The sequence below is a fragment of the Gouania willdenowi genome, chromosome 6 (genome assembly GCF_900634775.1).
Source record: "Gouania willdenowi chromosome 6, fGouWil2.1, whole genome shotgun sequence".
Classification (NCBI taxonomy): Eukaryota; Metazoa; Chordata; class Actinopteri; order Blenniiformes; family Gobiesocidae; genus Gouania; species Gouania willdenowi.
The window spans coordinates 62254051-62373792 of record NC_041049.1 but is presented as its reverse complement, the minus strand read 5'-3'; the positions used below and the strand labels follow the sequence as shown (position 1 = coordinate 62373792).

General features: G+C 36.8%; 4 protein-coding genes across 6 annotated transcripts; 2 read left to right on the top strand and 2 right to left on the bottom strand.

Moving 5' to 3' along the window:
• Positions 1–3027: 3027 nt before the first annotated feature.
• On the bottom strand, positions 3028–8836 carry LOC114465675 (hematopoietic SH2 domain-containing protein-like). Its single transcript, XM_028450832.1, has 8 exons — positions 8695–8836; positions 8456–8599; positions 7266–7426; positions 7010–7099; positions 5583–5748; positions 5359–5508; positions 3673–4341; positions 3028–3580 (listed from the first exon to the last, which is right to left on the bottom strand). The coding sequence occupies exons 3-8, from the start codon at positions 7412–7414 to the stop codon at positions 3533–3535; spliced, it is 1272 nt and encodes a 423-aa protein (XP_028306633.1). The 5' UTR covers positions 7415–7426; positions 8456–8599; positions 8695–8836; the 3' UTR covers positions 3028–3532.
• A 3819-nt stretch (positions 8837–12655) lies between these two features.
• tbc1d2b (TBC1 domain family, member 2B) lies at positions 12656–37462 on the top strand. Of its 2 annotated transcripts, XM_028451417.1 has the most exons (13): positions 12656–13078; positions 16052–16196; positions 17683–17857; positions 20861–21000; positions 22737–22981; positions 26104–26529; positions 28201–28311; positions 28477–28676; positions 30967–31461; positions 31557–31674; positions 33119–33304; positions 35723–35844; positions 36729–37462. In XM_028451417.1, exons 1-13 carry the CDS (start codon positions 12713–12715, stop codon positions 36922–36924), a joined length of 2925 nt encoding a protein of 974 aa, XP_028307218.1. In that variant the 5' UTR covers positions 12656–12712; the 3' UTR covers positions 36925–37462. The 2 variants fall into 2 exon arrangements, with proteins under 2 accessions (XP_028307218.1, XP_028307217.1); XM_028451416.1 differs by having other exon boundaries at positions 28201–28676.
• A 3555-nt stretch (positions 37463–41017) lies between these two features.
• dapk2b (death-associated protein kinase 2b) lies at positions 41018–72154 on the top strand. Of its 2 annotated transcripts, XM_028450032.1 has the most exons (12): positions 41020–41149; positions 42654–42828; positions 55528–55749; positions 57149–57287; positions 61610–61739; positions 62811–62859; positions 62948–62974; positions 63044–63196; positions 66425–66470; positions 69781–69870; positions 69959–70039; positions 71432–72154. In XM_028450032.1, exons 2-12 carry the CDS (start codon positions 42752–42754, stop codon positions 71510–71512), a joined length of 1095 nt encoding a protein of 364 aa, XP_028305833.1. In that variant the 5' UTR covers positions 41020–41149; positions 42654–42751; the 3' UTR covers positions 71513–72154. The 2 variants fall into 2 exon arrangements, with proteins under 2 accessions (XP_028305834.1, XP_028305833.1); XM_028450033.1 differs by lacking the exon at positions 42654–42828 and having other exon boundaries at positions 41018–41149.
• A 19355-nt stretch (positions 72155–91509) lies between these two features.
• On the bottom strand, positions 91510–106304 carry ciartb (circadian associated repressor of transcription b). Its single transcript, XM_028451446.1, has 6 exons — positions 106149–106304; positions 102440–102878; positions 101706–101781; positions 100252–100330; positions 95058–95184; positions 91510–93007 (listed from the first exon to the last, which is right to left on the bottom strand). The coding sequence occupies exons 2-6, from the start codon at positions 102836–102838 to the stop codon at positions 92639–92641; spliced, it is 1050 nt and encodes a 349-aa protein (XP_028307247.1). The 5' UTR covers positions 102839–102878; positions 106149–106304; the 3' UTR covers positions 91510–92638.
• Between the last annotated feature and the right edge of the window lie 13438 nt (positions 106305–119742).

Sequence of the window (119742 nt, the reverse complement as noted above, 5' to 3'; positions counted from 1 at the left end):
GCGCGAATCAAACTGAGCCGACCAACGGAAGAATTTGCGTCTTCCCATTGACTTTGTATACTGTATAATCTGGCTGCACAAACATTTTGTGCACGTCCGGTGTAAGCGCAGCATAAGGGAGAGCCTAGCCATCCTACGGAGGAAGCTCATGACGATAGATGAGGGTAGGAATGTAGATCGACTGGTAAATCGAGAGCTTTGCCTTTAGGTTCAGCTCCCTCTTCACCACGACAGATCATTGCAGACTACGCCGCACCGATCTGCCTGTACATCTCCCTCTCCATCCTTCCTTCACTCAAGACCCCGAGGTACTTGAACTCCTCCACTTGGGGCAAGATCTCATCCCCAAACCGGATGGTTTCATCTCATAATGGATTGTGTTTTTTGGCTATCATCTTAACGTGCACAGTGTTTTGATTACTTGAAATCTGATATTTTTCAAACCCTGTTTTTGTTTCTGAAAGTTTTTCTGCTGCATGGCCAGGTTGGTCTTACACATAACGTCCAATTGGAGTCCATTAGGTTGCCTTGAGTGCAATGATAATGTATATTCAAATGAGCGGTCATGAAATCCGTGCAACAATCAGGGAAGTCAAACTTTTTTTGAATTCACGGTCCACATATTTATAGTATATATGCCAAACTGGAAAAACATCATTAAATTAAAGGTAACTATTGTTCTACCCCAGTTCATCACTTATGCATGAGATACTACTGATGAATCAGATATAACCAAGCAATTGTTTTAAACTCTATTTTTCTAATTTATTTTAAAATTCTCCTCATGGGTTCACTCATACACCCCCCAGTTGGGTCTTTGGAGTCATCAGGCAGCCTGTTTAAACCGTCTTCTGTGATTTCCAGTTCCTTTATGAGGGCTGCATCAAAGATTAAGCCCAACGTAGTGCTGATGGTGAGGCTTCATTAATTACTGGTCTCAATGATTCCGACAGAGAAAGCTCCTGGCTTCACTTGATACTGGCGCTGTAAAGTCATCACTATGGTCGGGGATGGTTTCTGAGGTTGAGAGGAGGTCAATGTGTGTGTGAAAGTCAAACTGATCTCACTCCATGATTAAGAACTCTTAGATGTTCAATCTTAAGAAATATGTAAGTTAAGAACAGTATAATGGCCATTCAGCATGGTAAATTCCTCTGCAAAAACATTAATACATTATTCAATGAGATTAGATTGTTCTTCATTATTCCCACAAGTACATTCCTTTGTTGCAGTAGTAAAGAGATAAAAGGAATGCACAATTTATCCTATGCTGGAAGGAATACACAAAATCATTTAGACAATATACTGAAAAATATGAAAAACTAAATATTTTAACAATATACAACAAACTTATGAGTGAAGCTCAGTAAATACATGTAGTTGATAATAAATTATGATATAGAAGGATTTTACATCAGCAGGTATGGCCTTGACATTTTTAACAGTCCAAGTAATATTGAAAAACAAGTATATACAGTGCCTTGCGAAAGTATTCGGCCCCCTTGAACTTTTCGACCTTTTGCCACATTTCAGCCTTCAAACATAAAGATATAAAACTGTAATTTTTTATATTTATATATATATAAATAATAATGTTCATGATTACAGTAGGGTGTGAAAAACGGTACCAGTAAATATACATACGCTAAGTGGAGGTTTTGTATTAAATACATGCTATTGCACATGATAAGAAAAGTTTTTGTATGTGAAGAAAAAAAAAGTGTGAACAGTGCCCGTGGATATTGTAAGTGGTGTGAAAGACAGAAAATCGCAACAAGTTCAGGTGGTGCTGGTACTATATACACATAGATTAACTATGAACAAAAACAAAGACTTTAAATCAAAACACATATCATTACATTATTATCTAATCAAGAAAACAGATGAACCAGATTTAGCTAATAGCTATTTTCAATCTGCCAACCAGAAAAAATATTATAGAATTCATAGGCTACATCTTAAAATTATACAAACTGTATACTGGTCTGATAATCATAAAAATTGGGACTTCTAAATACAAAAGTGATTGATCGTAGGCAAGGTACCGATTAACCACCAATGATCCCAATGTTATTGGAAAGCACATTTATGATTTCAATGTTGCGCTTATAAGAAATAATGTTTGAATTTTCCATTTCCTGTGTTTGTCATGCAAGCCCTGTGCATCCTGTTAGGCCAGTGTTTCTCAAGAAGAGCACTAAAAGCATAGATTTCACAATCAATTGAAACAAGACACCGAATGTGTGTATTTTGAGTGTTTTGACACCCTCTACTTTGAATGACCTCCACTGCTTTACAGAAGCTTTGTAACATGCAGCTTTGTAAAATGCTATTTCCTTCAAAATTGTTTTTCTAACACAGACTTTATAAAGCTCCATCTTTATTTCTTTCTTTCTAATCTGGAGACACACACTTAAATGTGTGTGAGGGTTTACCATGATGTCTGTTTTATCTCAAAGAAAGCGTAGGTTTATGCTAAAAAGCTAAATATCACCTCAGTGAGATGCACAAAATAAAGAAAGAAATAACTGATGTGAAAGGAATTCACTTTGATCCGTTTTTCTGTCTTAAAAGTTGTCACAGTAGAATTGCATTGTTCTTTTGTGTAGCTTTACGTCTTCGACAATGTGCCAGTGGAATTTATCTATTATAAAGTATTTATAATATAGAGCATTTTTGTCAGTATTTTGTCAGCTATTTAAAAAAAAAGTAATACATAATCATAGATACTGTACCACAGAGAACATGTCAAACTAAAGACAAATCTGGCCCTTTCGAGCATCCATTTTGGCAACAGGACACATGAATAATTGTGTAAATGATCAATTTATTCAGTTGTAGATATCTAAGCCCTTCCAAATACACAAATTCATTGAAACTCTATAATATTTGCAGGGCTCACACTTTTCCTATGCTAATATGACATGGCAGCAGTTGTTTTTAACCCCAATTTTTTATTGTGAAGAAATCTAAATTTGTCTTTTATCCTGCAATCTTCCTCAAATTTTTCAACAAACTGTCCCCAAATTAAACAAACATTGGTCAAAAAAATCAAGGAAATTGAAGTGAATTTAAGTTTAAGGTCACTTATTGCCTGCATATTGTCAGTGCCTTGTGTACTTCTAATGTCATTCATATCTGGACGTGCAAACTACGGCACAGTAAAGCTGACATTTCTATGTTTTCCTGCCTAAAATCTGTGGCACTTGAGACCAAACTGGTCACCCCTGCCATAGACCCCAGAAGATACATATTCTAGAAGACCCAACTACTGTATAGTCCAAATGACACCACCAATAATGACAGGAGAACAACATCATAACACAAATATAAACACAATTATATTTCTATAACTGGGACTTTTCTTAGTCTCGTTGCCTTCAGTGATTGAAAATCTTCACAGACATAACACTGAAGTTCTAACTTTATTGAACTATGTAACATGGTTTTCACAAGCACATCAGACTGACATACAGTAGTGTTATACTTGTTAAATTGGTCAATACGCTCAATTGGAGACTAGTTTCAAACTTCACTGTTTCTTCTTCACTGCAGGAAAGAGCCTTTTCCATTTGCTCATCTGAGAAAGCCAAATGAAATGGAATAATGTCAAAACACAAAACTGAGCATAAAGAAGATACATGAGATAGTAATTTGGTATAAATTGCTAACCTTGAGCCCCCAGGATGACTGGTCATTTTTGCTTCTGATGTTCTTTGATGTTCCAGAGACATTGTCCATAGGTTTGTGTTTTCCTGAGTCATTGTGGCTTGGAATGAGCTCGTATGTATCGTCAGAAACGTTGCAACAGCTCGGAACTTCAAAGGCAACCTCAGCGTACAGTGAATCCTCGTCCAGAACTGGTGCCAACGACCGGCTGTCAAAGGATGCTCTGCCTGCCAGGCAATACATATCACTGTTGTTCTTCAAGTCCATGTTGGTGCCAGGTTTTTTACTCACATCTATTCTTCCTGACTGGGAGACACATCTTGGAACTGGTTTGACTGGTTTAGGTGAATTTCTTGGAGCGTTGGGAGGCACGCTAAGTCTATATGACTGTTTCTCATCACATCTGCTGTCCAGAAAAGGCAGAGACCTGCTCTTACTGGTTAGCAGGTTAGGTTCAGAGTACACAGAGTCGGGTTCTGATATCAGACTATATCTGACAATGTTGTGGTGGCTGGTTCTCGACCTGTCAGCTCCTCCTAGGTTACCTCCACTTATACTGTCAGAGGAGGTGTGCAGGCCTGGAGGTCTTCTTCTGGGTAAGTGCTTCCTGAGCTGGGCATACAGGACATGACTGTTGAGCTGAGGGCTTCTCTGAGGCAGCGGTGGAACCACCTGTTGAGAACAACAAAGAAGCATCTGGTCAGCACAAGCTTATATTCATCGAGACTGATTCAAATTTAGAATTTACTTATTGTGAGTGAACAATATTGACTTTTGACAGTTCATTGTGAGATTTAATGGTAACACTTGAAGTTTTAAACATAAAGGCTGACATTACGTTGTGACTATTATGACATGAACACCTGTCATTAGCATGAATAAGGTGTCGTGAAGGCTGTCATTAAGTTTTTGTTACCCTAGCCCCAACTCTACATAATCCTAACCCTACAAAACCCTACCAAACCCTAACCCCTAACCTTAACCCTAACCCTGTCCCAAAAAAATACTAAATGAAATAAGAGTTTTTTTTTTGCTATTGATGATGTCCTTTTGCCCGTGCCTTACCTCTAGTTCCTTAATCTGCCTAACCCCTAACCCAGGGGTCTGCAACCTTTACTTTCAAAGGAGCCATTGATCCTAATCTCACTTGGATTAAAGTCCTTCCGAAGCCGAAAAAATACTTTCTCAATAAAGACAATACAACGTATAAAATTCTATACAGTTAAAATTATCTCAAATGATTTTATGTAAACATTTTTTTGAGTTAATGTATTCGAAGGGCTACAAAAAAATTACTTGAATTTGATAACACATGATCATGTCGGTCAACACATGCTAATTGTTAAGTTCTTGCAACATGTCAAGCATGGATAATAAACTGGCATGTTGGCAATTAAATAAATCTTTCCCCACACAAATTAAATCAGATTTTTCTTCCAGAAAAGACCCTAACCACAACCCATCTCTACCTAACCCCTAATCCCTTACCCTACCTAACCCTTCGTTAACCCTAACCCTAACCCCTAAACCTACCTAACTTTACCTTACCCTAACCCTAACCGTACCTAAACATAACCCCACTGGATCCCTCTGCCTAACCCAAAAAATGCCAACATAGCTCCAAAGGTGTCACAATTTAGCAAACAACACTTTTTGACAGTTCATTGCGAGATTTAAAACTTTACACACCTCTATGGCCTTTTCTCTATGGGGTTGTGTACGTTTCTGCTTCGATGCCAAGCTTATGGCGTGCATGCGCCTCACTGTTTTAACAGCAGTGTCAGGTTTTCCTTTTATTGGGTTAAACTGAACAACATCATACGACTTTTCATCACCTTCCTGCAGAAACAAAACACCAATCAAACCTTCATTCATTACTCATTGCATAAATGACAACAATTTGTTTTTCAAACCTCGACGCAAGACGATGTCAAATACTCTCCAAATGGCTCAATGGGATTGGTCTTGTAGAATTCAAGGAGATCCACTATTTTGTTGTGTGCTTTGGTGTCTCCACAGACTATGAACTGCCCCCTCTCACTTTGGTTTATGACAAAGTGTCGACAGCGATCTCTGCCTCTGTAAAAGGTAAATGATAGACCATTAAAATGTAATACTAAGGCATTGTTGCACATAAATGTCATAGACATATCCTAAAAGCTAATTGACCAAATATGACAGATGCTCCGGTGCTGATTACAGTTACATTTGTTTTCTTACACTTCTCCCTTTTGCAGTGTCTAAGAGAGATCTCTTACCATTGTAGGTTATTAATATAGGGACCTTTGTAAGGCAAAGTCAAGACAAATGTATTTTAATAGTGCGTTCATTCATGAATAAAGTGCAACACAAGACATTAAAAGGTTTAAAAATCAATAAGAACATTCAAATCAGCACTAAAAACATTAAATCAAGAATAAAATGATCAAAAATCTCCCTCTCAGTCATAGGCAGTTTGTTCCACTTCTTTGCAGCATGACAACTGAAAGCAGCGTCATTCTGGACCAAAACCCATTCACACATTTATACACTAGCAGCAGAACTTTAAAGTCTATTCTGAGGCTGACTGGGAGCCAGTGGAAAGACTTTAAAATTGGCTAAAACTCTTTGTTCTGGTTGTAGCAGTACATGTTCTTTTGTGTTTAATTGAATGTTGAATATGTGTCATGCAATGTAAATGACAAAAATGCAATAAGCAAGATGGCACTACAGGGGGTACTTGAGAGAGATAGAGAATGAAAAATTAACAAATAAAGTGTCAATCTTGGTCCCACACTCGGCGTGGGATAAAAAAAAAATATTCTGGAACCATAAAATCAGTGTTTTTCAACCTTGAGGTCGCCTGAAATTTCAGAAAAATTAAAAGAGATTATGGAATTTTTTTATTATTATTTTTTTATTTATTAAAACACAATCTTAAACAATAGTATTTCTATATTTTCACTTATGAATCTAGTTCAACTAAAATTAGTAAGGAAAAAAATACCTGAGCTCAAAACGAATTCTAGTAAAAAAAATATGTTTGGGGTCGGCAGAAATTCTTGATATGAAAATGGGGCCATGACTCATGATCCAAAAAAGGATGGGAACCACTGCACTAAATACTGATTATTTCCACTTATTCACAAAACGAGATTGTTTAAAATGTGTGTTATCACTCGATAGTTGTTTTTAAATAGTAAATAGTTTTCTAAGCAAAATGTTGTAGTCAAAGGGGGTATTTGGATTCAAAAATAAAAGAAAGGAGTACATGAGCCAAAAAAGTTTGACAACCACTGAGCTAGAACATATATTAAAAACGTAAGTTGGGAACAATAAAAAATAAACATTCAGCACTCACTTGAATGAGAGTACGTAACCGACAGTTTTATCACTGAGACGAATCATGAAGCAGCCTTGCTCCTTTTCTTCAAGCATTTCTTCAGCATCTCTACAGGACAGACACACAGTTATATGATTATTGTTTATTATCCATTATTAGGCAACAAGAGTTTTCTGCTGCAGGAAACCGTGACCATTTGACTGGTCATTTCTTTGTTGACCAATGACGTTGTAATTAACCTGGTGTTGATTTTCCTCATGAATAAGACACTTACTTTCTGGGGATGAAGCCGAGGAACCAATTGGGAATGAGGCCCCTGTGGGTAATGAAAGGCATCTGAGTCTCAATAAACCACTTTGTTGCCAGTTCTCTGCGTCTAAGTTGAGCCTCATCAGTACCCGTGTCGGCTGTTGTTGGCTCCATCCTCTGCTGATCCTGACCAAACCCACAAAGATCAAAAATGAGAAAACCCAGGATTCAGGTTCCTGTGCTTCAACTGAAGTCACTTTAACAATCATATTGGGCATCATTTAGAGATGGGGAAAATTAGTAATTAGGGGCTCGAGGCCTCGCATCGAGCCACCATTGTTCTCCCGTGCGCGTCTTATAATAATAATTTCAATGTTATTGTGCCCTAGTATGCACTTATACATATACATAAAATACTAAATGTGTAAGAAACTGACAATATCAAAGCAATAAGTGACAGATATCAGTCCCAACAGGATCTTCACTTTAAATTTCCTAGATTTTGTGACCAATTTTTGTTTAATTAAGGAAAATGTTATGTATTAATTGAAGGAAAATTTAAGGATTCTGTAAGAATTTTGAGTTTTTTTTCAACAGTTTAACATTAAAAATAACTGCAAAGACACATGTGATGTAAATGATCTTAATTAAAACATGAACTAAAAATACAAGGGTCAGTCTTGGTCATACTAGGCTTTAGATGACTGGAAATTATTATTAAAAGAAAAAAAAAAACTATAAAGATATTTCTATTCAAGTCGGGAGGCACAAAATATTGTTTAATTCCACTTATTTACAAAATAAGATTATTTAAAATGTGTGTTATCACTCATTCATTCCATCATTATGCTCTGTAGTTGTTTTTTCATAGTATTCTGAGAAAAATGTTGCATTTGGACAAATGTGGTGCTTGTATTCAGAAATATAAGAAAGGGGGTACTTGAGGAAAAAAAAGTTTGAGAGCCACTGATTTAGAACTACAAGCACCATGATGATCAGTGGAAATCATATCTTTTTTTTTTTTTTTTTTTTTTTTACATTTATAATTTTTATTACATACATCCAGAGTCTTAAATCTTACTCATCAAATCTCTTTGGAATAGTGTATTTTTATACTAATGTTCAAATACTGTACGGACTGTGAACTTGGTCATTGACGTGAATTAAAACACATGCACACATGCCTACAGACAGTGTTATTAAAGCCTTTCTTACCTTGAACCAAAGCTTGAGACTGGAGCAGAGACAAGGTGACCTTTATCATTTAGGATTTTTTAGGTCTTGACTGAGAAATGTCACAAATGTTTTTAGAAACGACTTTCTGTTGTCCGCTCCAAACACAACAATTGCTTTCAATGACTAAAAGAAGAAAAAATAGGGTCAAATCTTAGTATAAAATAAGATTTAGACACTATACTCAGTCTAAAAGTAAAGTTTTAGCAGGTTCTACTTACTGGTAGTTTTGCTGGTGCTTACCACGCGTGTCACACATTGAAAGGCTTCAGTTCCTCTGTCTGACACTCAGAGACTGTTAGAGGTATGGACCTTACAGGGGAGATATAGATATCGGTGACATTTGCAATTACTCAAATTTTTCCACTGTGGTGGAAAGCAGATTTGCTGAACGGCTCAACAAGAGTTCATGAGGCTTATTTGCATTTTTTTTTTTTAAAAAAAAAGGGGGAGTGGGGGGGGAAGACAATGAGACTGAGTGAGAGACTGTTGAACAAAGAAAGGACTTCCTGAAGTGAAACGGAAAACAAGCTATGCACACGCTGCGGTTTGTGAGCACATGAGCACATCGGATCATTTACCTCACTGTGTCTTATTGCCCACGCAATAGGAGATATCATGCGTCAGCTGCTCATCACCTTGTTTTTCTTTCTTTTGTTTTAAAAAAAAAATGTTTAACAAGTTCCATCATTTGGTGAGGCTGGGTAAAATGACAACGTTTATCCACAATTCAGCAATAATTAGTCATATTCCTGCAGTGATAGGTAAAATAATTCTATACCAAATCAGATCTAAGAGTTTGAAAATCAAAATGATACAAAGTGAACATGTGGTCGTGGTGTCATGCTGAATAACATGTATGTTTGAGAGAGGGAAGAGAAGGTCACGGAAATAAAGAATGTTCAGGTACTGTAAACTTAGGAAACACTTTCCACAACTGAAATCAGTGGCTTTGAATCACGGCAATAGTTTGGTCTATTTCAGTGTTTCCAAACTTTATTGCCCCATGTACCCTTTAGCTTTTATTTCTTATCACCCATAGCTCGTGTTATACATTATTTATTTGTGTCTGCAGGCTTGTCTAAGCTCTTTCCTGTGTCTCGTCCAACATCAACCTTGAATTTAGGCCTTTTTATTCATTTATTTCTGATGTTTTGCTCATTTTAGCATTTTAATTTCACACTTTTGATGTATTTTAAAGAGTTGTGCCACAAATTATTATTAATGGATGAGATAAAAGTCTGTGTGCATGTAAAAAAAATAAAAAAAAAATAAAAATGATAATGTTAAAGAATAAACTGACAAATGTTTCTGTGTACCTCGTGAGAGGTGTTCAAGTACCCCTAAAGGTACATGTACCCCAGTTTGGGAACCACTGCTCAATATCAAACTTAGGAAACACTTTCCACAACTGAAATCAGTGGCTTTGAATCATTGCAACAGTTTGGTTTATTTCATAGCAGAGATTGTGTAAATGAAAGTAAAGGTCATTGTGCACAAAGTTACTGTTTACATTTAACCTTTGATAAAGTGTTGCGTACCACGTTTACCTACCAATATAAGCTGTTGTTAAAAACGTTTTTATGGTGAAAGTAATGGATTACAAGTACTCAGGTTACTGTATTTGAGTTGCTTTTATGGGTACTTGTACTTTTTTGAGTATATTTCTAAATCAGTCATTTTTCTTGGATTAAAGTATGTTTTAAAAGAAGTAAAGTATTTTTTTTACATTTCTACACCCAGCCGTGAATAAATAATTATGTTTTTGTTTTAAAATGATCAACGGACATTGTGAAACTACAAAAAAAAATTAAATAACCAGACAACAATCAAATGCATCACATCATAGCCGACCAATCAGATAAAATGTAATGCAAGGCACCAAAACAGCATTTAAATTTAGGTTTTATTCTTAGTTTTAGAGTTCATAAATGTAGCTGTACTTAGAGCCTGGTAACTTTTTTTTTGTTATTATTTTTTTTATTTAATTTATTGGGGGTTTTTTTAATTTTAAAAAGAATTGTATATTTTGACCAATCTTTTATTTTATACAGATGCCTTTGCAAAAAATAGGTTAAGTTCCAATTGTTCCTTTTTAAGTTTATACATGAGATTTTTACTGTATGCATGGGAACCGTAATAAGATGTATTACCAAAAATAAACATGGGGGTGAAAGTACATAGTAACTATTACTTTAAGTACTATTTAATTAAGCTACTTTTGACTTGTACTTGAGTATTTTATGTATGACTTACTTGTACTTGTACTTGAGTACAATTTTAATCATGTAACTGTACTTCTACTTGAGTAGGATATATCAGAACACATTACACTTTACCACTATCAGTCAATGTCTGGCAGGAAACTGACATAACGTCTGTAGAAAACGGAAAGTGTGAATATTAAAATATTAGAGCAGTGATCATATCCAAGTAAGGAATTAAAAACAAAAGCTCATGACAGAGATACATCCAGCAAATAATTGTACCTTGCTTTAAAGCAAAATATGATTGATGAATGAATCAGGATCACATAAGTCTGGTTATCTGTGGAAAGTGCAAAACAAGTGCCTAAAATTAGGTCGTCCATTTCTTCTCACCTCAGGGTTGAGAACGAGAGCCCCAAATAACTCAGTATTGCAGAAATGTATTTCCTACATATGTAAGGCAGGAAACCATAAGAAAATCTAATCCTTTGATGTAACCAGACGGAAACTTTAGCACTATATATAAGATTTGGCCTCTTGTGACATATTTGTGAAGGGGGTGTGAGGCTGTTGAGAGGTCACAGTACAGTTAATGCATGTAGAATTTCATTACTATTGTTCCCCTGAAAAACAACGGAATTCATGATGATTGTGAAACAAGTGAGTTATACCCAATGACTCATTATGATAGGCTTAGTTTGAAAACATGACAGGCATACTATAGATCTACTGTACATCTGTAAGCCACTGTGTCGCTCCAAAAGTATACCCTGACTTTTAAACAGTAACACACACTTAAAGTTGTGTGTCCTCACATGAAAAAATGTCCCAACTTGGAATGAATCCAGAATGTTCCTGATGTGAGAGCCAATGGTTTCTGTTTAAAACAAATAAAATAATGTGATACCTTACATGGGTGATGTATCTTTATTTGAGAACTAAAGCAGTGTTTCTCTGACTGGGGTCCGGCTTTTAGAATACCAGGGGCCTAGAAATGTACATCTAAGTTTTGGTGTACAGTATGATTCGTAATTAAAGACGGGTGACCACACATCAATAAAAGCCAATTCAATTACATCCAGGGAGCCAAAAAAAAAAAAAAAAAAAAAAAAAGTATTAGGGAAAAAAATGGAAACCTTTCATTGAATATGTAAAAAAAAAAACAACAGCCCAAGAGTCCCACAATCCATGTAAAAATACAGACTATGTTTTGTTTTGATATACACCAACTAACTTTAATGGATAAATTAATTCTATGCATTCGTTTACTTTGTTTGTTTGCACATGCTAATTAACCATTTATTGAATGAGAAATAAAAGTTGTAATAAACTTGTATTATTGTGGTTGTAAATTAATACAACCACGTTAAAAGACGTTTGAATTTTAAATTCTTAATTTAATATCAATATGTGGAAGTCTTCCTTTGGCTTTAAAAACGCAATAATGCCACACAGTGTTTAATGATTACCGGTCCCCAACCATTGTCACCACATTTTGATATCAAGAATTCTGGTGACCCTAAATCATTTTTTTTTTTTTTCTAGAATCAGTTTTTGATCAGGTTTATTATACTGTATTTAGTGCTCGAGAAATATTACAACGTACACATATAAGTAAAGGGCGCGTAATTAAATAAGGATTAAATACAAGTGCAATACAGTTGTTTAGGATTGTGTGTTGTTTTAATTTAAAAAAAATAATATCTAAAATTTTCAAAAAAGTATTAGTTTTTATCAATTACGGTACTAGACATCTCAGGCGACCATATTTCAACTCCAGGGGTCCCGACCTTAAGGTTGAGAAACACTGGATTACTACATGTGCAAATGAACGACCAGTGGTTAACTTTACACACTGTTAAACAGCACCACCTACCGGTGCTCCTGTTATTTACATATACGTGTTTAAAAAAAAAAAAAAAAAAAAAAACATGATTAAAACTACATTTCCCATGGTTCTTAGCGAAGGAGGCAGTCAGTCATGCGGATGGTGGTCATCGTGAGTTGCACAGAGAAGAAACTTTGAGGAAAGATGAAGGAAGAGGAGGATGGCGGTGAACCCGGGGAGGGTGGTGAGGTCAGTCCGCCCGCTGCGTCCCGTCTGGTGGCCTCGGCTTCCAAGTCGGTGGACGTGGCTGAGCTGGAGGCCTCCAGAGACCACCAGCCCCCCAAACTGTGCGGATACCTCAACAAACTGTCCGGAAAGGGGCCGCTGAGGGGCTACAAGCCCCGCTGGTTCGTCTACGACCCCAGGAAATGTTACTTGTACTACTTTAAAACCCCTCAGGATGCTCTACCGCTCGGACACATCGAGGTCAGTGACGCCTCCTTCGTGTATGAAGTGGACGTAGAGGGTCAGTTTGAGATCCGAACCAGCGATAAAGAGTTTCTACTAAAGGTATACATCTATAAACTCTACTGTTTGACCCACTCAGGTTTCCATCTGTCACTTCCTCTACTTTAGTGACAGGGCATACACACTAGGGGTGTGCCATCTAAGGCAGGGTTCCTCAAATGGTGGTACGTGTACCCCTTGGGGTACGCGATGGCACTATTTGAGAGAGACAGAGAGGGCAAAATTAACAAATGACAGCATTACAAATATGAGGTTTTTATGTTTGTTTTTAGTTGAAAAGTATAATAATACTAAATATGACTAGCAACACACAAAATGGCAACAAAGACACACTAAATGAGAGTAAAACACACAAAATAACAGAGAAACCACAAAAACGACCGCTAAAAACACACACGAAGAGAGAATGACTTAAATAATACAAACGACACACAAAAACAACAAAAACACACAAAATTATGATTGAAATTATTTAATTAGAACATGAGCTAAAAATACAAGGGTCAGTCTTGGTCCCAGATCAAGAGGGAGATGACCATAAATGAGAAAAACTATAGAAATAAATAGGGGGGGGTGACGATATACTCAGCTCATGAGACCAGACACGATATTGGGTTCACGAGAACGAAATGAGGCAAGATATTAAGAAAACTAAAATGACAAAATATATGACTGGACCAACAGACTTTTATTTAACCAAGTTGCACATGCATTTTGAATTTTTTATTATAACTCTTTATATGCATGATATAAGCATGAGCTTTTAATAAACTTCTTCTTCCACAAATTGAAACTAAAACCAAAATGTATAAAAGTTAAAATAAAATAAATAAAATGATATATAATATTTTTTTTTTTTTCAAGTGCAAACAATATTATGTGCAAAAAACCAAATCAAAGTTCTACTCTGTCAATACAGAGTGCAAATAGTGCAAACAGAGCCAAGTATGTCATTAACAACATACTGCAACTACACAGCCATGTTTTTTTAACTGGTAATAAACTTTGACCGTTTCTCAATCTGTGCATTTGTGCGGACTTGTGTGCTCGTGGACTCGTGAAACATCGTCACGCGCGGCCCAAGTCCTGTTCCAATTCAAAAGTCCGCCTCTCAGCAAGTCCGCTGCAAATCCCCGGATGAGAACTTGCTCCGCCCGTTTTACCGAGCATGCATCAGAGGAAACTTGTGTGTACTCCGCTAGCTATATTTCCCAGCATGCACTTTGAGCACGCGCAAGATTCCTTTATTATTATTACCATTTTGTAAATTTGTTTTTCCTTTCCTTCTTCACTTATTAATATTTTTCAATTATGATCATCAATCATTGAATTAATCAATGTATTTAAAGTATCTACTTCATCCTTCTACCATTCTGAGTCGGCGCCAGGCGGTATTAAATCTGGGGGGGGGGCATTAAGAAAACTGCGGGGGGCACAAAAACCCTCCGAAACCCCCACCCCCGTGCATCAAAATCTGCGCACCAACATTTAAAATAGATACTTGCAAAACATCTTAACGACGACGTTAGCCTGACAGTCAAGGATACATGAGGTTTGTTTGTCACATACATACAGTATATACTACTACTGAATAGTACTTTATGACATGTAGTGAAATAGCAGTAAGTAAGTAAGTAAATTTTATTTCTGTAGCGCTTTTCACAGATGAAATCACAAAGTGCTTTACAGGCAAAAATGAAAGTAAAATGATAGCAGCAACATCACAAAAGTATAATAAAACACAAAATAATTTAAAATAACAGCAGGAACATCATAAAAGGTTAATACAATTTTAAAAGCAATTTAACCAAAAGCCTTTCTGAAAAGCGTGGTCTTCAGTTGCTTTTTAAGAGTCCACACAGACAAGATCATGGAAGGACTGGTGTAGGCTATTCCAGAGTCTTGGTGCTATTGCTTGGCTGTGTGCTTAGAGTCATTGTCAATAATAATTTATTTTAAGTTTGTTGGGAGTTTGATTTACCTAAAAAACATCCAATTGGTTAAAGCAGACATTAGTTCTCCTTACTTTTCCTGCACTTTAGTATGTGTGATGTGATGTTACTGACTGGATATTAGTAAGCTTTATTATATATTTTTATATCTGTTTATTTTATTTATTTATAGACTGTACTTTTAAGTTCAGAGTGTGTTTAAGAAGTGCAGTACATGTTTACATGTTTCATGAAAGGTGAAGTTAGATATGTTAAAGAGGTAAAACCACAGATTTGTTTGCTTTATTGTTGTAATCTGTGCTTTAAAATTTATATTTTATATTTATTTAAAGTTTAAATAAATCTGAAATTGTTTATTATGAAACAGATTGATTTATTGCTTGTGTTCATTGAAAAATACATGACAAGAGGCCCTTGAAAAAATAATTGCATATTAAATTGCAATATTGAGGAAAAAAAAATCGCAATGAGATTATTTTTCAAAATTGTTTAGCCCTACTAACAAGGCAACTAATAGATAGGAAAGAAATTAAATTATATATGTTTGTTTTTAGTGTATTTTACAGCTGATTTAGGACCTGTTATCATAAGAGATGCTAACAGGAAGCTAACACGAGGATGGTAAACTTTTATTGGGTTATTTATTTCAGGCTCAGGAATTGTGATTATTTTAATTGAACTTTAGTCATTTTTTTAGCCTGAAATCAAAGCAGGTCAAAGGCTTTCATGTGATGGTCGTCGTTTCTGTCACATGACCAGGATTGGTTCTAAATTGACAGCCGTTTCCTGATTTTTCCACTTGGTTCATGCTAATATCTGAGTGTTCATCAGCAGATGGTGGGAATGGGTCATTTTAATTTAAACAGCTTGTGTAGCCAGAGGCTGAAACTGAGCCTGAAACCAGCATCTGTGCTGATTCTTGTGGTAAAACTGTTGAACCAACCCATACTATTTTAAAAAGCACCCAAAACAGACCTGGTCACGCGACTTAAAACCTTTGGTTTATTTTTGATTTGCTTTCATATCCTCTGGATCACATGACTTGTGATGTGTGCATTAACAGGCTCCCAGTAAGCAGGTGATGCATCACTGGCTCCAGCAGTTACAGCAGAAACGCTGGGAATACAGCAACACGAGGGGTCAGAGAGACAGCTGGAGCTCCCCCACCATGGCCCACCCCCCCTCCGGCCTGGTGGGAAAAGAAATCGGTATGCAGGTGTACGCACACAAAATCTGAGACTCTAATGTTTAAAATAAACATTTTTACTTTCATTTTTAACATTCAAAACCTTTATTTTGTTTCTTTGCAAACTAAATTAGGAAAAATAAATGTTTTGATGTGCTAAAAAGGCTGCAACTTTCTTTTTTGAAAAGCCATTCAATTCAATTCCACTTTATTTTATAGTGCAAATTACAATAATAGTCATCTCAAAGTGTTATCTAAATATAAAATTCTTAAGAAAAAAGAAATAACCCAACAAATCCACATGAACATGCATCAGCTACAGTGGGGAGAAAAAACCTTCGCTTTTAAAGGTCCATATCACGCTATTTTTCACCCATTTCCAATTGTTTTAAGAATCCCAAAAAACATAGTATTTCAGGTTTATTTTCCCAAACTCACCTGTTTTCCAGAGTTTTAGCCTCTGAAAAGTCACTTTCTGAGCAACTCTACACAAACAGGCTGATTTTGTCCAGCATATTCATGAGTGGGCGTGTCTATAGACGGGACAATGACTTCCTCCTCCCTGCACGGTGACGTAGGGCCAGAGGATGGCCCGCCCTCCTCCCACCCACTCCGTAGCTGAGCTCATGCTGCTTTATGAACACAAGACAGAGCGTGGGGGCGGGGCCTTCACCGGTTCATACATTGACGGTAGAAAATACATACATAGCACTGCACAGGACGCTGAAATGCTCACCTTTGTGGGCGTGTCTGTTTATATGTCAATCACGGCAGAGAGCTTCCTGGAGGCGCGGCTTCTCTGGCTCAGTGCTGCGTCAAATTCGTCATCAAATTGGAGCGAGGTGTTTGGGCTCGCCCTGCAGTAAGAAAGGAGCAAATCACTCTCTAACTAAACAATTGAGGGAATCAATGAAAAAACACTTTGGGCATGTGTATGAAGCCCTAATAGCACTTTTATCATGTTTAAAGCACAGAAAAGTTTGTTTTTAGCGTAACATGGGCCCTTTAACAGGAAGAAATCAAGGAAGTCCTGGATTATCTCACTGATTATTAAATAAAATACCACATAGTTCTGTACCACATATCCACACCTTAGAGTCTCTGTGATTGAAGAATTGTTCCACGTATGAATGGGATCAAACAGGGAACATTTGTTCCTGATAAATAAGTCAAATTATTGTCCCAGTTGTCTGTGAAGGTCATGTTATTTTTCCTGTTAGTTTTCATGTCTTATCCAAGAGGCTTCTGCAGTTCTGTTGTCATAGAAAAAGTGAAAGTAGTCACTCTTTATCTTGGGGATTGGATGGTTTTACTTTTTTTTTCTATCTTAGTAAGAAAACAAAGAATATTGAGCATACAAGTTTCAGAAATGCTACACAGTGAAGAATAGCTGTCTGAACAAAGCACACAATCGATAGCATTCATTCAGCTTTATTATGACTCGATTTCCACTTTTGATTGGAGCGATGCAGCACTGTTATTGTGTTTTTTTTCCTGCTGTTCTTCAGATTCTTGTGTCTTTGGGAATTTAAGTGAAAGCATGGAGAAGGTCCGCAGTGACTTTGCCATGGAGACGTTGGCTGATGGCAGGGGAATGGTGGGGATCCAGTCAGCCAGGGGACCCTCTGCTGCGTCCACTAACACCCTCAACTTCTCCCTTAAAAACTTTGGCTCAGAACTCAGGTGAGGCTGTGTGCTTGGATGAAGTTTGTTTTCCTTTTGCAGATTTCAGCGTGTGTTCTTAGCGCATTGTTTTCATTCTCTGCAAAACAAGCATGGCTTGTTTCTCCAGAGTCTTGCAAACTAATTAAAAAAAATCATTTCATATGCAAATTGTGTTAGAGGAAATGTTTTTATTGTGGGGTTTTTTATGTAGCTGTAGGCAGTTCCTTTTGTTTTGGTGGATGAAATTACACTTGAAGAATGTATTCATAGAGTCTTCCGAAGCAGCCACAACGTCAACCACCTTTCTGAGACTGTGAGCTACATCATAGTTACTGAAAAAGTGTGAAAAGAGCTTCTTAAATACTACATTTTCACGTTTTTCACTTCAATTATTTATTGGGTAAGACATTAAGGAAGGCTAGCAGTAACTTAAAAAGGTAGGAAATGATTAAGTTTCCAAATGCAACATTTTATTTCTTCTAATTTATGCATTTCTTTCATTTTCATATTTCATAGAAAATGATCATTTTCCTGTTTTACTAACTACTAACAAATAGGGCAAATGTAGTCAACCAAGGAAATGGTTGGTCGTCCAAGACTATGGCACACGTAGCGATTAGTCGACCAAAAAAAACAAAGGAGAATGAATGAGCAGGTGCAGAGGAGCACGAGTAGAAAGAAAAAGAGAGACTAATATTTTGTTTTGGCGTTTTGTGGTGCCGATTAGCTTTTAAACACATACCATTTATGATATGAACCTTATTCAAGCTTTGACCAGAACCCGACAAAGCAACAGTGAAACCTACAGGTCTGTCAGACATTAGGTATTTATATCAGAACCAACAATTCTGAAACCAACAATTAAAACACATTTTTTCCTCATACAAATGACATATTTATGTTTGTTTTAGTGGTAAGCCTGCCTTTATTAATAAACTGTTGATGTCAACATCAGATCAGCGCACGGGGAAACAAATGCACGTCAAACACAGGTGTGCAGTCTGTCCTGTCTTGTGCAGAAAAAGGATTGATTTAACAGTGGATGCTTGTGAATCTGTGTATCATTCGTTCATTTGTTTTTCATGTTTTTGTTACATAATGAAAAAAACACTCATTATTTGATGTTTGTTTCCAAAACCAAAATGAAAAATTGGAAAACGCCTTGTTTTTTCAAATTCAAGCTCTTTTGCTTCGGTACCTTACCCGAAAGTGTACTCTCATCCGACGCTAACGGCTATGCTAACGGCAGCTTGGCATGACAAGATCGCTGCTTCCAACTGTGCATCTGAAATGTGTCCTTTTCGCTTTAGCTGATGATGGACACAGAACCTCCTTACGGACATTTCAGAGGATTTAGAACTCCTAAGTGTTGCAGAGCTAAAGATATCTCAGAATGTGTCACGCTTCACTTCCGGGTCACGTACTTAGGCAAATCGGTAATGGAGAAAACGAATAAAGGTGTTCGTTTTCCGTTTTTCATTTTGTTTTTCGTTTTCTGTACCGAAGCAAAAGAGCTTGAATTTGGTAGCCCTACTAACATACAACTTTTAACTAATCATATTACATATAACATTTGTAAAAATGTAACAAATATGTCAAATTTTTTTTGAAAATCCACCTTGCATTTAAAAAAAAAAAAAAATATATATATATATATATATATATATATATATATATAAAACATACCACAACCCATACACCAAATCTGCAACACTTAAAAACATTTGTTACAATGTTTCAGTGAAAATAAACATTTAAAGATGGTTAATTTAATATTAAAACTTTATCATGTGCAGCAGTATTTAACTTTACTAAATACTAACTTCATCTGTCATCTGTATTTATTTTTGTGAGTTTGAATCCTGGAAAGTAAATCAGATTTTAGATTATAATTACTTTTATTTGAAAGGGACAGTGCACATTGATGAAGAAATGTAAAAAAAAAAAAACACATGTAAATGCGCCATGCATCTGTTGTCCCTTGGCAGGTCACAAAACAAACTAATTATTCACAAGGCTTAAAGTACATCAATACAATACAGTCAGTCAATCAACAGTACAAAGTAAGGCTGCACAATTAATCGAATTTTAATTGTGATTCCGATTTTGGCCTCTAGGATTAAATGAACCTGATCGTGGGCGATTTTTACATCTAAAAGTGGTTTCTGATGGATATATAACTGAAGTTTTAGGTTTATTTTTAGGTGAGTCTCTCGTGTTGAACTTGTCAACACGCCCTCATGAGTTCATTGACATACGTACCTAATGAATTAGTATTAATGAAATATTTAATGAATCCAGCTGACACTCAAGCCAGAAAATGTTGACAGGCTGGTGTTTCTTGCTCAAAATCTGTAGGCTTAAGTCTATTGTTCTTAACTTTTCTTCATACGCTGTAATTGTTTTCAAGGAGTTGCACTCTGTGACAGCGTATTTATAGTTAGCCTATAGTACATTTCTGCAAATTCTTGGGTACTTTTTTTGTGTTTCTCAATATTCTTGTTTAAAGCTTTTCTATTTCTCTCTAAACTGTTCACATATTGTTTGTTAAAAAGTAGTTAAATAAAAATACAGACGTTTTCCCTAAAATGATTCATAGTTGTGATTAAAATATTGATCCAAATAATTGTGATAGTAATTTTGCCCATAATCGTGCAGCCCTAATACAAAGTGCATGCATAAGAGTTACAGTTAAAGTGCTTAAGTTAAGGTGTGTATTGCCAGTGTATGAGTTATTTGGAAAGTGCACAAAGTCAAAAATCACTCACCATTCACATATACAGAATCAACAAATGCAATTAATGTATACATACGTCTATGCAAATATGTAGAAAAGCAGATGGAGATAATTGGTGTCTAGAGCCTTGAGGGCCCCTCAGCTGGTTCATGAGGGCTACCTGGTGCCCGCGGGCACCGTGTTGGTGACCCCTGGTCTAAAAAAGAAAGTTTTTCTTAAACATCTGTGTGATGGTCTTTTTTGCTGTATCTCTGGATTTTATTAGCGTTTTATTGTTCCCTCAGAAACTCGATGTCCTACCTGCGACCAGGACGAGGAGGAGAAAGCAGACGCAGCGTGTTTTACACCGACAACAGCAACACAGAGGAGTGGGAGCTGGTGGACGCGCCCCCTAAAGACTTCCCAGACCAGGCTGCACACAGACGTACATGCACTCTCTGCTCTTTGAAAACACACTCAGCTAATCACAGCTTCATCTCAATCTGTGTACCCTTTGTTCTTTGGTTATTCCATTTTAAAACAAAACAAACATGAAAAATAAACAGTTTGGTTCCTTTGTTTTACTGACCAAACTGTTTGAAACCTAAACAGAAATACAGAAAAATCCAAAACCAGACAAGCAGCGTTTTTCTGTTTTAAAATTGAATCTTCTGTTTGTGTGATATTTGGATATTTGAAGGGGACATGTTGTGAAAAATGTTCACCTTTTTAAACAGTTCCCTGTGGTTTAATTGACATATCTGTGCTGGTGTTTAGTCAAAATATAACATGAATTAAGCGACAGAAGAGGTTTAATACCCTGTAAAAACAAGTTCTGTGAGAACGCTCTGTTTTGGGGGGCGTGTCCCTGGATTTACATAGACCTCCTCCTTCACTGTATGTAGAGTGTAGAGCCGAGGCAGCAGCCTCTCCCGCCCGCTCCGCTACAGTGACACGGCTGCAGCTGCAACTTACCGGGATAAAATTTCAGCGGTTAACTTCTTGAATAAGCCTACATTCTGAGTGAACTCATCCTTTAGTAACTCCGTAAGTTGATCATTTACACCGTAAAAGCGACGCTGGTAAAGGTAAGTATATTTTCTTCGCTTGTGACGTCACAAACTCGGAAAATTTGAAACGGAGCAATTTTATCTGTGTTGTAAGACTTACACAGACCACAAACAAACAACAGTTGTTTTATGTTTTATTTCACATTTTGTGTGCCCGTGGACACTCAAGTTTTCTCATATGTGATCAAAAAACACTGCAAAAGTAGATTTTTCATAATATGTCCCCTTCAAGGGGAGCTTTATGTTTTAAGCTCACCACACAGAGGGGACCCACAAACGGGGGCGGACTTCTACTCCACGACAAAAAAAACGCACAAGTCACATGACTGATGAACAGGTGAATTGAAACATTAATAATACATCAATAATAAAAATTTAAAAGGATGTTACATAAAACATGCACATGATATGTGATTAAAGAAACCAGAAGTGGTGTATTGAGTCTACTGGTGATTCTCGTTTCTTGTGATCAACTTCCGTGTGTGTTGAAGGCTGCTGTTAGTGGCTAGCGGTATCAAAATGTGCAAAACAAATATTTTTACTGCCCTTTTTGGCAAAAGTGTCAAATGGTAGAAGTTCTAACATCTATTGTTCTTCACACTAGCCTCACAGTTGATAGTCAGTCACCAGTTTATCTGGATGCTATTTGGACCGTAACACTGTTTGATAAAGTTGGCAGATATTCACAGATTCGGACTTCCAGCTTCAATAACTCTTTAACGAAACGTCACCGACACAAATTAGGCTAATTTGCCATCGGTGTGAGGTGGACAACATGCTACAAGAAGATAATTTTTATCAAACGCAATAGACTAAAAGTCTGCCCCCGTCTGTGGGTCCCCTCTGTGTGGTAAGCTTAAAACATGAAGCTCTCGTCCACAGTTTTCCTTAAATATCCAAAACCTCTTAAAATATGTATCTTTAAAACCGAAAAACGCTGCTTGTCTGGTTTTTGATTTTCCTGTATTTCTGTTTTGGTTTTAAGTCAGTAAAACAAAACAACCACATTGTTTATTTGTTATTTTGGTTTGGTTTTAAAACGGAATGACCAATGAACAAAGGGTACACGGATTCATCTCACACACAGGTGTCCTTTCTCTCTTATTCTTAGATTCCATTGGATCCAGTTTCACTTTCACTGATTTTGTGCGTAACCCTTCGCGGCCTAAAAAGCCATTGCTCAGAGACTTAATAGGCTCGGGTAGGTTTGGACGCGGCCCTGAGACAAACCCAGCAGTGGAGTGTAACGGCAGCAAAGCGTCAGAGATGCAGCTACGACTGCAGAGTCAACAGGAAGCTCTGAGTCAGATGCAGCAGGAGCAGGTGAAACTCAGAGAGGAGCTCGCCAGCCAGAAGGTCAGCCTCACTCTAGTCCTGTGTTTATGGTATGTTGCGATTAATTGATGCTTGCTGTCATACAGGAATCCCAGACATTATCAGTCTCTCTTAAGAAACGGTCCAGGAAACAATGAACACTTAATCTGTGTTCAAAATGTCACACTCCATACTATGCCCTACAACCTCAATGAATACAGGATATGCATTTGGAACCGACGATGACAAAAACCTGAAGCACACTGAGGCTAAATATTTCCGTTGATTCTCCACCTTTGAAAGTTCTGAAAACAGTTTAAGTGAGAAAGTGACCATGGAGAATATCAACATTTGCTCATTTGAGCCATAAAACCCACATAGACACATTTCATTCCGACATTTCAGAGATTCAGCACAATAAAACACATTCAGCACAATAAAACACATTCAGCACAATAAAACACATTCAGCACAATAAAACACATTCAGCACAGTAAAACACATTCAGCACAGTAAAACAAATACACTTGGCTTAAAAACACACAATCTAATGTGAACGCATTATATACTCAATTTAATATCAGACTTAGTGGTATGTAGAGCTGCAACTAACGATTATTTTTGTCGTCGACTAATCTATCAATAATTTTGTGGATTAGTCGACTAATCATGATTATTGATTTTGTTTTGAAGCACATACTTTTGAATTGCTTTTTTAACCCACCGGCTTAAATCCTCACACCTGTGAAAGTGACCCTGTTGTACTCTGACAGCATGTTTTGCAGAAAGGAAATAAAACAATGACAGGAGGTCAAAATAATGCATTTATAATAGTTGTATTTTCAACATGAGAAATTGTGATCACAATAAGAAATAAATAAAAAAAATAATACAAAGTGCATGTGGTCTTGAACAACTACTCATAAGGGAAATACTTGTAACAAAAGGTGTTGCTAACCTGCTTTACAGGTTCTGGTGGTAAGGACTTTAAAGGGGACATATCATGCTAAATCCACTTTTTTAGCCCTTAAATGCATTTTGTTATATATTTAGAGTGCTTAGAAGTACAGAAAAAATCAAATTAATCTCTTCAGGTGCTCCGTAGATATCTTTATATTCTGTTTTGCTCATATTTTTCAATCTGTTTCGATTTTTCTATTCTCTATTACGTTTTTTGAACTATTACATCACCGTATTTGCAGCGGAACTGCCAAATTAGTACATCAACTCTAGGTCCAACACTTTGAGCAATCCGCCATTTTTATTTCTCGCTTTTATTTTGTAGTCCAAGCTCAAGGATGCAGAAGTTACGAGAGGATAAGTCAAAATGTTTGGTTGTTGGATGTAGTAACCCACACGCTTCATTACACCGTCTCACAGCATCAGAACCTTTCCTAAGTGCCTGGTTGAGTTTTATTTTTCACGGAAATGTACCCACATCTGTGGGTAAGGTCATTTTTGTGTGCATGAAGCACTTCAAGGATGACTGCTTCTGCAACCTCTGCCAGTATAAAGAAGGATTTGCCAAAGACTTTGTCTGATTGAGGGTTCAATTCCTTCTATCTTTGGAGACGATGAACAGAGCACTTCGGTAAGCTGTAAATAACGCTAAAAAGTGTGATGATAAGACGCCCCTGTCATTGTTTTGTTAGCATTAGCAGTTGCTTAGCAGTTGCACCGTCTTCAGACTTCATATGTTAGCGCTGTGTGCTCGTTTTAGATTCTTGATGATATGGCCTACGTGATTTAATTTAAGTCTAAAGTTTTCATTAGTCATTTCATTTTGCCATTTTTGTCTTTGAAAAGACTGTATTAAAATGCATTTCGTGACGTTAGCTTGGCGTTAGCGTTAGCTCGGTGCTTGTGTTAGCTCACTTGTTAGGGTTCTGCAGGTTCATCATCTTCATTTTCATCTCGCTCCGCTGGGTCCGACTCTGGCTCGAACATGTAAGGCTGGATGGACAAGTCTTCTGTTGTTGACATTTTGTAAATAACCTCTGAATAAAAAGTTTATGCGCCGCTACATAGCCGTATCTCTTCTATCAAACTACAAAAATGGCCGAGCAGGGTGGAGTTGAACCGAGTGTCACCTGAAGAGGGGGCGGGGTATGGAGTGTCTCATTTGCATTTAAAGAGGCCGCACCAAAACGAGTTGCTCTCAGAAGCGCATCAGAAAAGGGGCCTGTGGAGCTATAATAATGAGGAATTCAGACCCAAGCATTGCAGTTCCGCTTTATATAGACCACAACTGTATGATTTATATGTAAAAAGGAAGGATTTAAAACCATGATATGTCCCCTTTAAACTAACTAAAGAGTTGTGCATGGTAAGGTTTAGTCTGGATGGAAGTTCTGTATCATCCTTAACTATGGATATTGGTCTCATATCAATGACATTCATATTCAGGATGCTCTCTATTAGTACTTTAGCCATTTTAGGAGTTCATGAACCTCTCCTCGTGACAAACTCACCCACACCCCATTGCTTAGGGGCACTATTGAAAAAAAAAAAATGTACTGTATATTAGTTCACAATTTAAAGATTATATGTTTATGACAATAAAATACCTATTACAAATTATCAGATTACCTACAAGTTTAGAAAAATCTAATAATTTACCAATAATATGTAAAATAACACAATTGATAATAGATGAAAACATTTTACTATTCATAGTTAATACTAGTATAAGCAAAATAAAAGGTATTTGAATTCAAAGCAGGTAACATTTGACACTTTTTCATACATTGTTGGTAGTGTTGGAGGAACGAGGGAAGAACACAAGGCAGTGCAGAGGCCTGGATTCAAACTGATGACCTTTAAACTGAGAGGCTGTTTCACTAATCCCTGATCCAACAACCTCATTTAAGCCTTTTCATTTGGCAAACCAAAGTTTCTTTATTGAAGAGACCATGAAATACTTTTTATTCATTATTTCTACATTGTATTCCTGACTTCAGTGGTCCTGAGCTTTATTGTGTATTCAGATACCTTCTGTGATGTTTTCTTGAGCTGTTTTTGTTAGGCTGGGAAGTCTTTTATCTATAGATGTGAGATTGTGTCCATGTGTGTATGCGCTGATGATGTAATTTAAAGAAGTTGTGTGTAGAGAAGGACAGAAGGAGGAAAAATCTCCAACACAATGATTTCTTTCTCTCATTCAGGAGTTGGTGAGACTTCTGCAGCAGACTCTGAAAACCTTGCAGTGTGAACGGCAGCCTGTGCGTCGTCCTTTCCTCGCTCCAGATTCCCCCGCGGCCCCCGACCAGACCCAGTCCCCCCCGGTAGACTCTGAGAACATCACCCAGTTAGAGGCCCTGCTCGTTGAAAGAGACGGTCAGATCCAGTCCCTGTGTGGCCACATGGAGCGTCTCACCTTAGAGAAGGACAGCCTGCAGCAGGAGCTGAAGGGCCTGAAGATCAAGGTGGGGGAGATGAACGAGCAGCTGGGGATGCTGATGGAGACCATCCAGGCCAAGGATGAGGTCATCATGAAGCTGTCGCAGCAAATCTTCGAGCAGAGCGGCAATGGAAACGAAGCTGGTTCACCTCCACCTCAGAGGGAGCAGCAGGAGCTGGACATACTGAAGGTAGAAACACATCATAAACACAACCAGGGTTCCTACTAGGGCTGGCTGATATCAACCAAAACTCATATCTGGATATGTTTTCTCAAAATGTTGATATATGATATAAATCTTCATATTTTTTAACTCAATAAAGTCTTACCAGAAAGACAATTATTGGTTAAATTTGCAGATGAAAAATACCACACAAACACCTTTATTAACAAACAGCTGCACAATATGTAACACTTTTGGCTTTTTTCTCCTACTGGGGACAGCACGTGTGAGTGAGTTCTGTAGTGTGGCTTTCTTAGGTGAAGGTCTGGGTTAGGAAGCACTCAGAAATGAATCAAACTGCTTTTCATGCTGTTCTGAGAAGTAGAGAAAGCAGTGACTCCTAAAATGAGTATTTTAATACAAAATGAGCTATGAAATATCCATCTCAGAAATATGGAAAAATTGTAAAGAAGGACACTGTTTAACTGTACTCTATGAATATTATTGAATATTTGTATGATGTGATTTGTACTGTGTGATTGTATAAAATGAAACAAGTAAAACAAATTTATAGATATATCTCGATATAGGCAATATTGTCATTTTCTAAATCGCCAAAATAGAAAACTCGATATATCTTGAATCACCATAAATTGCCCAGCCCTAGTTCCCACGGATCCTTAAAAAGTCTTAAAAGGCATTAAATTTATGAATCTAAAAATAAGGCCTTAATTGTCATTAAAATGTCTTAAATAATCAACATTTCAAAAGTCTTACATTTTAACACATAAGTATGAATTTATGATTGTAATTAGCCTCACATTTAAAAATATGTTAACATTCATTTTTTTTAAAAAATCATAAATATTTATTAATGGTTTACATTTTTGTATTTTTGTTGTTTTATAAATTTCTGACTATTTTTGTAATCATCTTGTGAGTTTTTGGAGTAATTGACCCGAACTCTATGTAATAAATGTGGCAAAAAAACGGTCCAAAAGTGGGAAAAATGTGGCTAGAAGAGAGTGAAAAGTAACTAAAATTGGCCAAAAATTGTCAATAGTGGCAATAAAATTGACAAAAAATAGGAAACGGGTGATATACAGTATAATGGTAAAAGGTAGCTTAAATGAACAAAATGTGGCAAAAAATAGTGAAAAAGGACAAAAATGTGGAACAAAAAGAGGCAAAATGTAGGCAAATAGGAAACAAGTGTTATTCATTGGGCAAAAAGTTGCTTATTTGGATGAAAAGTGGCAATAATTGGTTAAAGAAATAAAAAAAAATGGATGAAAGTGTCAAAAAGAACAAAAATTATGAAAAGGGGATATTTATTGGCAAAAGGGAGCTAAAATCTGAAATGCAAAATGGCCAAAGAAAAAGGGAAAAAGGGGTTAAAAAGTTTCCCCATTTTAAGGTTTTCTGGGGAAATAATTAAAATTAAGACATAAAGAGCCACGTGTTGATTATCACTGACTTAGTAACAGCTTTATCATGGTTTTAGTAAATTAATTTAATAAACTATATAGGGATTCGACAGTTGCCCTACCCTTAGAACACCCTCACTTTTAAAATCGCTGCTCCACCCCTGCCCCCACCTAACGCCCAATGAGAGCTGGGAACCGCGACCCTGAAAAAAGGCAGCAAGGGTCAGAAAATGGATGGATATAAATGAGCTGAAATGTTTTTGTCCTCCAGGACAGTCTTCAAGGCTACAAGTCCCAGAACAAATTCCTGAACAAAGAGATCCTGGAGCTGAATGTGCTGCGCAGAAATGCAGAGAGCAGGGAGAAGGCTCTAGAAGCCAAGGTTTGGCCTTTTGTTTCTTATTCAATGCTCCATTGCGTTGTAACTGAAAAAGGAAGTAGGACTAACGTAACAGGAAGTTCAGCTCTTATTTTAGGTAGAGCAACAGCTGAGCCTAAAAAATGTAACGATATGACACACACAGCTGTGTTCTTATCTCTGCTGCAGTGCACGGCCTTGGAGGCCAAGCTGTGTCAAGTGGAGAGTAAGTATTTGGTGCTGCTTCAAGAAGTGAAGACGCCGGTGTGTTCGTCTTCAGAGCAGAACTCTGCAGGTCATGAGGTCATCTCCAGACTGTTGGAAGACGCTCTGCAGGCAGAGAGTGCAGAGCACAGTGACCACCCAATCTTAAAACCAACCACAGTCAGGTAGGAAGTAGAACCCATACCCTGCACCAGGTTTCACTATTTACACTTTGTGGGTATCCACTGATCTTTTGTCACTTTGGTTTTTTTGCTCCTCTACATCAGTGGTTTTCAAAGTTTTTGGCTCAAAGTACACTTTTCTCTTTTTTTTTCAATCCATGTACTCCCTTTGTCTGACGACAACATTTTCCCGAGAAAGGTATTTAAAAACAACTTTAGATCATAATGGAATGAACGAGTGATTACACACTTTTTAAAGCATCTAGTTTTGTAAATAAGTAGAAAGAAACAGTATTTAGTCCAGCCGTTTCCCAATCTTTTTTGGTTGGAAACCACTGCACTGAAGAATTAAGAATTAATGCCGACACCAAATAATTAGTTTTTGATCATGTTTGAGCTCATATTTTTTATTTTTATTTTTATTTTTTACTTCATTTTAGTTGGACTATATTTATATTTCACAAAATGAAATTATAGAAAGAGGATTAGTGCTACTAGAAAAGAAAACAAAATCACCATTGTAGTTTTTTTTCCCTTTACTCTTAATTTTATTTTATTTTTTGGTCTTTACTTTTTTCAGGCCTGTTTTTTTCTTCTCCAGATGCTTTAATACTCTTCCGTAAATAGGAGATTGTATGTTGTTTTAATAGAAAAAAAAGACTAATAATTAAAATTTCAAAAATGTATTTTAACTGATTAAAAAAATATGGTCTCCAGCAGCTTTAAATTACAAGTATTTGAAAACATTGTCATACAATTTACCTTAATACATTTGTCCATATATTGTATGTTAGGACAGTATGTATTTAGGTACATATTACACTAATATGTCTTTCCTACTGTTTCCCTGCACCATACACAGCTATCTGTTAGTATGCACCTTTTCTGAATTGTTGCCTTTGTAGTTGATTTTATGGCCTCGAACACAAGATACTTGAAAGGATTGTTATTGTAACAACGGCCCACATGATTGATTCATTGAATGATCAGGCAAATATGCTCAGCAGTTGTTTCTGTTGCTTCTGTACAAGCTTGGACATGTTCTGCATTCTGTTTGGCAATGGATTATTTTCCAAAGAAATTGGACGGGCTTGGTGTAGATAGATGTATAAACCCTCTTATAAAAGAAGGTTCTTCATATCTGAATAGACTTGTTATGGAGTTCAGGATTTCTATATTTCTGATGTTCAGAGCTCCTCTTGAATCCGTGTACCTTTCGTTCTTTGGTTATTCTGTTTTAAAACCAAATCAAAATAACAAACTGTGGTTATTTTGTTTTACTGAGCAAAACCAAAGCAGAAATACAGAAAAACCAAAAACCAGATAAGCAGCATTTTTCTGTTTATAAAAAAAACATCTTGTTCTGTTTGTGAGATATTTGGATATTTATAGGGAAATGAGAGCAAGAACAGAAGTCCGCTGCACCTGGTATTCCTCTGCAGGTCCTGTACCAGGTCTATGCACACAATAGGAGTGTTTAAGATGAATTGAATCAGTTTTCTGGTCTTGCTTCTGTTTTCATGCAGTCTATGATTGTTTCGGCTCGTGAAAAGCTAGTCACGCTGTAGTTTTGTTTTTCGGCGTTACGGTCCAAATAGTATTCAAATAAACAGTTGACCATCGACTCTAAGACACGTTAAAACTTCTACAATTTGACACTTTTGCTATTACAATTACACAGCTTTTTTGAGGGCAGTAAAATGTCTATTTTACATGTTATAATACCGCTAGCCACTAACGGTAGCCGTCAACACACACGGAAGTTGATCACAAGAAAGGGGGGTCACCAGTAGATTCATTACCCCACCTCTGGTTCCTTTAATTACATATCATGTGCATGCTTTTTGTAACATCCATTTTTGGGGTGATTTATTTACAGTATGTATTAATAACATTTCTATTCACCAGTTCATCAGTAATGTGACTTATGCGTTGCTCCTTTTTTGTCGGGGAGAAAAAGTCTGCCCCCCTGTGTGTCCCCTCTGTGTGGTGAGATTAAAACATGAAGCTCTCGTCCTAGTTTCCCTCAAATATCCAAATATCACACAAGCAAAACAAGATTTAATTTTAAAACAAGAAAATGCTGCTTGTCTGGTTTTTGATTTTTCTGTATCTCTGTTTTGGTTTTAAGTCAGTAAAACAAAATAACCACACCGTTTATTTGTTATTTTGATTTGGTTTTAAAATGGAATAACCAAAGAACAAAGGGTACACAGATTCTCTTGTAACCAACACATAATGAAACTTATCTCATTGATCTCTTCTGCTTCTCTTTCTTTCCATGGAACCACAGTGAATATGACGTGTACGGCTTTAAGACGGTCCCTGAGGAGGAGGAGGAAGAGGAGAAACTGGTGGCGAAGGTGCGAGCTTTAGAGCTAAAGTCGCTCTCTATGACGGATCAGGAAGTGTCCGTCGGGGTCAAGTGGGAGAATTACCTGACCAGCACCATGAACCGAGACCTGGTGCGTTCGCCCGAGCTTAAAGCCCTGATCCGCCGCGGCGTCCCCCATGAGCACCGCTCACACGTTTGGCGCTGGTGCACTTCCCTCCACGTCAAGAAGTTCAGAGACCACCTCGCTCCAGACTATTACGAGACCCTGCTGAATGTGGCGTGGGACAAGCCCAACCCAGCGTCCAAGCAGATCGAGCTGGACTTGTTGCGCACTTTGCCGAATAATAAGCATTACGCATCCCCGAGTGCTGCTGGGATCCAGAAGCTGAGGAATGTACTGATAGCCTTCTCCTGGAGGAACCCAGATATTGGATATTGTCAGGGACTGAACAGGTACTAAAACATGATTCAAGTGTCTCTCTGTTTCTCTCCTAGTTTCCTGTAAAAAAAATTTTATTCTACATTTTTATTGCTGGTAATGTCTTCAGGCTGGCAGCCATTGCTTTGCTCTATCTGGATCAAGAAGACGCTTTCTGGAGCCTCGTCGCTATTGTGGAGGTCTTCATGCCAAGAGACTATTACACCAAGACACTGCTTGGCTCTCAGGTGAATTATTGGCTCATCAGCTTTAGCATCGCTTACAGTACATGGTAGTCTAGGCCCTGAGAAGCATGAGGTGTGTCTGAATATTCCCTCCTTTCTCCTTTCTTAATCATTTAATGATAAGGAGCGTTCCAATTTCTTTAAAAGCTAAGGAAAGGAGGCTCAATGCTCAATAATTAAAATGTTTCAAAAATGTGAAATGCATTTAAATTTTTCAGGAATTTCAAGCGACCCCATTTAAACTCCAGGCGACACCACATGGGGTCCTGACCCCAAGGTTGAAAAACTCTGATTTAGCGGCTCCTGAATAGATTTACTTCAATAGTTTTTATCATTTCCGGATTTCCAGTCTCTCTCTCTCTCTCTCTCTCTCTCTCTCTCTCTCTCTCTCTCTCTCTCTCTCTCTCTTACAAATCTTACTTTTTGCCTAATGCTTCCAACCCATTTCCAGGCATTTGATAATGATTGATTTTTACGTCACGCTGCATGTCATTGTCATGTGGTTTTAATGGGGATGTAATGATTAATCGTAAGGCAGTTAAAAATCAATTCATAGGTATCACGATTGATATCGATCTTCTGAAAATTGAATCGCAGTACTTTTTATCTATCCAGAAGTGTAGGCGGCGGGCGGAGTCTGCTAATACTTTCTTTCTGGCTGCCTTCTACTCTTAAATATGCAAATAAATGATTCCTTACCCCTTTAGCACCGAAAGAATATCTGTAATATTACATGAATATTTGTAAAAGTCACGTTATTCTATTAGCTCTGTCTGCTAGCATAGCATCTCTTCTTCACTGCTAGATTAGCTGCATGCCAACCGACCACTGGGTTACCAGCGCCCTCTGCTGGTCCAAACAAATATCTGACGTAAATACAGGGCAATGACGTTTTTTTTTTTTTTAAAGTCCAATTGTTAAGGCACAAAATACATTTTCAGTTGCACTTTTAAAAAGAAAAAGAACTATTATGCAGTTTTGCATTGTTTATTTTAGAACCAGAATTTAAATTAATAAGCTTCTTCTTCATTTGTGTTATTCCTTTATTTATTTAATTCAAGATTTATTTTTAGTTAAATTGCATTATTTTTAATAGTTTATCAAGGGATTCTTTTGACAATGAAAAATAAAAGGAAAATAGTACAGTATTTTCTATTTTTTTTCCCCCCAAAAAAATAAAGGAATATTTTTCAATCATCATTTGTCTACAGTCTCATTTTGTTAAATAAATCGTGAGAGAATCGTATCGTGAACCCAGTATCGTGAATCGAATCGTATCGGGAGTTGAGTGAATCGTTACATCCCTAGGTTTTAATGTTTGACAGATACATTTTTGGCAGCTATTTAGCATTGTTGAGATGCAAAACTGTCCTGAAATAATTAGTTCATCCATTCATTCCTTGGTAATTGGTGTGGCTTTTGTTTAACTGGTTGTTCATGTTCACAGGTGGATCAGCGCGTGTTCAAAGACCTGATGAGTGAGAAACTGCCGCGCCTCCACGCCCACTTTGAGCTGCACAAGGTCGACTTCTCTCTCATCACCTTCAACTGGTTCCTGGTGGTGTTTGTGGACAGCTTGGTCAGCGACATCCTCTTTAAGATCTGGGATGCTTTTCTGTTTGAAGGACCAAAGGTGAGCACTGAGCACAGGCTGATTGACTTTCACTAGGGATGTAATGATATTAAGGATAAGGATACAGTATATCCTAAATCGACTAAAAATGTATGCAAATAAGAAGGGATTAAAATGAATATAGCACAGTATGTGCTTCAATTCTCTGCTTAAACAATAGGCTTTGGTTTTGACGTTACGGTCTCTGGTTTAGCCGTACACTCTGGGCTGAACAAAGAGCAGCGGCGAACAAACAAGAGCTTTAATCACAACAAAAAAAAAGAAGAACCGACCTGAACTCATGGTCGAAATTAAGCCCGAACCGTCAATACTGAGCAACACACACACACACACACACACACACACACACACACACACACACACACACACACACACACACACACACACACACACACACACACACACACAAACCAAAATATGTAAATTCCAAGCCAGGAACATAAGTAAACTTTTTTTACATTTTTATTTCATATGTTTTTAAAAAATATATATTTTTGTTCTACTTGATAGATAAGAAATGTGCAGTTTATTTGTATGTCATGTTATATTGTTTATGAGTTCAAACAGTTCAAACGATTTGTAAGAAGAAAATATGTTAGTAAATGAAGCCTGTTCTGTTTACTGAGGTCTGTGTGTATTTAGTAAGTCCGTGTGTGTCCGTGTCAAAGTCTGCATGTTTATGACTATTACACAGAAGACCACACATGAGAACTGTTTTCACCTTTATTTTGATTGTGGTTTTGAATCAGCAGCTCGACAATAACACACGATTTCAGTTTGGACCGCGGAGTGGAAGAGAGATAGGAACTAATCACCGGTAAAAAGCCCAGTAAAACTCTGGAAAACAATCACCAGGAATAAATAGTTGCTGCCTGGTAAATATAGTAGCTCTAACAACAGGTAAAATGATAAAGTGGCGATATTACAACCTGTGACGCATTTACTCCGCCTCCGGGTCCTAGTGCCAGCCGCCTGGTGAAGCCTGTTCCGTTTACCGAGGTCTGTGTGTTTTAAATAAGTCCGTGTGTGTCCATGTGAAAGTCTGCATATTTAGGCCTTTGTCCTTCCACTCTTTTCATTATATCCATGTCTTTTAAGGCTTTTATTAAATAGTGTCGGCTGTAGTCTGGGCCGCCGCCATCTTAGATTATGTCGTCACCAGCGCGTCATCGTCGCAAGTGCAGAATGACCCAAATAACTGTAAAGAGGTCTTATATTAGTCTATTTTCTTTTTAAAGTTGTGTTTTTTTGTGGCTTTAGACTCCAATTACATTTATGTATATAATATGTTCCCTACAATATAAACAGGTTCACAATATAACTATTTTTTATAGTTTCTGTTTCCACTGTATCCAGAATAATAATAATCTTTCTCAACAAGAACTGTTGATTGGTTTGTCACATGACTGTTCCAGGGTTTGTATGAGTTTGTTTTATTTAGTTTCACATCTACCTGGGCTGTAGCTCTTTGTTTTTTAGACTGATGCCAACTTGTTTGTAGTATTATTTCACTTTTACAGTTACAGTTGGGAACCTTTGTAATTGAATACCCTAGTTACATTACAGCAACCAAATTAAACTGTATCAACTAAGTGAATTAATAATAATGGCCTGTGTAAAGGCTTTTTCAAATTAAAAAATTATCCTGTGAAATCAGTGACCTGTTGACCTGCACAACTCAAAGAATCGGAATCGAGAATCGTTTAGAACAGGCAGCGAAATTGAGAATTGGAATTGGAATCAGAATCGTTAAAATCCAAACGATGCCCAATGCTACTCTGCGCGTGATTCGCTTTCAGCCCGTGCACAGTCTTCTCCATATACTGAGTCAGCGAAAGAGAGTGAAAACAGATGAGATAAATAGTTTGAAAAACAAGAGAAACATTATCTAAGGTGGAGAGAACAGATGTAATTCATTTGCAGTGTGGATGTGGAGTGTCTGTTTATCTGCAGCTGGGATCAGGAGGCAGAGGAGGAGCTGTGAGCCTCTTACTGTCCTTACATCAGTGAGTGATCCGTACTTTCATGTCTCTAAAACAGAAGAATACTTTCAAATAACACCGGATAAAGTCCCTACATTTGTCACTCGTCTCTATGGAGAAAATAGTCGCAAAGAGTTCCACAGTCTGCGCGTTCGCGTAAGCGTTTACAAGAAGACCAGTCTCACTATTCTACATATTGCAGCTTTAAGTGAATCATTACATCCCAATGTGTTTTTTATATCTGGTTTCGAATGGAATCGTTGGTTAGGTGTTTGTTGGTTTATGAAGGTTGAGGGCTACAGAGGAGGTTATCAGTCGCAATCATAGATCCACAGGAAATAAACAATGTAGTGCTGATATTTGATAAAGAGTGTGATGTGAAGGTCATGTGGTGAGGTAAATGTAATGCCTCTCATTAAATAATATTTCTCCACAGATCATCTTTCGTTTCGCTCTGGCTTTATTCAAGTACAAGGAAGAAGAGTTTTTGAAGTTGCAGGACTCCACAGCTATCTTTAAATATCTACGATACTTCACACGCACCATCCTGGACTCCAGGTGCAATAACTGCTTTATCATTTACTTTATGATTTACACCAGGGTTGGGGTTAATTACATTTTTCAGTTACAATTACCTTTTCAATTACCCATGTTCAATTACAATTCAGTTACAATTACAGTTACCAGCATTTTTTCCAATTACAATTAAATTACAATTATTTTTTATCTGCAGAAAGTCAATTACAATTACGTTCTCATTTACTAAAGTTCAATTACAATTAATCACAATTACTGAGCCTGAAATAAATAACCTAATAAAAGTTAACCTTCCTCTTGTGTTAGCTTTCTGTTAGCATCTCTTATGATAACAGGTCATAAATCAGCTGTAAAATACACTAAAAACAATCATCTATCACCTAATTTTTTTCTTGTCTATTGGTTACCTTGTTAGGCTTCCTAATTAATAAAAATATAAGTATTAATAATTTTGGTGTGGGCGTCTGAGCCTTTTTTGTGTCATTATAGTTCTTGGTTTAATTTTTTTTATGGTAAAATGTGGGAAAGCTTGATATGAAACATATTTTAATAAGTGTTAACTACATATGTGTAGAACTGTACATATAGAACTGTAACATGGTTCCCCAGTTTAGAGTTAAATTATAATTGCATTTTTTATAGAATTTAGATGGCAATTACAATTCAAAGTCAATTATCCAAACTCAATTACAATTTAAGTATGATTACGACGGTAACAGATTTTTTAAATTAAAATTTCAATCATAATTACGCCATAATTGTAATAAATGATCAATTACGCGATTACAATTGTAATTGACCCCAACCCTGGTAAACACTTACATTCACTTGCCACCAGGGTTATTTGTTAATTATGTGCACTTTCAAATCACCTGATGTGTGTTATCTTCCTTTTTTTTCCCCAGAAAGTTGATGAACATTGCATTTGGGGACATGAACCCGTTCCCAATGCGGCAAATCCAGAACCGGCGCTCGTTCCACCTGGAGAAGGTCCGTCTGGAGCTGACGGAGCTGGAGGCCATCAGGCAGACGTTCCTCAGAGACAGAGAGACCAGTCAGGAGAGGCGGAGCTTCGTCAGCGACGATGATGAGGACACCTGACGTGTCCACCAGCTGAATGAATTTGTATTGAAATCGTAAAAGCAAAGGACCAAACCCTTTATATCAGTATTCCTGCCACTTTTTAATGTGTAAATGCTTTGTTTTCTTTTTTTTTTGCTCTCAGAATGCCAAAAGTGCTTCAGCTCTGCCAAAGCAAATGCCTTCAGTCCCAATCAGTATTCTCAAACACACAGCTGTGATTTCTACAGTTAGTTTTGTATGTCTTTTTAACTGTATCTTTTTTGTCTTTACTATTTTCTGTCTTGACATCCTTCACAGGTTTCAAATCACTTAAGCTGGAGAGACATTTTACCAAGTCTTACATTTTAAAATCTTTGAAAAACGTTTACAAGTGAGGACCAAACATAAATGCACCACATAAATAAATATAAACATAGACACTTTGATTAGACCGCTTGGAAAACTATTTAAAAACAACTATAGAGCATAATAATGGAAGGAACGAGTGATAACACACATTTTAAAGAATCTCATTGTGTAAATAAGTGAAAATAAACACTATTTAGTGCAGTGTTTCCCAACCAGTTTTGCATCGTGACCCCATTTTCATTTCAAGAATGTCTTGCGACCCCAAAGACATTTTTTTCTAGAATGAGTTTTTGATCATGTTTGAGCTCAGTTGTTTATTTTTACTGTATTTTAGTTGAATTAGATTTATATATCACAAAGTGAAAGCATACACATACAGTTATTTAAGATTGTGTGTTGTTTTAATTTTAGAAATATAATGAAAATTAAACAATTTCAAAAATCTTTTTTAATTTTTCAGAAATTCCTGATCCCAAGGTTGAAAAACTCAGATTTAGTGTCTCCTGAATAGATTTATTTCTATAATTTTTATAATTTCTGGTTATCTCATTCCTGGGGTGGGACCAAGACTGACACTTCATTTGTTGATTTTCCACCCTCTCGCTCTATCTCTAAGTACCCCTGGAGTGCCATTGTGTACCCCCATGGGTACACATACCCCCATTTGAGAAACACTGGTCTAGAAGACACAGAAGAAAAGGTTAAATCAGTATACATAGTAATAACAGCCTGTAAAAGTGGCTACTGTGCCATCATGCGTTAATGTGGTGTAATAACATCTATAATCCTCAGAGGGGCAGTAATGTATCAGCTAGTAACAACATTAGTTTAGTTGCTTCTAGACCAGGGTTTCTCAAATGGGGGTTCGTGTACCCCTAGGGGTATGCAATGGCACCACAGGGGGTACTTGAGAAAGAGAGGAAATTAACAAATATTTTTTCAGTCTTGGTCCCACCCCAGGCGTGAGATTACCGGAAATTATATAAACTATAGAAATAAATCTCTTCAGGAGGCACTAATTCTGTGTTTTTCAACCTTGGGGTCTGGAGCCCATGTGGGATCGCCTGAAATTTCATAAAAATCAAATTAGATTTTTAACATTATTATTATTATTATTATTTTTTTTATGAAAACAACACAATCTTAAACAACGGTATTTCTATACTTTTGCTTTGTGAAATGAAAATCTAGTTCAACTAAATATCTGAGCTCAAACATGTTTAAAAAAAAAAAAAAAAAAAAGATTTAGGGTCGCCATAAATTCTTGATATGGAAATGGGGTCACGATCCAAAAAAGGTTGTGAATCACTGCACTAAATACTGTTTATTTCCACTTATTTACAAAATTAGGTTCTTTAAAATGTGTATTATTGCTCATTCATTCCATCATTATGACTTATAGTTGTTTTTAAATAGATTTCTAAGCAAAATGTAGTAGTCAGACAAAAGGGGGACTTGGACTCAGAAATAAAAGAAAAAGGGGGTACTTGATACAAAAAAGTTTGAGAACCACTGAACAACACTGTTGAAGCTTTGCATGAGGGAAGCATTTGATACTTGTTGGACATTAGATTGGATCAAACGTCTTAATTCCTAAAGGTCTGCAGTGACGCATGGCAACACAATGAGTCTCCATGCAGCTCTGAAGGTAAAGAATGTGTCAGGGCGTTGGTCTATGACTATTAGTAATTAGAGTCGACACAGTCCTGTAATGAATACCAACCTAATGGAGTGATGCTGCTAGAGAAGATGTTTGTGTCGCACACATTTATGATCAAAGGAACCGGTCTCTGAGGTATTTTTCCACCAATCAATGTTCGAGTCTGGATTAAACATGTTAAGTTAGCTGTGGTGAAACCTTAAATGACATAAATAAGTTATGCTGTAATGTTCACAGTTGGCTGCCATTGTTTTCTATATTCAGTTTACACCAATTTTCTTTGTTTTCACTTACATTCCTGGCCATAATCTAACTCGACTGGTGAAAAAGTCCCAATTAGGCTTGTAAAAAAGTGGAAATATTAAACATATATATTTAGATGGAAAGGTGTCGTCGCCCCAAAACATGAATTGGGTTTATCTTTATGAGAGCAGGCCTCCAAAAAGATCAAACTGAAATTTCCACAGATTTCTGCACATTTTCAAACTGAATCGTTTAAAATGCTGCATGATTTCTCATCTGTATTCATTTTTCTTTATCTTATTAGCCAAAACATTATGACCACTAGCTGAAGGGAACAACACAGTTTATTGATGCCCCACCGTCACACTTAAAGGTTTCTGCTGTGTATGTGTTGGTGCCAGATACCACAGCACACACACCTTCAGCTGGGTAGTTGGGTTCATGCCTTCTAATATTCATAATGTCATGTTGAATTTTCTGTATGTATACATTGAATAAGCTACATTTAAACCTGTCTCTATAGTTACACTGCATCCTTTGCATCCCCCTATGCTGCAGTTTGTTGCACACACACAGACACACACAAACTTAAAAAAGGTCATTTGCAATTCAAAAATTAATTCAATAAACTTTTTAAAAAGGCTGACTGCGGTGTGTTCAATCATAATAGATTACAAGTACTCACATTACTACAATTGAGTTGCTTTTATGCTTTTATTGTACTTTTTTTTTTTTTTTTAGTATATTTCTAAATCAGGAATTTTACTTGTACTTAGTATGTTTTAAATGAAGTTAAGTTAATTTGTTACATTTCTACACCCAATCATTACTGAGTAAAATTGTTTTTGTTTTGTTTTAAAATGATCAAAGACATTGTGAAAATACCAAAAAATAAATAAAAAATTAAATAACCAGACAACAATCAAATACATCACATCATAGCCGACCAATCAGATTAAACGTAATGCACCACGCCAAAACAACAATGAATTTCTCAAATTTAGCCTGATCATTTTTATTTTTTTTTACTTTAAAAAATAATTGTACATTTTGACAAAGATTTTATTTTATGCAGATGCTTTTGTGGAAAATAAATAAAATTCCAATTGTGCAAGATTTGGTCTTTTACTTTTTAGGTTTATACATGAGATGTTTAAGCGAAGTGTGGCAGGATTTAATACCAAAAATAAACATGGGAGGAGTGAAAGTAACTAGTAATTTTTACTTTGAGTACTATTTAATTGAGCTACTTTTTCCAGAAATATAAACTAAAACAGAATTGAAAAAAAAAAAAAAAAAAAACCCAAAAAACGTACACATAATTAAATAAAAGTGTCTTGTTATTGTATTGTTTATTTATCTACCATTAAGTTCATAAATGTCGCTATACTTAGAGCCTGAGAATTTTATTTTTTTAATTTATTTTTTTAATCTTGAATTGAATTAATTGGCATATTTTATTGAAAAAAAGAATTGTACATTTGACAAACCTTGTATTTCATACAGATAAATTAATGAAGTTCCAGTTGTGCTAGATTTTGGCAAAAATAAAAGTTACTGCAGTAACTTTAACTTTGAGTACTATTTCATTGAGCTATTTTTTACTTGTACTTTAGTATTTTATGTATGACTTACTTGAACAATTTAAGCTTCTACTTGAGTAGAATACATAGGTACTCTTTACACTTCTGCTCTTCATACACGTTTAATGAGAGGGTTAACAATAGAGTCATGGTGTGACGTCATTTTCCGGTTCCTCCATTAGCCCAGGGTGTCAGTCGTCTCCTCTGATATGATAGATGAGCTTCAGCCGGGCTGTGGGGGTGGGGGGAGGGAGGGAGGGAGGGACATCATCTAACCCTACATAACTATAGCCTGATGGTGCTTTGCCAGAGTGACAGAACTACCAGAGCAGTCCCTGGAGGAGCTCTGTTCTGCCTGAGCTGCAGCCATGAGACACTGATCTGACATCAGCTCTGCATCAAACACACGGTAAGACCACAGGTGAAAGTAACGGATTACAAGTACTTACGTTACTTTAATTGAGTTGCTTTTATGGGTACTTGTACTTTTTACTACCGGATTCACTTTGTTCTTCTTCTGCTACTTCTTGTTCTTTTTGTTGTTGTTGTTGTGTACACTAGTTAAAATTGCTACTCCTCTGTTATTCGTGAACGGATCGGACTGAAACTTTTAGGTATAATCTATGGATGTGTATGCATGGACGCTCGGAGCCCGATTTTCAATTTGGGGCCCAGGGGAGCCCCAAGGGCCCTAAACGAAAGAAAAAAAATTGAAAGTTGTATTCTCATTTATTTGCAAGTCAAATATTACGACAGTTGGTGGTACTGCATCATTGGCACATACCAATACATAAATGGGGCCCATTACCCCTTACATGACACGGAGGCTCCGGGGGGGCCGGGAACCACATTTTTCAAATGATTACTCCTCTGTTTGTTCTTATTAGATGGGAATGCAGTTTGGTATGAATACTCTATGAATGAATATGATGAGATGCTCGGAGTCCTTTTTTAAAATGGGGCCAGGGGGCCCAGCCCCCATTTCCGGTAATTCCCAAATTTATGGGAACATAGTCGTGTGATATATCGTTTCAAAGGTAATTCAACGTGGTTTACGATTATGCCTCGCATAATTTGATTAGGGGCCTTAGGGCCCCCCTTCCTTTATTTTGGCAATTTCTATCAAAGTCGTTTTCTCATTTATTTGTGAGTCAAATATTGCGACAGTTGGTGGCACCGAACCATTGACACATACCAATATATGAATGGGACCCATTGCTTTGTATGTGCCACAGGGATGCCAGGGGGCCCCATTTTTTAAATGACTACTTCTCCGTTAATGCTTGTTGAATCGGGCTGTAATTTGACATGGATATCCTATGAGCGGATGTGAGCAAGAACCTTTTTGAAAGGGGGCGAGTGAACGAAGGCCCACCCCCTTTTCAAGTAATTTTGAAATTTATCTGAAAATAGTCGTGTGATATATCGTTTCAAAAGAAATTCAACGTAGATTACAATTTTACGTTGTACTATTTAATTGAACTACTTTTTACTTGTACTTGAGTATATTATGTATCACTTAAATCAAGTTCCAGTACTTCTACTTGACTAGGATACATCAGTACTGTGGGTACACCAACCTGAACCAATACACACACACACACATACAAGGTTTCATCCCCTTTCTATGCAGGTTCTAATTCTGCAGATATCTATATACAAATGCTCTGAAAGTCTTTCCCTGCCTTTAGAACCCATGTTAGACACAGTACTATCATTTGGGATCCAGTCATACCAGAAAAAATAAACTGCTCTACTTGTTGGCCAATGACGCAATAGTGAGTAGGTACTAGGTAGTAGAAGGCAGAACAACAACTCGTACTGCAGAGAGTGACAGCTACATTTACAAGCTGGGACATGCGGTAAACATGTTTCCTCCTCTAAGCCTGAGGATCTTCTCTGCGTGTCAACAGGGCTGGACTTGTGGAGGGAAAGTGAGAAGGATTACTGCAAAGGGAATCGAGTAGAACAATCCACTGGTGCACTTCACAGAAGTTCCGTACCTGCTTCGATGAAGACACCTAGAATGGCCATTTTCAAGCAGCAGAACGTGGATGAATTCTACGAGATGGGACCAGAACTGGGAAGGTGAGAGTGATATACAGTATAAGGTCATCTGTTTTTAAAGTTAATCCCCTTCATGTGTTCTATGAGTCACAGTGGATTGTCTCTCCTATTTGAGCTGCTTGGACGTGGTGGTCCCTCTGTGTATGTTGCTATGCAAAAGCTCGGCCTGTGCAAACTTGAAGTTGGGAGTGTCGTTGTTTGAAAGTATGTTGAAGTTTACGGTCTAAAAAGCTGGAAACATTAAAATTGGATTTGTTATTTTACTGAACCAGTAAATCAACCATGAGCAGAAGCAGCTATCAAGGAAAGTGTAAGGAAATAAGGTTAAAAGGAAATGTGCAGCATGCAGTGAGGCGTGAGGAAGCCACTCATCCATTATTCTGTAAATCACAAACATGGGCTTAACATGTTAACAGATAGAGTGTGTTACAGGGAAGCGTTGGACCATTGACCTCAAACTATTATTGCTTTCTCTGACACGTCCAGACCAAAGACCTGCTGTATGAACTCGCCTCTAGTCAAGCTAGTTTTTCTGTTATTATACATCAGACATAGGCAACTGGTGACCCGGGGGAAACATGCGGCCCTCGATCTAATTCTGTGCGGCCCCCCAAGACAAATCCACCAATAATTGGAATTCAAGAATTTGGAAGTAATATGAAGCCCACCATAATACACAAAATAACTCCAAAAACACACAAAACAACAGCAAAATGCAAAGAATGTTAACAAAAATGCACAAAGCAACAACATCAACAAAAACACAAAAAAGATTCCAAAAATACACAAAAAAGACTCATAATGCACACAAAAATGACATCAGACACACAAAACAACCACCTAAACTCACAAAACAACAACAATTACAAAATCATACCAAAGACGACAAAAGTACTGAAAAAAAGGCACAGATTGACAATAAACAAAATGCAAACATAACACACAAGAAATAGCAAAAACACATATCATGACACATAAAATACACAAAATGCCAGCAGAAATTCCAAAAATGAGAGATAAATACACAAAATGAATAAAAAGTCAAAAAAAAACAACAAATAATCCTTTGTTCTTTCCTTTCTTAATGCTCAAATTGGTCATCATTCCTAATACTGGCATGCATATTGGTAATGTGGCCCTTGGATCAGACAATCACATTATGTGGCCCTGCTGTGATAACAGCCCCCCTGTAATTCATTCATTCACATTCATCCACTGTTTTCCTGAACCTGCCACTTCATTATTGGTAATGGCTCATTAACAAGCACAGAATTACCCGTGTCTGCTACTGATTTAGGAAGTTTACTTTTTCCCTCAACTGCAATGCAAATACATTCTACCTTGGGACAAAGTTTTGAACTTTAGACCTTTTGCAAACTGTGCAAAACAGGGGTGGACTGGCCATCTGGCATACTGGGCATTGTCCCGGTGGGCTGTCGACCCAAAGTTGGCCGGTCCGCTACTTTTTTTTCCTTGATGAGCGAGTGGAGGCAGACATGATAACAGGAGGCCAAAAATGGTACAAAAGCAGCAAAAATGTGGCAAGAAAAGAGTGAAAAGTCACTAAAATAGACCAAAAGCAGTCAAAAGTGGCCAAAAAAAAGGCAAATAAAGAGGAAGCATGTGATGTGTAATGGCAAAGGGTAGCTTTAATGGGCAAAATGTGGCAAACAGCAGTGAAAGAGGGCACAAAATATGGAACAAAAAGAGGCAAAGTGTGGGGAAAAAAGGAATCAAGTGGTATTTATCGGGCAAAAGGTTGCTTATTTGGATGAAAAGTATCCCAAAAAAATTAAAGAAAAGTCAAAAACTGGGTAAAAGTGTCAAAAAGAACATGCAAAAATGGAAAACAAATATGTAAAAAGGAATATTTATTGTCAAAAGGTAGCTAAAGTCTGAAAAAAGTGTTAAAAGATGCAAAAATGGGACTAAGGAAAAAGGTAAAAAGGGATTAAAAGTTTTCCCCCTTTTAAGGTTTTCTGGAGGAATAATTATGAAAATTAAGACATAAAGAGCCACATGTTGAGCATCACTGACTTAATAACAGCTTCTACATGGTGTCTGATAATGTAGTGGGCTGGTCTGAACACAAAATGCCAGTGCTGAATGTTGTGTATTAATATCATTTTACCTGATTAAACTAAGCTTAATAAACACACATGCAGCATGAATAACGTTAACCACTTCTACCTAACGCTCACATGAACATGTATACATGTTATGGAGGTAGACAGGGTGATAAACTACCCTTTCACTGCTTCCTTGTTTCACTTCACCTGTCAGTGTTCATAATGTAATGGTTGAATGTGTGGAAATGTTAGGCTGTGCTACATTTTTTCTAACTAATGTCAGGTTATTTAATCATTGGCCCATTTGTCCTGAAAGCCTTTCCTAGGAGTATAAATGGATATGTTTGGGTCAGAGTGCTACATTAGAGTCCACACTGGACCAATTACTCAACTCTTCTATTGACAAGGTGAGGAAATCTGACCGGAGGGGCCAAAAACTGATGCTTATCTAAGTCGTTCTTAGCTCTGGAGGAGATTATAGGAGGAAAGGTAATCCATCATTATGTCTCGCTGACAGATTTTGATGCCACAGAGAGTTATTTTCACTAATGCTGCATAGTTTAGAGTAAATCGATCTGTAAAACTATCCTTAGCTTTAGACATGAGGCATTTGTTGACAAGTGTACCTGCCGTGGCGTGGAGTGGTGACGCAGATGATGACATACAGTACAAAGTGTTGCAGTGCCAACACCAAACTGCTACTGGTGTGAGACCAGTGAGATGTGACGCAACACTGAGACAAGGGCAGGGGAGGACTATGGGACAAAAATGATTCAGTCCTGGCATTTTTTGTCCAGACCAGCCCACTACATTATCAGCGACACCATGTAGAAGCTCTTATTGTCCCTTTTTGCCCTTTTGCCCCTTTTCAAAAAGTTCTGACACGTATTTCAGACCATTTTTGCAGTTTCTTTTTGACACTTTTATCCAAATTTTGTCCATTCTTTAAAACATGTTTGGTCACTTTAAGCTAACTTTTTCCCAATAAATATCACTTGTTTCCTTTTTGTCATACATTTTGCCTCTTTTAGTTCCACATTTTTCACCTTTTTCACTATTGTTTGAGACATTTTACCCATTTAAGCTGCCCTTTGCCAACTCCCCCCCCCCCCAAAAAAAAAAAAACATAGCAGACCAGGGGACAATGCCCGGTGGGCCAGATAGCCAGTCCACCCCTGGACAAGAGACGTGTGCATCAAGGATAGACATCTCCTGCATGTTTGGATAAAAAATATTTAAATATCTACAAAAATATGGAGTACTTTTTTTAAAAATACATTAATTCAAGATTTTAATGGTTTCGGATGTGCTCTGCACTGCTGCTTCACAAATAGAAGCTGGAAATAGTTTTTCTTGCACATCTGAGCAAAGTCTGGGCTTTTTATTTTACTGGCGAGAAACATAACATGTATTGCAATTGTAAATACTGTAAATATTGCATTTGAATGCTTGTTGAGGTGGTTCTTTTGCCAGTGCTTTATCTGTTTTTTATATTGTGAACGGACTCTTAAGTATGAATGCTCATTGTCCACTGTATAAACCTGCTGTCACTTTGCCTCTGCCCAGGGACTACAGATGAAAATTAGCTTGTTGCTATCTCTGCTCTGTGCAACACATTTGATTGTGTAATGTCCCTGTCAAATAAATAAATGAAAAAAATAAATAAATGAGTAAATCAAAGAAAATATACACGGGCACTAACAGCACGCAAACCTCCGCTAAGCACAAAATATGCATTTTTCCAGATATTGACAGTTATCTGGATCAATGATGCTGATCAAGGTACCATGATCATTCAGGCTTGTAAGAAATTTCTAACAATACAATTTCTAACTATACATTAGGTCTAAATGTATGGACATCCCCATTTTGAAAAAAAATTGTAATGACAAGCACAATCGAGATCTGCCAATTATGAACCAAGATATGCATTTTTTAAAAACTTCTTTTTTTTGCCAATGATGATCAGTATATTGATCTGATTTCCTCCAAAATGTAATAGAATCTTCCATGGCAAAAAGTCTGTCTTTGGTTAAAATTCGGCCAAAATCCATTCAGTATGTACTTTTGGCTCAGTCCTGCTAACAAACAAACAACCCTGTGAGATTTTGAATATTTTACCACAGAAATGATCAGGATGATTAGATACATTAGAATGGATAAATGAATAAAGGGATAATGACTTTGGTCTATGGTAAGTGGGAACATTTGTTTATTTATTTCCAAGGTAATTATGGTAATTATTTTTCAGTCATTTCATAATATTGTACAAAAATAGGTTAAAATTACTTACAATGTGTTCTTTTCTGTTCATGTCTCACAATAGATTAAAATTTATATTTCAGCAAGATACCAAAAGTGTCTCGGTAAACATATGAATAAATTACCGTTCAGGTACAAATAGAGGAATGGCATAACAATCTAAATTTGGCTGAAATTATATCAAGAAAGCTAACAATCACTAGAAACTATAATGTCAGAATGATTTGATGGGTGGGAAATGCAGATTATGCTCATAATTTAAAGTAATAAAGAAATATTATATTGATGTGTGAACTTGAGGCGAGTTTGTCCTGCTTAAATCATTTAAATACATCATGTGTTTTTTTAACAAAGGATTAGAAACTTGCATGACCATATTTTAAGTGTAATTTAAAGTGTTTTTTTATTCCAATAATTAGAACATTATAATGATACAATCCACGGTTTGTGTGAAAAAGAAAATCCTCGCAGAGCATTGTGGTCAGAAATGCAGCAGTAGATTTTCTAAGGCACTGGCAGAGCTGACAGCGTTTTTAAAATACAGTTGTTTGGGATGAACTAGTAAATCACTAAAGCTGAGTGAAACACTATGTGAGCTCGAGTAAGGAATGTGTATTTTGTGTCCAAAGGAGGAGACGTTCCAGCTGTTGAACAAGTGTGAAATGTGTTTATTCAGTGCAGTCTGATGGAGGGAACTCTACTCAGGCAGTTTGGACGTTCCCACTGCTCCCATTGGTCAAAGGTCATCCTGTCGCCAAACATCCCTGCAGCTCATCAGCCTCCCAGCTATCAGGAAGCAGGAATTCACAGAATTCTGAACTCTCTGGATCAGAGATTGTGTGTTTTAGGACAAAACAGGGATGCAGTGAAATGTGTTTTCTGTTGAAAACATTTGAGCAGTTCTTCCACTTTGGCCCCTCTTTTGACTCCTGGGATCAGGTGTGTTTCACTTTCATTAAAAAAATCCATCCCCTTCTCCTTTTAAAGAGGGATTCATTGTTGTAAACGTATTGGTTCAGTTAGATTGATTGAATGGTGATCAAGCCAATCACTGCCAGCCATTTGACGCAGCCGCTGTTCTGAGAAGGTAAACAAAGAGTGAAAAGTGACTAAAATGGGCCAATATCAGTGAAGAGTTGCAAAAAATGGACAAAAAAGAAGAAGCAGGTGGAATGTAATGGCAAAAGGTAGCTTAAATGTGCAAAAGTTTCTGGTCTTTGGAGAGAGCAGACGTGTTTTCATTCGCTCCGATAACACGACCTTGGCTGCAGCTGGCTACAGCTGAACAGCCTGAAAAATTGGGCCCAAGACTGAAGGAAAATGGTGAAAAAACCGCAGGGAGGCCCTTCAGAACCCAATTCGGGTTTGGAAGAGGTCAAGGAGATGATACGCGAGGGTCTACGAAACCTATCTGCCGAGATAAAGTGGTTGGAAAAGACGCTGGAAAACTCACTGGAAAACCTACAAAGCGAAGCAAAGGTACTGAAATAAAAGAATGAAAGAAATGCTGAAGAGATAAAATTGTTGAATGCCAGGGTTGAACAGCTGGAACAAAAGGAAAGAGAGAAAGATGTCATCATCACAGGCCTAAAGATAAAACCCAGGAGTTACGCGAGTGACTAAGAAACAAAATCGATTGAACAACAGGTCATTGACTACCTGGAGTCGAAGGACATTGTCCTGAACCCTGACAACATCAACTCCTGCCATCTCCTGCCAAAGAAAAATGATAACAGAGCTGTAAAAATAACCTTCACGAATATGAAATTCAAAGGAGAACTACTGAAGCAAGGAAGAAAGCTGAAGGAAACGAAGGTTTTGATTAATGAAAGCCTGACAAAAAAAAAAATGCAAGCATCGCATGGAAGGCACGCCAAATAAAAAAAAAAAGGAGGAAAGATTTTAAAGACGTGGACAAGGAACTGCAGGATTTACATCACATCACTGGGAGGAGAGAACGGAAAACCAATCCTCATCAAAACGATGGAAGAATTGGGAAAATACGAAGGATCCACCTAAACAACAACATTACTGATGGTAATCATGGATATGGACCCAGATCTATATAACCACTGGAAACAAAACTCAGACTGTGATTATTTTACGGAGACTGAATTAAATGTGGAAACCAAGAGTAAAAAAGGTCTGTCATTTATTCATTTCAATTGCTAGGTGGTGGGGTGATTAAGGATTACATTAAATTTAAATTCAAAGTGTTTATTGTCATATGTGCAGTTAGAAACACGTTTTCCTGTACAATGAAATTACTACCTTGCTTATGAACTAAGATATAATAATGTGTTTATACAAGTTAAATCTAACAGTGGAAAATACAACACTGCCAATAGAACTAACAACAGCTGGATTAACCTTGATGTAGAGACAAAACAAGCTGCAAACTTGTGTGTCCAAAAGAGACATTCCCGAGTGGTGACATTATGGATGAAAAGGGAAAAACCTTCCAAACACCTTCGAAAGAGGAACTATTCTTGAACTGGAGGAATGCTAACAACGTCTGGCAGGGAACAAGGCCAACACGAACAATGATGGAGAGGAGGAGGAATAAAAAAAAAATAAAAAAAAGACAACACTGACTACAGATGAGAATACACAAAAAAGGACTGTTCAGAACAACTCAAGAATGTTTGACCAGAGAGACATGTAAACCCATGTAAATTTGCGATGGTAAAACAGGGGGCGGGACCCAGATAAGCAAACTGCTTCTCTCGTCTCCTTTTTCGGCATGTACCAAAAAAAAAAAAAAAAAAAGTGAATGTAACCATGTCGGAAATAAACTGAATAAATAAATAAATAAATAAAAAATAAAATGTGGCAAACAATAGTGAAAAAGGGCAAAAATGTAGAACAAAAATTGGTAATGGTCGGGAAAAAGGAAACATTGGGCAAAAGGTAGCTTATTTGGATGAAGTGTCAAAAATAACTTGCAAAAAAGAGATATTTATTGGCAAAAGGAAGCTAAAGTTTAAAAAAACTAAAAAGTATCAAATTCTTTGGAAAAGGGTAAAAAATGAGACAAAGAAAGTTGCAAAATGGCCAAAGAAAAAGGTAAAAAGTGGTTTAAAAACAAGGTTTAACATTTAAGGTTTTCTGGGGGAATAATAATTCAAATTAAGACATAAATGGCCACTTGTTGAGTATCACTGGTTTTAGTAAATTCAATAAACTTAATTAAGAGTCAACGGTTGCCCTACCCTTAGAACACCCTCACTTTTAAAATAGCTGCTCCAGCCTGGAATACACAGATGTTTTGGGACAGGTTTTGGTTAATTATTATGCTGTCCGACTCTGTCAAAGCGCCCCAGAAGTTGAGAAATGTGTTCAAATATTGGGTCAGTGCCACTTGACCAGGCATTCCTCCAGCCTTGGATGGTGCTAATGACCTTCAGCTGTTGTTAGTAGAAACTCTGCAGGGATGTTTTTTTAGCCCTATCAACAATCCTAGGGCTAAAGCACACGTCCCAACCCAAGCATCACCAACTCTCTCTATCGTTACTGTATAAACTTTGTTGCTCCAGCAGGGCTGGACTGGCCATCTGGCATACGGGGCAGCGGTTCGGTTTGCTATGTGGTTCTTTTTTTTTTTTTTTAACAAGCGACTGGAGGCAGACATGGTAGCAAAAATGGTCCAAAAGTGGCAAAAACATGGCAAGAAAAGCGTGAAAAGTCACTAAAATGGGTCAAAAGCAGTCAAGAGTGGCCAACAAATGGACAAATAAAGAGCAACCAGTTGGTATTTAATGGCAAAGGGTAGCAAACGTTAGCTTATTGAGATAAAAAGTGGCCAAAAAACTTAAATAAAGGACATAAATTGGATAAAAGTGTCAAAAATAACTTGTACCAAAAATAGGGAAAAAGGTATATTTATTGACAAACGGTAGCTAAAGTCTGAAACATTTTTTGAAAAGGGGCCAAAATGGGACAAAGGAAGAAAGTAAAAAGCTGCTAAAGTTTCCCCCTTTTAAGGTTTTCTGGGGGAATAATAATTGAAATGAAGACATAAAGAGCCACACGTTGAGTATCACTGACTTAATAACAGCTTCTACATGGTGTCACTGGTCCCAGTCCAACCCTGTGCTACAGTGAAGTAAAGCATCTACTTGTGTTCTACTATCATCCATGTGAGATTTGAGCATAACAGAAAAACAACTCTTCTGTTATTGCCAAACAGGTAAATCAAAGGAACTGCTGGTGTTCCTGCCCAGTGACAGTTCCCCATGAGTTCACACATCATCTGTTATTGGACGTCATTGAGTGATTTACCCTCCCCCTCTGTTCACACCTTATCATAGTCGTCCATAACAGGCCCAGACTGTCGGGGAGGACCCCGAGGTGGAGATATCCTGTGATAGAGCAGACTTTTAGTGTTGAGATTCAGTCTCGTTTTATAACCCCACCCACCATCAATCATTTCACCTTCGAGCTACTAAAATCCTGTTTCCTTCACCTTTTCCTTGGCTGTGTCTGTGTGATCCAGTTTAAAAACCTAAATCCTCAGGATGGGGATTATACAGCCTCATTTGCAACACATCATCTTATTTCATCACTTCATTAAATTCTTCAACTTTCCCACTTTACACTAGGGGTGTCCCAAAAGAACTTTGTCACTTCCAATACGATACAGATATGGCAACTCTGTGCAGGGATGGACTGGGACCAATATTCAGCCCTGGCATTTTGTGTCCAGACCAGCCCACTTCATTATCAGACACCATGTAGAAGCTGTTATTAGGTCAGTAATGCACATGTGGCTCTTTATGTCTCTTAATAGAAAACCTTAAAACGGGAAACTTTTTAACCCCTTTTTACCTCTACATTTTGCAACTTCCTTTGTCCCATTTTTGCCCCTTTTCAAAAAGGTATGACACTTTTTTCGGCTTTTAGTTTCTTTTTGCCAATAAATATTCTTTTTCTTCCCCAAATTTTTTATAATATATTTAGCAAGTTATTTTTGACACTTTTATCCAAATGTCCTTTCTTTAATTTTTTTGGCCACTGTTCATCCAAATAAGCTACATTTTGCCCAATAAATACCACTTGTTTCATTGTTCCCTACATTTTGCCTCTTTTTGTTCCACATTTTTGCTCTTTTTCACTATTGTTTGCCACATTTTGCCAATTTATGCTATTATTTGCCATTACATACCACCTGTTTCTTCTTTATTTGCCCATTTTAAGCCACTCTTGACTGATTTTGGCCCTATTTAGTCATTTTTCACTCTTTTCTTGCCACGCTTTTGCCACTTTTAGACCTTTTTTGGCCACCTGTTACCATGTCTGCCTCCACTTGCTCGTCAAAAAACAAAAACAAAAGATGGCCAGTCCACCCCTGACCTTGTGTAATGGCCGATACGGATATTTACCTGATATGATATCAGCACGATGCATAAATACTTTTATTACTTACTTTGCTGTGTGGAATGTTGAAAATGACTTGATCAAGTGATGTTACTCAAACAGAGAATAATTGTCAGCAACAGTAGGTATGAGAAAAAACTGACCCATTTATTATTAACCAATGGGTTATATACATTTTAACCATAAATATAGGAATATTCTACAATTGCATACAATTTGGGACCCCATTACTTCACAAAATATAAATGTGAAAATGATGCAATACAATATGAACTTACTCCCTAAAACTTTCCAACCACAAATGTTTGTGTACCATGATAACGTGCTATCAGTTTCAGCCCATTGCACTTCTTCTAGTCCAGTGATTCTCAACTGGTGGGTCGAGACCCAATAGTGGGTTGTGGACCTGTGCTGGGTGGGTCGAGAACAGCTGGTCCCAAATAAATAAATACCTAATATCTATCATGTTGGACTCTTATTTTGACAAGCATGCTGTAAAATGCATGTGGCACCGGAAAATATGTAGAATTATATTTAAAAAGAATATTACATTTGTTTGTTTTCAACAGATATTTTTGAACAATTAAATTTGGTTGGTTGAATTCTACCAAAAAAAAAAAAAAAAAACGTGGGTCAAGATTTAATGACAGTGGCAAAATGTGGGTCCCAGGGTGAGTTGAGAACTCCTGCTCTAGTCATAATAAAGTGGCAGTCCTTTAAGAGAAGGGTTTGTTTATTGTCTTTTTAAAGCATGCTAGTCCACCATAGTAGCAGGAAGTGCATTAAGTAATAAAAGTGACAACAGACACTGATACTAAAACCATAAAGACTCATCACATACTTCTAACTAGAAATATGTCACCCAAACTTCTTAAAGTTTTTCTTTGGAGAGACTAAATAGAAGAAAATGTGGTTTGTTTTCGTCAATACTCTGTTTGTCTGTGGTCTAAACGCTGGAGGACGCTCCGTGTTTGGCAGGAAGTGAAACGCAGAGGGAGGATGGAGGGTTAATTCACGCTGCCGGCCTCTCTGATTGTTCTCTGTTGTGAGGACACAGGAAGTGATGAAATTTAGAACAATATTTCACTTCTGTTCGTCACGTTACTTCCTCCTGTTTGTCCATTCACGTCCTGTTGTGAGGTGTCGAACACAAACATTTTGCACGTGCCATTGATCCATCTTCTTTACCTCTATTTCCTGTTTTCAACACGTACAGTCGTTTAAGATTGCACTACTATTACATAATAGCAATAACTACATTTTAGCAGTTTTTAAAGTACTGTAATGTCTTTTAAGTGTTAAGAAGAAGCTAAAATTATGTTTTTGTGCAAACCATAACGTGCCTTTTGTGTAGGGTGACCAGATTTTTTTAAAACTCAAAACCGGGACAGTAATTTAACCAAAAACGATTTTTAAAAGAAACTATTTGCATATTTTTTTTATTTGTAATGAAAAAAGGTCACATAAATTACATTTCTTATTTCTTCCTTTTGGATGAAATGTATTATTGCAACGACTGAACCAAATATAAAGTGTGGATTAGTCAAAAAAAGGCAACATTTTAAGTTCACATACATTTTTTTTGGAATAATCAAAAAAATGAGTCATATTGTCAAGGCGATCGACCAATCAGCATCGAGTTGCAAACGCCATAGTAAGGTGCTGCTGCTTTCAGGGTCTTTTCTGTCAGATGTCCATTTAAATGGGACAAACAGGACTGAGGTTGTGAAGAACCAGGACAAATCAATGATTTTGGGGAAATTGACCGGGACGCGGGACTTAACTCTAAAAGCCGGGACGTCTGGTCACCCAACTTTAGTGTTTATTGTAGCTCTTAGCTCACCAACAAGCTACCTTGCTGCTAGCTAGTTCACTAGCTTCATAATAATTTGCAGATCATTGTGACTCTGTGTAAATTAGGGTGACTATATACGTACGGATTTACCCGTATATGTCCTCTTCACGTTTTGTCCGGTGATATTTTACAAATTATTGAAATTGACCGTGTTTCCTAGGGACCTTGAACACATCTCCGGGAACACAATAATTTAAAACAGTGGTTCTCAAACCTTTTTGGCTCAAGTACTTTCTTTCTCTTACTTTTGAATCCAAGTGCCCCCTTTGTCTGACTACAGCATTTTGCTCAGAATTCAGTGAAAAAACAGCTATAGAGCATAATGTAATGAAGAATGTAACAGAGTATTTAGTGCCTCCTGAATAGATTTATTTCTTCAGTTTTTATAATTTCTGGTCATCTCATGCCTGTTGTGGGACCAAGACTGACCTTTGTATTCTCACTTCATTGTGTTTTTTGTGTCATTTTGTTGTGTGTTTGTCTTTTCTTTTTGGCACTGGCGATCTGTACGGTTTCCGAATGAATATACCGACATTCTATCCGTACGCAGCGCCCCTCATTGGCCAGTTTAGGTCACGTGACTAAGACTAAACCTAATCCTAACCCTAAACCTAACCCTAACCCTAAGACACTGCGTACTTGTACTTTGGTAAACGTACCAATATCACCGGTGGTTGTCCGTACGGCAACCGCACGAATAGACACTTCTTTTTATTATTCTGTACATTTTTTTCTTATTTTGTGTGTTTTTTTGTGTCGTTTGGTTGTTTATTATGTCGTTTTGTATGTTTCTCTGTTATTTTTGTGTTTTTTGTCGTGATCATGTGTATTTTGCTCTCATTTAGTGTGTCTTTGTTGTTGTTTTGTGTGTTGCTGGTAATAGTAAGGTTTACATGAGATTTTTGAAGGACAGATTGTTAAAATGCATAATCAAGGTGATTGACTTATAAAGTCAGAAATTAATTTTTAAACCTTATGAACAATAACAACCAATTTATTTATGATATTGTATTTTGCCGTTACAAGGTAGATTCAAGAAGTACTTGAGTACAACAAGGTCGGCCAAGGTGTCCTCTTTTTTTTTTTTAAATGGAAATATGGTCACCCTAGTGTAAATGTTTGTCAATATAAGTGTTTTTGTATGGTTTGTGTCTGCAGTGGACAGTTTGCAGTGGTCAAACGGTGCACAGAGAAGAGCACGGACAAAGAGTATGCAGCAAAGTTCATCAAGAAGCGCATGAGCCGAGCCAGCAGACGAGGCGTTAGGAGGGAGGAGATCGAGAGGGAGGTGGACATCCTGCTGCAGATCCAACACCCCAACGTGGTGGCGTTGCACGATGTGTACGAGAACCGAACCGAAGTGGTTCTCATCCTAGAACTGTGAGTCCATGCAAAGCTCAGCACTGTAGTTTATTCTGTTTATAGAGATACACACTCATCAACCATAGTCTACATCAGACATAGGCAAGTGGCAGCCCGGCGGCCACATGCGGCCCTCTGTCTAATTCTGTGTGGGCCCCCAAGACAAATCCACCAATAATTGTAATTCAAGAAATTGGAAGTGATATAAAGCCCAACATAATACACAAAATAACTCCAAAAACACACAAAACAACAGCAAAATGCACAGAATGTCAACAAAAATGCTCGAAGCAACAACAACAAAAACACAAAAAAGATTCCAAAAATACACAAAAAAAGACTCATAATACACACATCAGACACACAAAACAACCAGCTAAACTCACACAAAATAACATATAAAATACCACAAAAATATTGAAAAAATTAAAAAAAGGCACAGATTGACAAAAAACAAAATGCAAATATAACCCACAAGAAATACCAAAAATGCATATAATGACTCATTAAATACACAAAATACCTGCAGAAATTCCCAAAATTAGATAAATACCCAAAATGACTCCAAAAACTACACAAAAAGACAACAAACAACCACAAAAAACCCCTTTGCTCTTTTCTGTGTTAATGCTGAAATTGGTCATTATTCTTAATACTCACATGGCCCTTTTTGTGGCCCTGTTGTGATGACAGTTGCACATCCCTGATCTACACATTTAATACCTTTCAGATGGAATACTATTAATAATTATACTACTACTAATAGTAATATTTTTGTGGATTCATACCATTTTGATGAAACCGTAAATGTCAGCGGAATATTTGTCCAATAGCTAAATCCACCCAGCCTGACTCTGGATACTTGTGTTCTGTGGGTGTATTTCTGAGTAAATGAATTGTTTGCTCAAGCTGTGTTTGCTAAAAATTGTTGGCAAAGTTGTGTGTGTTGGAGAGAACTGAGTGTCCTGCACAAAGTCAATAATGGCCCTTTTGAAAAGAGAACAGAGGCCTTGGAGGGCCCCATCAGAGTCCAGCGAGAAACGGGCACACACAAAATTCAGTTCAACCCAAATGACAATGGCTAAAGCTCCCAAATAAATGACACACTGACCTAAGAATTGGTTAATAATTTTAGTTTTTTTTAAAGTTTAGCATATAAATGCAACTTGTACAATCTGTATTTTGAAAAGTAGCTGCTGCAATCATTTGAAAAACTTCCTGAAAAGCTATTTTTGGTTGAAGTAGGTCACAAACAAATCTGTCTGAGGCATTCCTCACTTCAGTATTCAATTCCTGGGAGCGTACTTGAGATAACGTTCTGAAGAGGCCTTGGTGCTGATTATCTGATCATTTCTGTCATCATTGTGTGTGTGTTTGTGTTTGTGTGTGTACGTGTGTGTGTCTGTGTATATTGCAGGGTCTCTGGAGGTGAGCTGTTTGATTTCTTGGCTCAGAAGGAGACCCTCAGTGAGGAGGAGGCCAGTCAGTTTATCAAGCAGGTCTTAGATGGAGTCAAGTACCTTCACTCCAAGAGGATTGCACATTTTGATCTTAAGGTATGACACGCACCATGTGATGGATAACTGTGTGCAGGCGCGTCTCACCTGCGGGGGATGCAACACCCGCACTTTCATGGTCTAAATGGTCCAAAAGTGGCAAAAATGTGGCATGAAAAGAGTGAAAAGTGACAAAAATGGGTCAAAAGCAGTCAGGAGTGGCAAAACATTTTTACAAAAATGATGAAACTGGTGGTATGTGATGGCAAAAGATAGATTGAATGAGCAAAATGTGGCAAAAAATAGAGCAAAAATTTAAAAACAAAAAGAGGCAAAATGTAAGGAATAAAGCAAACAAGTGTTATTTATTGGACCAAAGTTAGCTTGTTTGGATGAAAATTGGCAAAAAATGGTTAAAGAATGGACAAAAATTGGATAAAAGTGTAAAAACAACTAACAAAAATGAGGAAAAAGGGATATTTATTGACAAAAGGACGCTAAAATCTGAAAAAACAGAAAAGTGTAAAATTTCTTGGAAAAAGGGCAAAAATGGGACAAATAAAGTGGCAAAATGGCCAAAGAAAAATGTAAAAAGGGTTAAAAAGTTTCACCTTTTACGGCTTTCTGGGAGAATAATAATTAAAATTAAGACATGAGCCACATGTTGAGTATCACAGACCTAATAACAGCTTTATCATGGTTTTAGTAAATTAAATTGATAAACTAAACTGGGAGTCGATGGTTGTCCTACCCTTAGAAGACCCTCACTTTTAAAATCGCTGCGCTGAATGCGTTGTCTGACAGTATTTAATATGAAATATTGTTCATGTTTGCAGCAGGTGTTTTGTTGCAGGGGCTCCATATCCTGATTCACACTGTTGTGTTTTCAATGACCAGCTCAGGCTCAGATACCAACACCACAAGGTTATCTCCCAACATTCATGGTGCAGCAGCACGCACTCAGTGAGCCTAGCAGATACGCTGCACTCTCCGTTGTTGTTTTTGCTGTTATTTGGTTTTTGTTTTTTTCACAGTAATTAATGGAATTGTAACTTCCCTGAAAGGTTCCATTCAGCGCTGCCCGATACAGAAAATGTTGGTTGACAATGCTTGCAGTGTGGGAGGAAGGTTAACTGAAAACTATATTTCAACTTACTGAGCTGGGGGTAGTTTCATCAAAGTGTTCTTTATAGAGCCAGGCCTAAGGTTTAAACCTGGTTTAGCCAAGCCGTCCGTGACCATGCTGGCTTTTACCATTCCATCAGTCTCTTCTCAGCTTGGACCTCCCCAGCTGAGCCAAGCCAACTGACAGTGTTTAGCTTAAGTGCTTGTCTTCATAAGGCCCACGAGATCGATCACAGGTTTAATGATTAGAGCGTGAGGGCGCATGCACTGCAGCTTGTACGATGAATGAGAAGCCAATAGAAACCAATGCTGAGACCAACAGGATGTGACATCATCTGTTACTGAGCAGTGAGAATAAATGATGGACACATTAACCCTGAGCTGGGTTTGATGAAATACCCCAATTTGTAAGCTTTCACAACAGCAAGGGGCAGTCTTTAGGGTGTCAGGGTCCATTCAGGTCCATCAAATTCCAACACAGTGAGATTGAAATGATTACAGGTTAGTCTGGTAAAATACCCTTCACTTTTGCATCCTTAGCTCACACTTAAGTATTATTAGTGACGATGCAGGAGGCATCCTCACTATTATTCGTTTTTCAGTGTTAACTCATTCAGAAATGCTAGAAATACTTGGCTAATGCTAGGGTCGTGTTAATGCTAGGATAATGCTATTGGTAGGTGACTGCTAATGCTAGGTTAATTGTAATGCTAGATTAATGCTAATGATATTACTAGACTAATACTGATGCTAGGTTAATGTTATTGCTTGGTGAATGCTAATGCTTGGGTAGTGCTAATGCTAAGCTGATGCTAACATTAGGTTAATACTGTAATGCTTGGTTTAGGCTAACGTTAACTTTAGGCTTAGGCTAATGCTGGAGCTAGTTAATGCTAAAGCTAGCTAATGTTAATGCTAACTTATATTAATGCTAATGCTAATTTATGTGAATGCTAGTTAATGTTAATGCTATCTAATGTTAATGCTAATGCTAGATAATATTAGTTAATACTAATGCTAGTTAATGTTAGCTAATGCTAATTTATGTTAATGCTAATACTAGTTCATGCAAATGCTAGCTAATGCTAATGCAGTGCTACTTGGGTTAGCAGCACCTGCATCCTCACTTGCATTTTCTTTTTTTTTTTTTCTTGTCTGCACATGCTGTCAAAGGTCAACACCACAGGAAGTGCAATCATTATGAGACAGCAATGCATATTTTGTTATTGCAATAAAATACATTGATTTATTTTATTGCTTAATTGTGACCATCACCAGCCCTCCCTAAGGAAGGGTAAGAAATCTTTTATTATAGGGAGGATATAAAAAGGGAGAGCATTTTCTTCAGGAAATGCAAATATTGTAGTTTTCTATCTGTTCTTTAATTTTCCAAATGTTTCAAAAACAATGTTATTAAGTCCCTGAATGGTATTAAAGTTGGCCTTTGGAGATTGTGTGCGTGTGTGTGTGTTTATTGGGATGGACTCAGTACCCTGTCCTGGGTGTGCCTCCTGTTTGCTCTCCTTTGTTAATCTCGGCTCAGCTCAAACACTAGCTGTAGTTAACTTATATTAGTGTAATGCAGGCTTGTCATTAAAGTGTTGCTCTGAGTGCAACAAGTAAAGCTGTGCAGAGGCAGCGCAGAGGTCAAACGATGAGTCGGCAGATTACAGGGCAGGGCTCTGAAACGTTTGCATGAGGGAAACGGCTCCAAAAAGTTCATGAAGCGGGTAAAGGAAGTCTGTATGTCACAGAAAATTAATAAACTAGATGTTCGATTGGTCACCAGAATAGTGTAAGATATGAAGCCCCATGCAGCAGCTTCTATAAAATCAATATTTTATTGTCATTCAAAGCACATGACATGATAAGAATGACAAACACTTTTTTAAGGTCTTTGTGTGAATCACACTGATGATTCAAAATCCTTAACAAAACTGTATGAAGTAAAAGCTTGAATATATACAGTACATGCATAATTAACAAGTATTAAGTTTGCTAAAGACATTATGCCTGATGATTTTCACACTAAAGGTTAATTTAAAGCATTTAGAATATTCTAAGTTGGTACCAATGCATTATAAACTGTTATGTTAGGTCCTTACCAACTTATCGTCATTAATAAATCCTTCTTTCTGTTTATTCATAGAGCAATGCATTGTTTGCCATGGAAGGGTTACTGGTCTATCACGTGCATATGTGCCAAATCCGGCCCTTTAGAGCTACAATTTGGCCTGCGGGAGAAAGTAAAAATGACAGAGTAAACATTGTGTATATCAGGGGTCCTCAGCTCGTCTCACCCTGGGACCCACATTTTGCCACGGTCATTAACTCGCAACCCACTTTCTTAAAAAAATTCAACCAATCAAATTTAGTTTTTCAAAAATAGCTGTTGGAAACACATGTATAATCTTTTTTTAAAACATAAATCTATATAATATAATGTGCAACATGCATTTCAAAGCATGCCTGTCAAAAGAAAAGTTTCAAAATAAAAGAAATTTCATTGGTTCATGAACATTAATATCAATACAGCCAGAAGGCTGTTTGTCATCTGTGGTCTCTGGACAGAATAAAATAAAACAAATTACAGGAAATATACAATAAAATATACAGTGAAAAATTAAACTGCATAATAGCATATCACACTTCCATTTACAAATTATTAAAAAAAGTATTTGATAAGAGAAATTGATCAGATATTGAGAACATGAGAGGTGTTAACTATTTATTTTTGACCAGCTGTCCACCACCCACCCAGTACAGGTCCGTGACTGTTGATATCTAAGTCTCTCCAAATACACAAAAGTAATGAAATTTCTCAATTTTTGCCAGTTTTCCCATCTTTATATGAGAAAACTGTGATGATATCACTCTCTTTTTTCCCCAAATATCTTTTTACTTAAATGTAAAATATATTTAACGAAAATCATTTCAAAATATAACATATAATAGTGAAATATATGATTACAAAATCAAGGAAATTTTAATTTGAAGATCTTGCAGGGACTGATGTTTTTTTTAGTCAGCTGATTGTTACTGTATATGTAAGGTTTTATGAACTCTGACAGGCAGGAAATTGCTGTCACTATCAGTGACATTTCCTGTGGTTTTCACACTAACAACTGTGACTTTGCTTGTTTTTCTCTGCTTGCACTAAAGGCAGTTTTCAGGTAACCTAGTTAGTGTTGATTAAGCATTATCACATTTCAGCATTAACATGCCTTTCAGTTTCCTTTTGTTTTGCACTCCTGCAGCCTGAAAACATTATGCTGCTGGACAGAACGGTTCCTCTGCCTCGCATCAAACTCATCGACTTCGGATTGGCACACGTAATAGAAGCCGGGGTGGATTTTAAAAACATTTTTGGCACCCCTGAATTTGTTGGTAAGTGGTTGTTTTTCTTCCTTTTTTCACACAGTTAAGGCAAGGCAAATTTATTTGTATAGCGCATTTCATACACAAGGCAACTCAATGTGCTTTACATGATAAAACATTCAATTGTTTAAAATCAATAAGAACATTTAAAATCATCAGTAAAATCAATTAAAATCATCATGACATCAACAACATGACAAAAAATATCTCTCTCAATCATATGCAGTAGAGAAAAAAAGTGCCTTTAACTTTGATTTAAAAATGTTCACATTAGATACTGACTTCAGCTCTGCTGGCAGTTTGTTCCACTTCTTTGCAGCATAACAACTAAAAGCAGCATCACCATGTTTACTGTGAGCTCTGGGCTCCACTATCTGACCTGTGTTCATAGATCTGAGAGACCTGCTGGGTTCATACCTGACTAACATGTCACTGATGTATTCTGGACCAAACCCATTCACAGATTTATACACCAGCAGCAGAACTTTAAAGTCTATTCTGAGGCTGACTGGGAGCCAGTGTAAAGACTTTAAAACTGGAGTAATGTGCTCTGACCTCTTTGTTCTGGTTAAGACCCGAGCTGCAGCGTTCTGAACCAGCTGTAGCTGTTTGATGCTCTTTTGAGGGATTCCTGTCAGAAGACCATTACAATAGTCCAGTCTGCTGGAGATAAAAGCATGGACCAGTTTCTCCTGATCTTTCTGAGTCATTAAACCTTTCACTCTGGCGATGTTCTTTAGGTGGTAGAAGCTGTTTTTGTGATAGATTTGATCTGACTGCTGAATGTAAGATCTGAGTCAATCAGAACACCAAGGTTTTTGACTTGGTCTTTAGCTTTTAAAGGTTGAGACTCAAGATAATTGCTGATAGCAGTCCTCTTTTCCTTGTTACCAGAGACAATCACCTCTCTCTTGTCATGGTTTAGTTGAAGGAAGTTTTCACTCATCCAGCAGTTTACTTTTTCTAAACAGTCACACAACACCTCAATGGGACCATAGTCATCTGGGTTCAGTGATAGATATAGTTAAGTACAACAGTTGTGTCTGTTGTGTCTGTGTGTAATACCATGGATGTTTCCAGCTCCAGAAATAGTGAACTATGAGCCGCTGGGATTGGAGGCTGACATGTGGTGAGAGCCTCTAATTTACTCTGACTTCCACACAACCAGCTGCCGTGCGTATCTGTGGATTAACCCAGCACTTTTTTTTATTTCACAGGAGCATCGGAGTCATCACGTATATACTGTGAGTTGGAATGACGATCACTGGGATTAGGTCGTGTGCTCAGGGCCTAAATGGTTTGTGCTCTTGCAGGTTGAGCGGCGCTTCTCCATTCCTTGGTGACACCAATCAGGAGACGCTTGGAAACATCTCGGCCATGAATTATAACTTTGATGAAGAGTTTTTTAACAACACTAGCGAGCTAGCCAAGAGTTTCATCAGACGGCTGCTGGAAAAAGACACGAGGTAAACAAATGGAGTGCAATTTACTCCAAAGCTTATTAAAGGTTCACATAGAGATATTTTTCACTTGGTAAACCCTTACGGAGAAGAAGTCTATTTAAGTGTGCTTAGAGTATACTTATTTTAAACAAAAAATTAAAAAGTATACTTTCAATTTACATTTTATGTACTTATCATTTACATTTAAAAGCACATCACTTTAGTATACTTGCAATACACTGAAATCTATACGTTAAAGTACAAGTATATTTACTTCATACTGGCATTCAAACCTTTCATATACTGTACTTAGTACAAGTATTTAAATTACCTTTAAGTATATTCAGCTTGTGAATGTGCAGATTTTAGGGAATGCAGTCTAATAAATACATTTCTCCCCACATCCATAATGACTTTATAGCAATAAAATGCAACACATTTTTTTTTTTCGTGTAAATTCTTACCTTTTTATTAAAAAAATCAAAACACAGGTTTATTGGTAGGATAGTTAAGTTAACAAGTCTACGTGAGATAAAGTTAAAAGTATATCGCAGCGTATATTAGAACAAAAAGTGCTCATTTAAATGCAAGTGGGTTTAGATTCCAGTAAACTAATTTTAGTATAGTATTAGTCAGTGACTTGCCTTGACCACTGCCTACCGTGCCTACCTTGACTGCATGTCACTGGTATTAGTATACCTATAAGTTTACTTGCAGTATGAAATAAAGCTTTTGGTAAACAAAAAATGGGACAATTTAGTTCCAAGAAGTGCTAATATATTGGGTAAGTGTATTTGGTACCTAAAAGTGTAAAATATACTTAAGTATACTAATGCACTTTAGGTATACTTCTTTTTGGTAAGGGAAAGCTTTTTTATCACTTGTTTTGGGGTGTCTCCCACATGGATACTATCAGCACTCGTACTTTGCATCATTGCAAAGTTTGTCATGACAAGCTGCACAAGGACCTTTGCACCATATGGAGGATTTAAATGAAATCTAGGGAATGCTCAGAGGTTTCTTTTCCCTGAGTGGATGGGAATTGTTTTGGATTCAACATGAATGTGTGGCCAGATCGCTAATCGGGACTTTATTTTTCCGTAGTGGTTCCCTAATGGTTAAAATATTTCAATAAACATGAGATTAGACTTGATATTTATATAAGTGCTAAGTTTTCATGCAAGAGGCTGTGTGGGGCCCCCAGTTTTCCATAATACATGAAAAGATTCCTAATCCAATAAATGGTTGCACACTGCGCAACTTTGAGGTCTCAAAACCTCTTTTGAAAGTGTTTTTTTTGGCTCTCAGATCCTATATTTATTTTAAGCATATATTAGAGCTGGTTTGAGGCTGGCAGCTCAGCTTCAGGGGGCCCTTTTAGGGCCCCTTAGTGGCTCACTGGGCACTGGTCTGCCTACAGCCAGAAACACCTATGATAATTCTGCTTTTCACTAATATCAGAATCAGAATCAGAAATGTTTAATGACCAAGTACAGTTTTAAGGACAGTACAAGGAATTTGTCTTGGTAGATGGTGCACAAACAAAGAAAACAAGAACAAAGAGAACAGGAGAACAGAACAGGACTGAGAGATAGACCATCAGACTGTCACAGACTATTTAAACCATAAACCATAGATTAGGAACTGTTAGCTCCAGCTTCAAGAACCTGAAACAGAGAAGAGAGAAAAGGGCGAGGAGAAGGCACAGACTGCAGAAAAACATGATACAATATTATCAGGTCTGCCTGCATGGAGACACCTGGTGCTAGACTGTGTGAGTGGAATGGGAATGAGTATGGAGTGGAGTGCAGGGTGATGGGTACACAAAGAGGATCAGATGTGGGGGGTTGGCTACAACCCGGCATGGCTGTGTCTGGGAGGACTATGTGTAGATGTTAGATTGTGTTTGAATGTAATGTTGGTGTTCTACTGTATAATCTGAGTTCTTAGTTCCGATTTTTAGGTTTAGGACTTTGTTCCTAGTGGTTAGGGTAACACTATTATACGGTATGCACTTTAGCAAATAAGTAGGTTTTGAGTTTAGCCTTAAAGGTGGAGAGAGTAGCAGCCTCCCGTACTAAGACTGGAAGCTGGTTCCAAAAGCGAGGAGCCTGGTAGCTGAATGCTCTGCCTCCTGTTCTACTTCTACACACATTAGGATCTTCCAGTAGACCAGCAAACTGAGAACGGAGTGTTCTGCCTGGAAGGTGGAGCACTAACAGGTCTTTAAGATACACAGGAGCTTGATCAGGTAGAGCTTTGTATGCTAACAGGAGGATTTTTAACTATATTCTAGATTTTACAGGAAGCCAATGAAGGGAAGCTAATACTGGAGAAATATGCTCTCTCCTGTTAGTATTCTGGCTGCAGCATTCTGGATTAATGAGAGACTTTTTAGTGAGTTACTGGGACATCCTGACAGTAAATAGTTAAAATAATCTAGTCTAGATGTAACAAATGCGTGGATTATTCAACAATCAATAAAATGACTACCGAACAGCCAATCACAGACACACACATTGTGAGTTGCATTACTTGGAGAAAACATGTTTAGGGAGAACATGCAAACTCCACATATATAGGCTGCATGCAGGATTTAAACCTCCTAATTTTCACCTGACAGACAACCTTGCAATTTATAGAGTTCCCGTTACATTCCGCTGGTAGAAACATTTCTTTTATCCAAAGATATAAATGACTGAGGCCTGTCCCACTTCCAGTTACGCAGATTCAACCTCAGAGCCTGGAGTGAGGCCAATACCATAAAATCTGCTTGAGTAATAATTATGTTTATGTCCTTATGTGGCACCAAATATAACCATTAGTGGGCTGGCTTTGATCGTTGACTGGAAAATCATTGAAAAAGCAAAAAAAAAAAATGCTGTTCCAAAATGAGTGTTATTATGTCTTTATTATTAAACACAGATCAGATTTAACTTCATGAACTCTTAGAATTAGAGAAAAAACACAATGATAGAAAGTAAACCCTTGTGAAGGAATTCCTAGAATAATTATGATTAAAATTACTTCATGTTTATTTCTCTGAGCAGAAATATTCATAGTATGGGATCGGTTTTTACAGAATCAATCTGCTGATGTTGCTTTTGGTTTCTGACACATGTTTTTATTTAACGACCCTCCAGGAAATTTTATATTCCTGTGAAATGTGGGTTTGTCATGCACGCCTGACCTCACTGTTACTTGTGTCGAGTTGTTTTCTCAGCTGCGTTTTCTTCTTCATATCTGTTTTAGAAAACGAATGACCATACAAGAGGCGCTCAATCACTCCTGGATTAAGGTGTGTACTGGCTTCACGTTGATTTGTGGCATGTTTTTTTTTTATTATTTAACTGTGACAAATGGTGCGGGTGACCCCTTTATTTCCAGTGGGATGTACATTTCACTCACCATCTGCAAATATGTTTGATTCCCAAAGTCCCTGAACTCACACGCACACATGAGCAAACTGTTCATTCTGCCTTTGGTGGAGTTGTGACATGCTTTCTAAATGATGTATTCATCCATGGAAGTCATCTTTCTTCATAAAAACACAATTCTTTCGACTAATACGACCTCTTAAAGTTCACTCAAAAGGATCGTCCTTTCAGTTCCCTGAAGAAACAATCTGCGATGTTGAAGAAGTCTCCCTCACTGCTGAGATTCATGTCAATGCTGGGTTTTTTTTTGTTTACTTGAAGTTTTAGAGATAAGGCTGACATTACGCTGTCATTACGCTGCATGATTAAGGTGTCGTTAAGCATTGTTCGCTAAATTGTTGGCATTTTTTGAGTTAGGTGGAGTAAACTCCTTTCTTCTATCCCTGAATCCAAGTCCCCCCTTTGTCCGACTACAACATTTTATTAAGAAAAGAATTCAAAAACAACTACAGAGCAAAATGATGATAACACACATTTTAAAGAATCTACTTTGTAAATAACTAGAATGAAACAGTATTTAGTGCAGTGGTTCCCAACCGTTTTTGGGACGTGACCCCATTTTGATATCAAGAGTTTTAGCTCATTTTTTATTTTATTTTTTTTTTTTATTGAATTTTAGCTGAACTAGATTTATATTTCACAAAGTGAAAGTATAGAAATACAGTTGTTATAGACTGTGCATTTTATTTTTATTTATTAAAAAAAAAGTACAATAATTAAAAAGATTAAAAAATCTATTGTAATTATTCAGAAATTTCAGGCCATCTCACATGGGGTCCTGACCCCAAGGTTGAAAAACCATGATTTAGTGGCTCATGAATAGATTTATTTCTATAGTTTTGATCATTTCCAGTCATTTTACCAAGAAAATGACTCTTTAATTGTTAATATTCCACTCTCTCTCTCTCTCTCGTACCCCCTGTAGTGCCATAGCGTACCCCAAACGCTACACGTACCCCCATTTGAGAAACACTGGGTCAGGATAAGGGTAACCAGTGACACTTAATGACAGCTTTCATGACACCTTATTATTTAATGACAGGTGTCATGTCATAATAATGAAAGCGTAATGTCAGCCTTTATGAATAAAACGTCCAGTAAACCTTTAGTTTTATTTGCTTTGGAACACTCATCCTGTTTGTAGATGGAGAAAGCATCACACACTTTTTTTTTTATTGCACACTCGCCCACCCTGGCTTTAGTGCCACACACTAACCCTGCACAAGCACAAAGCTGTGTGTGTGTGTGTGTATTTAATGGTGGAACAGTGGATGTCACTCAGTGTCCTGCTTGATCCTTTTATCTGAAGTCGTGTGGATCGGAGGAAGAAGACATCTCTGCTCTGGAGATGGAGAGAAAAGCAAAAGAACAGTTGAAGACGAAGACGACACGTCTGAAGGAATACACGACGCAGTCACACTCCAGCATGGTTTCAAACAACACCTATGCTAACTGTGAGCAGTTTGCCTGTGTCATCAAAGACATTAGCCTGATGGAGGTGGCAGGAGCACACCACGCCCTGCAGAGGGACAGGCACACTCTGTGCTCCATCTACAATGGAAAAAATGCCTGGTACAAAGAGGAGTACGGAGCCCCAGACATGACATGTTAAATAAAAAATAAAAATACTAATGTCTGGCCTCAAGTTAGGATTTTGTGGCCACAAATTAATCATTTGTTTACAGATTAGTATTTTGCGGCCAAGAATTACCACAAAATAGCACTAATTACTATTTCTTGGCCACAAATTAGTATTTTGTGGCAACAAATTACCATGTAAAAGCACTAATTACTATTTTGTGGCCACGAATTAGCACAAAAAAAGCACTAGTTAGTAATTTGTGACCTCAAATTATTATTTCGTGGCCACAATTTAGTATTTCGTTTACAAATTAGTATTTTGTGACGTCAAATTATTATTTCGTGGCGGCCACAAAATCATAATTAACCTACACTACACAATTTAGTAGTTTGGGGCCACCAATTAGTATTTTTTTTTTTTTTTTTTTTTTTTTTAACCATGTCATTTCTGGAGCTCTGTAGAGGAAAGTGAGGCTGCACAGAAGCAGCTTCCCAGCCCTGCTGTGAGTATCGTAAAGTGGATGTAACCAGGAGGATGTGAAGGAGGAAGAAGGGTGTCTGCAGAGCATCATGGGAAATACAGGCAGAGACAGCTGATTGCTGAGAGACAGAAGCTCAACAGCAGAATGACACGCACCAAATAATACACACTTTAGTGACCATAAGAAATATGAATTTAAATGATTGTTTCTATGCAGCAATATGCCATTGCCTTCCTTGTTATTTTTATTTATTTATTTATATTAAATATTTATTTGCTTGTATATTGTGTAAATGATTAGAAAATCAATAAATGACAACAAATCCCTATCGTTTCATAACTTAGCCGTAGATTGTTTTAGATCTAATGAATCTAATGACTGTGCAATTATACAAAATGTTGAAGAACATGTGCTGGCTCATTTAAATCAGGCTCAGGTTTCCTCCTCCAGGTAGGTGGACACCTAAGGCCTGTGTCCAGGATCAAAGTGCAGATTCATATTCATTTTCAGTCTGAATCAAAGGCAAACTTTGTTTATTCAAAGGCTTAGTAGTATCACATGTTTGTTTTTTTTTTTAAATGATGTATTTTAAATCGAAGTAACGTGTTCGTCTATCTTCAAATATGTTTTCTTTTTTTTCTTTCTTCTTAAGATTCATTTTTTTTTCTTGGTCAAAGCAACAAGTGAATGATTTAAATCATTACTATGTGAATTGCTTCCATGCTTTGAAATTTTATTGTGTCTAAATAAGACAAAGTCATATTTTATTGATACCAAATGGGCACTTTTGTTCACACTTTATTTATTAATGGATTATTTCTTTGTGTTACGGTATTTTATGAACTCTTTCTCATTGAGCACTTTTTTTTTGGTTTATGTTTTTCATGCGCACTGGAATGTGATCACGTTTGAATAAATATTCATCATTTCTTTGACAGTCAGTTTCTTATTTAACTCGACACACATTAAAGTTCCTATCATGATACTTTCCACGGCTGCTCTAATAAAAAAGAAATGAAATTAAAGTATCTTTATTGAATAAGATCAGTATTTAATATTAAGTTAGAGCTTCTTCCTTTGTTAATGTTTCCTCTCTGTGTCTCTGCAGCCTGTGAATCACAGACAGGCTCTGGTTAAGAGACTCTCGGTGGTGAATTTGGAGAATTTAAGGAGGCAGTATGTCAGACGCAGATGGAAGGTAGAATGTTTGTATTTTTTTTTTTTAATGCTTTAGACATGTATTTTGCTATTTACTGGTTTCATGAACTGTTGCCTTCATTTTACAGCTTTCATTCAGAATCGTTGCTTTGTGTAACCATTTAACACGGATCATGAAGAAAAGCCAGAAAGCTCCGGAACAAGACGGGGTATGAAGCCACTTTAACAACTTTTCTAACTTTTCTGATTTCACATCTCAAACTTTTATTTCAGGACATAATTATACTAACTGATAGCATTTTTATACTGGTTACAATCTATCAGCCTAAACTTTTTTACATTAAACTCACTAAACTTGCATCACAGCCTTTTCAAATCACTTAAGGCACAAGTGTCAAACTCAAGGCCCGGGGGCCAAATCCGGCCCTCTAAAACTCCCAATTCGGACCGCAGGAGAAAGTTGAAAAAAATGACCATGAAAATATTACTCATTGTGTTAATCACCAACTAATTCAATTGTAGATATTTCTGTCCCTCCAAATTCAATGAAACTACACATTTATTCCAGGGCTCACAGTTTTCTAACACCTATATCACATAATGACAGTCATTTTTAACTTCAAATTGTCAAAGTACTCTCAATTCTTCCAAAATCCTACAATTTTCCTCAAATAATTACCCCAAATTTCCTTAAATTAAATACAAATTGGTTTTATGCTATTTTTGACCAGATTCACAGCAATATTTGTGAAATTTTTTTTCTCGTAAAATTATAATGTCTATGTTAAATCTAAATGTTAAATATTAATTATAAATGTCTAAATGTTAAATTTTAAAACTAAATGTTAAATTTTAAATTCATGCAGGTGAATTGGCATATTAGCTAAATATTTTGACATTTAGATTTAGATCCAACATTTAGATTTAGATTTAACATTTACATTATATTTTTTACAAGAAAAATATACATTCAATCGGCGGCCCATATGGTAATGTGTGAATTTCTCCAAAATTTAGAGCAATATTTGTGAAATTTGTGATATTTTTTTCTTGTAAAAAATATAATGTCAAATTCACCAGGAGTACCGAAATAAAAGCTAATTCTGGTGAATTTGCATGTTAGCTAAATATTTTGAAATTTGGATTTAACATTTTAGATTTACCTTTGGATTTAGATTTAACATGTAGCATTTAGATTTATCATTTAGATTTAGATTTAACATTTACATTGACATACTTTTACCAGAAAAAAAATAGCACAATTTGGTCAAAACTAACATCAAAAAAATTTTAAAAAATTTAAACGTGGTTTGCTGTTTATTTTAGCTTGCGTAACTTTACAATCAGCACCCCATTATCTACTCCCAGCTTCAGAGGAAACTTCCTAACTTCCTCATAAGATTATTTTTATTTATGAAGATGACATTCAGCTCTGCCTCATTTTCTAGCTCCCCCAATTTCCTCTAAAATTATTTGGATGAATTTGTAAAAATTCTGTTTTAAAAATTGCATTTGGAACAACACAATTGTTTTGAGCCTCTCATTGTTCATTTTTCGTCTGCTTCCTAACGTGTGTGTGTGTGTGTGTGTGCGTGTTTTAGAGAAGTTGTGAAAGTGACCCAGAAGAAGAAGAACCACTGAAGATAAGACCAAGGACCAGAAAGAGAAGTAGCACATCCTGAGAGCTGCTAACAGTGACTCAGCGTCTTTGTCAGGGCTCATTTTTATTACTGTTACTTGTTGCAAAGATGCTCTACAGTGTTTAAAGTTTTTAGCTGCAATGTCCTTGTTTTCCGAGGTCTGTAAAAAAAAAAAAGATAAACTGTTATAATATGATTTATATTCAATGCTGGACCTTTTGTTTAACGCTGAGGAAAATAACTGTTTTTTTCCTCTTTAGTCTTAAAAGCTCCAGCTTGTATTTTACCTCTGTTATTTCAAGTCATTTAATTTCTTCTTCAGAGATTTAACAGAAACACCCAAATGAAAAAAGGTTTGATAATTTAACGATGCAGAATGAAGCGGTTGAAGCAGATCAACATAAATAAATGTTTACACGTGTTTCTGCTAAACAAGCATAAATCTCTGCAAACTGTTTACCATCAGTCTTTTTAACCTCCTGTGTATATAAAGGCCGTGTATAATTACTTTACATGGAAATGTGAATGAAAATTCTGTCAAAAGCTTCTTTCACTTTGCTTTGATGTATTTATAGTGTAAATAGATGTCTTAGCCTTCGTGTCTTAGCTCATTAAATGAGCACAGGCTGGTTTCACATGAGACGTAATGTCAGAATTTGTTTAATAAACTGTGGAGATAACTGGTTTTGTGTTTTAGTCAAAATAATTATGACTAATGCTGATATCCAGAGTTTCTGAGAAATCTATGTTTATGTATGATTCTTTTGAAATGTGAAAAAATACATGAATGTATATAAGTCCCTCCTTCATCCTATAGACCCCTATACAAAGGGAAACGATCGCCGACTGCTCCCAGCCAATAGGCTTCGACTTCCTGTTTATGAGACTGTCAATCAAAGTGAATGCAGAACTGTGGACGGAAACAAGGCATTAACGGAGGAGGAGTCATTTGAAAAATGGGGCCCCCGTGGCACATACGGAGTAATGGGCCCCATTCATATATTGGTATGTGTCAATGATTCGGTTCCACCAACCGTCGCAATATTTTACTCACAAATAAATGAGAAAACGACTTTAATGGAAATTGCCTAAAAAACGGAGGGTGGGCCCCCGGGTCCCTAATTGAATTGTGCGAGGCATAATTGTAATCTACGTTGAATAACCTTTGAAATTATAAATCACACAATTATGTTCCCATAAATTTGGAAATTACCGGAAATGGGGGGTGGGCCCCCGGGCCCCATTTCAAAAAAGGGCTCTGAGGCTTTCATCATATTCATTCATAGAGTATTCATACCAAACTGCATACCGATCTAACAAGAACTAACGGAGGAGTAGTCATTTGAAGAATGTGGCCCCTGGGGTCCCCCCTATGTGGCACATATACAGAGTAATGGGCCTCATTTATATATTGGTATGTGCCAATGATTTGGTACCACCAACCGTCGTAATATTTTACTTGCAAATAAATGAGAAATTGACTTACTTTCTTTTTTGGGGGGCCCCAAATCAAAAATCGGGCTCCGAGCGTCGAGATTATAGCTACCGAAGAAGAAAAAGAAGAAGGTGAGGATGTTTTGAGACCAGTAGCCCGACCTATAAGCTTGGAAGTTCCTGTCAGAATATGAGAGTTCAGTAAACAATGTCTGTGGTCAGTGTGATGGAGGCTGGTGACAGTAAATAGTTGAGCCATGTCTCACTGATATATGAGCTCAGTCCTTTGTAGCTGTGATGATGACATGCCTTCCAGTCACTTCATGTCATAGAGCTGCAGCTGGTTCTATATAATGATCCTGATCCAGCCACACACACAAAAGACATTAACACTGCTTATAGGCATCTTAAAAACATGTCCTTCAAAGATATTTGGGGTGATTTTTGGTTCAATGACACCTTAAGATTGTGGCTCTCAAAATAGTTTCTAAATTGAAGTATACGCCCTTTGTCCGACTAGAATTCTATTTCAAAAAACAGCTATAGAGCTACTTCATAGGTACTGTATAGTCCTAAAGGCCGGCGGCCTGGTCCCATCCAGGGTACCAGGGGTGCTCTTTGCGACAACTGAGGCCAGCCTGGGGTGAACCTTCTACCAGTTAGAGAAACTCTTCTTAAATACGGTTTCACTTTATTTAGAGGGTAAGATAATAAAGAAGGCTAGCAGTTATTTAAAAAGGAAAGAAATGTTTAAGTTTCAACATGCAACACTTTATTTTTCCCAATTTATGCAATTGTTTAATTTTCATTACATTTAATAGAATCATCAATTATCATCTTCCTATTTTACTCACTACTAACAAACAACTTTTAACTGATCATATAACATGTTACATTTGTTTCAATTATGTTGTATTTTACAAAAATCCACCTTGCATTTAAAAAAAAAAAAAAATTTTCATAAATATATTATATATAACATACCACAACCCATACACCAAATCAGCAACACTTAGAAACATTTGTCACAGTGTATAACACACACTTTAAAGAATTTTTAGTAAAAACATGGAATGAAACAGTATTTAGTGCATTCTGAATAAATTTATTTCTATAGTTTTTTTAAAAATTATTATTATATCTGGTCCCTCCTGATGACTGACGCTTGTATTTTGCATTTTCATCATCATTGTTATGATTATCTTTCTTCAACTAAAAATCCATATTTTAAAATCCAAATTTTTTTTCAGGCTTGTATTTGTTAATTTTCGACTCTCTTTTTCAAGTGAATCCTGCAGTTCCATCCCGTACCCCTCGGGGTATACGTACCCCTATTTGAGAAACGCTGCCTTAAGATACAGTAAAATGTGGGCTCAGCAAAATGAAGCAATATTTGAACTTCTCTGAGATTTGTATAAAAATGTGCAGTGGAGAAACATGTGAGCTAACATTTGTATTTTAAAAGTAAACATCTGTAACCACATCCAAATGATATTTTAAGCAAGTAAAGGTTCACTTCCAAAAAGGTTGCAGAAAAGATTTTTAGATTGATATGGGGAATATCATTTAAGATACAATATGCTGGAACAAATTAATATAACAAATTAACAAATTAATAGCAGGGGTTAAATTATGGAACTGCCTAATGTATGAAATAAAACAAAGCACCAACATAAACCTGACATATGTCATTAGTAAAATATAAGAAAAAAGAGCAACAATTGACAGCAATAATATAGTATATTTATGTAATGGCATAAAATGTATTGATTCTTAATAAACATAACAAAAGATTTTTTATTATTTCATATATTACCACACCAAATTTAATTGATGAAATTTGTGTTGCAGATATGAAATAGTATAATAGTATGTAGGGATGTAACGAATCACTCAACTACCGATACGATTCGATTCACGATACTGGGTTCACGATACGATTCATTTTACAAAATGGGAATGTAGACAAATATTTCTCTATTTTTTTGGGGAAAAAAAACTGGAAAATACTGTACTATATTCCTTTTATATTTAATTGTCAAAAGAATCCCTAGATAAACTATTCAAAACAATCCATTTAACTAAAAATTAATTTTGAATGAAATAAATAAAGGAATAATACAAATGAAGAAGACTCCTATTCATTTAAATTCTGGTTCTATAGTAAACAATGCAAAACTACATAATAGTTCCTTTTCTTTTTAAAAGTGCAACTGAAAATGTATTTTGTTCCTTAACAATTGGACTTAAAACAAAATAAACAGTCTGCACTGTATTTACGTCAGATGCTTGTTTAGACCAGCAGAGGGCGCTGGTAACCCTGTGGTCTGTTGGCATGCAGATATCCTTGCAGTGAAAAAGAGAAGCTATGCTAGCAGACAGAGCTAATAGAAAAACGTGAATTTTACAGATATTCACGTAATATTACAGATATTCTTTCGGTGCTAAAGGGGTAAAGAATAATTTATGAACATGTTTAAGAGTAGATGGCGGCCAGAAAGAAAGTAGTAGCAGATTCCGCCCGCCGCCTACACTTTTAGACGAGAAGGATGTTTAAAAAACTACTGCGATTCAATTTTCAGAGCATCGAGGTGAACCTTGATACCTATGAATCGATTTTTAACTGCCTTACGATTTATCGTTACATCCCTAATAGTATGTCATGTAGGTACATATGTATATGTGTGTACGTACAGTATGTATATATGTTGTGATGATGTGCATGTGTATACTGTATATACAAAACTTGTGCAGAATACGTATTGAATGTATATTGTAAAAATAGTAATAAAAGTAATTTTTTGTGTGTGATATCAAAAGAACCTTGTTTTGTTTTGTTGTGATAGGGTAGGTGTGGCATAAACAAACCCCTTTTTGTTTTTCTGAAGACTGCCGAAATAAATTCACATTCATATTCAAACCGAATGTGCTTAGTCATGTTTCTGACACAATTAAATCATTGTGTAACACTTCAGAGTCAAAGTTCAATGAAAATCCTTTGTACTCACATTTTATTCTTTACAATGATGCCACCTAGTGGGCTTGACCTGAATTACAACCTAGTCGTTTTTATTTATTTGACTAGTGAGCATGTAGTTAATCATTTATAGAATGGTGCTGGAAATGGAAACTTGTTGTAAATTAAGACAAAACTACTGAAGAGGATTAGGGCCACTAAAAAACAACCCCAAAAAAAAAACTGAACAAAAAAAAAGAGCAAGTAGTGGAAGAAAAAAAAAAAAAAAAAAAACTGATCCAAATATATATATATATTGAAAAAACGCATACAACCTGCATTTTCAATGTAAAAAAAAAAAATGCATTTCAATGTACAAGTGTGCCATCTAATGTGTAAAACCATGGTTTTCGTTGTGTTTTTTTTTTTTTCTTTTTTGGTTTTCAATGTGTTTTTTTTTTTCATTTTCACTGTTTTTTTTTTTGTTGTTGTTTTTTTTAGTGGCCTCTTCCGTACAAAACACAAGTAGTACATTTTAGAAGAAAAAAATTAATTATTGTTTTTATTTTTTGTTCAGAAGCAAATAATTATACTTTGTATAAAATCATATCCAAGGCTGGAATGGATGCTTATGTTAATCACAGGTGTCTTATAGGCCAGAGTATTTAAAGAGTTGCTGAGCCACAGCACAGTTTATATCATTTATCACCTGATGGATACACATTATTCTGCCTCAACACAGAGGTTATAAATCACTGGGCAGGAAACAGTCTGGACTGGTGTCCTCCAGTTAATGGAAACACACTGACAGCCTCAGGAAATCAAAGACATGAACACTATCCTATTGTCAGGTTTTCTTTCTAACCAGAAAACACACAGTACATGCTGTTTCTATTTACTTTAGGAGAAAACACAAAACACCTGGTTAGATGCAGAAATCTGCATAAAGGGACAGTGCAAATTAATGACAAAAAAAAAAAAAAAATTCATGTACAATCTGGAGCTCCTCAACTTTCAGAAATATATTTGAACTCGACCACACTTTTGGACGCTTTGAGAGTATCATACACAGAGGCAGGGCCGGCCTTCCGGACAGGCAACATAGGCGGCCGCCTAGGGCGTCCTCTGCTGGAGGGGTGCCAAATTGCACCCCCATACCTTTTTAAATATTAATTTAAAAAGGTGTAATAAACGTGAAACACACCCTTTAAAATCACTGTACATGTTTTCTCTTAATTGAATATTATTATTACAAAACTGTAAAGCTGGCCCCTGTTGTTGAGATGTTCCAGTTAAGCATTTATTACTTGAAAACCTTTTTTCTTTAAAACGTTTTTTTTTTCTTTTCTTTTTTCATATTATACTGTTTTGATGTTCCAGACAAGTATTTATTACTCGAAAAAAAAACATTTTACTATGAAAATTCTTCATATTACAGAGTTTTGATGTAAGATAAGTATTTATAATTTCATTTGAAAACCTTTTTTTTTTTTTTTTTTTTTTTTTTTTGTGAATTTTGAAGAACACATGACTTGCTAAGCCACTTGTCCACAGAGATTATTCTAAATTTAAATTTTATGGATACTTTAATATCAGACTTCGCTTTTTTCAAAATTACAGCATCATCTGTGTAACAGTGTCAATATATTGGCAGATATTTGGTAAATCGTTGTATAGTATGTATAAAAAGAAGAAGAAAAAAAATGAACCCAGTATGGAACTTTGAGGAACTCCAACCTGTCAATATAAGGAACCTTTGACAGATACACAATTTGTTCAATTTGACCAGCATTATTTAATCCAAAGAACAGCTTGCTTTGAAAAATGTAACTGTAGGAAATGGTGCATTATTACTGTGTTTTTGGCGTAACAATCGGTCAGATTGTGAAAAACATTTGAAGTTTTATAGACTGCCAAAAGTTATAACAGATCAGAAAGGAGGCGCTTGTATTGATGATATCAGGATACGTAATAGACAAAAGACTCTCCGGGTTGTCATTGATCCAAGATGAGGGAGCCAAATATGGTGCCCTCTCCTGTGGACCAAGTCCTTCCCTGTATGCCTTTGCATCTATAACGCATTTTAAGGCGCTTTTCTGTGGTTTATCCATCGCAGTATTTACCTCCGATTGCCGCCAACATGGCCGCACATCCAGGTCACTGCCCAGAATGTGACGTTGGTGAAAGCCCTCTAAAGCCGCCCCATTTGTATTTCCATGTGATATCTATTCTGCAGACACTACTGATCCATAGTGTAACTTGTTTTTCCTGCTGTATCTGACGCAGTGCACTCACTGAGACTCTGATGGCAGACCTGAGGGCATTAATCATGAATGCCAGCCTCTCACTTTATCTGTGTGATCATTAGGCTGTGCATTAGCCTGATGATCACTCTGAAAATGAGCTCCTGGAGGCTGCTTCTATTATTAATACCTACAAGTGCACGGCATGCTCCGTATTCTTGGAAATGAGACTTATGGAGGAGGGTGGGACGTACTGGGTATATTTAGACTTTGAAGATGTCTCAGAGTCTGTGTCTGTAAACTCCCCCCCTGCCCCCTCCTCGTATGCACCAAAGGGAGGGACATGATGATGAGTCGTCCTCCCACTTAATGGAAAATGACTGACTGACTTTTTGATCAAAGTTGTATTTCAAAGCATTGAGAACAGGGAAAGTTTGGCTTAAGCCTTGATTTTAAATGTTTAAATTAAATATAGTATTACCCAGGGTTGGGGTCAATTATAATTGTAATTGCGTAATTGATAATTAACTACAATTATGGCTTAATAATAATTGTAGTTTTAAAAATATCTTGCCGTCGTAATCATAACTAAATTGTAACTGAGTTTAGAAAATTGACTTTGTAATTGTAATTGCCATAATAATCCTATTAAAAATGGTCAATTATCATTTAACGCAAAACTGGGGAACCATGTTACAGGTCTATGTACATTTCTACACATATGTAGTTAACAATTATTAAAATATGTTTCATATCAAGCTTTCCCACATTTTACCATTGAAAAAGAAACTGAAATTGAGGGGTATACTGACACAAAAAAAGCTCAGATCCCACTCCAAAAATATTAAAACCTATATTTTCATTGATTAGGAAACCTAACAAGGTAACCAATAGATAGGAAATAAATTAGATGATAGATAGTAGTTTTTAGTGTATTTTACAGCTGATTTAGGACCTGTTATCATAAGAGATGCTAACAGAAAGCTAATACAACAGGAAAGTTAACCTTTATTAGATTATTTATTTCATGCTCAGTAATTGTGATTAATTGTAATTGAACTTTAGTAATTGAGAGTGGAATTGTAATTGACTTTCTGAGGATAAAAAAAATAATTGTAATTTAATTGTAACTGGAAAAAATCTTGGTCACTGTAATAGTAATTGAAATGTAATTGACCTCAGCTCTGATTTCACCCAGGCCCAACACTGAGAGAGTAAAACATTCTATTTTTTAAATTGATATTGGTAGTGAACGCTTCAGGTTGTCTTCAGCTTTGCTTGAACTTCAACCAAAGATTGGTTTGTGTTTGATTCTCAATTCATTCTTCAGATGGTTTTGACTTTATTCTGCACCACTCATGTTCCCACCTTTCATCTCTGTTTCCTTTGTTCAGTATTAGCGCTGGATAGCTTTCTCAGTCTTTGGAATTGGAAACAAAACAACAAAAAAAACACCCAACTATTTATATAAACCAGTACAGTGCCCGTAGGAAGTATGTGTTGCTATAGAAAGTGGGAGGTTTCATATTTAGCACTGTATTATAGGCTAGCATATATCTGCAGTTTGCTGAGTGAGAGAAAGAGGTGTGTGTGTGTGTGTGTGTAGTTGACTAGATGAACTGTGCAGAGCATAATATTCAGCATTGTAATATAGGCTACATATATATATATATATATATATATATATATATATATATATATATATATATATATATATATATATTCAGCATTGTAATATAGGCTACATATATATATATATATATATATATATATATATATATATATATATATATATATATATATATATTCAGCATTGTAATATAGGCTACATATATACAGTATATAGTGAAAGCCTATGATTATTTTTATTCTATTATTTTTTTATTTATTATTATTATTACTCTGCTTAGTTACAAACGTTGCTCACTGAGGACACCTACTGGTCAATAATAACCGGGTGTTTTTTTTAGACCCACTTTATTCCTTTTTAAAAGCCCTTAGTGCAGTCACTTCTATAGATTCTACGCAACATTCAACTTATCCTGAGTTACCATGACTACCTGTCAACATTGAGCTGTTGCATTTAGGACGTAATAGGCAACTGGCAGTCCAGGGGCCACATGTGCCCCTCGGTTTAATTTTGTGCACGCCGCCCGACAAAAGTAAAGACAAAACTAACAAAAAATAGGTTAAACTGCTTAAACAATAATGACTCCACAATACAACATCACAACAAAAACACACAAAATGACTCATAACAAACAAAACAACAACCATAAAAACTTAGAATGAAAAAAAATATACAGAGACAATAGAAATACATAAGATGACCCCAAAACAGGAAAATGACAGGAAAAAACACAAAATGATAACAAAAAACCAAAAAGCCTTTGTTGTTTCCTGTATTAATATTCATATTATTCTAAATGCTGACATTTAGTTGTTATGTGGCCCTCGGGTCAGATAATCACATTTTTGTGGCCCCTGCTGTGATAAAATTTTCTCTTCTCAAATTGCCAAATAACATCCTGCATATACAAATGTATATACAGTATATATAGTGTACAAGTGTATACATGTGGGGGATCAGTTTAAAACTCTGCCATCTGTACAAACTGAACCCACAGGAAATGTGAACCACTCAATGATGTGGAACAGAATGTTTTCTACATAGTGGAAACTCTGAGTCATCGTAAATAATCAGACCTGATCCACAGTTTGTTTGGTCAGAGTCATTTGGATTTGACAACTTTGTTTACACTAAGTTCCTGGTTATTCTACTATTTAAATCCAGAGGATGATTTCAAGTAAAGACCCCAGTGCTGGACTGTGACAAAAATTCAGCCCTTTTTCTGTTCTTTTTGACACTTTTATGCAATTTTTGTCCTTTTTTTTAGTTTTTTTTGGCCACTTTTCATTCAAATAAGCTAACTTTTGCTCAATAAAAACTATTTGTTTCCTTTTTTCCCCCAACATTTTTCCTCTTTTTGTTCCACATTTTTGCACTTTCCTTTACTATTATTTGTCACATTTTGCCCATTTAAGCCATTACAAATCACCTGGTTCCTCATTATTTGACCATCATTTTTTTTTACCACTCTTGACTGCTTTTGGCCCATTTCTGTCAATTTTCATTCTTTTCTTGTCACATTTTTTGCTTTTTTGGGCCATTTTTGCATCTTTTCACACTTTTTTCAGACTTTAGCCACCTTTTGCCAATAAATATCCAATCTTTTCTATTTTTGTCCATATTTGCAGGTTCTTTTTGACACCTTTATCCAAATTGTGTCCTTTCTTTAATTTTTTTTTGCCACTTTTCATCCAAATAAGCTAACCTTTGCCCAATAAATTCTACTTGTTTAATTTTTTCCTACATTTTGCCCTTTTTTTTTTTTTTTACTATTGTTTGTCCATTTAAGCAACTCTTTGCCATTACATACCACCTGGTTCCTCATTATTTGACCACTCTTGACTGCTTTTGGCCCATTTCTGTCAATTTTCATTCTTTTCTTGTCACATTTTTTGCTTTTTTGGGCCATTTTTGCATCTTTTCACACTTTTTTCAGACTTTAGCTACCTTTTAAATATCCCATTTTCCCTATTTTTTGTCCATTTTTGCAGGTTCTCTTGGACACTTTTATCCATTTTTTGTCCTTTCTTTAATTTTTTTTTGCCCAATAAATACCACTTGTTTTCATTTTTCCTTTTTTTGTTCCACATTTTTGCCCTTTTTCACTATTGTTTGCTACAATATTTGCCCACTCTTTACTGCTTTTGACTGCTTTCAGTTGTTTTCTCACTCTTTTCTTGCCACGTTTTTGCCGCTTTTACATTTCCTTGTGATGGGATATAGGCTTCATGCATACTGTGTTCAAACCTGGATGTAGCAATCATGATGTACGACTGGCTGGATAATCAGTGTTTCTGTAAAGATTCAAAGCTGCAAAATACAAACCTACGCAAAGAGAGTTCTCAATGTTCTGAAGCTTTGAACGTGTGCGGCTCCTTCATGGTTTGCGTAACCTGCTCTAATAAATGAACACGTTCTATTTTAGGTTCACAGGTCCCTCAATTAACGGCACTACCGTCTCTGACGGAGAGACTATTATCTCAGCACAATGTGAATGAATTAAACGTATCTTGTAATGAGTCCATTGCTTACGAGGGATCGGAGGGAAAATGTGTAACACTGTGAAAAGGTCTTTTTGTTCTAACAGCCGTGTTCCTGCAAATAGAAAGAAAAGCATTTACAACTGCTGGGAATATTCTTGGATGTCATTATTCCAGTGTGAGACACTTTATTAATGGTATCAGACAAACAGGTTTATCTTTACAGTCATGATCCATGAAGTAAGTGTCTATTTTTACGGTTGACGTACGGACAACCCCTGGTGCTATTGATACGGTTACCGAAGTACACGTACGTAGCATCTTAGAGTTAGGGTTATGTTTAGGGTTAGGATTAGAGTTAGGGTTAAGGTTAGGGTTATGTTTAGGGTTAGGATTAGAGTTAGGGTTAAGGTTAGGGTTATGTTTAGGGTTAGGATTAGAGTTAGGGTTAGGGTTAGGGTTAGGGTTATGTTTAGGGTTAGGATTAGAGTTAGGGTTAAGGTTAGGGTTAAGGTTAGGGTTATGTTTAGGATTAGAGTTAGAGTTGGGGTTAGGGTTAGTCACGCGATCTAAACTGACCAATGACTGACCTATCATGTGACCTAAACTGGCCAAATAGGGGCGCTGCGTATGGATAGAATGTCGAAATATTGATATGGCAACCATATGGATAGCTACTGCCATCCACGAAAGTCTGCCTGGATGCAGCATTGCTTGCTAACATGGGACCAGAGGTGTAAACCAGTGGTTTTTTGACTCAAGTACCCCCTTTTTCTTACTTTTGAATCCAACATTTTGCTCAGAATACTATGAAACAACATCTATAAATCATAATGATTTAATGAATGAGTGATAAAACACATTTTAAAGAATCTCATTTTGTAAATAAGCGGAATGAAACGGTATGTAGTGGCTCCTGAATAGATTTATTTCTCTGGTTTTTATCATTTACGTTTATCTCCCTCCTTATGTAGGACCAAGTCTTGTATTTTCAGTTCATGTTCTAATCAAGATCATTTCTATCATCATTTTGTGTATTTTTAGTATCATTTTGTGTATATTGTTATTGTTTGTCTGTTCTTTTCATTATTCAGTAAATTATTCTCCTATTTTGTGTTGTTTTGTTGTCAATTTTTTGCATTGTTGGTATTATTTAAATTATTCTCTGTCAGAGTGTGTGTTTTTGGTGTTGTTTTGTATGTTTCTCTGTTATTTTTCTGTATTTTCTAGTGATCATTTAGTGTGTCTTTGTTGTCGTTTTGGGTGTTGCTGGTTATAGTAACTATTTCTCTCTCAGTGCATGTGTTTTTGGTGTCAATTTGTATATTTTATTGCTGTTTGTTCTTTTTATTATTCAGAATTAATTTCTTCAGGCACAAGCCTTTGTTGAATCTGCCTCATAGTACATGGTTTAGGGATCAATATATCAAAGATCATTTTCTTGAAAAAAAAAAGACATATACGGTTGAAATTGACGCTCAAACGTTTGTTTCTGTTTGCAACTCAATTACAGTAATGTCAGTACTTGTAATCTATTACTTTCTCCTATGCATGTGACTGTTTGATTGTGACCTTCCAACAGCTCATACGGTGACAGGTTGAAGAGGATTTGAAAAGGTCCACACGCCCAAAGCTGTAATTATACCTCCTTTGTTCACTAGCGGCACTGACGTAATCACCTCTATTTATAGCAGAATGGTGATGGTGATGTTATTTGTGACATGTGGATAACTTCAGTTTTCACGTCTTGATTTGGCCTCCAGCTGCTGTGTAATCATTCCACAAATGTCACATCTGCATCTTCCTCAATCACTACATTCCCATGACGGATGGTGTAGACCAGGTATGGGCAACTTTTATCACAGCAGGGACACAAAAAATGTGACTGTCGACGCTGATCCGAGGGCCACATTATCAACATTCATGCCTGTGTTAAGAATAATGACCAATTTGAGCTTTAACACAGGAAATAAAGAGTTTTTAGTCATTGTTTGTGGTTTTTGGAGTCATTGTGTGTATTTATCTGTCATTTTGTGTATTTTAAGTCAATAAACAGTAGGCATATGTGTTTGTGTTATTTCTTGTGTGTTATATTTGCATTGTGTTTATTGTCAATCTGTGTATTTTTTTATTTTTTTATTTTTTAGTATTTTTGCCGTTTTGGGTATTTTTTCGGTCATTTTGTGTAATTGTTAGCATTGTGTGTTTCTTTGGTGTCATTTTGTGAGTTTAGGTGGTTGTTTTGTGTGGCCCATGTGTGTATATTAACTGTCCTTATTCTAACCTGTGTGTCTGTGTGCAGTGGACGAAGTTTATACAACGTGGATGTTCTGTTTGTTGTTGTCTGAGAGCTATTTGAGCTGCATTTTATTGTGGGGTTTCCTGTGGATTGTTTGCATTTTTTATTGTATGTAAGGTTTTAATGACGTAAAGCACTTTGAATTACTGTATATTGTGCATATTAAAAGTGCTCTACAAATACAATTTGATTGATTGATTGATATACTGTATCTTCTATTTTTTGTTATGCTGTTTTTATTTTAATTTATTTATCTGCTGCTGAAACTGTGCAAATTTCTCCTTGTGGGACTAATAAAGGTTATTTTATCTTGTCTTTTGTGTGTATTATGACTCTTTTTTGTGTTTTTGTTGTTGCTTGGTGTATTTTTTTTAAAATTCTTTTACATTCTGTGCATTTTGATGTTGTTTTGTGTGTTTTTGAAGTTATTTTGTAGGGGTGTCCCGATCCGATATCGATATCGGATATCGGTTTGATATCAGCCTGAAAACAAATATCGGATTAAAATTTCCGATTCTGTATTTTTTTTGCAAATATATATTCATTTATTCTATTCAACTGTAAAATACTGTAGTTATTATGTCGGAGGTTGACATTTATGTAACCAGTTAGTTAATAATAAATGGGTCAGTTTTTCTCATACCTTCTGTTTGAGTCACATCACTTGATCAAGCCTTTTCTAACATTCCACGCGACAAAATAAATAATTTTATTATGAATTTTTCTATAAAAAAAAAGTAATAAAAGCATGTATGATTCATGCTGATATCGGATTATTATCGGTATCGGCCGATACGCAAGGCTGCAATATCAGTGTCATATCGAAATCAAAAAGTTGTATCGGGCCATCCCTATTATTTTGTGTATTATGATGGGCTTCATATTACTCCCAAATTCTTGAATTACAATTTTTGGTGGATTTGTTTTTTGGAGGACAGCACAGAAGTAAACCGAGGGCCGCATGTGGCCCCCGGGCCGCCAGTTGCCGATGTCTGGTGTAGCAAAAACACCTCCCACTAAAGTGCCCTCCTCCCATGCCTTATTTGATTCTAAACCCATGCTTAAAATAAAGCTTTTATTCAATCAAAGGATCATCATACCTCATTATTCCGTCCATCTTTTGGACCTGTCTCTCTCTCTTTGAAGGCTCTTCAACAAAAGGCTCCGTGACATCTCCTGCTTCCACTAATGACTCGTCTTTGTAGTTTTGCTCACAGAAATTGTAGCTCGGACACATAAATCAAACATCAATCCAATGCAAGGCAAATCCCTTTGTTAACGCTTAAAGTGGAAAGCAATATAATTCAAATGACGATATTGAAACCGACTGTGAATAACTCACTGTACTGGGCTGTAATTGATCTCTGGCTGAGATTTTATTTTAATTTTCTTTGGACAGTTGTTTTTGTGCTTGTGTGACACTACTTTAGTTTCTATTAATTCACAAAGTTTGCATTGTTTTTTCATTTATAATGTAAAAATCTGAGCTGTCAAACTCATTTTAGTTTATAGGCAAAATGTGGTGAATTAATCTTAAGCAAACTGTAGAATATCGGTCAGGAAAACAAGCCATTTAAACACACAATGTGCCCTATTTTGCACTTTCACATGAAATTGATATATGAAGTACCAACAATAAGCTTTTTGGGGCTCATCCACTGTTATCCAGGAAGTTTATCATTATTTGCTATATAGTATATAGTCATCTTAAAGATCTAATTACTTGTTTTAATCAGAAATAAAAATGGGTTAAAAGAGACAAAATAAATAGTGGAAAAGGTGGTGAAATGGGATTTTAAAAACCACAGAAATTGGTAAAAGGTGCGGTATTATGCTATTCTTTTCACTCATCTCCATTTGTTCTAAGAACCCCAACAACATAGTATTTGAGGTTTATTTTCCTAAATTCGCTTGCTTTCCAAAGTTTTAGCCTCTGAAAAGTGACTTTCTAATCTGAGCAGTTCTGAAAACAGGCTATTTTAGGGCCTAATTATGCATATTCATGAGTGGGCGTGTCTGTAGACGCTGACTCCACACAACAGTTTGCTATCCACACACTCTTGCTATTGTTTTCAGCCAAAAAACTGCACATTACAGTAAAACACATGGCTATTTAAGCGGCTATTGTGATTGTGAGTCAGACAAACACTGCTCCACGGCGTATGTGTGTTTGTGTGGCAGCAGCAGCAGCAGAGTCAGTAAGTTAGTCAGCTGCTGCCGCTGCTTCAAACACTCACTGGAGCTGCTACGTAGCTTTGTTCTCCTCCTCTCCACTACTTATTACATGAATAGTTCATTCAAGGTGATAGTCCACTGTTTTTTTCAACCGCTGCGTCGCATTGTGTCACAAACATGTCAGATCAAAGGTGATACAAGGCAATATAACGGGTACTAAAAATGGAACTGCTCCGGGTGCCCACTGTTCCTCAGGGAGGGGTTAAATGCACGTCGTGTATGTAGCTTTACATATTATGACAATAAAGTATAATGTATATTTTATATTAAACTGCAGTCTTTGTTTTACTTGTGAGCTAGTTTGAGAGGGAGGAACACACATTCTTATAGGGTAGGAGGAGCCAGGATTGTCAGGAGGAGGAGTTTCCACCTTATGACGTAATATTGGTGGAAAAATCCAACTCGCCCGTTTGAAGCTGACTTTTTACAAAATGGAATAACAAGGGAGGAAGGAAACAGAACTTTTTCAACTTTGACCCTCTGAATGAGGCTAAAGGGATGTATATCAATGTAGCAAACCCATTATAAAGTGATTTTTTCATAATAAAAGTGGGAAAAGGGGTTCAAACTGTCAATATCAGGACAATTAGTTGAAACTGGCAAATAATGGGCATGGCGAATTGAGAATTTGATTAAATTGGCCAAAATAAGAATGAAATATGGTATAAAAAAAAAAAAAGATGTTACAAGTGACAATAATGGGTTAACATATGCACCACTAGGTGGGAAAAGTGATAGAAAGGGTTTATAAGTGCCAAAAATGTACAGAAAAGGCATTGAAATTTGATGGAGATGTGGCAGAAATGGGAGTAATGAAGCAAAAATCCATTAAAAGGAGCAAAAATATGGCAAGAAAAAGTGATGAAAATAAGTTAAAATTTGGTTAGTTTGGTGTAGTTGCAGAAAAATGGTAAAAAAAAAACAACAAAAAAATAAATAAAGTGATTTCAAATTGTCAAAATTCGCCTCCAAAGTTGAGAATCTCTGCTTTAGCGTACACGTCATAATAAGTCAGTGCTGCTTGGATACCTACTGGCTTAAATAACATTATGTATAACTTCAAGTTCTGCTTTTACAGAGATAAAACCCCTGCAAGCTTATGGAGAACGTTCAAACTCCACTCAGAAAGGCATTAGCTTTTGTGTGAACTCATAGAGCAGTGCAGCCATATCATGTTTAAATGAGTGACACGAATAATCTTTCTTCCACTCATCAGTAATTTCTTGTATATTTCTCTGCAGATCACAAAGTGCTTTAGTTAAACAGCTTTGGAGCATTTAGAGTAAAACGTGCCTTTTTGTCAAACCACACATTACTTTCCAATCACTCGAATAAACGTCCCTTTTTAGAGCTATTTGTGCCAGCTGTCGACGCTAATGCTCATCGGTCTATAGCGCGTGACTCCAGGCCATTGGCTTTGTTCTGTTAAATGGGTTTAAAGAGATCCTCCACTGTTTTTACAAATGTGGCCTAAAACCTTTGAAATGTCCTTATTAGAAGATCTATGCCTAAAAAAAAATGCATTATTTTGCACCATGCAGTGTTTTAGAATAAACCAGCCCAGTGAGTCTGAAAAAGACACATGCATAGAGTCAGTGGTTAAAAAAAAAAAAGGGGGAAAAAAGCAAATCAAATAACGGAGAGAGCTCTATACCATCTTTATTCTTTTAACTTCCTGACAGATTGTTTTGAAGGCCACATCTCGCCCACAGGCTTCTGCTTCCGCCCTCAGAGACTAGAGAACACACTGTTCTTTCTGACCTAAAGTGACAGAAAGGAAGAGATGTGGCTACAGCACTGAATACACAGATTTGTTGAAATGTTTAAACTTATATAGTTGAATAAATACGTTTTTCATACAGAACTGAAATGTGAAAAGCCCAACCGAGCACGTGAAGCCATCACGGTCCCAGTTCCATCCACGGATGGTAGTGTCCTGACTAGATCACCTAAACCAGTGTTTACCAAACTTTATTGCCCAATGTACCCCTTAGCCTTTATTTGTTATCGCAAGTCATGTTATACATTATTTATTTGTGTCTGCAGGATCGTCTAAACTCTTTCCTTTGTCTCGTCCAACATCAACCTTGAAAAAAAAACCTGAAAAACCTTGTCTGAATAAACGAAACCTCAACATATATTTCAAAAAAAGAAGACAAAATGAACATTCTGAGCTATATTTAATAAATTAGTAATCATCTAAGGACACTTTTTTAAAACTATACTTAATTAGATAAAATGAAATCTCTGCCTTCACTAACACACCCTGCTAAAGTCTTTACACACTGAAAAAGAAGTGTGAGGCTAGTGTACAGACATGTGACTGAGAAACGTGAAGAAATAACGTGACGCTGCACAATTAAACTACTGCAAATGACACCCTGCTGCACAAACAATGAAGTGAATTATTCCCCTGAAGAAGAAAGCTCTGTTAGAAAGCTCCCCTCAGTCACCCTATAATTGCTGTGATATAAATCAGAAAGCAGCCTTTCCTTTGGAGTTCTTTAAAGCATTACTTTAGACCAAAATGGGAGCTTTCAAAGACTTTGATGCTGATGCCTTAAATAGTTTTTTTTCTTCAAAACGCTTTGTGTAAATACAGCTCGTTACTAGGGCTGCACAATTAATCACGATCACGATTTTGGTTGCCACGATTAAAATAATCTGATCGTCGGCAATGTTTACACTTAAAATAATGTAATTAATGTAAATCTAAATAATAATGTATTTATTTTGTTAGCCTTTGGTAATTTTTTATAGTATAACTCTTATTTAAAGCTAAATGATAAATGATTGTGATCCAAAGTTTTTCCATTTTTATGCCGTAGTACTATAGCCTTACCTCTAATTTTGTGCATTTGTCACTTTTTTTTCTTATTTTTCATGCCTTTTCACCACAGTTTAAGTGTGTGCATCATATTTGCGCTGTTTTTTTGTGATAGCCTTATTTTACAATATTGATCAAAATAATTGTTGAATTTTTGGCCATAATTGTGCAGCCCTACTTGTTGCCAGGGTTGGGATCAATTATAATTTTAACAGCAAAAATGATCATTTATTACGATTATGCCATAATCATAATTGTAATTTAAATAATCTATTGCTGTTATAATCATAACCAAATTGTGATTGAGTTTAGATAATTGACTTTGTAATTGCAATTGCCATGAAAACCCTATAAAAACTTAACGCAAAAATGGGAAACCATGTTACAGGTTCTATACATGCAACAATTATTAAAATGTTTCATATCAAGCTTTCCCACATTTTAACTTCTAATAAATATATATTAAAACCTAAATTTTCATTGATTAGGAAGCCTAACAATGTACCCAATAGATGGGAAAGAAATTAGATGATAGATATATTTCTCTTTAGTGTATTTTACAGCTGATTTAGGATCAGTTATCATAAGAGATGCTAACAGAAAGCTAACACAAGATTTATTTCAGGCTCAGTAATTGTGATTAATTGTAATTGAACTTTAGTAATTGAGAACATAATTGTAATTGACTTTGATGATAAAAATACTGTAATTTAATATCAATTAGAAAAAATGTTGGTAACTGTAATTGTAATTGAAAAATCTAATTGAACCCAACCCCTGCTTGTTCCTATTTCACTCAAAATAAAAATGACTATGACACTGTGAAAAAAATTAACAGCATTTACAATTTCACCAGGCCGGTGGAAAAATACACGACAAGACAATCTGAAGTTATTTAGCATCAAACAAAAATAACCACATTTATTTTGAAAGTATAAAATTTCACACTATAAAGGCCACTGTTCAGGGTAAATTGACAACCATTCTTTAAGATTTACACAGACACAGACCTTAACCCTCTCTGCTGGTCGAACAAATATACTGCCCAGTTGTGTGGCAAATTAAAATAGCAATTGTTCTACTCCACCACAGCAAATCGTTGGCAAGGTCTGAATAATGTAGTCGATACAGGAAGAAAAAAAAATAATGGCAGGAGAATGAGAATTCCTGATTTCTACATCCCACAGAGGAGCAGGTTCCCTAAACACTTGTTTCACTATTAAACTGGCTTTACAGGCACAGCTTTACATCACAGGCACTGTTTGCCATCTACTGGGAGACTCAGAGAAATTAAATCTGCAGTTGACATTCTTTACAATGGCACCAGTCAGGCCCCGAGTGCATCTGGCCTTGTTGTTAGTGGCCCTTGGGCTCACTGCACATCTGGTGAGGTGTCCAGATGTTTGAGCAGAGTGTTCACATTCCTACTCGATAGCTGTAACGTGGTGCGCACTGAGGTAGAACAGTTGTACCAAAAATACTTATTCATAAAGAATACAAATGAGTAACAGTCACATTGATGAACTTAAGAGTGGAATCGGTGGAGGAGGGCAACGTCACCTTTTACCCACAGTTTAAGCACAATATGAAGACCCCGTAAAAGCCTGGATATCGGAAAATTCTTTCTACAGCACAAACCTCCTTTATTGGCGCGTTTGCATTGGCGGTATCGGCTCTACACGGCTACGCACTCCTCGTTTTTTAGCTGCCATCCTCACAAGATCGCCAACAAAAAAAATCAATGCTTCTTCTCTGTGCGTGAGTTGACGACTCTAATGGTAAATGGACTTGATTTTATTTAGCGCTTTATCACCACACTGAAGCAGTCTCAAAGCGCTTTACATATCAGCTCATTCATCCAATCACTCTCACATTCACACACCAGTGGGACAGGACTGCCATGCAAGGCGCTAGTCGACCACTGGGAGCAACTTAGGGTTCAGTGTCTTGTCCAAGGACACATAGTCAGGTACTGGGATCGAACCACCAACCTCTCGATCAGACGACCCACTACCATCTGAGCCACGGTCGCCCTAATCTGTAGCTGCGTTTCCATTATCCTTGTAAACGCGCAGTAAAATCTCAATAGCGCAATAAAAACTGGTAATGGAAATGCCTGAAGTTTCGATTATGAAATGTGTCATAAAAGCGCTATGGAAACACCTTTTCTGCAAATACACATCACAGGACGTGACGTACCTTGACACATGATCACTTCTCGCCGAGAAAACATGACGTGGTACGTGTAAAGAGATGAGGAAACCGGGATGTTTCTTAGCATTATACTTAAAAAAACAAAGGAATACGGAGTTTTATAACCAGGTTTGGAGCGTCCGTCTTCCTGTGGCAAAGTCTCACTGGATGAGATTTCACGGGAGTTGCAAAGCTCCAAAACAACCTTCAATGGAAACACGTTCAAAGCGCAATTATACTTTGTCGAAATTTAGAGGTATTGCTTTTATTTAGCAAAAATCTGTAATGGAAATCAAGCTTGTGATGATGCTCTGAACCAATCAGTGTCTGCTTAGTGCCTACGTCACATTTTCAGACCAGGGCTGCTTTCTGTGGAACCTCAATAAAGGAGGAACTTAAAAAGGGCAGCGGAGGAGGTACTTTTTCCCCAGTGGAAACGGGAAAAAGGAGAGTAGAGCCGATACCGACGGTGGAAAACGTGCCATAAGGTTCTTCCTGTCTGCAATGGCAGTTTCACAGATACGCAAACCCCATCATTACATCTACAGGCCAGTGAGAATACTTGCTCCGGTTTCCTCGCCATGTCAAATCTAATCTTCCAACGCTCACACATTCTGTTAGGAGTGCAAACAAAAACAAGAAAATAAGGGATAAGTTAACAAACAAGGGAACTAAAGTAGACACTAGTCCTGTCGGAGCAGAGAGGGCCCGATGCCACACAGAGTCCAACATGTTCTTCAACACTTGAAGAGGAATCCGTAGGATCCCTTTTGAAGGCTCTCGTCTCTACTGAAGGCTGGAATGAGCTAAGCGCGCTAACTGGCTCCCATTGGTGGGCAAGGCGAGGCGAGGCTGGGCCACTTGCACCCAGCTAGGACCAGCTGTTGTCCATCAAACTGCCCGTTCCCTTGCGCGTGATGATGCTGTCTGTTGATTTAAGGAGCCGCTCTAGACACGGTGCATTGATCTTGCCCAGGGGAGGACCTCTGGGAACAGGGTGTGTGTTAACGTGGTTGTGTGTGTCTGTGCTGGAGGACACAGAGTTGTCCTGTGTCACGTCTCTGGGGGCCAGCAGTGGCCTGGGTCCAGCCGGGGCCTGCTCTGCCATCGGGGAGCATATGGGGGACGTGTGGAGCCACTTCAGGTTGTTTGCAGAGTAGGCTCCAGGTGGAGTAAGGTCTGTGACTCTCAGGGCTTTGGCGCCGGATGGAAGATCTCCGACCGTGGTCGCTGTAGTTAGCTGTTGGAACAATGGAGGCACAACTTAGCAGAGGTGACCAGTAAAGTACAAATACTTTGTTACAGTACTTAAGTAGTTTTTTTCTGGTATCTGTACTTTACTTGAGTATTTATTTTTTTGGGTGACTTTTTACTTTTACTTCTTAGTTATTTAAACAAATCTGTACTTTCTACTCCTTACATTTAAAAATGAGCTCGTTACTTTTAAGACCTTTGAAGATGACGTCATGACGTAAAAAGATCTGTTAGGCAGGTCCCTTAGTTTTATGGTTAACATTTTCCAGTTTTTAAAAATGTTAAACTCAAAGCTGCTCTGGGTTTAATTGAACATTTACATTTTTATTTTCTTGACACATTTTATGTACAAATTGTATTTATATTGAGTGCTAAATTATCCAGGTGTTTATCAAAGGTAACAGATTTAATTTATTTCCATGTACCAGTTTTCTACAAGTTCTTAGTATAGTTGGTATAAAACTGTCGTATTATTGAAGGGATATTTGTTTTACTTTTTTATTTAAGTACATTTAGTAGCATGTACATTTCTTTTTTAAACTTTTACTCAAGTAATGGAGCAACTTCAATACTTTTACCAGAGTCATTTTTTATTCAAGTATCTATACTTTTACTTGAGTACTGAAGACTTGTACTTTTACCACCTCTGCAACTTGGGTTGCTAGGCAATTTAGCAATAATCATAACCACTAAACCTGTGCCACAATTCGGTTAATCTTTCATTGGTCTACAAAGGAAAAACATAAAAGAATTTGCAAGAATATTTTAGAACGCTAAACGCCTGCTTTATCTTGACCTGCCACTAGGAGGGAAAAAACTGTTCTGTATGTTAGCCAGGCGTGAGAAAAGTACTAATCTTCAGTAAAAGTATAAATACTTGAATAAAAATGACTCTGGTAAAAGTCAAAGTATTGAAGTTGCTCCCTTACTTGAGTAAAAGTTAAAAAAGTACATGTCACTAAATGTACTTAAGTAAAAAAGTAAAACAAATGTCCCTGTAATAATAAAACAGGGTTTTTAAAGCAGCCAATTCCATATTTTATCTTTTTATTTTCTTAATTTGTGGAAAACTGGTACATGGAAATAATATAATTAATAAAGTACATTTTAAAAGAAGTAAAGTAATGCATTACATTTCTACACCCAACCGTTACTGAGTAATTGATAGTTTTTGAATTTTAAAATGATTAACAGACATTGTGAAACTACAAAACAGAAAATAACCAGACAAACATCAAATGCATCACATCATAGTCGACCAATCAGATTAAACGTAATGCACGGCACCAAAACAGCATTGACTGGAGGTTTTAGAGTTCATAAATGTAACTATACTTCGAGCCTGAGAATTATTTTATTTTGAATTTACTTAATTGGTATTATTCTATTTCAAAAAAATAATTGTACATTTTGACAAACCTATTATTTTATACAGATTCTCTTCCTTTTTAACTGTATACATGAGATGTTTACTGTATGCTAGGGAACCGTGGCAAGATTTATTAACAACAATAAATGTGGGAGGTGAAAGTAACTACCGTCACTTTTACTTTGAGTACTATTTACTTGTACTTGAATATTTATTTATGACTTAATTGTACTTCTACTTGAGTAAATATATTAGTACTATTTATACCTCTGATAAGTAGAAATAAAAGCCTCACATTACTCATAATTATCTGTACGGCTGATTGATTTACATTCTCAGTGGTTACTATGGGACTGAACAGCAGAGCGTCATACAGTTTCTATCAGGGCGTGTCTATCACGTGCTAAAGAATGTTCCAGCGTTTTCTGACCGTTCTCACCCTCACTGTGACAAAACGACCTTTTCTTTTATGTCATTGTTCTTTCTTAGTGAACCTGACTGTAACATCTTGGTAAATATAGCTTTTAAATCTCCTTTTCCTGTTCCAGATCTGTGATTAAATAACAGATATTTCAGTCGCTCGTTCACTTGCGTCGTCGTCACCATGTGCTCTTGGCAGCAGGCCTGTATTTCTAACTGAGGAAAAGCTCTTACACAACCATCTTACCTTGGGTTTCTTGGTGGGAACGGCTTCCTCCGTCTGTGTGACAGTGAGCTTGTCCTGGAGTTTTACATTAGGGAACCAGCTCTTCAGCATTTCCTCCATTTTCAGAATGATACTGATATATTTCTCCCTGGCAAGAGAAAGAAACAAAAACGTGAGATGGATGTTTAGTGAATAAATCTGAGAAAGCAAAAAAAAAAAAAAAGAATAATAATAATAATAATAATGCAGTGGATTTTATATAGCGCTTTATCAGAATCAGAATCAGAATCAGAAATGTTTTATTTGCCATGTACAGTTTTGAGGACAGTACAAGGAATTTGACTTGGTGGTTGGTGCACAAAACAAGCAACAAAAAGAAATAAAAGAAATAAAAACAGAACAACAAAGCACAACCCAGCAACAATAATAATAATAATAATGATAAATATAAAGGATGAGGGATAAATAAAGGATAGATAGAGAATAAAGGATAAATAGGATAAATATAAATATAAATATATATATATACAGTGCAGCAGGTATCAAGCTGGTGGAGGTGGTGATCGGGTGGGGGGGGGGGGGGTTCAGTGGGTGACTTGGGGTGTGTTCATGTGGATGGTGGCAGAGGGAAAGAAGCTGTTTTTGTGTCTGGAGGTTCTGGTCCTGATGGACCGAAACCTCCTACCAGAAGGGAGAGATTGAAACAGTTTATGACCGGGGTGGGAGGGGTCGGCCACAATCTTTCCTGCACGCCTCAAAATCCTGGAGGCGTACAGGTCCTGGAGGGAGGGCAGATTGCAGCCGATGACCTTCTCTGCAGAGTGGATGATACGCTGCAGTCTGGCCTTGTCCTTGGCCGTAGCTGCAGCGTACCAGATGGTGATGGAGGAGCAGAGGATGGACTGGATGATGGAGCTGTAGAAGTTCACCATCATCTTTGTTGGCAGACTGAACTTCTTCAGCTGCCGCAAAAAGTACATCCTCTGCTGAGCTTTTTTGATAAGGGAGCTGATGTTCAGCTCCCACTTGAGGTCCTGAGTGATGATGGTCCCCAGGAAGCAGAAGTACTCTACAGAGCTCACTGTAGAGTCTCCCAGGGTGAGGGGGGTGAGGGGGGCTGGGTTCTTCCTGAAGTCTGCTATCATCTCCACTGTCTTTAAAGCATTGAGCTCCAGGTTGTTCTGGCTGCACCAGGACACCAGCCGGTCTGTCTCCCACCTGTAGTCGGACTCGTCTCCATAGACGCTCACTCGCGCTTTACAGAATTAAGGCATTATTCTTTCACTCCACACTTAGAATCTAAAATCTTATCGCACCAATCGCAGCTAACCAAGACTGGGGTCAGTTACAATTGTAATTGGTAATTAATTACAATTATGGCATAAATATAATTGTAATTTTAAAAATGTGTTGCTGTCGTAATCGGAATTAAATTGTAATTGAGTTTAGATAATTGACTTTGTAATTGTCATGAAAATATATATAAAAATTGTCAATTATAATTTTACGCAAAACCATGTTACAGCTCTAGATGTACAGTTCTACACATATGTAGTTAACAATTATTACAATAGGTTTCATATCAAGCTTTACCCAATTTTACCATTTAAAAAAAAATATTTGAGGGTTATAATGACACAAAAAAGGTACAGATGTCCACGCCAAAAATATGAAAACCTGTATTTTAAATTAATTACAAAGTCTAACAAGGTAACCAATAGATAAGAAATAAACTAGATGATAGATATTTGTTTTTAGTGTATTTTACAGCTGATTTAGGAGCTGTTATCATAAGAGATGCTAACAGAAAGCTAACACAAGAGGAAGGTTAACTTTTATTAGGTTATTTATTTCAGGCTCAGTAATTGTGATTAATTGTAACTGAAATTTTGTAATTGAGAACAGAAATGTAATTGACTCTCTGAGAATAAAAAAATTATTGTAATTTAATTGTAAGTGGGAATAATGCCACTCACTGTAATTGTCAGTGAACATGGATAATTGAAAATGTAATTGTAACTGAAAAGTGTAATTGACCCTAACGCTGCAGCTCACACAGGAAACGTGCAGCGACCACAAACACCCACTCAGCTAAGCCTGCACTGCAGGAACAAGTGGAAAATTGTACAGTACGTTTCTCACATGTTTTGTTTCACACGTGGCCTTAAGTATAACAGTCGCACTCGCCTCTAAATATAAACACTAAAGCCACGTTATCTCAAGCCGGAGCCATTGTATATATAGACCAGAAGGAGCGGTTTTAAGTGGACGTGGACTCAGTCGACGTCCCATTGACGCCCACTCGTCACAACCAGATGGTGGGCAAGGATTAGATCGTGTCACATGATCAGGACTTTAGAGCCATATTCCATTCAGTGCATGTTAAATTCATGTGTAAGATTATCTACAACTGTGACTGCTAAAAAAGTCACTTTGATCCTGTCTGCCATTGTGTGGCTGCCAGCTGGCAGCATGGTGCACGTAGAGAAGGAGGGAGGGGGGAGGGCGGAGCTTAGGCCTCCACCTTCTGTTCGGACGCCTGTTGGCCACGCCCACTCTTTGTCTCCCATACGAAGGCAGCAGCTGGTGATTTGAGTCCTTCAATCAGACTCCGTAGCACTGGGTCTGCGCCTGAATATCTCCTCCTATCTCCTTTCCTATCCACTTTTCCTTCACCCAAGGAAGTGTTTAAGTGGTGGCCATGATAAAGAGCATTCAAATTCTCTTTAAGCTAAGGAAAGGAGGCTCAATGCTTCCTCTATAACCACCGTTATCCTAGTAAACACTGATGCATCCTTTACCAAAGGAGACCACATAATGCTGACCCACAATGCTTTGCGCTGACAACATTTAAAGGGACACAGGCCATGAGAGTTTCCAAATGTCCAGGAATATGATTTTACAAAGAGTTAAAATTGCCAGAAAAGCATTGATCAATATGTAAATCACCCAAAAATCTGTTTTAATTACACTACTTTTAAACAAATGTGTACAGTTTACAAAGCAAAATTAAGCTTTAAATAAGAATTATACTTAATTTTTTTAATTAACCCAAGAATTTAAAATGTACCAAAGGCTAACAAAATAAATACATTATTACAGAGTTCAGAGCTCGTACTTTAAATGTAAATAATGACGATGATCAGATAAATTTAATCGTGGTAACCAAAATCGTGATCACGATTAAAAGTAATTATCAATTACGTGATTACAATTATAATTGACTCCAACACTGTGAGCTATAAAGCAAAGTTAAAGAAACACTGTTGTATGTATAGCTGTTAAAAAAATGTGTTCATAATATCCAGACTAGGGATGGGCAAAAAAAAATGATTTAATCGATTTATCAATTTGTAGATAAAAGCGATTTTTATTTTGCAAATTTAAGTTTAAAAAAAAAGTTTTTAAATTTTTCCCACCACAGTTTTTTCTGACTTTTTGGCGTTCCGTCCTTGTGGGTTACCGTAGCGTGATGTGAGCCAGTCCCCTCTTTGTTCACATGTTTTTACCCTTTGAGTAGGCTATATGTGTGCCACAGGCATGTTTAATTTTTTATTCACACTATGCTGAGATGCCAAAGGAAGAGTTTTTTTTTTTTTTTTAATTGTAATGTTTATTTGATTTCTTAATCAGAATATTTAAGCTATTATGAAGCTGCTGTTGCACTTTTGCTTCAACCTGGGTTAAAGCCTGAAATTGTTGAATAATAGAGCCTCATTTACTTGTTATTTTGGGATTGTTCTATACATTTTAACTCTTGAGGATCACAGCAATAAAGTTGCATTTTTGACAATATATCTAATGTCTGCAGTCATTCTTAAGTGCATTGAAAAAAATAATTTTTCTTTAAAAAAAATCAGAGATTTTTTAGGCGAAATTGCCCAGCCCTAGTCCAGACGCTTTAGCAAAAAAAAAAAAAAACTTTTAAAAGTAACCACATCCCGAGGCCAGGGTCATCCTCTAGTAAGCGGGTAATGGACTCCATTATGGCGTCTGTGTGGTTTGGAGCTAATCAAGCTCACATAAGTGGGCTGCACTCACAGTGGAGGCTGATACATTTTTAACAGGACGCCTGGCTACAGTGAGAACCAGCCATCTCTGCGCTAAACCTATCCTGAATGTGTGGGGGAAGCAGCAACCTGCTGTGAGCCACGTGTCAGGAACAAAATGGAGACCACTTTGACCTGTGGAACGCCAACCACTTATGAAGCACGAGCGATTGCGGGCAGGAGCATGCATTACACCCAAAGCTAAGGCATAGTTGTTTGGTTTTATACTAATGCCTCACACGCACGCACTCACTCACACACGCACACACGCGCACACACACACACACACACACACACACACACACAAAATAAAGATATAATAGAGATCAGGGTTGGGGTCAATTATAATTGTAATTGGGTAATTGATAATTATTTACAATTATGGCATAATTATAATTGTAATTTACATCTGTTGGTGTCGTAATCGTAATTAAATTGTAACTGAGTTCAGATAATTGAATTGTAATTGCTATGAAAATCCTATAAAAATTGTCATTAATAATTTAACTGAAATCTGTGGAACCACGTTACAGTTTTATGTGCACATATGTAGTTAAGTTATTAAAATATGTTTCATATCAAGCTTTCCCACATTTTACCATTAAAAAAAATTAAATCTAGGGGTATACTGATACAAAAAAGGCTCAGATGCCCACGCCAAAAATATTAAAACCTATATTTTCATTGATTAGAAAGCATAACAAGGTAACCAATAAATAGAAAAGAAATTTCTTTTATTTGTTTTTAGTGTATTGTACAGCTGATTTAGTAACAGTTATCATAACAGATGTTAACAGAAAGCTAACAACTTTTATTAAAAGCTCAGTAATTGTGATTAATTGTAATTGAACTTTATTAATTGAGAAGATAATTGCAATTGACTTTCTGAAAATAGAAAAACAACTGTAATTTTATTGTAATTGGAAGAAAAAAATGCTTGTCTCTGTAATCGTAATTTAATTGTAATTGAACATGGTTAATAATGGGTAATGAGTAAAAACGAAATTGTAACTGAAAAATGTAATTGACCTCAACCCTGTTCCTGACCATAATGGTTGAAGAAGTGAAGATGAACATGATGAGTCTCTGCAGTCCATTAAAAAAAAAAACACACACACACACACACACACAGAGAAAGGTTATTTCTTGGTCACATTGACACTTACCCCATGTATGGGTTCTGCAGGACCCCCATGATCCTCTGAATCCTGTCCATGGCCACGCTCTCCTGGAAACTGCTGAGTCCTGGATAAGAGGAAGGTTAGCAGCATGAGTCCCTGTGAGCTCTGTCAACAGCAGGCCTGAGTCTATGCAGCAGATGGGTGTGTGTGTGTGTGGTAATGTAGAACAGACTATGTTACTGCGAACAGGAAGTGTTGGGTCATTTGAGGTCCGCATTTGACCAAGATGACAAACTAAGCAGTTTGTGTGAATGTGCCGTTATCGCCACACTAGCCCTTGAAATACCGATCAGACGAATCACTAGTACAGTATGTTCCCACTCATTCACAGGGAGGGGAACTCTGAATTGTGACATTTCTTATTCTTAAAAAATAAAAACCTACAAAGTGTTTTTTTTCTTCTGCTTCTAAGAAACAGCCTGGGTTTGCTTTGATTAACTTTTACCCAAAAAGCACAAAAGTTAAACGAGACCCAAACAAGGAATACTTGTGGCTACACGATGGTTCTTGGGTTAAACATGTTTTAGATATCTGGTTTGGAAATCTTTGGGACATGATTCATAAAGACTGGCACGTGGTATAATATTTTTTTTATCATCTTAATTTTTTCATCCCAAGTTTTGTGTTTAATTAAATTGAAATTGATCATGTTTTATAGAATTTTCATGCCAATTACAAAGTCAAGTACAATATTTGCAAAGATGCAAATGAGGATGCAGGTGCTGGCCCACGTCACACTGCATTAGCCTAATGTTAGCATTAGCCTGGTGTTAGCTTAACATTAGCATCAACCTAACGTTAGCATTAGCCTAGCGTTAACATTACCTTGCATTAGTGTCAGCCTAACGTTAACATTAATCTAGCATTAGCATTACGTTAGCATTAACCTAACGTTAGCATTAGCATTAACATCAGCCTAACGTTAACATTTGCCCAGCATTACAATTAGCCTAACAATAGCATTAACCTAGCATTAGCATTAGCCAAACCTCCTGCATCCTCACTAAATATCTGAAATTACAATTCAATTGTGATTACAAAAGCAACAGTTTTTTAAATTTAAATTACACTATAATTGTAATTAATTATCAATTATGCGATTACAATTATAATTGACACCAACCCTGGGAGCTATAGAGCAAAGTAAAAAAAAAAAACACTGTTGTATGTATAGCTGTTAAAATGAGTTCAAGCACAAGAGTAAAACGAGACCAAAACAAGGAATACTTGTGGCTACACGATGGTCCTTGTGTAAAACATGTTTTAGATATGTGGTTTGGAAATCTCTGGAACATGATTCATAAAGACTGGCACGCGGTCTATGCAGCCTATTGTTTTATTGTTGAAACATGGGAGCACATGAGGACACACAGGCTCTCCTTCTGAGGCATAGGATGTCTGACTGCATCATGGCCTGGAAATATGAACAAAAGACTTACTTTCTCTGTATCTCCCTGATTGAAGACCACTCAAGATTGATGACAGTGGATGAATGTAGCATTGCAGCTCCAAACACTGGAAAACATGACATTGTTTGCTTAGTTTACTTGTACAATGTGTTACACAAAAGCATCAGATTGAACAGAGAGCCAGTTAACGTCTGTCGTTCCAATACACAGGAAAGCTAAACTAAACATGTTGGTTCACAGATCGATGATAAAGCATAATGATGGATGAAATGAACCAGTGATAACACATAAATATGTTTATATTCTTTTTTATCATTACTGGTAATCTCCCTCCTGATGTGGGACCAAGACTGACTCAGTGTATGTGTTTTTTTGTGTATTTTGTAGTGATCTTGTGTATTTTTCTCTTATTTAATCTTAGTCTTTATCGTTTTGAGTGTTGCTGGTAATAGTAAGTATTTTTCTCTCTTGGTGCGTGTGTGTTTTTGTCATTTTGTCTGTTCTTTTTATTCTTCAGTATATTTTTCTCTTATTTTGTGCGTTTTTGTTGTCGTTGCTGCTAATATTTAGTATGATAATCATTTTGAACTAAAAATAAACATTATAAAATGCCATATTTTTAATGCTTTCATTTGGATCTCATTTCCCCTCTCTCTCTCTCTAGTACCCCCTGTAGTGCCAATGCGTACCCCTAGGGGCACATGTACCCCCATTTGAGAAACACTGCTTTCGTTGGATCAACAACCTGGTGTGTCCCAGCTCACCTTCCTGCTGAAGAGCCGGTCCTTCTCTGAAGAGCTGAGCTGCCGTTCTCTGCACTCGTCCCCTGTGGAGTTGTGGGGTCTCTTCAGTGCCTGCTGAGGGCTTTTGCCGTGCATTTTCTCGCCTTGCTGCGTTTTACACAGTCCAGTGGCGGTGCCTCGGCTCCATTTATCCATGCGGTCGGGAGATCCCTGGCTGGAGACCTCGCAAATGGTGCTCCAGTTACCGCGGGCCCCCCTCAGCTCACTGCCTCCATCAGAGGGGCTCAGGTGTGGAGGAGAGCTGGTGGGGGATGGAGGCGTCTCCGTCTGTCTGATACAGTCCGACTCCACTTCACTCTCATTCTCCTCGTTGTCACTAGCCAGCCAGTCAATGGAATTGTCTGAATCCGTCGTAGACATCCTCAGCGTCAGGCGTTAACTAGCTCTGACCATCACTGACCTGCAGCACAGAGAGAAACAACATTAAAACAACACATTTAAGACGACAAAACACTGCATAATTACAATTGTAAAAAATGTTGCTGTGGTAATTGTAATTAAAATCAGGTAATTGAATATAAAAAAATTGTCAATTATAATCTAAAGCAAAACCTGAGAACCACTTACAGTTCCACACATATGTAGTTGAAATTAGAGCTGGGCAATATATCGAGATTCAAGATATATCGAGTTTTCTATTTTGGCGTTATAGAAAATGACAATATCGCCTATATTGATATATATATATTTTAAAGCTTATTTTGTTTTAAAACACTTGTTTTAGGAGTAGCTGCTTTCACTACTTCTCAGAACATATATTTAATATAATATACAACATCGAGATATGAGTTTTGATCCATGTAGCCCAGCCCTAATAATAATTATTAAAATATGTTTCATATCAAGCTTTCCCACATTTTCTTTTTACCATTTAAAAAATATTTAAATTGAGGGGTTTACGGACACAAAAAAGGCTCAGATGCCCACACCAAATATATTAAAACTATATTTTCACAATTAGGAATAGAAAGAGAAATTAAGTGATAGACATTTGTTTTAAGTGTATTTTATAGCTGATTTAGGAGCCATTATCATATGAGATGCTAACAAGAGGCTAACAGGTTTTGCGATAATTATCCACGGCGCAGAAACCGCCTCGTGCTGCTGCAGTGTCCTTGAGCAAACACTGCAGGTGTGCTTCAGAACATCACATCACAGGTGGTGGCAGTGAGACCACGGTGACTCAGATCACAATGACCTGTTTGTTTGGTGGATGAAAAAACACCTGAGCCGTTAAACACAGGCTCTAGTTGCCACCATCAAGAGCAGAAACACAAAGATGCCCCCCCCCTCCCCCCCCCCTCATCCTCGTCTTTGATTTATTGTCAGCGTAGCGTCTCGCTCTCTCAGCTGCCACCATCGCACTCTTTGATAAACATTGTTAGTCCGTTTATTCAATGGGGGCAGGGGTGTACTACCATGACGACGGACTGCACCGCTCTCATCAACACTAGTAGTAACCGTTAGGGCAGTGTTTCTCAAATGGGGGTACGTGTACCCCTAGGGCTACAAAACTACTTACATTTTTCAGAAATTTCAGGCAACCCCATTTAAACTTCAGGCGACCCCACATGGGGTCCAGACCCCAAGTTTGAAAAACACTCATTTAGAGGCTCATTTATAGATTTATTACTATAGGGTTTTTTTTTATCATTCCGGTCATCCCACAACTGGGATGGGACCAAGACTGACATTTTATTTTCCACTCTCTCCTTCTCTGTCTCAAGTAGCCCCTGTAGTGCCGTCGCGTACCCCTTGGGGTACATGTACGCCGGTGCTTTCACTACTACTCAGAACAACATTAAAATACTCACACATGCTGTCCTTTATAGAAAAAAAAAGACAAAAGTGACACATTTTGTGCAACTGTTCTTTAATAAATGTCTATCGGCAAAATTAACCCTGAATCGGAAGTCAAACTTAATTTGAATTAAAATGATAAAGATGTATATCACATATCGCCATTTTGAGAAAAAATATTGAGGTTTGGTCCATATCGCCCAGTCCTGTGTTAACCCTAGGGGTACATGATGGCACTACAGGGGGTAGAAAGAGGAATATTAACAAATAAAGTGTCAGTCTTGGTCCCACCCCAGGCATGAGATGACCGGAAATAATCAAAACTATAGAAATAAATCTATTCTGGGTTTTTCAACCTCGGGGTCGGGATCCCATGTGAGGTCAGCTGAAATTTCTGAAAAATTAAAATAGAGTTTTCAATTTATTTATTTATAAAGAACTGTATTTCTATCATTTCACTTTGTGTAATATAAAACTAATTTAACTAATTTTTGTATCTTTGACTTCAACAGAAATTCTTGATGTCAAAATGGGGCCACAATCCAAAAATGGTTGTAAACCACAGCACTAAATACTGATTCGTTCCACAATGAGATTCTTTAAAATGTGTGTTATCCCTCATTCATTCCATCATTATGATCTATTGTTGTTTTTAAATTGTTTTCTAAGCAAAATGTTGTCGTCGGACAAAGAGAAAAGGGGGTACGAGAAGCACTGCCTTAGGGGGTTGAAAATAAATCATATTTTTGAACAAAGTTAACCAGCTGCACACTGGGTGACAACACCCTGCTCACTTGCTGGTATCTGGGATGTTTCCTCAGTGATTAGTGCGTAAAAGGAAGTGAGATCAGCGTTTTCAGATCAGGGGTTATTTTGGGTGTTTGAATGGTTAAGGACTGGCACCGCTCACTTCCTGTGAGATTTAAGGGTATAGTGGAGTTAAATACTACCTCATTCTTTGTCTCAGGGTGAGTGACTGACCACCCAGGAAATCTGTCAACTTCAATAAAAAAAACAAACATAAAAATCATATTGGCACCAAATTGTGTATTCTAAATGTGTAGCTGAATACATTGGTTTTTGGTTGGTTTTATCAAACTCAGAGTCAAATCCACTGCAATTTCTGAGCAACTGTTCCTCTATTTAGACTTTTGTGTTATGTAATCATTGAATATAAATGCTAAAGCAAGGTATTCCGAGTAAATGCTTGATTTTAAAAGCAATAAATACAGTATAAACAAGTCTAGTATTGGACAGGCATCCAACGCTGTGTGATTCATTTATTATATAGGAAACAAGACAATAATACAGTCTTGTATTCGGATGATTCACAATCAATTACGTGTCACTGTGAAACTGATGGATCATTTATTTTAAACCAGCCAAACTTCCTGAGCAGCATTAATAACCTGTATAGGCGGAGTCCCTAAATAAAGAAACCCAACACCTAACATTATATGATTTAACTGAATAGTACAGTGGTAGATCCTTAGTACAAAAAATGAAAAAGCGGAAAAACGTCCAACAAGGTGAATCATTGGATTGATCACGCGGCTGTGGGATGAGCAGCAGACACAATAGACTTCCTAAGCATTGGTTGTAAAGAGCAGATCTGCGCTATATTTGGCTAATATAAATCCACAAAAGGAAGAAAAAAAACCCAGAAATTAGTTAACAGGGCTCAACTCAACTAAATTTATATATATATGGAATTAGCCCATTTTTTGTTGGTGGTAAATTCCTGAGGATGCTTTATTAATTCAGAAATCTATCCTACGGTTTCACCCACACAGCCCTAGTTTCAGATCCAGGTTTCACCGGGGAAATGAAGCGTGTTTTGAGGGTTAAAAAAAAACAACCGCGGACGTACCTTTCTGGGATGGTTCGGTAGGTGTTCCCTTTGTTCAGCGGCAGTATCCACCAGCAGCAGTAGCAGTAGTAGTTGTACCGTATCGGGCTGTAGTGTGTGAATGAAGTGCAGACTAAGCGGAGGCAGCAGAGCTTCTGATCGGCCCGTGTTGCTTCTCCCAAAGCAACGTGTCTGCGGGGGCGGGACTAGCGGCGCCGAGCGATCTGATTGGCTGCGGGCCGAGCGAATCACCTGCCCCGCCCCCCCTCCCCCTGCTGCAGCTGCGGAGCAATAGGTGCGGCCGGTTTACATGTACGCAAACCACATGGAAATGACACAAACACGTGGACACGAGGATCAGCTTTTATTTCAGCAGCTGGAGCAAAAGTCAATCCGTGGCCGGCTTTGCTTTGCTTTGGTCACTGTGCGCTAGGCATTCCTCCGCATTATATCATCTGGATGAAGATGAGGAGGAGGAGGATGATATGGAAGCCCGTTTCCACCACTAAAGAATAAATAAAAATTCAAATTCACCACAGCAAATCGTGATTATGAGGTAGCAAAGTCATAATTATGAGATAGAAAGTCAAAATATAAGAAAGAAAGTCATAATTATGATAAAATTATTTTTTATGTAAAGAAAAAAAACCACACACAAAAAAGTACAGAAGCCCGTTTCTATCACTAAAAACAAATAATCACTACGGCAAGATAGAATTATGAGTTAGTAAAGTCATAATTATGAGATAGCAAATCAAAATATAAGAAAAAGTCATAATTATGAGATATAGAAAGTCATAATTATGAGTTAGTAAAGTCATAATTATGAGAAAATTATTTTTTGTAAAGATGCAAAAAAATGTATAGAAGCCCATTTCCAACACTTAAAATAAATAATCACTATGGCAAGTTATAATTAGGAGTTAGTAAAGTCAGAATTATGAGATAGAAAATCAAAATATAAGAAAAAAGTCATAATTATGAGATATAGAAAGTCATTATTATGAGTTAGTAAAGTCATTATTATGAGTTAGTAAAGTCATAATTATGAGATAGAAAGTCAAAATATAAGAAATAAGTCATAATTATGAGATATAGAAAGTCATTATTATGAGTTAGTAAAGTCATAATTATGAGAAAATTATTTTTTGTAAAGATTAAAAAAAAAATCCATAGAAGCCCATTTCCAACACTTAAAATAATTAATCACTATGGCAAGTTATAATTATGAGTTAGTAAAGTCAGAATTATGAGTTAGAAAGTCATTATTATGAGTTAGTAAAGTCATAATTATGAGATAGAAAATCAAAATATAAGAAAAAAGTCATAATTATGAGATATAGAAACTCATTATTATGAGTTAGTAAAGTCATAATTATGAGATAGAAAATCAAAATATAAGAAAAAAGTAATATTTATGAGATATAGAAAGTCATAATTTTGAGTTAGTAAAGTCATAAATATTAGATAGAAAGTCATAATTATGAGATAGAAAGTCATAATTATGAGAACATTATTTTTTATGTAAAGTTGCAAAAATTCATACAAACACTAAAAAGAAATAATCACTATGGCAAGTTAGAATTATGAGTTAGTAAAGTCATAATTATGAGAAAGAAAGTCATTATTATGACATGTTTCCACTTCCAACTGTCTTACTCAGAGGCATCTGCTAACCACTTGATGTGTTCTAATGAGTTATTTCTAATTCTGATTCTTTCTGGGCGTGGCCAAGCTCAAAGTAATTTTCCTGAAAAAAAGTTGCTGAATAAGTGAAACTTTAACATATTGTTTGACACACTGCATTGTGGGAGGTGGAGTCCCGTAAATATATGCATTCAAGTTTATATTCTTTGATTGTTAAAGTGATTTTTTTGTGTGTGTTTTTAGTGATTTGCTTGTTCCTGTTATTCCTTGTGATATATCACCTCACTCCGCCAGACATTCAGTTTCAGAAAGATTTGGATCTTTCCGTGTAAACCCCAAAATAAACGTCCACCATTTTGCCACAACTTCCAGTCCGTGAAAACTTCAGGAAAGTTTTTGGAGGCAAAGACAAAAAATCACTGCAACAATGATGTAACAAGCCTTCTACACTACGCATCCATCTACGGGGCGCCACATCCCACAATGCAATGCGCCAAACCTTTCCGACAATGTCAATAAATGTGTTTACACTACAGATCAAAACCAACTCGAGGCAATTTGCACGTTTTACATCTTTTTTTTTCGCTATTGATTTATTTGAGAAAAATGTTCAGCTCTCACAGGTTCGTCAGGTGGCTATATTTTTGAGCTGGTTGGTTAATTTAGATGTTTTATGGGTTTTTAAAAAAATAAATAAAAAAATAAATAAAGATAGGTTCTTTTCATTTAACAGACATTTATGCAAAGAACATGTAATACATGAAATATTATTGAATTATTTTCAAAGAGTGATGAACATTTATTTTCATTTTGTTTGCCACCACGCATCACCCTTGCCGTGAAAACCTATAATGTAATTAATTTATATAATTATTTGTTTCAATGTTAATCACAGTGTCACAAAAAGATCAGAATTTTTGTGATTAAAATTGATTTGGCATGCTTTTAAATCGATAGAACGACACATTTTAATTAAAACTACAAGAATGATTTAAACGACATTATTTGTATTTTGCCGCTTTCACGGCTCCTCTAATCCTTCTAATCTACTGTGAAGGGAACCATCAAAACATGACTCTTAGCAAAAGACTAATGATCGAAAACACCAAAAACACGTTCCCATTGATTTAATCCATGTTATGTTTGTGTCTTTGTTGATGTTGTATAATTATAGTTTATATTGACACCATGACGACACCATGTACTCACATTTAATGCATAAACACCCTGCAAAGCCGTACAAATACTAGAGAATGTACAGTAGCTGTTTTTTAACAGTAATGCAGTGCTAGTCTTGTTAAATTTCACTACATTGTACGTTTTTCATCTTAAGTTCTTTCTAGTTTTTTCCATGTTGTTGTTTAGAATGCTTCATCAAACCTTTCAAAGCTTTTACCTTTTTGAGGTGAAATTCATAAGATAAAACTTTTTTGTAAAGTGTAAAAGATGGTTTGTTTCAGACTTGGCAATTGTGATTAATTGTAATATAACTTAAGTAATTGAGAATGTAATTGTAATTGACTTTCAGGGCATGAAAAATAACCATAATTTCATTGTAAATGGGTAAAAATGCAGGTCACTGTAATTGTAACTGAATTGAAAATGAATATTTATAATTGAAAATGTAATTGTAACTGAAAAGGGAATTGACCCCAACCCTTTTTTGTTTTACACTGAAGTGGATTATGGCCAATTTTGATGGAGAAAATAATTTTTGGCAAATCAAGAACAAAGTTGAATTGTTGTCAAAAATAAAGTTGAAATGTTGAGTTTTAAGTAGAAATTTCGAAAATGAACTCAAAATACGAGATTTTGATAAAAGTCGAAGGTCTACTAATGAATCTACCGAAGCTGACGAGGGCCAATTCTTCGTACTGTATGTGATGAATGCGTTAAACTATATTTGAAGTTGGGTTTAATAACAAATAGTTTTTTTTTTCTCTTTTAGCTCATAAACACAGCGTTGTAATCTCTTTAAAGACTTTGAAGAGATATTGACAAAAACAAAATCTGTTCAGAAGACAAAAACAGTGATGTTTGGAAGATGTGGAGCACTGAGTCCTTCTGTGGTCATAAGGAGCTACGGAAACACATTAGGGCCAGTTTGGATGTAGACTGTTGTCGTATATGGTGAATTGGCCCTCGTCAACTTTCGTAGTTTTGACTTTAATAGCAAACCTTCGACTTATATTGCAATATTGTATTTTGAGTTTAACCTCAACATATTTCAACTTTATTCTCAAACGTTCAACTTTATTCTCGACATTTCAACAAAAATATTTTCTCCATCAAAATTGGTCCTAATCTGCTTCCGTTCTACTTACTAAAATAACACAAAAGTGTACTGGCAAATTATTGATTAGCTGAGTTCAACAATTGCTTTGACAAAAGGAAACTGGCTTTAAATTACAGGAAATGTAAATTCTATACTTGAAAAAAAGAGAGAGAGAGAGAGAGAGAGAGAGAGAGAGAGAGAGAGAGAGAGAGAGAGAGAGAGAGAGTGGAAAATTAACAAATTAAGTGTGAGTCTTGGTCCCGGCAATGATAAAAAACTATAGAAATAAATCTGTTCTGGAGACACTATATCAGTGTTTTTCAACCTTGGGGTCGGGACCCCATGTGAGGTCGCCTGAAATTTCTGAAAAATTAAAATAGGTTTTTTTTGAAATTTTGTAATGATTATTATTTTATAAATATAAATAAAAAATAAAACAACAATCTTAAAGCTGATATCTGGAGTTTCTGAGAAATCTATGTTTATGTATGATTCTTTTGAAATTATTTTACTATGGTCTACGCCGGTGGTCATTCATATACATTACAAAGTGAATGCAGAGCTGTGCACAGAGACAAGGCCGTGCGTCACAACAGCAAACAGGTAAATATGATTTGACCCATAGACCTATATCAATGCAACCTGATGCGACCTTGTTTGAAAAATAAAGGCGTGGCTTCTGGTAGATTGGCAGAGGCAGTGGGAGGAAGTGGTGAGGTTTAGGGCGGGACATCGAGACTTTTCTCAGAAACTCCGGATATCAGCTTTAAACAACTGTATTTCTATACTTTCACTTTGTGAAATATATAGTTCAACTAAAATACAATAACAAAAATATCTGAGCTCAATCATGACCAAAAACTAATTCTAAAAAAAAAATAGAGATTTTTTTTAAAAATATGTGTTATCACTCAATCATTCCATTATTATGATCTATAGTGGTTTTAAAATAGTTTTCTAAGCAAAAATATTGTAGTCAGACAATAGTGGTACCTGGATTCAGAAATAAGAGAAATGGGGTGGAGCCTAAAACGTTTGAGAGCCAAGAATTTTGGTTAAATTGCTTTTAATTTTTGTTGTTTTAGTTTCATCTTTGCCTGTACAACACTTTGTGATTTTATCTGTGAAAAGCACTAAATAAATAAAATGTACTTACTTACACTGCTCTAAGGCATCTTAGTCAATTAACTAGTTTAGTGTTTACACACCTTTTAAATAAAATATAAAGACAATAAATTGATTTCACTGAAAATGCCAACTAATATACGATGATACCTTTCATTGATAGTGAGAATCATTGCATATGCTGATACTTTCCCACTCTCCACAGGAGAATGACAACTGTTTAGAACTTGTGAGGCATTAGGTCATAACTTCAATGAAGTCCTGCCTACAGCATGTGCATGTGCTTGTGAGGGAATTTAGAGTACGGTACATGTTTATCACACACAGTGACCGTAAAGACCCGATGCGTCACAGGACCTTTGTTTGACTGACTATGAGAGGGTGGGATCATAATATAGAAGCACAGCGTCAGAGGCCAGACGAGAATCCAGAGCCCGGAGCCAATGAGTCACGAACCCTCTCACAGCAAAGAGGGGTCACGTGCACAGGGGAGACACCCACTGAAACAGGCAACAACTGCTTCTCACTCACTCAGTTTCACAATGAGGGAGGGAAACAACTATCTTTAGAGTCAAGCAGTCACATGTGAAAAAGCTCCGTCAGTGTTTACTGAGCCATGGATGTTTCCCAGGTGCAAATCTGTGCAGAAATAAAAACAGACGGAGCTCCTGAACCGTCTCTGCTTTCTATAGCCAATCCTTCTGGTGTTAATTACACTGGAAAAACTCCTTCAGTGATGTAGTTACTATGGCCTTATTTTACAAAGCATATCTGCACCAATAAATTGATTTAATATTTTGGGCGTTTGTGAAAGTTACAGATAAGTGACAAATGTGAATATTTAACTAACTTGTAATTTTATATCCTAAAATTGATTTGACCAAACTTCTCATATAATGTATGAAACAAACTGAACAGTTAACTGAAGTTGCAAAAAACACTTTTGTTGAATAAAGATGTTGGACACAAAAACCTCTCTTTCTTAAATCTACCAGATTTTATTAGGTATTTCTTGCGAATTTTATTAAGTAATTTAGCCTTTCAAAACATGCAAAATATTTTTTTATTTAAAACCAATAAGAGTGAGTGAAAGAATCGTCCAAATCAATTTCTTAATATATACATATACATTTTACTTTATTATTATATATTATTGAGTATGATGTAGTTAATAAATAACAGTTTTAAGTTAGGCAAACTTTTTTTTGTTTTTGTTTAATAAAGGTGTTCTAGAAAAACGTAATACAGAAAAAAACACATTTTTGAGTTTTCGAAAATAAAAAAACAAGAAGTTCACTAAACTACTAAAAAGTGGTTGGAAAATGTTTCCCTATTTTTGTTGTTGTTGGATCTAAGCAGAAGTTTTTACAGTGTAGATCCTTTAAGCAATTATGTCATCATAGACATGCATACAAAACCACTTTTTTTTTTTTTAATTCTTTGTTTTTCTGTATTTTTGTTTGAACAATCACACAAAGTTTACAAAGGGTGGCTTACAACACAATTTGACAGACATAAATAGTAAAGTAAATAGAAGCCTGAGAACTTAACAAGTCCTTTTTCTTAAAACATAACTCAGAGAGAAATAAATAAACAAATAAATTAAATTAAATAAACCTGGAAAAACAGAAATATTTCTTTGAGGTTCAATTACCCTCTGTTACATGTAGGTTTCAAAAATAATATAATGAAATCAAATAAAAGAAAAGTGCACATAGTTTTATACATCAACATATATACCCAGATACAAGACTTACAATTTTAATTTACCACAGTTATACTCAACATAATTACAAATTAAACTTAGATGGACTTACAGAAATGTCTTAGACAACCTGAGCATCTTTTTTCTGCTTATTTGCCACTAAAACCTTTTGTCTTCATACTCATAAGTTCAAAAATATAAAATTCTTCTCTTATCATATTAACTACATACAAAAGAACAAGGAAGGAGAGTGTGCTGAAAGGGTTGGGGTGACAAAACAACTTTTTTTTAGCCTGCTGTTAAAAGAAGAAGCAGTATGATGGAAACTGTTGGCTTCACTGTCTAACTGTGACGACTTTATTTTAGACTGCTGAGCCCTTAATTATACACCGCTGTGAAAAATGCACCCAACACACAGCAAAGCACCCATAAACCTGGTCAAGGTGACCCAGCTGCTGACACGCAAAGTTTGAGATTCTTGCCACGGGAAAAAAAAGGAAAAAAAATGAATTGAATATATAGAACGTCTCGAGATTCGTGCCAAACCACAATGTGTGTAACATAAACAATAACGCAAAAACGATTAGTAACATAGTTGATAATGTTGTGACTACAAAAATTGCATTATCGCGTCGTTTAATATTGTATTATTAATGATAAAAACAGGCCGGTGGCTGCTTTCTGACTCATTTTTGCTGCAGTATCATAACATGAACTGCTGCAGTTCAACATGCAGCTTGAAATGTTCAGCACATTCTATATGAGAGTAAAGTTGCTCAAATTAAGCAGTGTTATTATTGATGATGTTCTATCTGATATATCATACAACACTGGATACATGTGCTTTAATATGGGAGATTGGCTTTAACATGGAGGGACAGACTTGCTGGCAGTTGTAAATCACTGAGTTAAACAGCAGGATAGGATAGAATATTATGTGATCCTTTGATATTTATATCGCCATTTTCTTTATTTCCTAGTCACTGTGTTTTTTTTAAACTTAAAATATGTGTATACTATGTACATTATAATAAGAACTGGGAAAACTGAAATGAAAACTTTTGACCACTGGGGGGGCAATGCCCCCCTGCATCCCTGTATGCATGCTATCCCTCAGGAGGAAATTTATTTGACCTGAAAACTGCAGAAATATTTCATACATTTAATAAACAGCTTCATGTCGTTGTGCGCCCCAAGCTCGGAACCTCTGGTGACCCCAGACTTTGTGACGACCCAGAGCTTCCTGCAGCTTTCCAGCAAATGTGCATTTCCTTTTTTTGTTCTCTCTGGTGTCCGCAGCACCATGGAATGCATCACGTCCACTTCAAAGCACAGGAAACACACATCTACATTTGTCTTTGGATCAAAGGGGGGTTTTAGGCACGCGTTAAGTTCTCTCTCTCTCTCACACACACACACACACTCACACAGCCACACACACACACAAAGATATAGAGGCAAACTGTCTGGGTTTGTAAGGTGCTGCATTTGCTTTAGATGGAAATGTTCAACCGCAGATTGCCTCCAGTCTTTTAGTAAATCTTTTGTGTGATCTGCAGGAATGTTTATGCAACAATAATGTAGCCCCACTCAGCCACGCAGTAATTTAGCAATTTGTCATTTGCATAAAGAACAACGGCAGTAATTTGCAGTCGTCTCACAAAAGGGTCCTCTTTTATCTGAGCATCCTCCTGTCAGCTCCAGGATGAGTCACACAACACAAAGTGCCACAGCAGATCCCACTTCATTAGAGAGACTCGATGTTTCCCCCCCCAGGAGACGCCAAGTCTCCCGCTCTCATTCATAAATCTAAAAGCCCAATCAGAGACTAACACCTACTTCCTTAATATTGGACATACATGAATCCTGATCCTTCTCTGAGGCTGTGTTTGAAATTGCATACTCCGACAAAACTCAATGAGTATACACTGTCTACTATATACTATATGTATGGTTAGGATGATGTTGATGTTGAGCGTTTCCATTGAAGTATACTTCCAAGTTTCCCAAGTTGCATTTCGACAAAAACATGAATCACACTGAGGCTAAATATCTCAGTAGATTCTTCACCTTTGAAAGTTCTGAAAGCAATTTAGGTGAGAAAGTGACCGAGTAGAATATCAACATGTGCTCATTTGATCCATAAAACTCACGTATACACATTTCATTACGACATTTTGGAAACCGTCCATTGCGCTACTGACAAAACTTCTGGTTAACTTCAAAACAAGAGCCCTATTTATGAAAGCTTTAATAAACTAATGGAAGACAAGAAGAGATGCTTTTATTTTGAAAAGGGGATGTTTGACTTTTAGCTTGAAACCAGTCCCTGGACAATTTTACATTCCACTTGCGATGCATCATGGGATGGTTGAGTATGACTAGTGTGCCAACCGTGGACACTTAAAAAATGTCCCCATATAGCATAGATCCGGGCATGGGCATAGGACTGGGGGGGTAAAGGGCCCAAGGCAGGCTATTTTAAATATTTTTAGATTATTTATATATGAATGAAAAGGTGCCCGTGTGAAAATAAACTGATTGTTAGGCACAGTTTTACACTTAAAACAATTATTCATTATGCATTAGGACTCTAGCGACCACCCCCTTTAAAACAGTGCAAATAGTACAACCCACATGTGCTTCTGCTGGCACTGTGGCAGGTAGTCTGAACTGTGGATGTGACAAAGAATAGGAGATAGACAGCAGCAGGAAACCATGTCTTTCCTCAAGAAAGGAAAACCTTGTTGCCAAAAACACAAGGAAAGAAAGGAGAGGGAGAGAAGGTCAAATGAGGGAAAGCAACTGCTTACTTAATTCTCCAGAGGTGGATGTTAAAACACTCACATCTTTTTCAGGCAATATATTGTTTTGATTGAAATTAACTATGTGCACTCTTTGTGTATTTAAATACTGGAACATTCCGTTAGCACGTCAAATCTTAATTTAAAATAAAATTATTTAAAATATATATTTTTGAAGACTAAATTTTGCTGCCACCAAGTCTTAAAGGGTACATATTATGGAAAAGTCTTGTTGAACACAAATTAGGTAACTTGAGTGTCCAAACAGTAGTTTGTTTGTGGTGAAACAAAAAAAACTTACAGTAGCAGCTCAACAATGTGGATTGTACCCAGGGCCCAAAATGTGGTGCCACGCCCCTGCATCAGGGTATTTCTCACATACTCAATCTTTTCATACAATTTAATGTGAACGCACTACATACTCATTATGATGTCAGGCTTAGTATGAGTAGTAGGTTAGTATGAAATTTACAACACAGCTTAATTCTTTTAAGTAGAAAAGTCTTGCACGCCTGAGCTTTGAGTCAAATTTGTCTGATGGACTGAAATAAACGTAGATACAATTGGAATTTCAAAGCTTTTGTACATATGGGGGCAATTTCTAGCAACTAAAATCTGTTTTCTATTCTCAAATCATGACAGCAACAGCTTCCATTATAAACATTCACTGGCATTTGGAACAGTTGCCTGAACTGACCCCACTTGCATAAATGTATCGCTACAGATCGTGTTCTAACTTGATAGCATTTTGCAACAGGGATATGGAAACACGTAAGAGTGTTAGGGTGCAACATTTTTGTGTCTTTTTCTCTTGCAGTAAGCTTTGTGTATAACTAAAGCTGGTATTAATTTGATTGAAACCCATGGGAGGTTGGTGCTAGAACACCTTTCACCTAGTACCGAACCTGCCAAATCTGGTAACTCATTACAACTTTTTAGGTAAATTTCTGTTCAATGTGACTGCTGAGTCACTGGAGCAAACCACTCCATCTTTAATTGCTTTTCAGTCTCCATAAGTGGAGGATGATGAGTTTGAGTACCTAGACTATCTAAATAAACCTTGTCTAGTGGCATGAGGTGATGACACGTTGAAACTGAATGGACAGTTAAGAGAAGGCAAAATATGGTGGCTTGCAATATATAGTATTTACCAATGCTGACAACCAAAATTTTAATGCAAACAATAAATGAATGAATCCGGGTTCGTTTAGCGCAGACTTTCGAAACGGCCAATCAGATCCGTTCCAAAACGAAAATGGTTTTCGAAAGTATGTCGGTCAGTGTGTTTGTGTGTGTTTGTTTGTGTGTGCGTGTGTCTGTTTGTGTACACGATCGTACACTGATGACATCACTGTTGTTGACATCACTGCTGATGACATCGCCAGTGTTCTAAAACAATGTTTAACAGGGATTCCACAGTGTGGATGGGAAAATGATTGGGATACATATCTATATAATTTATTTTGGTAATCAGAACATCACCAAAATGTAATCAGCTGTTCCTTAATCCATTATCAACATTTCCCGAAAATTTCATCAAAATCCGTTGATAACTTTTCAAGTTATCGTGTACACAAACACACAAACAAACTAACATACTTCCGAGAACCGTTTTCGAAAGTAATAAGGCCATGTTCATACTGGTGAACCCTGCTCTAGGATTCGATTGCCAGAAGTGTCTGCTTTGGTTGGGCCGGTGTGAACATGCAAACAAAGTCTGAAGCAGTTCAGGAAAGTGAATTCTAGAGTGTTTGTTTTGGTTTGACAACAGTGATTGCAATCAAATTCACACCTCAGACATAAAGCTGCAAAAACAATTAGAGAGCTAAAAAATCTCAGCTAAGAGATATTCACAGTTATCTAGATCAGTGATTTTGATCCTGTAAGAAAAATTAAATTCCCATTAATAACGATACAGTAGGTCCAAATGTGTGGACACTCGGTGGGAAAATGGTGCAACAAAGCCGACAAAACTGAGTAAAATCTCATAAAGATCAGTGGATTATGAACTGTGATATACTTTTTTTGCAAGTTTTGCCAAGGATTAGAGATGATTTGATTTTTTATATATCAATCCTGATCCCCTCCAAAACGTAATGGAATCTTCCATGGCGTGCGGGTTATCTTTGGTTAAGATTTTGACAAAATCCGTAAGTGATTTTGAAGTACTTTGTAGAAACTCACCATAATAACCAAGTTTTAGTGTGTTTGGGGCAGACCATTCTGCAAATTTTCCCTGAATGCTGAGATGTAGCGCATCATAAATGAGCAGCTCTGTAACTGATGGGGTTTTCACTGTCATTCTGGAGTGGATCATAAAAGTGCACTGTAAACACAAACCAAGCCATATAAAGATGATACATTTATCAGCTGTTCTTGGCCCATTCCGCCCAAGTCCGAGACCGTGCGGGTGCAAAAGCAAGGCAAATGTATTTGTGTATTTCATACACAAGGCAATTCAATGAGCTTCACATTATCGAAAAGTGCAACAAAAGACATTCAACAGCTTAAAAGTCAACAAAAACCTTAAAATCAGAAGTAAAAACATTTAAAATCAACAGTAAACACATTAAATTAACAAATCCATGATTAAAAATCTCCCTTTCAATCATACGCAGCAGAGAAAAAAAGATTCTTTAACTTGGATTGAAAAATTTTCACATTGGATGCTGACTTCAGTTCTGCTGGCAGTTTGTTTCATTCCTTTGCAGCATAACAACTAAAAGCAGCATCACCATGTTTGCTGTGAACTCTGGACTCTACCATCTGACCTGTGTCTATAGAGCTGAGAGACCTGCTGGGTTCATACCTGACTAACATCTCACTGATGTGTTCTGGACCAAACCCATTCACACATTCATACACCAGCAGCAGAACTTTAAAGTCTAATCTAAGGCTCTAAAAGCAGCATAAAATGTAGGAAGTTCGCCCAATACTTCTAATTGGGTCAAAACAATGGCTGCTACCTTTGTTACTACCAGCTAATTAACATATGACGCTATCTACACGCCCCGAGAACACCTACGCAGGCAAAATGTTGGCTTCGCCACATCCTTTGCGTGTTGTACTGTGAAGTGTGCATTGTTCTTCCATCATGAGTCCTCACCACTAATGGCAACGTTACAACCCTAACCTCAGCCCTTTGGTTTGAACACAAAAGGAGGAGAAGACCAACTGGAATGTTCACAACTGTGACAACAAAATCTGCTGCAGGCAGACAAATGTAAGCAGCAACATGTGAGCCATGACAGTAGCGTGCATCAGGCCTGAAACACACCCACTGGTTGGATGCAGAAGATATTGGTACAGAGTATAATGTCCTTGGATCATCTCAGAGACTCTCAGCATTACATAATCATGCAGAGCTGTGATCCGTCTGGTTCCAGTCACCACTTATCTGCCAAAATGAATGTCAAACCTTAAAAGAGATTAAATCTATGTTGTTGTTTGTTCTGCATAAAGCTCAAAATTCTCATTGTTTCATGTTTAGTTTTTGTGTTACAAAACCTTCAAATGAGACGAGAGCTGACCACGCCAGCATCGTGCATCACTTGTTAATTTTGCTTAGAAAACGTGTCTGGTGTCACTTACTCCTCCAGATATGTCGTCCTGTTACAGTAAATGCTAGTGCTACAAGTTAGCCCCGCCCACGCACTAAAAATGTGACTGGATGCAGTGTGGGCACGCTGCAGCAGTGTGCAAAGGGAGGGGTGCCAGTTGTATCTGAGCAGCCAATGGGGTTAAAGTGGATGATCGAGGTTATGCAGTCAGAGGAAAAGCAAGCGATAGTTGGTGGATTTTTTTTGTGACACCGCATCCGACACCCCCATCACATCCCCACCCCTATCCTTGTTCAACTTCCCTAAGTCACATGTGTTTCAATCAGAGAGTAAAACTCCCGGACCATTTTCCACCACACAGGCCGTCCACAGGCAGGCAGTTGAGAATGTCTGGCAAAGAACCACTGTGAAATCTTTTATGGCTTGTGTGTGTGTGTGTGTGTGTCTGTGAGCACGTGTGTGTACTCTCTCTAATGTCTGAACGGCTGCCAGAGCAGCT

What these genes read in the sequence shown, in the direction of transcription:
- LOC114465675 (XM_028450832.1), bottom strand. Translation starts at nt 7,414, where the DNA reads ATGGAGCCAACAACAGCCGACACGGGTACTGATGAGGCTCAACTTAGA. An exon ending in GGTTACGTACTCTCATTCAA is followed by an intron (nt 5,749 to 7,009) that starts GTGAGTGCTGAA and finishes TACCTTTTACAG; the next exon opens with AGGCAGAGATCGCTGTCGAC. An exon ending in AGTCATCCTGGGGGCTCAAG is followed by an intron (nt 3,581 to 3,672) that starts GTTAGCAATTTA and finishes TGGCTTTCTCAG; the next exon opens with ATGAGCAAATGGAAAAGGCT.
- tbc1d2b (XM_028451416.1), top strand. Translation starts at nt 12,713, where the DNA reads ATGAAGGAAGAGGAGGATGGCGGTGAACCCGGGGAGGGTGGTGAGGTC. An exon ending in TTCTGTTTGAAGGACCAAAG is followed by an intron (nt 33,305 to 35,722) that starts GTGAGCACTGAG and finishes ATTTCTCCACAG; the next exon opens with ATCATCTTTCGTTTCGCTCT. An exon ending in CGCACCATCCTGGACTCCAG is followed by an intron (nt 35,845 to 36,728) that starts GTGCAATAACTG and finishes TTTTTTCCCCAG; the next exon opens with AAAGTTGATGAACATTGCAT.
- dapk2b (XM_028450032.1), top strand. Translation starts at nt 42,752, where the DNA reads ATGAAGACACCTAGAATGGCCATTTTCAAGCAGCAGAACGTGGATGAA. An exon ending in ATGGGACCAGAACTGGGAAG is followed by an intron (nt 42,829 to 55,527) that starts GTGAGAGTGATA and finishes TTGTGTCTGCAG; the next exon opens with TGGACAGTTTGCAGTGGTCA. An exon ending in TGGCACCCCTGAATTTGTTG is followed by an intron (nt 61,740 to 62,810) that starts GTAAGTGGTTGT and finishes GGATGTTTCCAG; the next exon opens with CTCCAGAAATAGTGAACTAT.
- ciartb (XM_028451446.1), bottom strand. Translation starts at nt 102,838, where the DNA reads ATGTCTACGACGGATTCAGACAATTCCATTGACTGGCTGGCTAGTGAC. An exon ending in CTGCAGAACCCATACATGGG is followed by an intron (nt 95,185 to 100,251) that starts GTAAGTGTCAAT and finishes TTCTCTTGCCAG; the next exon opens with GGAGAAATATATCAGTATCA. An exon ending in TTCCCACCAAGAAACCCAAG is followed by an intron (nt 93,008 to 95,057) that starts GTAAGATGGTTG and finishes TTGTTCCAACAG; the next exon opens with CTAACTACAGCGACCACGGT.